The sequence below is a fragment of the Neolamprologus multifasciatus genome, chromosome 7 (genome assembly GCF_963576455.1).
Source record: "Neolamprologus multifasciatus chromosome 7, fNeoMul1.2, whole genome shotgun sequence".
NCBI classification, from domain to species: Eukaryota; Metazoa; Chordata; class Actinopteri; order Cichliformes; family Cichlidae; genus Neolamprologus; species Neolamprologus multifasciatus.
The window spans coordinates 42428241-42572419 of record NC_140445.1 but is presented as its reverse complement, the minus strand read 5'-3'; the positions used below and the strand labels follow the sequence as shown (position 1 = coordinate 42572419).

General features: G+C 39.8%; 3 protein-coding genes and 2 long non-coding RNA genes across 9 annotated transcripts in view; 4 read left to right on the top strand and 1 right to left on the bottom strand.

Annotated features, from left to right (window-relative positions):
• The window catches only part of LOC146514979 (metabotropic glutamate receptor 8-like), a 129798-nt gene extending 75800 nt beyond the window's left edge, over positions 1-53998 (top strand). For all 3 annotated transcript variants that reach the window (XM_085164633.1, XM_085164632.1, XM_085164630.1), the window contains exons 4-11: positions 9173-9308; positions 11560-11714; positions 11805-11942; positions 19403-19603; positions 32460-32599; positions 32861-33796; positions 46774-47020; positions 47782-53998. In XM_085164633.1, coding sequence (XP_085020759.1) covers positions 9173-9308; positions 11560-11714; positions 11805-11942; positions 19403-19603; positions 32460-32599; positions 32861-33796; positions 46774-47020; positions 47782-47831 — 2003 coding nt within the window. In that variant the 3' untranslated portion in view covers positions 47832-53998. The remainder of the gene's footprint in view (positions 1-9172; positions 9309-11559; positions 11715-11804; positions 11943-19402; positions 19604-32459; positions 32600-32860; positions 33797-46773; positions 47021-47781) is intronic.
• Positions 53999-70238: 16240 nt separating this feature from the next.
• pot1 (protection of telomeres 1 homolog) lies at positions 70239-135035 on the top strand. 2 transcript variants are annotated; one of them, XM_085164635.1, is made up of 20 exons: positions 70239-70409; positions 77781-77918; positions 81513-81585; positions 82657-82754; positions 87369-87476; positions 94994-95065; positions 96725-96848; positions 99248-99378; positions 99565-99861; positions 100709-100864; positions 124422-124603; positions 125279-125376; positions 128881-128907; positions 129228-129384; positions 129631-129839; positions 129966-130101; positions 130766-130848; positions 131504-131598; positions 131961-132066; positions 132736-135035. In XM_085164635.1, the coding sequence occupies exons 1-20, from the start codon at positions 70353-70355 to the stop codon at positions 132852-132854; spliced, it is 2466 nt and encodes an 821-aa protein (XP_085020761.1). In that variant the 5' UTR covers positions 70239-70352; the 3' UTR covers positions 132855-135035. The 2 variants fall into 2 exon arrangements, with proteins under 2 accessions (XP_085020761.1, XP_085020760.1); XM_085164634.1 differs by having other exon boundaries at positions 70240-70409; positions 82654-82754.
• LOC146514978 (uncharacterized) lies at positions 87483-90179 on the top strand. The gene is made up of 2 exons (XR_014874843.1): positions 87483-89669; positions 89769-90179. It is a non-coding gene; the product is annotated as an uncharacterized LOC146514978 (long non-coding RNA).
• LOC146514977 (uncharacterized) lies at positions 119607-120530 on the bottom strand. The gene is made up of 2 exons (XR_014874842.1): positions 119998-120530; positions 119607-119951 (listed from the first exon to the last, which is right to left on the bottom strand). It is a non-coding gene; the product is annotated as an uncharacterized LOC146514977 (long non-coding RNA).
• Positions 135036-135326: 291 nt separating the features above from the next.
• Positions 135327-143396, top strand: gpr37a (G protein-coupled receptor 37a). 2 transcript variants are annotated; one of them, XM_085164637.1, is made up of 2 exons: positions 135327-136944; positions 141214-143396. In XM_085164637.1, exons 1-2 carry the CDS (start codon positions 136324-136326, stop codon positions 142045-142047), a joined length of 1455 nt encoding a protein of 484 aa, XP_085020763.1. In that variant the 5' UTR covers positions 135327-136323; the 3' UTR covers positions 142048-143396. The 2 variants fall into 2 exon arrangements, with proteins under 2 accessions (XP_085020763.1, XP_085020762.1); XM_085164636.1 differs by having other exon boundaries at positions 135634-137229.
• The last annotated feature ends 783 nt before the right edge of the window (positions 143397-144179 follow it).

Here is a 144179-nt window from a genome sequence, read left to right as displayed (position 1 = left end):
TGGTCCGGATGGAAAACTGCACCCATGCTGCTATTTCTCAAGGAAGTTTTCGCCCACGCAGCAACGGTACGGAGTCGGGGACCGAGAACTCCTGGCCATCAAGTGGGCCTTAGAAGAGTGGCGGCATTGGCTCCTGGGGACGAAAGACCCTTTTCTGATCTGGACTGATCACCAGAACCTGATCCATATTCGGACTGCCAAGCAGCTCAACCCAAGGCAGGCCCGTTGGGCCCTGTTCTTTGAGCCTTACAATTTCCACCTCGCCTACCGCCCTGGTTCCAAGAACGCTAAGGCGGACGCTCTCTCTAGACAGTTCGCCCAGGATGGCCTCACGTCAGACCCTGGACCTATCCTACCTTCTCAGTGCTTCGCTGCCCCCCTTCGGTGGCCCCTGGAGGACTCTATCCGGGATGCCCTGACCGCCGAACCGCCTCCGCCTGACACCCCTGCTGGGAGGCTCTATGTACCTTCCCGGTGCCGTCAGGAGGCCTTGCTCTGGGCTCACTCCTCCCCGCTCTCTGGTCACCCGGGGCCTGACAGGACCCTGCAACTCCTCCGTCGTGCCTTCTGGTGGTCCTCCATGGCCCGGGACGTCCGTGAATTCATTTCCGCCTGTGACACCTGTGCTCGGGCCAAGTCCTCCACTCAGCCTCCCACTGGCGACCTTCACCCTCTCCCTGTGCCGGGTCGTCCCTGGTCCCATGTCGGCCTTGACTTTGTTACCGGCCTCCCATCCGTGGGCGGTCTTGACACCATCCTCACCTTTGTAGACCGGTTTTCGAAGGCAGTGCACCTGGTCGCCCTGGCTGGCCTCCCTTCTGCCAAACGGACGGCCGAGCTCTTCTTGGACCATGTCGTCAGGCTTCACGGGTTCCCCAAGGACATTGTCTCCGACCGGGGGCCCCAGTTCACCGCCAGGTTCTGGAAAGCCTTTTGCCGCCTGATTGGAGCCTCTCCCAGCCTCTCGTCCGGCTATCACCCACAGACCAATGGGCAGGTTGAACGGACCAATCAGCAGCTGGGGCGCTTCTTGAGGTGCTTCGTCTCTGCCCAACCGTCGCTTTGGCCTCGTTACCTGCTGTGGGCTGAGCTGTCTCATAACCTTCACATCTCTTCTGCCACCGGTCTCTCGCCCTTTGAAACCTGTTATGGTTTCCATCCTCCTATCTTCGGCCATCAGGAGGTGGAGGTCGACGTGCCTGCTGCTGAACAGATGGTCCGCCGCTGTCGTCAGGCCTGGATCAAGGCGCGGGCGGCCATTTCCCGAGCCAACGCTCTGTACGCCAAGCAGCATCGTCGCCGCCATCGCCCGGGTCATCCTTTTCAGCCAGGGGATCGCGTCTGGCTCTCCACGAGGCACCTGAGGCTCCGCACCGAGTCCAGGAAGCTCACTCCCAGGTTCGTTGGTCCGTACGAGATCACTGCCCGGCTCAACCCCGTGACTTACCGTCTCCGGCTTCCGCCCGCCATGAAGGTCCATCCGGTTTTCCACGTCTCGCAGCTTAAGCGGCGCGTTACTTCCTCGCTGGCGCCCCCCTCCCCGGCCCCGCCCCCGCCCAGGTTCGTCGATGGGGGTCCTGCCTACGCTGTCCGGCGGATCTTGGATTCCCGTCCCCGGGGTCGGGGGGTCCAGTATCTGGTGGACTGGGCTGGCTGCGGTCCTGAGGAGCGCTCCTGGGTGCCGTCCCGCTTCGTCTTGGATCCCTCCCTCATCTCGGATTTCCGTCGCCGCCGTCCTGGACCGTCGGGTGCCGGTCGTCAGGGGGGGGGTCCTGTCAGCCGGTGATCAGCTGATCGCCAGCTGATCACGGGGCCGGGTTTAAAAGAGAGACACCACCCACCTGTTCGCCGCTCAGACATCGTTCTCCTCATGTCAGAAGCTCCAACCCTGTGCCGACGTCAGTGTCCGTCTGATTCAGCAACCGTGAGTGTTTTTCCTCTCGACTCTTTTTCTGTAACGCCAGTCCGAAGCCACGCTTCGTGCACTGATCGTTACTAGATTAACTGCGTGTCTGTTCCAACCCATCGCTAGCCTTCCCCGTGTTTGGGTCTAGCCAGCACGCCACACGGGCACGCCGAATTACCGTGCGTAGTCCGCCCGATCGTGACAGAACCTCTTAAATCTAATCTTCTGAACTGCTCGTCTCACAGAAGACAAAGGAGAAGAAACACAAAACTCTTCGTCACCTCACTTTTATATTGCTCACCTGTTCTCCTCCCTTTCCCACTGGTTGTCACATCTTTTTAACCTCACCCATGGGGACATCCAATCACATTATTAACATCCAATCATCTGATGTCCACTCACACTTTCTGCTCTCTTATGCTCTCTCTGTCAATCTGACTTACATGATTTAAGACAAAATTTCAACTTTGAACTACTTTAATCCATTAATTAAAAGTTCATTTTTTCATTCTTAACACAGAAATTCTATCACATTTAAGCACTGAATCACATATGGATATAATTCACTTAATGTTTCATTCAGTTTATGTGATTCCACTTAAATTGATTTATTTATCTTTATCTATTTATCTTTAGCACATAACATTCACTTTTTAATTCAGATCCAGGGGAATACTTTCTTTTATCCTTATAAACTCTGTGTTTGTCAACCACCATTTATGCATTCACCACACACACACACACACACACACACACACACACACACACACACACACACACACACACACACACACAGACAGCAGGGCCAATAGAATAGTCATTTTACTTACTCAAACTACATTTCTCATTTATATATTGATCAAAAATAATGTTATTATAACATCATAATGTATCTTATCTTTGATTAAGAATAAAAATGCTTTATTATTAGGAAATAGAGAAAAGCTCTTTTTTTAGCAGTCACATAAAGCTGGATGTTAAGACCTTTGACCCCCTGAGAGGGAAGTCTACAATATTGTAGGTAGAAGACTGTCTTCAACCTACAATATTGTTGTTGTTTTTTTGACCAGTGTGTTCCTGTTGAATAACATCTGAAGAAAATGCACTTTCTTAATCGTGGAAAATGGTGAGACACAGAAGAGTGAAAATTAAGCTTCCAAAGTTATGTTTGTTGTCAGATTCAGATTTGCAGGGAATTTTGAAAGCTGAACAATGAGTTAGTCAGACATTCTACACTGTTCCAGAAGCAGTAATTCAACAAATTCAACAACAGATTTATTGACTTGAATCTAAGCAGCAGTAAGTGTACATAAAGGAACAAGATGAGGCAATTTAAATCAAGATAGTGACAAGCTCCAGGTGTAAATTATATATTGTATTTTTCTGGATAAAAATGTATGTCCCTTTTTTTCAGGGAATTAGCTCATTTAGCTCAGTATAGCTTACAGCAGAAATGCTCACTGCACAGTTTAAGGTATCTTCTCTGCCTGTTAGAAGAAACAAAGAAAAGAAAAGGAAGGGGGGTGACCCAACACACTCTCACATCTGTGTTGAGTGGGTCCCTCTGGAACTCCAGAATGCTTCCCAGTTTTTCCAGAATCCTTTTCCTTCATACAGATAAGTGTTAAGTTACACACAGTAAGTGAAAAGAGGTATACTGTAGTTGATGAGACAATGACATTAATTCTCTACAGAAGCTCATTTGATAAGACTGCAACATGCTTCTTCAGGCATGTAAACCCATCAGATATTACTCAGACATTGTCATGGCAGATTATAATGTGAAAGTGTGTTTCTATCATTTGGCTTGTTTCTTGAGATTACGATCTTGTTTGTATGGCAGCCCCTCAGCAAGCTGCTACAGTTGCCTAACAGTCTGTTCTTCTTATTCAGTAATATTTACAGTTTACTTTAGATTGAGTAGTTCATTTTAAAGTCTCATGTGTTAAATAATATGCAACATTAGGGTCCTTAAATTTGTTCCTATAGCTCGCCTGCAACAGTGTAGCATCTGGTGTATCATTCAGTACAGCATCCAGCGAGCAGACCATCTTGTCTGCTCGCTGAGACAATAATAAATAAAGTCTGTTCAGAAAACACAACTGCTGTAAAGAGGCATAACCACATTCACTCTGTAACTGCCTTTGAATCTGATACCGCATTAGGGCAATTGCCAGGGTTAGGGTTAAACATCACAACAGCTAATTCAACATCTCAGTGCAGCATGACAGGGCACAGAGCTTTTAATGTACCATGCTCATTTTGAAAGCTAACTCCCCAGTGGAGTTCATGTAACGGTGAATGCCTGTTGGACTCAGCACAGCTTCAAAGTGTGTACAGCTACATGAAATTTCACTCTCAACACATTAAAGTTGATCAGTTTGCACTAGACAGCTGCTACTTACATAGCAACTCTACATCACTGTGATGCATTCAATACAATTCAGTTCAATTCTGTTCTATTCAGTGCAGTTCATTTTGATTTAATTACAATTTATTTAGATTGTATCTTGCCAAATCACAACAAAATGCCACTTCAAAGTGCTTTATATTGTAACAATACAATAATAGAGAGAAAATCTCATCAGTCAGATGAGACCTACGAGTTAGCAGTTGGTGACAGTGGGAAGGAAAAAACCCCTTTTAACAGAGAAATTAACTCCAGTAGAACCAGGCTCAGGGACGGGCCGCCATCTGCTATGACCAGTTGGGGCTGACGGGAGTAAGACACAACAAAAGACACACTGTGGACGAGAACCAGAGTTTAACTAATGATTAATGACTGTGAAATAATCTGAAATGTCATACTCCCTCAAATAACCTGAATGATGTATTGAAAAAAGGTTAAAAGCTCACAAATCTCACATCAGACAATTCACATATACACTTCTAAAAATGACTGGGTTGAGGAAAACGTTTTGCATTTAAGTAAACCACGAAGAGCTCAATAATGCTGTAACTATACAATACTAAAAAAGAAATATAGTGCTAATTAACATATTTCTGGTGCTCTTATCAGTACTGATAAGATCCTAAGTAATAGAATTAGATAGTGAGACTATAACTAATAAATCCAAAACATGCGTTTTGCATAAGTGTTGACAGTCAGTTACATTTCATCTTTGTTTTTGCTGCTATTGTAAACTGTTGTTATTATTAAACTGTTCAGAGCTGCATCACATTCTATGAAAGGTACTGAACCCAAAACTTAAACTTAAAGAAAAAGCAATTGCACGCATAAATGGGTGAATTGTCTCTGTAGTATAAAGAACTTTCAGCAAATAATTAGACTAGAAGTGTTACATGAATGCAGCTCGTTCACCATTTCATACAGAAAAGAGGTGGATAAAAAAGTCTGGAAGCAATGAAAGGCCCTGGCCACATATATTCTGTTCATGTTAGAGTTTGGGTTTCTCTTGTGTTGAGAGATAAAATCAGCTCAGAGGTTTATTGAAAGATTCAGGAGAGTGAAGGTCACCTCTGTTCATTACTGATGTCTGTAAAGAATAATGTGAAACGCCTCCACATTCTTATGAATCCAACACTGATGAGCATCTTACAACGTCATATTATATTACACACAGTAGCTGTAATGTAAAGACGTATTATGGCAATAGCAATTACTGTTTACAGTGACTACTAATATTAGATGCAATTCGTAGATTGTTTTTCACATATCACAATTCATATTTCAGTATATAGAATGCAAGGAGCAGCAAAAAATGAAAAAGATTTAAGTGATGTCTGAAGTTATAATTTTCAAAACTCAGACATTAATAAAATAATTCTCTTTTTCTCATCATGAACACACATGCTGTTGTTTATTTTTTACTTACTATTTTTTACGGCGTCAACTGTAGATTAATGAAAGTAGTCCCAATTAATGTACTAGTTCTTCCTGTTATGCAGGAAATGGAAATTAATATTCTTGCAAATTTAATAAAAATTAAAAATATAACATGTAGATAAGTAAACACAGCTTTTGCTCATTACTTTTTTGAAGCACCTTTGGCAGCAATTATAGCCTCAAAGCTCCCATTTTCTTTGCAGAATTTCAAAAGCTCCATCAGGCTGATGTTCCAGAGTGGTCCTGCAGCCACTCGTTTATTATCTTAGCTGTGTGCTTAGGGTCATGTCCTGCTGGAAGATGAATCGTCACCCCAGTCCAAGGTCCAGAGTACTCTGGAGCAGGTTGTCATCAAGGATGTCTCTGTACATTACTGCTTCATCATTCCCTTGACACTGACCAGTTCTTGCTGCCAAAAACATCCCCACAGCATGATGCTGTCACCACCATTATGCTTCTCTGTAGGGATGGCATTGGCCAGATGATGAGCGCTGCCTGGTTTCCTCCAGACATGACACTTGGTTTTCAGGCCAAAAAGTTCAGCCTTTGTTTCATCACACCAGAGAATTTTGTTTTTCATCGCCTTAGAGTGCTTCGGTTGCCTTTTGACAAACTACAGGTGGGCTGTCATGTCCCCTTTACAAGTGGCATCTATCTGGCCACTCTACCATACAAACCTGATGGATAGAGTGCTGCAGAAAGGCTTGGCCTTGAACCAAGGCGTTCCCCCGGATAATTTCTCCAGCGTGTTCTGGATCTGCCCGAGGCCTCCTCCCGGTGGGGCATGCCGGAACACCTCACCCAGGAGGTGCCTAGCAGGCAACGTTGTCAGATGCCCGAACCACCTCAACTGGCTCGTTTCGATGTGAAGGAGCAGCGGCTCTACTCTGAGCCTGTCCCGGATGGTCGAACTTCTCACCCTATCTCTAAGGGAGAGGCCAGCCACCTTTCAGAGGAAGCTCATTTCTGCCGCTTGTATCTGCAATCTCGTTCTTTTGGCCACTATTACAGCCAACCAGATTTTTTAGAACACTTTTTCTTTTTCTGACATTGTAATTTCAAGATGATTAACGAGGCCAGAAAGATGAGAACAGCTTTTTTTTTTCCGACTGGTAAATTGAGAGCTTCGCTATTACACTCAGCTCTCTCTTCACCACAACAGACCGGCCGCAGCAACAATCTGTCTGTCGATCTCCCGCTCCTTTCTCCCGTCACTCGTGAACAAGATCCCAAGACACTTAAACTCCTCCACTTGGGGCAGGAACTCGTCCCCAACGCGGAGTGGGCACTCCACCCTTTTCTGGCTGAGGACCATGGCCTCAGATTTGGAGGTGCTGATTCTCATTCCCACCGCTTCACACTCGGCTGCGAACCATTCCAAGACAAGCTGGAGGCCTTCACCGGATGAAACCAACAGAACCACATCATCTGCGAAAAGCATAGATGATATTCTGAGACCACCCAAGTGAAAGTCTTCCGCCACTTGGTTACGCCTAGATATCCTGTCCATAAAAATTATGAACAGAATTGGTGTCTTATCTAAATTTTCACATTGAAATATTAGTAGCTTACAATGTAGTGAACATTATTACATGCTCATACCAGGTCTTGTTTTTTTGTATTCAAATGAGCACTAGTTAACTTTACTGAACAGCATACTTTCATGCTGAATAGTTCTTTTAACTTAAAATGACATCTCTGTAGTTGTTATCATGGCAGAAGAATACAGATTACATGTAAAGAAATATTGCAAACAAAAACAACTGTTGTTAACAAATCCTCAATTTGATTCAAGTGTGAAGAAAAGCAGATTTTAGCTGAATGACAAGATGTGCGCTCACTAAAATGTGAGATGGAGCATCTGCAGTGACACTGACAGTACCATGACCTTTAAACCCCTCGAAAACATAATTCCTTAAATTACAGACAGCATCCCCAATCTGATGTGCTGATGGGTCTGTGTAGTGCAGAACTGAGTTAAGAATGGAGGTTTTAGTCTGATTGAAGCAGTGTCTTGGGAGAAAGAGTAAATGCCCTTTCAACTTGTTGGTAATGATAATGGCAGCAGGGTCTTAAATGTTTTATCTCCACCTTTCTCTCTGCAGCCTCTGAGCTTAGCTTTAACAGGTGACACCATTCCTCTCTCTTCAGATTGTTTAACGAGTCTTTGTGTAAGAAGGTATGGGAAACAACTATTTAATTTAATATAAAGTACAGATAATAATGATTTGAAAGAACTGATACATTCAAGTGAGTTTATTATTTATTCTCCATATTTGTTTGCTTGGCTGTAGATAAATCTCACAGTATCACACATGCAGCTGATCATTGCACCCCTACTGAGCTGGAATTAATCACTGAGTAATCTATCAAAAATATTGTTTCGTTTTCTTGGCTGCCACTAAGTAACTCCAAGCTTCAGTTCCCTCCACAGATTATTATAGGACTGAGGCCTGGAGACTGACTACTACGCCACTCAGTGCCCTTAATGTGCTTCTTCTATAGCCATTCCTTTGTTGCCTTAGCAGTGGGTTCTGGGTCACTGTCATGCGGGAAGACTTATTCATGACCCAGGTCTTCCCGCCTGCAGTATCCAGACTGAAAGAGTAAAAAAACAAATTAAAAATCATACATGAAAAAATAAATGTAAGAAATCTTTAAACAAATTTTAAGGATGATTCAAGGGATGTTAAATGATTCACACATCTAAGATGTATTAATAAAAGGAAATGCAGAATCACACTGGTGCATTATCATGAATTAGATGTTATTAATAATCTTATCTTAATGCCTTGATGCCTCGATGAGCACAGCTGACCTTTGTTTCACTGACAGCAGATAAAAGTGTGATGATTCATGTGCTGTCATGTGTGAGTATCAGAGTAAAAGTTGACCAAGATAAATTTGACCAAGACAACCCAAATAGATTTGGGTTGTATAGGTGCGATAGATGGCGAATCATCATTCTTTTCTGTTTGTGCTCCTTTGTTTTATTACATTTTCCCCTATTTTCTCTCCTCTCCCTATTATTATTCTTTTCTCTTTCATTTTGTTCACATTGTCATACAACACATATAAAGTAATAAATGAAATAACACTAAAAAGAAATGATTAACTAAAAAGATAAAAGTAGCACACGAACAAGAGGAGTCTATATAGAATTTGTTGAGCTCATCTTTGACAAGCAAAGAGTACACAGCAGTGTATTCAGATCATAACTCTAATTGCGAAAGCTGCCAGACAGGACAGAGTTAAAAACACACATCATGTCCTTATATGAGTATACATGAGTAGACTTTAAGACTGTAATAGAATTGTTTTGTAATAATTACCACCTCAGAAGGTTAAAATGAGGCTAGCCCTAGCAGTCTCAGTCTTGTTTATTAAATATTTGTTTTTTCTCCCTCTGTCATTCTCAGGAGGGGTGTGCATTGCTCAATCTCTGAAAATTCCTCGTGAGCCAAGACCTGGAGAGTTTGATAAGATAATCCTCCGTTTAGTGGAGACACCTAATGCCCGCGCTGTCATCATGTTCGCCAATGAAGACGACATTCGGTAAAAAAAAAAAAAAAAAGGTTATTTCTTGTGCATCTAACATGTATTGCAAGATCCAATTTAATTTGTAATTTATTATGATTATATGATTTTATGATACTACTTGTACAAAAAAGGGGAAAAACTATACTGTAAATGTTCAAAGAATTTCTTTACTTAGACATGATGAAAGACTTGAGTATGACTGTAGGAATGTGTTCACATAACTGGGCCAGCCATTAGTATAAAATACATTATTTTTACATGTGCATTAACATGAGTAGGACGTGAAAATGTCTTACCCATTCACTAATTGCAGATCTAAATCTTAATAAGAGCCTGAAGCTCGACTTTTTGATAAGCAGGGATAACAAACAAAAAGTCAGGTTTAATTTTAAGCTGATTCAGGACAAACATGGAAAAACAAAAGTACTGGAAGAGTCTAAAACTTAGAAAAAGAGACAAAAGCTTAATGGAAGAGCTATCACTGAGGATGCACATGTGTATCCTCTATCGAAATGATGCATGAAAGTGTCACGGTCATGGGTCAGTGTCCCAGTGTTTCGAGTTTGCATTATTATTGAACATTGATTTTGTCAGTATTTATTATTTCTAGTATTTTGGTTTCTATGTTAGCGTTCTTAGTATTCTGGTTTTTCCCTCTGTGTTCCATGGATGCTCTGTGTCGCCCTGTCAACCGTCTCTCCTTGTCAAACCCGCGTATATGGGTTGTGTTTCCTGTTTTACTTTGTTGTCTAGTTTGGCTTCCTCTGGTCTTATTGTGTTTGATTACTCCCAGGTGTGCTCTCCTCCTGTGTCCCATTCCCCTGTTATCCCTCAGTGTATTTTAGCCCTGTGTTTCTCTCAGTCAGTGTCGTGTCGTCCCCTCGTGCTGTTTGGTTTTCCCTCTGTGTGCCTTGTCTCCAGGTTTCTTAGTGTTTAGTATTTCTAGTTTAGTTTCGGTTTTTGGAAGTTTATCGTTTATGGAGTTTTTTCTGCTACTGGAATAAAAGCAGCCTCTTTGAGTTTACTCTTCTGTCTGAGTGTCCTTCATTCTGGGCCCTACATCCTGCCTGCCACAGCTGATTCACGACAGAAAGAGGCATACCGCCAAAAACTGACAAATTTCCTTTCATGGGCTGCTGGACTCCCCCCTCCCAAGAGATGGTCAGCTCAATAAGCAGAACCCTCTTCTCCACTATGTACCTGCAGCTGGATAGTGTAGTGGTATGACTACACACATTTGGAGCGGGAGTCACAAGTTCAATTCCCACCCGTTATCCAGTAAGGGTCCTGGCTGGTCCCCATACTAAAAAACCAAGCCCTGCAATGGGCGCGGCTAGGTCTGCAGCCTGTTCGCAGCTCGGACTTCACTACATGTTGTACTCTGTATAATTGTGTATGTGACAAATAAAGGTTGTTGGTTTTACCACATGGCGAAATCAGATCAGAGAGTGGTTGTCAAGACCTTTCTCATAAAGACCAGGTCTTTCCTGAGGTCTACCAGCATTTGCCACCTTTTTACCTGGCGTGAGTATGCTGGTCTTTTTCAGAGGAGATTGGGTCATGCTGCCAGGCTTCACAAATCCTTGTAGGGCATAATTGGCTGCTGGTTTGCAGTTTGCACAGTAGACAACCGTGCTTTTCTACTTTGTGGTAGTGTGGAAGTACACCATGGACCAGTTACCAGTCTAAGAAAGATGGGAAACCAGATGGTGTGGGGGCTGCAGTAGATTCCAGCACAAATCTGAACTAAATAAGCAGTTATAGGATGTATGGAGGATGTACGCTATCTAGTATGTTAAAAGGGTTTTGAGTGTTGTTACTTACCAGCTGCCATACATTAAATAATTCATAAAGCAATTATTTTATTACACAAAAAATTAAAATAAATAAACTTAAATTATTCTGTTAATAATTAACTACAAACATCATTTCCTCATTTCTTTCTTTGTAAAATAACAATTTAAATAACCAGTAAATTACATTAATAACAATGGTTGTTGAACAAACAGCTTCATCTGGGAAATTCTTTTATTTCCGAGTAGAGGGAATAGTTTTAGTTTAGATGAAGACAGTTTTTAGGCATCAAGCATGAAAGATCTGCAGCGTCTTGTTTTGTGGTGCTTTAGTTGTGTATGTCTTGTGTGTATACTTTCTTGATGTCTTTTTATGCTGCATGTTCATGCTACATACGAATAAAATATTGAATGAGAATTGGCTCCCTCTTCTCCCCTTTGACTGTCTCATCTGTCACCTGTGATGCTAAAAGGAGAATCCTGGATGCAGCAAAAAGCAACAATCTGACAGGTCACTTCCTGTGGGTGGGATCCGACAGCTGGGGGTCCAAGATCTCTCCGGTAGTCCAGCAGGAGCGGGTAGCCGAAGGCGCCATCACCATCCTTCCTAAGAGGGCATCTGTGGATGGTGAGGCCAGAAACAACCTTGACGTGACCAGATTTTCAGGATGTTTTGAAAGAAATCCTGATTTTAATGATGTTTTCCTTCTTTTGGTAGCATTTGACCGTTACTTCAAGAGTCGCTCTTTGTCCAATAACCGCAGGAACATATGGTTTGCTGAGTTCTGGGAGGAAAACTTTGGCTGTAAACTGGGCATGCATGGCAAGAGACCTGGCAGTCCCAAGAAATGTACAGGTATCTTTGTCTTTGTCATTATCAATGTATCTTCCTTACAATGACAGTTATTCACACAATGCACCATTGCACCAATAGCCCATAACACTATTGCATGAGAACACCATCACATATGTGACATTAATAGATAGGATACACAAATCACAAATCATTCCTTTCCTTTTCTTCTTAATCATATATTTTCATTTACCTCTGTGACCCAGCTATGGGTTGAAGACATATATTTTCCTTTTTTTAAATACTTTAGTAGTTTGAAGCTGATGATTTTAGCCAAAGCAGATTTCACTGGGAAAAACTAATAATTTACTTCCTTGATGATGTTCTCAATACACAAATTAAAGAAAACACGTTTTTGCCTTATAAACACTTGTTTCTTCATACCAGAACACATGCAGTAATCTTCTCCCTAAAGTGGCAGCCTAAAGTAACATCATGGAAATCTAATGTTTTCCTGCACTCACTCTGATTTCAGAGGACTAAAACAGGAAATAAAAAAACAGGTACTTTCCATTTGTTACATTCCCTGATTTTAGGAAATGTGTTCAGAAATTTGCAGCCGTGCAAGGTCCAATATTTGAGTACACACTAATAAAATCTTAATCTTGCAAAACACAGCTGCAAGTGGCAATTTATGAAAAGTACATTTTTATATTTCATGCTTTTAATGACATTTTTTTCAATTTATATTAAAAAAAAATTATGAAAGAAAAGTTTGATATATGAAGCTAAAATGTCATAGCAATAAAAAAAAAAATGCTTTTCTAGATTGTTTTTTGTTGGTGGTGATGTTGGTTTTTTTTTTTCTTTTTAAGGCCCAGACCAGCTGACTTGTTTTGAATACCTCAGATAAAACCATGATAATCCTGTAAAAGTCCCAGATTTGGGAAAACACTAGTTAAAAAAAACAACCTTACATAGGAAAAGACAACAGTTTGCTTTTTATCCCAAAAGACAAACAGAAGAAATCTGCTTGGGGCTGCCATTAGCACGCAACACTCCTAACCAGGAGTGCAGACAGGAAAGAGGAGGAGAGAGCAGGGGGATACACACAACAAAAGGCCCCAGACTCAGCCTGGGCCACTTCTACTTTGGCCTTAAGGCATATTGTACCTGCTCACCCAATGAACTAAGCTCTCACCCAAAAATTAAGAATAAGGAATTTATTAAGACAAATAAAGACAAACAAAATGATTGCATACAATTTGGACTCATTAACTGATAGTGAATCTGATCTGAAATGAGTTTTTGTTCTCGTTCCTTGTCTCATGCAGCTGTTTGTTACATGAGAAGACCTGAATCAGGACTTATTAAGCAGGGAGACACTCAGCAGAGGTGCACTATCGGCTAAATCCTTTAAAAACGTGTCTGACACGCAAAAAAGCATTTGTGGAGGTGTTTGGCTAAGTACAAACAAACAGAGTACCTCCAGCTGGAGATAGAAGTAAAACAGCACAAGGCAATGTCAGCACTCAAGAAAAAGCTGCAGTGTTCCAACTGCTTCCCTGATAATGTTACCTGAGCTTTGATCAGGCTGCTGCTGTCGGGCAGATCTCAAAAGGTTTTATTAGAAGTTCCAGATTGAGTTTTGGAGCTGCATCATCACACAGACAAAACAGCTGAGTTGGCAGGTCAGCAGTCTTGTGTGTGTGTGTGTGTGTGTGTGTGTGTGTGTGTGTGTAGTATCTTTGTCAGTGCTGTAAAGTGCTGAAAGACTAAATTGTACCAACATGAGTGTTGAGTGGTATGTGAGTATCAAACCTTCTTATTCTAAAGACTGATGGAACTGTATTGTGTGTAATAAAAATACAAAGAGCCTTTCTAGCTAACAGTGGTAAAGCCCAAGAGGATGGGTGTCATCTTTGCACATTAATTTGGCACTATCCATCCACTATAACACATGCTGTGTGGCACAGATGAAAGAGCAGAACTGCGTAGGTGCAGTTCTCACTTGTACAGACTGATGAGAGAGACACCAGGGACTTTATTTCCGACTTTGAGGATGAGGAAAAAGTAACTTTAGCTTTACCAGAGGGACAACACTGAATCATGCCGACTTAATGATTTAGCCTCGTGTAATTAGTGATTATAGATAGGTATTAAGCTATTTTGGTATAAGCCATCACTCTCCTGAATTCTCGTTTACAATCCTGATCATAGCAGTCACAGCATTTTTCTTCTGAACCAGCTCCAGCAATGGTTTTAGTAGCACAGCAATGAGTTTGAGTTGTTGACTTGGACTCCAATTTCCCCTGAACTGTGATCTCTTCTGTAACAGGACTGCTTGCGCTGAAAATGAAATCAGTTTATGACTGGATTTCATGTGCAAACTCTAGGCTGTTTCCAAATGCGTTGCTAAAAGTCAGAAGATAAAAACTCAGTCCTGCGGATGCAAATCAGCTGAAATCAGGAGCTTTATAGTCTTTGTGGTTGCATCCGTTTGTGTCAGGAGACTGAAAGATAAAAACGACTTCACCATCAACTGTTTTCAATACATTGATTCTTCTCTGTTAACAGCTACTAATTGGTTTCTGTCACAAGCAGACAAACTGCAAACTACGTTCACACTGCAGGTCTTAATGCTCAATTCCGATTTTTTGATCAAATCCGATTTTTTTGTCTGCTTGTTCACACTACAAATAAAATGTGACAGCAAACGCGCTCTAGTGTGAACGCTCAAAGTGGCCCGCATGTCACACACAACGCGGTCTGTTTAGACCCAGAGCAAACAGTATTGTTTGACTGATGGCCATTAATATAAAGACTTGTTTCGAACTTTACGTTTCCCAATTTTGCTTTAAGTTATAAAGTTATTTTGTTATTTACATATGGCCTAATAATTATCCTTATTGCTGTTTTAGAGAGGAGCGGTGCTTCAAAGGATAGTTGCAGATTTCTGTCAGAATCTGCGGATTATACAGTACAAATAAAATGTTCACGCTTCTCCAACGTTGTCTTCCCAACAGTTTCACCGGATGGCCAGGAAGCGTTCGCGATGTCTTCTCCGGATCTGATAATTGGCATCTGTCTTGTGTCAGTGACGTAAAAGACGGATTTAATGCGACATGACCATCAAACAGCAGTCGCTTTCTAAAACATCGGATATGTATCAGATTCAGTACCACATACGAAAGTGACCCAGATCGCATTTGAAAATATCGGATTTGTGCTGTTCACTCTGTCATACCATGATCGGATATGGGTCGCATAGGGTAAAAAAAAAAATCAGATTTGATGCGCTTTCGCCTGCAGTGTGAACATAGCCTAACTGCACAAACTAAAGGAGACTCAACTTCTATTCCTTTTTCAAATATGTAGTGAAGTTTACTCACAGCTTTGCTCTTTGTTTTGATATAACATGTTTTAAATGTAAGTTTCTGTATAATCTTTAGCCAGGTCTTAATTTTTGTAAAATCCTGAATGAGATCACTTGAGGGGAAATGTGTCCGTGTGATATGAGAGGATTTGTTTATTAACTGTAATTAACTGGGCTAATTAGGAATAATCTGTTATGTCTGTCAGCACCTCCTCTGAGCTCAACTCATGTGGTCAAGTGTGTCGCTCTTAAAAAGAAATTCATTCAAGAGCAAAGCATTTTTCCCCAGCCTGCTTGGATGGGAGTATCTTCTTTCTATCCCATCTTTTACTTGAGTTTACACATTGGATAAAACAATTTTCCTTGAAATACCTTTAATAAATTAATTTAAAAAAAATCTAATTTATGACACTTTCTTATTTTTTACCATTCAGTATGTAATTAGCTAAAATAATTTGCTGACTGGATTTTCTCAATGGTTTAATGTTGAGACTAATGCCTTTAAAGGTACAAAAACACTTTAAATTATACAAATGATACTTAAATTGTAAATGTAATTCTTAGAAGATAACAATTGTGTTTAAAATACCATAAAACAATTCTTTGAAAAACGTGCTGATTGCTGTTTTGCTCTGACTTAAAAAGAAGAAGTACCTTCTTTATGGTATTTTAATTACAGCTGAAGAAAAAATAACAATGGGGTCATTGTAAGGTAGGAATTTAATAGGAGAACATGTTTTTCAGTTTTTTAATCATATTTGTATAAATACGTGGATTCTAAATGTGTGTCTTAAAATATCAAATATTTCTGTTCTTTGAAAAAAAATGCCAGTCAGTGATTTAGCAGAGGTACTGTTTTTGTTTGTTTGTTTGTTTGTTTGTTTTCAAATACACAATTAAACCACCTAATAAAACCAACCCTGTATATATTAATGAATCTGTTAATTTTTCTAATTCCATAGGAATATGAAGGGAGTTTTTAAAGTCCAAATAAATAAGTGACATTTCATTAATTTCATTTTGTTACAAAATTCTAAACAGCCCTTAAATTGTGCATGCTATCCAATAAAAATGTGCATATATTGAAATCATTTAATCTTTCCACTCCACTACAATATGATTAAAATACATCAATAACCTTTTGTTAATGGATAAATTAGGGGGGTTAATGAAAATGAAAGTATTCTGTTTGAAGTGCAACAGAAACACATCACACTCACATGCTCAGATAAAAGCAGCTTTCAGCCAAATTACCTGACAGATGCTTTTCACAGGTGAGCTTGTCATCTTCTCTGACGGCTGAGAGCTGAACCTTTGCTGCCCCAGAGTTGTCTCTGATCTCTGAAGCCTCCAGTGCATGGATTCGCTGCCTGCCTGCGAGCTGAAGCAGCTGACAGAGAAGCTTGTTTAGATAATGGGAATGACCATGTTGTTTTCTAATTCAGGTTGTGAGACGCATGTTAGAGTAAGAGAGTGAATCCTAATGTTATCCTAATACACCTTTAAAAGACAAACTCAACACTTTGGCCATTTGTAGGGTAACATAAAAAAGCTGTTGCTGTGTTTTTACTTAGTATACACAGATTATATTGAAGTTGCAAATATTAAATTAAATGCTGTTCATCAACTTTGATAGACTTAAATGATAACTTAGGGGGACTAAAAACATCAGTGTTGTTGTTTTTATTCTCCATTTTACACTTGCAAACAGAAGTGAATGCACCAGCTTTTCCTGTTTTAAATTTACTCTTATTGCTATTATTATTATTTCAATCATTAGTCTGGCTATGTGCATCTTAAATTTAGATAATTACAGCTTCACATATGGAAAAGATATATATATATATATATATATATAAATAAATCTTATAAAGTTTGTATCTGTCTTGTGTGAAACTTGTATGAAAAGCATACAAGAGTGAAAACAGATATAAGATCCCTTGAAAAATTATATAAATGAAACTTGTATCTTTTGTATACTTACTAAAACAATATATGAAAGTAATGAGAAAGTGGCCACTTTCATGAGTAAATCATATAAGCCTTATATGATTCCCTCTATGAAGTAGGCCACATCTTATGCAAGTCTTTTATAAGTTTTTACTATTTCTTTTCCATATGGGTTTACAGACTGTTCCTAGTTAATCGGATAAAAAAAACAAGTTTTTTCGAACAAAAGTTCAAAACTCCTAGTGGACAAACTGTCAAAATTTTCTGTGTGGCAGGCAGGCAGGACCCGGAGGACAAGGCGTAAAACTAAAAAATAGTTTTATTGCAAAGGCCTTATAAAAACACAATGAAAAACAAAACAGGTCAGAACCAAAAACTCTTCTAGCCCTAACACACGAGAAGGAAGGACACAGCTAGAAGGGAGAACATGACCAAGAGCAAAAGGAAGACTGAGACAATGTATACACCCAGTGTAACGAGGGGAAAGGGACCAGAAGCACAGCTGCGGCTAATTACAGATGAGAGATTGCATTTGAATGCCTTGTGTTTTCTTGTGTACATGTTCCTGTTTGTGCTGCAGTTTGCTCAGTTAGGGACATAACCAGATGAACTGATGTACCTAGACACAGGCTCAGCGTCTTTCCCTCTTTCCTTTCTCTGTTTGAAAGCAGCAACAATGTCTGAAGGGTTTAAGCAGCTGTTTAGTATTTAGCGCCACTCAAAAATGCGTTTCAAAATGTGTGTGTGCTTGTCTTAGTGTGTGATGGTGTCTCAGCTTCTCTATGTCGTTGTGAGAAGCTACATTCAAATTTTACTTTGATGATGTTGCACCGACTCTTCAAGTAAAGCGCTATACAAATACAGGCCATTTACCATTTACATTCTGTCAGTCTCAGTTGTTTGACATCCTGTGCTGTCTGCTCACCATTCATGGGTCAGCCATATAGATATGTAATCACTCTTTATCTGTAATTAGTCAGAGCAAATGTCTCCATTTGGACAGATCCTTCCTCTCTTGTCTGCCATCAAAATTAAATTGGATTTTTGAAGCTCCTGTTAATCCAACAAAGCCTTGTCTCTTGTCTGTGGAGGGTCCACTCGAATAGTTAGTCTTCCCCTCCTGTCTTTCTCTTTTCCTTTTTGGCGTGCACCAACATCATAGTGCAGCGTGCCTCTAGTAACACCAATAATTCTGTAGAAAATCTGGAAAAAACTTTGCATAATGTCTTCTTTGATTTATTTTTAAATCAACGAATGAGATCAGATATCTTTTTATGTTTATGGTTTATGGTTAAGGTGGTTTATGGTTTATTAGAGGAAATGTTGCTCTTTTCATACTCCCATGATCTTTGTTATTAACTTCTTGCCTAACGGAAAGGATGAGTGCCGTAACCTTTGGGTTAAAAAAAAGAGATCAAATAAAGAGGTGGGATGAGATTGACTCAGATATATGTTAGCAAAGGTAGTTGAACAGTATTGTGCTTATTGCTTTGCTCCCTGAATGTGTGGTGTGTTTCTTTCTTTTCTTTTTTTCCTTGTGGAGCCTAAAGATGAATATGTCAGTGCTTTAGTTTCTTAGTCATTTTAATGTTGCTGCCTGAATGAAACCCACAGTGATATTTGTGGTCCTCAGTAAACAACTCCTTTTAAGACATTTTCCATGGCGGTTTTGACTTGCTTGATTTTTTTTCAGTGGAGTGGTACCAAAAAGACCAAGAACTTTGCCAAGGAAACCATTTAATCACAAATATGTACAGTTGGCACACAGTAGAAAAACACTGGACAGTTTTTAGTCTCATGTGCTCTCTGTGCTCTAAAAAAGAAAAAGTGACACTATACATTTTTTAACATAGTAACTATTTTGCAAGTGGTGAATTTATTTTTTTTACTGCTTACTTAAGAAAGTCATAATTCTGCTTAATCATATTTATGGTTTTATATAAAAAAAACTTAAGTATTCTAAAGTCAAAGTATTAATTATGCAGAATATTCTCTTTTTTTATATATGATATTATTGTATGATAATTATTAAGTTATGTGTAAGTCATTCATTCAAGTCATTACTTTAAGCAACCATTAGAAGGTCCAAAATAGACCCTAGCTGAGTCCCCCATTTGACCATAGTGGGTTCACTGAACTTTCAGCCTGTAATATATTTTATATGTTTGGTAATTTCAGTCGATCAACTTTGTTTCAGGGTTGGAGAAAGTTGGCCGTGACTCCATCTATGAACAAGAGGGGAAGGTGCAGTTTGTGATGGATGCCGTCTACGCGATGGCTCATGCTCTGCACCACATGCACCGTGAGCTCTGCCCAGGGTACCTTGGCCTGTGCCCTCGTATGACCAACATTGATGGAAAAGAGCTGCTGACCCATATCCACGCCGTCAACTTCAATGGTGAGACTTTGGCGTGATTCAAAATTCCATAGCCAAAGGTGAACACAATTCATTCTTGAGAACTGAAGATCTCAAAAATGCCTCTAAAATTTCAAGTTGTGCTTGACTGGGACAATATTTTTTGTCTTGATGATGAGCAAACACACAGGGAAGCTGCTACAGCAAAAGGCTCAAAATGATGATGCCTTATTAAAACCACTACCCTTTCTTTAGGTCAGGGGTCGGCAACCCTAGGCACGCGTGCCACAGTTGGCACGCAAAGGGTTAACTGATGGCACGACCATAGCTGGACTGGCCATCTGGCATACTGGGCATTTGCTCGGTGGCCCGGTGACCTTTTTTTTCCTCTTTGTAATGGTATAAACAATGAAAGGTGGTGTATTGGCCAGATGCTGGTCGGTGTGTAAAAATAACTCGGTTGTTTGGTGTTGGCTATGGCGGAGCTTCCACAGATTCAGTAAAATTAGCAAGTGGTGGAGGCCAGCAGGTGGATGAGAAAAAGGGGAGGCAGGAGGAGGAGAGCCCCGAGGCAGCCGCTGGTCCGAGTGTCAGGTGAACTGAACTTCAGGTAAGAAGTTATGACCTGCAGTCTATCTGGGTCAGATATAAACCAAGTTTAGGTGGAGTTTGTTTTCGTTGTGCTGACTTTTTACAGTCAGTTACAATAACTCGTACTGCGTACTAGCTAGCATGACGGAGTTTATATACTGCTGGGTGGGTGCGATGATGTTACTGATAGTGAACTTTATTTTATTCATAAGGTTAGTTAGTAGAGTTGCCAACCGTCCCGTAAAAAGACAGAATCGTCCCGTATTCAGAGAAAATATTACGCGTTTCGTGTTGAGCTGAAAAGGAACAGTTTGTCCCGAACTTCAGCTAGAATGGAAAAAGACACAAAGCTGGAATGTCTTGGCTGCACAGCTGCCTCTTCTCCTCTCATTCTCTCCCCTCCCTCTCTTGTTGCTACTTCAATCATGAAACTGATCAATGATCAGCTGATCGGCTTTTCTCTCTCGTTTGTTTATCGCTCACTTTGCACCAGAAAGAGGAAACCAGCGGATGTCGCGCTAAACAACAGCAGCACGTTTAAGCTTGATCAGCTGTTGTTAGAATTTATTTAATATTAATTTCTAGTATCAGCTGATGTTTGCTGGAGCCACAGCTGTAAAAGCTGCTGGTAATGGATATGTGGTGAGAGGGAAACATGAAGCTGAAACCAGGAGATGTCCTTACTAGGGATGGGTATTGATAAGATTTTCACGATTCCGATTCCATTTTCGATTCTGTTTAACGATTCGATTCTTTATCGATTCTCTTATCGATTTTTTTTTTTTTAAAAAGGAGAACACTAAGGTCAATTAGCTTAGATCTTTGTTTTATATCTTCTCTTTGAACAAGATAGAAATTTAGGAGTAACATGGCCTTACAAACCCAACAGTGAGATCTTAACAGATCCAACCTACGGCTCTTCAATGGGGTGTCACAGGGTCCCCAGGAAAAAAAATTGTGAATGTAAAATAATAAAATAAATATTCTTCTGTAGCAATTACACAAGAATATCCAATAATGTCCCTGCCTACAATTAAACACATTCACTTACCGAAAATCGGGGGCATCTGCTGTGGCAAATGGGTGCAAGCCTTTGACCACAAACTTAGTCACAGCTCGGTGACATTCGTCTATCCTGGCCTGAAAGGAGACGCTACCGGTAGACTGCAGCGAGAACTGCCAGCATCTGAGCCAGACTCTGCCTGTCTCTCTCATCATGGTCATCTAAATGCACAGTAATGGCAGGTTTTGTAATAAGGCAGATCGCGCTAACATAATATGCACTGTTAGTTGATTATTTACCTGCCGTATTAACGGGAGAGGACGTGCAAACGTTACCGCCGCTGCTGGGTTGAGATTCACGAGTCCGGAGCGGAATTAAAAACACGACATTCATTTAAGGTCATCACGTGTTTTGTGAGCAAATGCTTTTGCATATTCGTAGTGTTTCCTCCCTTAAATGAAATATCTACTTTGCAAGTATTGCAAGTTGCCCTGTTGTCATCCGTTCTCGTAAAGTATAACCAAACTTTTTAGCGTTTGAGCCGCCATGTTTCCTGCCAGGTAAGCGACGCTCCGCAACGTGGTGACGTCATTCGGGGCGACTGGAATCGATAAGGGAATCGTTTGCAAAAATGGCAAACAATTCCAAGGAATTGAAACAGTGGGAACCGGTTCTCAACAAGAACCGGTTTTCGATACCCATCCCTAGTCCTTACTGAATCATCAGAGCTGAACATGTGATGGAGAAACAGGTTTACCTTTTAGGTGACATGAATGAGTTGAAGGGAAGTTATGAACTGTTTCTGAGAGACAAATAACACCAGGATCCTTTTTTATGTAGCTGACAGCTGGTAACTGTGCAGGGGCAGGTCTAGCAAAGTTTTGCCAGGGGGTCAGGTAGGGCATTAACACGGAGAGGGGGGCACAGAGAAATACTTTTCTTTCTTAATCTCATTTAAAATGTCTCGCTTTTATTAAATATTTATCTGAAGCTTACAACCAAGTTTTTATCTGATGTAAAATGTATAGAAATCATACATATAACATCGAAGCAGCTGGAATCAATAGATGTGCGTGTTCATGGAGCTTGCATTTTCACCTGCTGGACATCACTACCTGACAAGTTTAACTGTCTTCAGAACATTGCAGAGGCCTTATTGACAGTATTTGGCTCTACATATCTGTGTGAGCAGATTTTCTCTCACATGAAGAGTGTCCTCAGGTAGCCGTCTGAATGCTGGACACTTGGAGACCTGCGTCTCTGAGTGGGAGACCAGAGATCAGAGTGTATTAACAAACATGCCACATTGACCCAGTTTATTTTTCTTATCATTGTTGTGAGGAGACCATAAATAGCATTTGTATTTTCTGTTTTACAGTCCATTTCCTGTTATGGAGTCTTTGTTATGGATAAAAAGTGTCTTTTTTTATTTCAAAATAGCTGATAAGTATTCACTGATAGCTGCCAACATCTGCGAACAAATATAATTCTATAAAGTGGTTCTATGTAGTGTGTTAATATAGAGTGTTATTAAATTTATTGCTAATGCAATCATATGGCACACTGACTTCTGAGGAAATTTTAGATGGCACTCCCGTGACATGTCCTCTTCCCAGTGTTAGTGTTCTTTGTCCCCACTCCTCAGTGTCTGAGCACACCACAATGCAGCAGACTAAACTTACTAACTGGCCAAGAGACTAACGTGAAGCTACGCAATGATCCAGCGTCGGAGAGAGCTCCACCACACTCTAAAGTAGCTCCTCTGATGAGGCTTGATCAGCTGCAGGTGTGTGATGGTCTTCAGGTGTAGCCAACCACCTGGCAGGGCCACACCCACCAGGCCTGAAGGTGCCTGTAAACAGGTGCTCCCAGATACATTTGCATCCACACATACCAACACACACACACACACACACACACACACATACACCTGCAAGCAGGGAGAACGAGGGACAGCACACCAAAAACACACATGTCCATAATTGCTCAGGGACCCTGGGTCGCTCAGGTCCTCTGTATTCTTGTAGAATCTTTATCTTATAGTATATTACATCTTGAGACACTTACTGTAATATTTTGGTGCTATATGAATTGAATTATACTGAATAAAATTGGATAAATTACATAAAACCCTAAAGATGAATCTGCTGTGGTAGGACCTTAAGAGAGCTGTGCATAAACAAATGCTTGCAAACCTCAGTAAACTAAAGCAACACTGTAAAGAAGAGAGTGCCAACATTCATCAAAACAATGTGAGCAACTGACAAAGAGAGATATGAAATTGAAACAAAATATATTTACTCCAATTGCTTCAATTCACAAGCTGTTGAACCATGGCTGTCTATTTATATTTGTTTGACATTTTTATTTGCTGGTACGTGACATAAATAATTGTTTATGTTATGCTAAACGCGGTATGAAAAGGGGGGAAAAAAACAAAATGCTTTGGTTTCACCTACACAAGTGCCAAAGTTTCTGCAGGGTCTCCCCTGCAGAATTGGTTTTCCCCTCGTCGGGAGCAGCGCTGGGCTCTTCAAATCACGGACAAACAGTATCCCACATTCTTGATTTTTAGTTCACAAACACTTGTTGTAATGACTAAACTACTCCTGACATTTTGGAGATGTTAGCTCTTTATACAGTAAAGTTACAGCGGGATACAAATAATATCAGGCTGATCCTGCCACGATTTCTTTCCCCGGTTCAAACCACGGACCAACAGTATCCCACAGCTGTTTATGTTTTTAAACCCATTTTGCACAGAGAGGCATTTTTTGAAAAATGTATTGATAGCAATGTTGAATATTATTACACAGGAAAAAACAGCTTCACGTAAAATAATTACACCGTGATGCCTCTGCCTTTCTAAACGGAGGGACAGTAACTGTGTGTGTATGTAAGCGTTTAAAAACTGCAGATAATCAGATTAACAGTATTTTGTCTCTATCTGCCATTCTGCAATTCATCTCATGTAAACAATAACGTGGCTCACAGCGTGACGTTGCGTGACGAACTCTGTATTCCTTGTCCACACGTAAACGCAAAAAAGGAGGAAAAAATCTCCGTTTTCGGTTTACGTGTGGACGGGACAGCTGCGTTTTCAAAAATACCCGTTTAGGTGTGGACGTAGCGTAAAAGAGTTAGTAGTTTATTTCATTGCTACCTGTAATTTATTGCAGATTACTTGTATTTGCTTAATTGTTTACTAAATGTTTGAGGTGTGAAATAAACCACAGTGGAGCAAAATATGGGTGTGTGTGGTTGGAGGATGTGTTTGTGCGTGCATGTGTTTGTGCGTGCACACAGCGGGGGGGGGGGGGGGGGGGGGGGGGGGGGGGGGGGGGGGGGGGGGGGGGGGGGGGGACATTTTTCTTGTAAAACAAAGGGGGGCCTAGCAAAAAAAGTTTGGGAACCACTGATATAAACTGAGAGAAAGAATGCCTAAAAATACTTGTTCTAAAAACAGCATTAAAAGCATCACAAATTTACAAGTCATAATAAAAGGGAGAGAATGATTTGTTTCTGTAAGCAAAAGCCAGACTCTAGATTGAGTTTTATCAGTCAGACACCACAACGTCTCAAATAGGAGTAGTTCCCTTCAGAGCTTCTACCAGACAGGCTCTCTTAGACATGTTTTAATGGTTTTCCTTAATGGTTTAAGGATTTTACTCCAAACAAGGATCTTTTCCTTAACCTAACCAAGTATTTTTGTTACCTAACCAAACTGTGACTAAAAACTTGAAAATAATGTGAATAAAGCCATCCACAACAAAAAACCTTCTAGTGAATAGGTCTAAAGGAAAAACTCTCCCACGAGGCTGGTAGAGTTTTGCTATAGATTGTTGAGCTGTTTATGGAGGATAAAGCACACAATATTCAGCAAAATAAAGTAAATAAAATAAGGTAAAAATCTAACTGAGGGTTATGGTCAGAGTTTCTGATATTACAACACTGAATCTGAATAAGATCACTCAATAAATTCATTTCTATATGGATAAAAAAAACCCAAATATTTTCTCTCTTTTCGGTATCTCTTCCTTACCCCACATCCTCCTCTAAATTAAATTTTCAGACAGAAGCTGATCTCTTATACAAACCTTACATAGCACCTATCTTCTCAATGCTCTTTTCACTTCTTCGTATCCCCCGCCCGGAAGACGAGAGTTTTGAATAATTTTTCTATCTGCCGGTTCTGCAAAGATGAGACGCAAATATGAAACAGCAAGAGGAGGAGCCATAGCAGATTTGCTAAGCTCACTGGGACTCGTTTTTTTCTGTACTGGGTCTGATGAATGTGCAAGGCTGCTGTTATTTCCACAGCAGAAGCAAAGAAACAGTCATGAATTTCACCCTTAGGGCCAAAACAGTTAATCTGAGCTCAGTGAAGGCTGAACTGAAGGCCACATGTCATTTTTAAATGCTAAACCGTTTGTTACTATGTTCAGTAAATTAAGGCAAATAAGGACAGAAGCAGAAACAGGTTAAAGGTAGGAACATAAATCAATCATCTTTCAGATTAAAACCCAGAGAAAAAATTTAACAGTGGAGAAATTCAGGACAATAAAGCATATTCAGGAAATAATGCATTTATGTGTACATCTACATATCTTTTTGTGCACCAGTTTTGCTGTTTCCCTTTTAAGGACATTTATCATAAAGAAATTGCTTATGTTTTGCAATTTATCACTTTGAAGATCAAGTGGGTATTATTATGTTAAAGTTATTTTAGGGTAACACTTTATACCTTTTTATACCTTATTACTTTATACCTTTTTTTACGTAGGGTGTACAAGTTCAAGGCACTTTATTTGAAACTTCAGGTATTTTACAGGAAAGGAGATACACGCCTTAAGTAATTTTAAGTGCTGTTTAAGTAATTTTAACAACATTTTAAATTCAATTCGTAAGTACCCTGTACTTTTTCGGGTGGAGGCTGTATTATGGGGTGACTTAATCTTTCCTTAATCTAGGTATTTTACAGGGAAGAAGACACAAATTGTACTGCAAGTAATTTTAAGCGCAGCATACATTTTTTAAGTATGACCTAAGTAATTTTACATACACCTTAGGTTATTTTAGGTACTATGTAATTTCATGGTAAAGTAATTTATGCCCATTAGGTGAACAGGGGTTCTCTTAAAGCAAAAAAAAAAAAGAAGTTTTTCTTCAAACGGAAAGTGATATTTAAATTGCTTACTGTCTTTCTATCTTATGTTTTTCAAGCAAACATCTCCTTGTGTGTGCTAGGACCTACAAAAAAGTACTGTGAAATATCTAATTGAGTGGTAAAAATAACGACAAAAAAATCCATCCACTGTTTAGCTGACCTATTGTCAGCTGTCTGGAGACAGCAGGGTCTAATCTGCTGATAATAAGTAACTGCGACAACACTACTACATATTACATATTTGGCTGTTCTCTAGCCATGTACATAAAGTCTGATTAGCCAGAACAGTGGTGTCCATCATGGCCACTGTATTCAAAACAGCAAGACAACATGGTGGCTTCAAGTCATCCTTTATTTATCCAGGTGAAAAATCTCATTGAGATTTAAATCTCATTTCCAAGAGAGACCTGGCCAACTGGACAACCTTGGGCACCTCTCGTACAGCCAGCAAAATAGGGGCTAGCCAGTAGTCCCATTTCCTCGTGGGTGGACTGGTTCTTAAACAGTGCTTTTCTATTGTGAGTACTCAAAGCTGAGTACTCTATATAATATATATGGTATAAAGTACTCTTTATACCATATAGCCCTATAATATACTAATACCTCATTCACCTATTCACACCCACAAGCACTTTTGTCTCTTCTTTTTCTTCCTAAATGCTTTCTGTCTAACAATCACACATTCATATGAGCAACTTCCGGAACTTATCTTGCCGAAGGATATTTGGCTTGCAGATCAAACCACCAACCTTCCAATTTGTAGATGGCCTGCTCTACCTCCTGAGCTACAGCCACCTCATGATTCACAATGAACTTACAAATCATGGATTTTAATGTCTTAATGAGATGATCAGTCTGAGCGTGATAGATGCTCGTCCGAACAGATTTAACACCCAGAAATTCATGTGGCTCTTTTAATGTGTGACACATGAACGAGGTGCTCTGGTCAGTTAGTATCTCTTTCAGGACTTGGAGAGATGACCTGAAACAGCACCTGTGCTACACTATTTGCAGTGATGCAGCACTGAGGTCCATGCCAATGCACTCAAATGGGACATTTACTAAAGGTTGAGTGCAAAGGCGCAATGGCTGCTGGTTTACCAGCTGACATTCTGGGCAGGATGTGCACTATCATTGAGCCCCCCCTGGATGCCCACCCTTAAAATGTTGCCGTTATTTCCTCCAGAGTATTTCCAGCTGTAAGGATTTTTATGAACCACCTGGAATATCAGTTCCCAACAGCTTTTAAGAACTGCCCCCAACATCCCCATGCACACAAAGAATTTCCACACGCTACACCTCCAAAAATGTCTCAGGTTCAACATTGTATGTCCCTCCCAGACTGGGGGAACATGCTGGGATGCTGAAGATGTAAAACATCTGCCCCACCTCTATCAGTGGACACTCCCTGCGGAGATATCCCAGACACCACCACCTCCAGCACTCTTGTCCCAGCATCTGTGTGACTCCCCATGAAATGGGTGAAGCGCCTGTAGCCACCAGCACCTGAGGAGGGGAAACAGATAAAAATGAGTTAGTAAGGCTCCATGGTAGTCTGTGACACCGGAGGTGGACTGAGGAGCCTTTTCCAGCCAGCGCTGGTTCATTTCCACTGGCAACTGTTCCAAGACAATAAGCTCCAACAGCCACCTTTCCTCCTCCCCAGGGCCTGGCTGCATCTGCCTGGCTGCTGCATGGCCTGACCCTCTGAGCATTGGCGACGGGGTGATCCTTTGCCTCGATCCGGCACCCCTTGAACTGGCGCCGGTGGTCTTCCAGGGTTGTGTCCCAGACAATCGAGAACACGCCTTCTCCATGGCTTGACGGTGATCAAGGAGGGGACCCAGAAAACTTGTAGATGTCATTTCAGGCAGGTTTACATGGGTAATATCAGTTTAACTAAACCTGTTAAACATAAACCAGTCAGTTCACTGATGAAGCAAATTAACTGAATCGGTTAACTGTGAATTAATCTGCAGCCTCTGAAAATATCAACTCAGCTCATCAATTATGCACCACCGATTAATCCTGGCTCACCAGTATATGGCCCATGTGTGCTTTGTGCCTCAATTAGTTTCTTTTTATTGCAGTATAGACACACACAAACACTCATGTCACACATGTTTGAAGCTTTCCGGTATGATTTTGTTAGGAGTATACTCAGCTGTACTGACATGAATCAAATTTGATCTCCTTCTATGTTTTTCTTCATGCTTCACATCTCTTAACGTATTGGAGAGTGGTTAGTCATAATTCCATGTATGCAATGCTACAATCCAGGACAAAGTGGTGTTTTGTGGCCAGGCAGAGGGCTAATGGCCAATTCAGCCGTCTGCTCATCGTGCTTATTTTTAGAGGAGCGTCAGAAGGTTAATCGGAACAATTGTCCTAATGTTAGTGCTCAGTGCAATGTAGCCATCTGTATGAGGCCTTTGTACCAACGTTCTGTTTGAACATGTTTAGCTAAGCAAAGTAGAGCAGTGGGTGAGGGAGAAAGAGGGAGAGGTCAGGGAGATTCCCTCAGATTTAGTTGGACATTGGATGCTTACTAAAAATCAATAAGACCTTTCTGATGTTTTAAAGCAGTGTGATTGACCCTGTGGAGCAGCAATCAGATTGGATTGGGGAGGGATGAGGAGAGATGTTTTAAGTGAGTGAACTGATGAATATGTGACAAGTGCATCTCCTGCTGCGACTTCACAAAAAAGTGCAAAGCAAGGCATAAGGAGGAAACAAATAATTCAGCTGTTTTAGTGGACTTTTAATCTCAACAACAGACATTGTTGAAACAGACGTCAGCTTCTCTTCAGTTTTATTAAGCTAAAATACAATTCTTTATACTCTACTTTGAACAAGACATCTTGAGAGATGTCTTGAGATCAAGACATCTGAAAAGACTAGCAGGAAAAAAAAAGGTTAAGGTCATGCTTTACCACCTGAGCCATGGCCATCCCTGAAGTGAATGTGGCTCAGGATGTTGTGTGAAGGTAGCAGAACAAATGTGAAAGCTGCAGACGAGTACACATTAAAGTCAGAGCAAGGATGTAGAAATACGAGCAGAGTGAATACATAGGTTCAGACTCATTATCACGCAGATGAATGGACGACCTGGCAAGCTTCAGCTGTAGCGGTTCCATAAAATCCAGATACCTTGCTGCACTGTGCTTCCTGGCAGTGTACTAAAAAAGATGCGGTCCTGTTGGATCCAGGTTGAACAGGAGAATTAATGAATATTTATGGTCAAATTCTCCAGAGATTAATTTCTTAAGAATAAATCTTGTTACATGTGTCAATGCCCATCAACACTTTGGTGTTGATATGATGGACTGATTTTTATTGAATGTATAATAGAGCTGATGCATCAAAAATTTTTAACTTTCCACCGTAATAGCTAAATGCTGAGATCTAAAACCTTAGTTAGTTGTCACGTGATAAAAAACTTACCAAAACTCATAGAAAACCAATCTGGACTCAACATTCTAGTATTGAAACTGTCATATTTTATGTGTAACCAATAGTACAAGTTGTTTTTGTTTGTTCACAGAGTGTTTATTTGTAGTCTGTTTCTTATTGTGTTAAATGACAGAGATCACCAGTGAGTTATTGTGATTATCATGTTTTGAAGTGATGTGAAGTCAGGATGTTAATTCTGTATCAAAGCAGAGTCTGTGAAGTGAAGTGAAGTGAAGTGAAGTGAAGTGGGGGAGGAGATAGGAGGTGGTGGAGGGGCGTTTGTGCATCTTGAGGCAAGCTGTGCTGATTCATCAGTGATGTGTTATGGACTACTTTTATTCATGCTGAAGAAAGAAATCAGGACAGCATCGAATCAAACTGCCACCCACTCACTTTATTATGAATGTGAATTCTTTTGTTGTTGATGTTCTGCAAATTAGCTTCTATCTTCTGCTCTTCCTTTTCCACATCTAAACTAATGTGCCTCGAGTCCCCAGTATTATTTACCCCACAGCAAAGAAATCCCGCTCAACTGTATACTAACACCACAATACAGTAAATATAGCAGCTGCAAGAAAGATAGAGTGAATCCATTTAGAGGTTTAGCAAGATTAACCAAGACTCTGAATGCTCTTCCTTAATGTATAAGCATTGGGATCTAGCATTTGGGTTTACAAATTGTGCTTTAATATGCCAGTCAAAACAGTTTTTTTCTTTATACTTGTATATTCATATTACAAGCAACTATGAATGGCAACAACTCAGCTATGAAGTGCCCTACAAAATCACAGAATAGGGTCAGTGGATGCCAAGGTACAATCTCCAAAGTAAGTCGCTATAAACCTCCAAACTTGACGTTGCCTTCAGATTAGCTCCAAAACAGTGCATAAAGAGCTTGAGGTTTTCATGGCCCATCAGCTGCATCCAAACCTTACATCAGCGGTCCCCGGTCCGTGAGTCCTTTGGTACCGGGCCGCGAGAATTGAAGCTCAGGTGTGAAATGTATGGTTTTCAGGGGTTTTATCGGTTTTCAGCGTTATTTTGTTATCGTTTTTATCGTTAACTCGGTTTTCCTGGGTCTTTTCACGTGTGTTATGAATACATTTTTTTCGGTACCGGTACTAGTTTTATTTTGTTGTATTTATCTGCGACACCTTAAAGGCTGGTCCGTGAAAATATTGTCGGGCATAAACCGGTCCGTGGCGCAAAAACGGTTGGGGACCGCTGCCTTACATGACCAAGCACAATGCAACGTGGTGCAGTGTTGTAAGGCACAATGCCAATAGTGCACTGGGGACTTACTCTTGGGAGTGACAAATCACGCTTCTTTGTCTAGAAATCCGGTGGACTATGTGCAATGTAAGTCTGAGTTTGATGGCCCCCCGGAGAACATCATTTGTCTGAAGGACTAATGGCATTTGACTGATGCATTGTTGCAAGTATATTTAATTTTTTTAAATTAAAATTTATGCATGCTGTATGCATTTTGTTCTTTCCTACACCAGCCAAAATGCTGTTTTTGGTTATTAACATTTGAAATGATGAAGGCACTTGAAAAGTAACACAAAATTAGCTGCCTTTCCAGAAAAACACAAAAACATTTCAGAAGCACTTAAGGTTTGCATAAGACTCTGTTTACTCTTTCCCTCCAAGGCTTCTAGACTTCTGATTGGCCGACATTTCTACACAGCTAGGATTTGGCGTGTTCTTCACAACATTTGACTGCATTTCTGGCTTTTACGTGTGGGCGGAGATATTTTTCAAAACTGCACGTGTGGATGGGATTTTTAAAAAAAAAACTGAAACAGAAAATCTCAGTTTTCAAAAATACCCGTGTACGTGTGGACATAGCATTACTCTTCTCAAGGATATTCGAGGGTGCATGGGAATTTGCCCAGCCTGCTTAATGTATTTTATGGACTTGGAGGGGGGATTTAACCGGGTCCCTCCAGATATCCTGTAGGGGGTGCTTTTGGAGTATGGAGTATGGGAGTATGGGCCAGCTGTTACAGGCCATTCGGTCCCTGTACAACTGTAAAGAGCTTGGTTCTTATTGCTGGCAGTAAGTTTATTCTGGTGTGTGTTGGAGGACTACTCATTGTTTTGATTCTGTTCATAGTTTTTATGGATAGAACATCTAGGCATAGCCAAGTGGTGTAGTGGTCTCAAGATTGCATTTTTGCTTTTCGTTGACGATGTTATTCTGTTGGCTTCATCAGATGTTGACCTCCAGTTTGCGATTTGCACCCAAGTGTAAAACGGCAGGAATAAGAATTACATTTGATTAAACAAAATTTTTTGACATAAAAATAGGCTACTAAGATTTTAGTTAAATTTTTGCTAATAATTAGTGGTATTTGAATTCCTGTTACAATGGATTACTTTGTGACCATCAGCAAATCATCAATCAGGACATCTGGAGAACATTAAACTCCAAATTGCTTAAAACGTGCATATAAGTTATAAAATAAATATACAGTTAAAGATTTTAATTTTAAACTTGAGTATTTTCTAGCACTATTTTATCAATACCCCTTTTTTAATTTAATGTGACATCTCTCTCTTTCCAAATTTACGTCTCTTTCCACGTATTAGGATAACTCTTTATCTTGTGTTTCCCTTTTCCATCAATTTCTGAAAACAGAATGTTCTGCTCTTTTTTGTTGCTTTGTTGCTTTGTTCAGGAAGTGCAGGGACTCCAGTCATCTTTAATGAGAATGGGGATGCTCCCGGACGCTATGACATCTTCCAATATCAGATCAACAACAGGTCGGTGGCAGAGTACAAGGTCATCGGGCACTGGACCAATCAGTTGCATCTAAATGTAAGGGCCGCTAACTTGCAAGGGGTATAAAACATGAAAATAACAAATATGCTCCCCAGTCAAGCGCAGAGAAAGAGTTTTTGTGTTTCTCAATTTGATTCTTCGCACTGCATCAAGAAGAATCAGTATTTTATTTGATTGTGTTCTGTTTAGCTCTATCTAAAAACTGTTGCTGTGTGCAGTTCTATAATATATTTGAACTTTGATTTAGACCCAACTATGATGGTACCGAGTGCTTAGTTTCCTATTCCCTCTCCTTAGATGGAGGCCTTACAGTGGACAACTGGGGACTTGTCCCTTTCGGGTTCAGTATGCAGCCTGCCCTGCCGCACTGGTGAGAGGAAGAAAGTAGTAAAGGGTGTGCCGTGTTGCTGGCATTGTGAGCGCTGCGAGGGATACCACTTCCAGGCCAGTGAGTTCACCTGTGAGCTCTGTTCCTACGAGAAGAGGCCCAACCAAAACCGTACTGGCTGCCAACCAATCCCCATCATCAAGCTAGAGTGGCACTCGCCCTGGGCAGTGGTGCCTGTCTTCATCTCTGTCCTAGGCATTATCGCTACAACCTTTATCATCGTAACCTTTATTCGCTACAATGACACACCCATTGTGCGTGCCTCAGGTCGGGAAGTGAGCTATGTCCTGCTGACAGGTATTTTCCTGTGTTATATCATCACCTTCCCCATGATTGCTGCTCCTGATATTGTCGTCTGCTCCTTCCGCCGCATTTTTCTGGGCCTTGGAATGTGCTTCAGTTATGCTGCGCTGCTCACCAAGACTAACCGTATCCATCGCATCTTCGAACAGGGAAAGAAGGCAGTGACAGCACCACGCTTCATCTCGCCAGCCTCGCAGCTAGTTATCACTTTCTCACTCATCTCAGTTCAGCTGTTGGGTGTCCTCCTGTGGTTTGCCACTGACCCACCACATACCTTTGTGGACTACGGGGAGCAGCGCACACAGGATCCTGAGAATGCACGGGGTGTCCTGAAGTGTGACATTTCTGACCTATCACTTATCTGCTCCTTGGGATATAGCATTCTCTTGATGGTCACATGCACTGTTTATGCTATCAAGACCCGAAGTGTACCAGAGACCTTCAATGAAGCCAAACCCATTGGATTTACAATGTACACCACCTGTATTATCTGGCTTGCCTTCATCCCTATCTTCTTTGGCACAGCACAGTCAGCAGAGCGGGTGGGTGCACATCAGCATAATTCACCTTCATATTTATGTAATATTTACCCATCTAACAGCGTTTCCAAATAGAAACTAGAAAAATCAGCCATGTCTAAATATGCTCTCACACATGCTGTGTGTACACAAATGATAAATGACACAAGACCAGTTCATAGAAAATCATAATGTATCTTATATTGGGCTTAGATAAAACCTGTTAATTCATTCACTGCATGTAACAAGCTCTTTTTCCACCTGCCTTTATATCAACCGAAAAATCACAATGCCAGAATACCAGGTAAGTGTGGCTTCTGTGTTCTGTGCCTGAGATGACCATAGTAAGGAGGATATCTCCTCTCCACCAGTAAAAAACAGTTTGAAACAGAGTGCTTAGAGCTTTTGCTGTTGATGTACAGGATCTGCTTGAATATCTACTGACATCATCATCTGTAATTATAGGCCATTTTACCATTAATCACCATTAATTAACCATTAATCATTTAATTATATTTTGCTTGAAAAATGGGAAATATAGTGAGATATGCCAAGGTTCAACTAATAGTTCTTTGTTGGTGCAAGAATGCTATTTTATGTCTTTCAAGATAAATGTGTTATCTTTGCTATTTTCTTAGATTCAACAGGCTGTAACAAAAGATAGAATTCAAAAGTTTTCTAATTTTTCTGCTATGTGTAACTACAATATTTGTTCACTGTCCTTTCATGCTTTAATGATTCATTGAAGCATGGAAAGACAGTGAGTTAACTGGCCTAAGAAAAAGACATTCCTCTGAAAAGGACTGGATTTAAAATGAGTGAAAAAGGAGCCAATGTCCAAAGAAAAACTACACAGTGCTTTACACTGCTAAAAAAACAAACAAAAAACATAGAACACTTTCAAGATGTATAATATCTTAACAGGAAAGAATTCATGTTGGATATCTAATATGATATGAACTGGATAACTTTAAAATGAAAAGACCCACACTTTTTTGATGAAAATGAAAATCAACTTACAGGGGGCTGAATTGTACACAATAGAATAGAATAAATAAAATACTATATACAATCGAATAAAATAGAATAAAATAGAATAAAATAGAACACAAATGCTATGCTATTGAGTATAATACAACAATGCCAGAAAAGAGTAATGCACTTAGTGTTATTGCTATCCCAATGCAATTTCTCCAGGAACTGAAAATTCTAATTATTATTATTGTTATTCATGATTTTTCAAATTTACATCCATCCATCCTTCTTCCTCCACTTATCCTGGCCACCCCCTCCAGCTTGTCCGGGAGAACAGCAAGGTGTTCCCAGGCCAGCCGAGAGATATAATCTCTCCAGCATGTCGTGAGTCTGCCCCGGGGCCTCCTCCCAGTGAGACATGCCCAGAACACCTCCTTCAGGAGGCATCCTTGTCAGATACCCAAACCACCTCAACTGGCTCCTTTCGATGTGGAGGAGCAACGGCTCTACTCTGAGCCCGTCCTGGATGGGCGAGGCCAGCCAGCACTTTTGGCCATGGCCTCAGATTTGGAGGTGCTGATTCTCATTCCCACCGCTTCAAACTCAGCTGCAAACCGATCCAGTGCAAGCTGGAGGCCATCACCCAATGAAGCCAACAGAACCAAATCATCTGCAAAAAGCAGAGATGAAATTCTGAAACCACCCAAGTGGTTGCGTCGTTTGAAGCTTTGTAAGATCCTGAAAGACGCAGGAATAAGTAGTAGGATTTAAGAGTGTAATAACGGACTGAAACAGAAGATGGCAGCACCGCATGTACAAGGATGCCACCTGCCCTTAAACCCAGAAGAGGAAGAAGCAGTCTCCAAGATCGTAGCTGTCCAAATTCAGGGGCTGCATCCTCCGGAGGCTGCATTTGTAGGCCGATTGCGTTACAGCGATGCGAAGGCTGTCCAAATTCAAAGACGCTTCCAAATGCGTGCTTCATTTCCCCAGATTTGAAGGTGTCACTACCTGATCCGTACCAAAAGGGAATCAGGTCAGGTGTCCTTCATGGCCCAGCATATCCCAGAATTTATAGTGCAGCCCAGCCAATTCCAGTTTCAAACAATGGCGGCAGCTACTTAGTTTAAATATTATTCTTATTACTCTTTCTGGGTCACAAAATAAACTTATAAGATATTTTCAGGCTAGAATGTAGCTGTGCAAACTTCAAATATCTGCTCAGTTTATCAAGACATTACATATTTGCAAAAGTGCTCCAACGTTTTCGGAGATGTCTGTTACCCACCAGCTCGATAGCTAGCCGGGGTTCAAGGCGCACTAGAGCCGGCGAGAACAGCAAACTCTCGGCACATCATTTTCAGACCACCGCAGTCTTTCACTACTCAGGTTAAACATGATATATAAGTCACTAAGATAACTTTAAAAATGTTATTGTTTGGCTTTTTTCAGTGTTTTATTTGTTCCTGAGTAAATCGGTTTGGCTGAGATTAAAGTTATAGTTTTTACACAGCTGAATAATCGTCAAACAGAAAACTGATTAAACAGAGATGGTCGAGAGTTTACTCCAAAGTCCTGTTATATTTTAGATAGAAAGGAGCAGACGGCTGAGTTTATTAAACTCCACCGAGACAATCTGCAAATTTCATTAAAAGTTTAATAAACTTTCGTCTTGTCTTTATTTTTAGTTAGCACGTACCTTAAACACTTAAAGCTGTAAGCTAATGATAGTTATATAAGAGCAGATGCATGCTGGTGCAATAAGCTGTATGTTTCACGTCCAGTGGATACGTGATCTGATTAGTCAAGTAATCGCAAAAATAATCAGTGACTAGTTGACTATAAAAATAATCGTTTGTGGCAGCCCTATTAAGGAGCTCCTTGAGGTATTCCTTTCACTGATTTTATTGGCTGCCTCCAAAGTCCCCCAGGCTAACCAAGCCCGATAAGACGCCTTCTTCCGCCTGATCACTCCCTTCACCTCTAGTGTACACCAGCTGGTTCAGGGTTTATCACCACGACAGGCACCAGCCACCTTTACCGACAACTCAGTGTAGCAGCCTCACCAATGGAGGTGTTGACACAGTGTTTTGTCAAAGGAGCTTGCAAAGAAAAGCGTCTGGACTTCTTTAAGTTACTTGAAGACGTTTCACCTCTCATCCGAGAGGCTTCTTCAGTTCTAGGGTCAAATGGTGGAGAGTCCCAGATATAAACCTGGTGGGAGTTTCCCCCCACAGAGGGACAAAAGGACCCCCTGATGATCCTCTAATCGCCTGAGCCAAGGTGTGGAACTGGGTGTGGGTCCCAATCAGCCAGAGTTTCGGGTGAGTTCATTGTGAAACCTGGCCCCACCTTATCATGCGAATTCCTGAGGTCAGATGGCCCAGGGTGTGAGTGGGCATTAAGGCGTCTGGGAAGGGATCTCAAAACTGGATTATAGATGGCAGAGAGTTGGTGTCGTAAACCACCGCCTCTGTTCAAAGATGGTCGCTCACAGTGGACATAGATGGCTTCTTTCACTCCTCTTTCAAACCATCTGTCCTCTCTGTCCAAAATGTGAACATTGGCATCCTCGAAAGAGTGTCCTTTATCCTTAAGATGCAGATGGACTGCTGAATCTTGTCCTGTGGAGGTGGCTCTTCTGTGTTGTGCCATGCGCTTGTGAAGTGGCTGTTTGGTCTCTCCAATGTAGAGGTCTGGGCATTCCTCGCTGCACTGTACGGCATACACCACATTGTTAAGTCTGTGTTTTGGTGTTTTGTCTTTCGGGTGAACCAGTTTTTGTCTGAGTGTGTTGCTGGGTCTGAAGTACACCGGGATGTCATGCTTGGAGAAAACCCTCCTGAGTTTCTCTGATACACCGGCTACATAGGGGATGACAATGTTGTTGCGTCTGTCCTTCTTATCCTCCCTCGTTGGTGTCTGATCTTCTTTTCTGTGCCTCTTTGCTGACTTTAAGAATGCCCATTTAGGATAGCCGCACGTTTTGAGTGCTTCCTTTACATGTGTGTAAACTCACCCGAAACTCTGGCTGATTGGGACCCACACCCAGTTCCACACCTTGGCTCAGGCGATTAGAGGATCATCAGGGGGTCCTTTTGTCCCTCTGTGGGGGGAAACTCCCACCAGGTTTATATCTGGGACTCTCCACCATTTGACCCTAGAACTGAAGAAGCCTCTCGGATGAGAGGTGAAACGTCTTCAAGTAACTTAAAGAAGTCCAGACGCTTTTCTTTGCAAGCTCCTTTGACTACGATGACCTGGATGACTGAGAACCTTCACAGACACAGTGTTTTGTGTTTCTTGATTAACTGATATTCTTTGTTTTAGTGTTATTCATGGTTATTATTTTCTATTTCTGTTTGGTTTCTGTTACTTTGCCTTCCCTGTGTTCCACGTTTCATGTCTAGTCACCCTTCCCTCTTGTCTCCATGTCTCAGTGTCAAGTCTGCATCTTTGTGAATGTCTCTTGGTTCCTGTTTTACTTTGACAGTCTCGTGTTCCTTCTCTGCTCTTCTCCTGTGTCCCATTCCCTCGTTTCATTAAGCCCTGTTTTCCTTACACACCATACACACAGAGAACAATAAGGAGAACCAAAACCATGAATAACACTAAAACAAAGAATATCAGTTAATCAAGAAACACAAAACACTGTGTCCCAGACCCAGTACTGTGACATTATTATGCCTCTGTGGGATTACTGTAATGCGCTATATGAACCAAGAAAAAAAAAAAAGAATATTCCCATTTAATTTAATGTTATTTGTGATTTGCTGCCTCTTTGGAGCTAAAGGGGCTACTCAAACACATGAGATATCAGTGGAAAGCCCAAGATGTCCTCTATTTAATACATCAGGACTTAGTAAGATAGCTCAAATAAGTCACAAGATATTGACCAAAAACAAATGTCCATACAGAGGACATAATAGAATAGGCTGGGCCTGAGGAGGTTATGCAGGAGTTAGACAGTTTTCCCTCTCACATCTCCAGTTGGTTCAAAATGCCACTTTTGACTGCAGTGTGTAGAGAAGTGAACCTTAAGCCTATTATGGCAACACTCCATTGGCTGCATGTGCACTTTAGAATCCCTCTTAAAGTTCTTTTGTTTTTAAATCCTTAAATTATTTAAATCCTTAAATAGTTTTGGCCTGTGGTACCTCTCTGAGCTGCTTTACTCATACACATACACACATACATGTCCAAGGTCAAGTAATCTGACCAGCTGCTCATACATGCACAAAAAGCGGAAGTTTGGAGGGTATTTTCTTTTGTTGACCCCAGATTATAGAATAAATTGTCTTTGCACATTAGACAATCACCTACATTGTCCATTTTGAAACTCATCTTAAAACTCTCTGGCTTTTCAACCCATCATGAGACATTGATCTTACTTTTTTTGATTTTGTTTTGTTGTTTTATAGTTGCTTGTTTTTGTTTTTATTATAGTTTTTTAATTGGTGTTATTTTTACTTTTTGCTAAAGTGCTTTTTTTTTTTTGCCTGTCCTGTCTGGCACTGTAGCAATCAGAATTATTGTCTGAAGACCAAAGAAAATGCCCAAAGTGCTTTAAAAATGAAGTTGGTATGGCATGTATGGTATAGTACATTACAATGCTGGAGTCCTAGCTGGAGGACTGTCCGTACGTGACTGGCCTTTAGCTTCAAAGCAATGTGCGACAAGCAAATTACTTCCAGTTTGGAAATAGCTTAAGAATGTATCTGTAGTTTGCCATGGAGTGGCAGATCATGTGAACTAGCATAATTTCACAGATACTCCAAAATCCAAAGTAATAGCAGTGGTGAATGGACTGGTTCTTATATAGAGTTTCTCTACTCTGCTTTGAGAACTCAATGAACCTTATGTAACATTCCTCATTCTCCCATTCACACATATTCCGATGAACATATTGGAGAACAACAGGGTTGAGTATCATACCTAAGAATACTTTGGCATGCAGCCTGGAGCAGTCAACCACTAACTTAGTAGATGACCTGCAAACAGTAAGGTCTTTAGGACGTTAACTGTGTAGCTTACTGCTAACTTCTAAATCTGCTCAACTTGTAAGACCTCTTTTGTCCTAATGCTTATCACCAACAAGAAATACTACACTGATCACTTTTTTTGGAGTTTTTAAAGAATTCGAGACCTTTTTACTAGGGGTGCAACAATACTCGTATTGGTATTGAACCGTTCGATACAGTGCTTTCCGTTCGGTACGCATATGTATCGAACAATACAAAATTTTTAATTTATTTTATCAACTTTTCTTCTGACGATACTGTCTGTGTTGAGAGCTCAGTGGATCTGCATTTGACTACTCCACCTAGGCTGCACTGTCAAGCGCAGATCCACTGAGCACAGCGTAAGCTAGTGAGACAGAAGCTAAGCTCATTGCAACATGGCAAATTGAACCTCCCCCACCCTCATTCAGATCTGGCGTTTGGAACTATTTTGGTTTTCATGTGAAGCATGACCCTGATGGACAAAAGTAAAACTGTATGTTGGATGTGCTACGCAATGCTCAGTTACATTGATGGGAACTAGTGCTTTAGCGCAGTTAGCTCGTTAACGTGTTGACGCCGTCCAGCCCCATGCACAGGGCGATCCGCGGTAACTCGTTAACAGAGATTTGCCGCGTTGTGGCATTAACGCCATTTTAACGACTTTAACACTGACAGCACTAGTGGGAACAGAACGAATATGTCTGCACATTTACGCCGACATCATCCTAGTGCAAAGACAAGTGGAAGCAGACAAAAACAACAAGCGCGCATGCTACAAACTTTACCTGAATCGTTTAGACCAGCGGTCCCCAACCTTTTTTGCACCACGGTCCGGTTTATGCCCGACAATATTTTCATGGACCGGCCTTTAAGGTGTCGCAGATAAATACAACAAAATAAAACTAGTACCGGTACCGAAAAAAAGAAAATTTATTCATAACACACGTGAAAAGACCAAGGAAAACCGAGTAAACAATAAAAACGAAAATCACGCTGAAAACCCTGAAAACTATACATTTCACATCTGAGCCTCAACTCTCGCGGCCCGGTACCAAACGACTCACGGACCGGTACCGGTCCGAGGCCCGGGACCGCTGATTTAGACAGCCGTTAGCACATGATTCTCCTTATGGGGACCTGATATGTTTAATATGCTGCTGAGAATATAGCCCAGAAGAAGCGTATAGTATAGCTTTTATTTTGGAAAGAGCCATTTCTCTGTAATAAACTCTCTTTTCCAAAGATGAGTGATTTCTCGCTTTCCTGTCCTGAGACATCGACGTCGACTGAGAAAATTGTCAGGCGGTGGAAGGAATACTTCGAGGACCTCCTTAATCCCACTGACACGTCTTCCGAGGAGGAAGCAGAGTCTGGGGATGAGGGGAATGACCCGCCAATTTCCGGGGGCGAGGTCACTGAGGCAGTTAAACAACTCCTTGGTGGCAGAGCCCCTGGTGTTGATGGGGTCCGCCCCGAGTTCCTGAAGGCTCTGGACGTTGTAGGGCTGTCCTGGTTGACACGCCTCTACAATGTTGCGTGGAGATCAGGGGCAGTACCCCTGGACTGGCAGACCGGGGTGGTGGTCCCCATCTTTAAGAAGGAGGACCGGAGGGTGTGTTCCAACTACAGGGGGATCACACTCCTCAGCCTCCCCGGGAAAGTCTATGCCAGGGTGCTGGAAAGGAGAGTTCGTCCGCTAGTCGAACCTCGGATACAGGAGGAACAATGCGGTTTTCATCCTGGTCGCGGAACACTGGACCAGCTCTTCATCCTCTCGAGGATACTTGAGGGTGCATGGGAGTTTGCCCAACCAGTCTACATGTGTTTTGTGGACTTGGAGAAGGCATTCGACCGTGTCCCTCGGGGTGTCCTGTGGGAGGTGTTGCGGGAGTATGGGGTGTCTGGCCCATTGCTACGGGCCATTCAATCCCTATACAACCGTTGCAAGAGCTTGGTTCGCATTGCCGGCAATAAGTCGGACTCGTTCCCGGTGGGTGATGGGCTCCGCCAGGGCTGCCCTTTGTCACCGGTTCTGTTCATAATTTTTATGGACAGGATTTCTAGGCGCAGCCAAGTGGTGGAAGGCTTTCGCTTTGGTGGCCTCAGAATCTCATCTCTGCTTTTTGCGGATGACGTGGTTCTGTTGGCTCCATCGGGTGGGGGCTTCCAGCTCGCACTGGAACGGTTCGCAGCCGAGTGTGAAGCAGCGGGAATGAGGATCAGCACCTCCAAATCTGAGGCCATGGTTCCCAGCCGGAAAAGGGTGGAGTGCCCACTCCACGCCTCCTAGGTGAGGTGTTCTGGGCACCGGGAGGAGGCCCCGGGGCAGACCCAGGACACGCTGGAGAGATTATATCTCTCGGCTGGCCTGGGAACGCCTTGGTGTTCCCCCGGATAAGCTGGAGGAGGTGGCTGGGGAGAGGGAGGTCTGGGCCTCTCTGCTTAGGCTGCTGCCCCCGCGACTCGGCCTCGGATAAAGCGGATGAAGATGGAGTGTTTTCTTGATCAGATAGATTTTTTTTTTATCATTTTGTTGTTTCAGCAACATTAAATTTAAAAACTGTACTTTTGAGTTAAAATATATATTTATAATTTTAATAAATGACAAATTAAAAAGGCATGAACATTTTTTTTGTATCGAAAAAATATCCAACCGTGACACAAAAGTATCGAACCGAACTGTGAATTTTGTGTATCGTTGCACTCCTACTTTTTACCCTTCAGCACCTCAAGTTCAGTTTGATTTGAAGAACTCAGGGAGCATTTGATCCTGAAAATTGGCTATTTCTGTTAGGCTTAATAACAGGATAACCTATATCCTTTTTGCACAAATCTAAAGTTTGGTAGACTAAGACTATATTTGAGAGTATAATTGTAATGCCATTTTACGTTAAAATGTTCCTTTAAAAACCAGTGCGTAACTATGAGTACGCTGCTGGCTTACCTTTTTTCTCTATGTTTCCTAACACTTATTATTAGACTACTGTGACCTTCAAACACTGGTTTTATAGTAACAGTTTATATCTAAGAGGCCACATAAATTACTTAAGAACTTGTTTTTCTCTATACTTTAATTGTGTCGTGCATTTTCATAACGATTCCTTAATGCATCACTGGAATCACTGCCACCTACTTGTTTTGGGCTTTTAAATACGGAACTCACCATCTGTCACCAATGTTCCTTCCTCCCCTTTACTTCCTCTCTTTCCTGGTGGCTGAGCAGAGCACCGCTGAGGAATTCAGCTGTCAGTTTGACAATCGGTTAAAAGGGCCATTAACCCGGCTCTGCTTCCTTGAGGTGGTAGTCATGGTAATGAAGTTGGTGTCAAAACAGTCAGTAACAGCAGGTGGCGTTCTGTTTTGGGAGCATAAGAGAAGGTGTGCTGTGACAGATGTTGCAAGGCAGGTATGAGCTTTTTGGTGCCTGGTTGAGCTCCCTGTGTGTGTGTGTGTGTGTGTGTGTGTGTGTGTGTGTGTGTGTGTGTGTGTGTGTGTGTGTGTGTGTGTGTGTGTGTGTGTGTGTGTGCTTGAGTCAGGTTGAAAACTGTTCTCTCTCTCTTTCACTCTGTTAACTGAGTCAACAATTTCCTTGCTGCATCAGACAGTTGGTTTTCATCCCAACACAGACTGCAGCACATCTGTCAGCTGATGGAGAAGACAAACACTTTAATACTTCCTGTTTCAATTGAGACCACAAAGATGCTCTCCATTTAAATCCGAGAATCTGCTCAATGCTGCAGTGTTTCATTTTGGTTCAGTTAAAGCAGTTGGAGAAAAATTGCTGCAGTGATGTCCACCTGATCTGTGACTTCATTGTTTCACTTGAACTGGTTTTCCAGCTCAGCTATTCCTACTTTATTCATGCAGCAGCTCATGTCTCTGCTGCATAAAATCCACCTGAATGTACAGGAGTTACTGTTTTTCTCAATAGCTGACTCGAAATCAGTACTCTCTGGTGCAAAATAATTCATTATTTGGTTTTTGTACATTTTTCCAATAGAGCCAAATAGTTTTTTGTTTCTTTCACCCCTTCTGGCCAAAGTTTTAGAAGGACAAATATTGTTTAAGTTAGTATTGTGTATGTTTAACTTTGAATGCTAAATGGCCTGTATTTGTATAGCGCTTTACTAGTCCCTAAGGACCCCAAAGCGCTTTACATATCCAGTCATCCACCCATTCACACACTGGTGATGGCAAGCTACATTGTAGCCACACTGACAGAAGCGAGGCTGCCGAACACTGGCACCACCGGGCCCTCTGACCACCACCAGTAGGCAACGGGTGAAGTGTCTTGCCCAAGGACACAACGACTGAGACTGTCCAAGCCAGGGCTCAAACTGGCAACCTTCCGATTACAAGGCGAACTCCCAACTCTTGAGCCAGGATCGCCCTTACGTCACTCATAGTTTTCATTTTCAGCTCCATGTTTTTATTGTCGCTAGTAGAGAGGCTTCTTAGCAGTTCAAAATAATTTTCATTTATCTTATGTATTTCAGTTTATCCACTGTCAGCAGTGTTGGGAAGGTTACTTTTAAAATGTATTCCACTACAGATTACAGAATACATGCCCCAAAATGTATTCTGTAACGTATTCCGTTACGTTACTCAATGAGAGTAACGTATTCTGAATACTTTGGATTACTTCATATATTATCATGCTGTTTACAACTACATGAATGTACTATTGCTGTGATTTATTACTGTTACTGAAGGTCCGGGTCAACTTTGCTAGCGAGAGACAGAGAGAGGCGCTGAAAGGCTGCTCCAACAGAACTTATTGTTTTCGGAGGAAAACACGAACACAGCGTACAGTCGAGTCTTAATAGCTTACTTACAACTGGGCTCGTCAGGCTCTCTTCTTGGCTGCAGTGGTTATTATTATATTTACACGCTTCCAGCTCCCGTTTCTGCTCGATGACAGCTCGTACTTTTTCACTCGCCTTTTTCTCCCTCCCTCGCTCACAGATACATAACGTGTATGGCAGTCCATTCTCCCTGCAGCACGGACTACACTGCCTATGATGCTACATTCTTTAGAGCTATACCTGTAGCATTCTGCCTATTAGCTTAGCACAACAACAACAAAAAGGCCTCTCTCACCCAGGAAACACGCAGAGAGAGAGCGTCACCCTGTAACCATGGCAACCGTAACGCTGCCGCCTGGAACAACAGAACGTAGCTGTCAAACAAAACCCAAACAGTCCTGACCCACCACAATATGAAACAGGGAAGTACCGCCGTGTAATCCATTCATTTCAACAAAGTAACTGTATTCTAAATACCACCTTTTTAAACGGTAACTGTAACGGAATACAGTTACTCATATTTTGTATTTTAAATACGTAACGGCGGTACATGTATTCCGTTACTCCCCAACACTGACTGTCAGGTTGTTTGCTGCTGGGTGAAATTGGTTGCAAAAAACGTACTATTGACTTGGTCACTGTCACTTGTTTGCAAGGAGATGACAACATGTCTGCAACTACTTAACAACTAATTATTAAGCAGTTGTGAAACTGAAGAGTTCCCATTCAAAGTAAAATTTATGCCTTACCACTTCAACAAATAAGGCTTTTAGTTTGAAGCTGAACAGCCTCTGGTTTCTTCCAGTTGGTGGTTAGTTAGCAGAAAAGTTGACTGCTTCAGTGCAGCTAATGCCAGAACACAGGTAAATGCAGCAACCTAACAAGCAACCAAGTAAACACAAAGAGTACCCTTGTTCCAACTGATTTCACAGAGCAATAGCCAGCACCCTCTAACATCTTCACCTCGTTTTTCAACTAGCCAAGGATTGCACATTTTTCTCTGGCAGCAATCTCTAGGCCTGTGTGACTGAGGTCTTATATTAAAGATATCACCTTTCACTGACATCATACAGTTCAGCAAGTAGAAAAACTATTTACACCACTCTGAAGCGGGAGTTTCTAGATCATCACCATTCAGCAATACTTCTACATACACTGACATCATCATTGGACGCTTTGGTTATTTTTTGCATGTGAGCATGAAACATACATTATGTGAAAAAGAACATTTTAGTACTGTCGAGAGAAGTGGGGCAGAGAGAGATTGAAGTCCCCCTGACTTTCCCCTGTCATCACATCTGAGAGGTGGTAAAAGGTTTCAACATCCAGCCTTATCTGTTAAAAATGATCAGAGTGCCAAAATAGCACTATTCCTTATTTGCTAGTAGTAAATTCCCTTTATTCTCAATCAAAGATAAATCAAAATAAAAATGTAGAAAAGATAACAAATATTGTTTAGTACTGATCAGAATAGAATCAGGTATGTTAAAATTAAGTACGTTTAAGTTTAACCCATATAATAAAAAAAAATATATATGGTTTATGAAATTATACTAATAACAGGCTGCACTGTGAGGCTGTATAGAAAAGGCCTTCAGAAAACTATCTATTATAACAGCCAGAATAATTAGCTCTTCTAAAAAAAATTCTTCCTAGGGTCTCTTTCATTCTTCGGATGGACCTTGAGGGCATGGTAGCGCACTTAACACATTTTCCTCCTATCCTGACTCTACAGCCAAAACTGTGAGGATCAGAAGAATTTGATTTGTCACTGAACAGAGGGAAACAGGGGACATTAATGACAGTTACTACAGTAATCATAATACTTACTCATAATGCATAATACAAACACTTTAATTTAGTGTTGAACTAGATTAATGCGAGCCTTCTTGGCTTCTCATTGGTTTGTGCAGTACAGCCAATAAATGACAAAATATCAAATCACATTCTCTCTATATTTAACACATTACATTAATCTCTGAATTGGGAATGATTGTGAGATGGATGAGCTACTAGATCACTGAAATTAAACGTCCATTTTTAATATAAACTTTGTTTAAAGTAATCCTTGGAATTATTATAGGTCACTAAAAGCACCAACTGTTTCATAGTTTCTTTGCACCGCAGTTGAGCATTATTAGGAGGTCGATGTCTTGGTCATTGTACTGCCTCTTTGAATCTCATTCTCAGCCAGTTCTTCCTTCTGTTTTATCCACAGATGTACATCCAGACGGCGACACTGACGGTGTCTCTGAGCCTCAGTGCTTCTGTCTCTCTGGGCATGCTCTATATGCCAAAGGTGTACATCATCATCTTCCACCCCGAGCGGAACGTCCCCAAACGTAAACGCAGCTTCAAGGCCATCGTCACCGCTGCCACTGTGACCAGCAAGCTGTCACACCTGGCAGCTGAGCGGCCCAACGGCGAAGTGAAGACTGAGCTTTGTGAGGGTATGGAAGCTAGTGGTAAGTGTGACCAGGAGATGTTTGATAGCTGGCATTAAAAGATCAGGAGGAGACAGGGAACAAGATGATCTAGTTAAACATTATCCTTTAAATTATGGTAAAAGTATTGTTGTTAGAAACAGTTAGAACGGGCAGATATGCAAGAAAATATATATTTTGTTAAATATATATTGTTATATTTTTCTTCTCTTCAGTAATAAGCATTTAACATGAAGCGGCTGGAGTTTATTTACACGTCACCTGAGACTGGATTTGAAGCCAAAACTGCTTATAGCTCAGAGTTACACTTCAAAGCTCCTTCTTAGTCCATCAGCAGAAAATCACGAGACGTCAGATTGTTTACTCATTCGAGATATGCTGACTGAATTGCTCTTCTTTCTTTAACAAGCAGGAGCTTCCACATCACTTTTAATTTCTCTGCCTTATAGAAGGCTGATGTTCTTACAGGATAAAAGAGGTCTTCTTTTATGCTGCAGAAGTAATAAACATTCAATTTTCCAAGAGAAATAAGAATTAAGGTGGTATACAGAATATAATTATCAGTCATTTTTTGGTCTCAGTAGAATCCAAGAATTATGTTAGAATTATTCAAATCATAATCTTACCATATAGGTATATACAGCGGAACTGTGGCTAAAGAAGATTGATAAAACCATAAGAGACAAAAAAAAAAAAAAATACCAATAGAGAAGAGTGAGAGTTGTCTGTTGCTGTTCTAGTATCTCAACTCATAAACCTGCTGTTTTCTATCCTCTTGTTAGTGCCACCTCCAAAAACGACCTATGTGAGCTACACCAACCATGCGATGTGAAGATATAACAACTTTGGCACAAAGACCTTTTGGGACATTTAATATGCACATTTTTGTCAGATTTTGAGGAAAGGACACCACCACAGGCTATGACGGAAACAAGGTACTCTGAACAATTTCAAGATCAGAGGGAGTCTGTGGAGTTTTTTGTGTTTGTTTGGTTTTTTCTGTTTACAGACAGCAGGGAACAGACCTCAGCGGAGCAAAAAGCCTAAAAATAAAGTAAAATCCATCTGAAAAACATTAAGGGAACAAGAAGATGGTAACTGGAGACTCAAGAAAAATTGTTGTTTAAATACATTTTTTAAAAATCTTCTGAAAGAAATTGTGGGGACCAACTGTGTTTGTTGCTATTCTAATTGTATGTTGACAACAAAAACAACTTAATAGTGGTTGTGAAAATTCTGATTTTGTCTGATGTTGTGTGTCCATTGACGTGCATTTTGAGATGATACTGTCACTGTTTTTGACTAACTGGTTGGCAGGTTTTGGTTGTGATATGATTAAATGCCATGGTTTAACTAACGCATGCACTTTTTATACAAAGGCTCTATTTATAATAAAAGAATGTTTCTCAAGTCGTAGCCATTGTTTGTTCTATTTGAAGGGGGAAGTCTGAAAAAGAATAAATGGACAAAATTAAAACTTTTCTTTTCATAATGGCTGTGGCAACTTTTTGATTTCCCATTTATTTCAAACTGGCGTTGTCATCTCAATGACAAAAAGTTTATGTTATGGAAACACTGCTGATTCCTAAGTGCAAGGCTTCAGGAGTGCATTTTCTTAATGTTCTTGATAGAGGGTGGGTTGATTTCTTATGTCAACATGCAACCTGGTGTTAGGGAAATGCTACTGAATAAAATAAGTGTATATTAAGGTGGTCGTAGATTCAAAAGTGAATCCAATTAATGTCCTAAACATCTCTTTCTAAAGACCAATAGGGCCAATTTGTTAGCAAAAGAAAGAGTCTTTAAAGTGGACATGGAAGGTTAATTTGAAACATGGAACCCTACTCTACAGTCTTCTTCATTTACATTTGGGCTTCAATTCTCCTCCCTTTTAATATGAAGTAATCCACTCAGTAAGAAGTAGTGATATAAGAAATCCTTAACCAAAGCATGTGAATAAGGTCTCCAAAAGTATGGCATCTCTTCTCTGGAGGCTTCTTTTCTTTTTGGTCTGTCACACACACGTCAACCTATTTTCCCTAAAGACCTGCTGATGGATGTTAGGATTCCTAACATGGTTCAATAAGAAATTTTGTTATGTTTGTGTTGTGACATATATGGTAATCTGAACGTATAAAGTGTTTGTATGTGCTTGGGAAAATACTTTTATTGCATAAAATAGTGCTCACCATATCAAATGGACATCTGCTCTGCCAGCTGATTGTGCCACTGAGTCTGTTGACCTGACCCAACAAGGAAAAATCAAAAAATCAACACTGTCAACTTAAACAGACTCTTCTCCACACAAACATCATTTTTAAAGTGCTCTAAAAACCTGGGCATTACAGCAAACAGGTGCATTCTCTTTTTTCAGTGTGGCTAGCCAGTAAAAAAATTCTATTTACAAAATTAAATACAATCACACCTCTCCAGGTCTCACTGCCCCATTGCCCACCTGACCATTAAAGCCAGGGACTCCAAGAAGGCTGGATACAGCGTAAACCACAGTCACAACCTGTTTGCGGCCCAAAGGGGCAAGTAAACAACCCTGCTGATGAAAACTTTAATGTGCAGGCAGCAGGCCTCCTGCAGGTAGTGGGCCTACATGAGCTCATTTGTCAAAATGGTTACAGATATTTTTCTATTGTTTATAATAGATAAAAAAAAATTCCACCAGTTAGTAAGCTCAATTGCTAAGGTTTAGCGTAATCTTTCATACTGGAAATCTCGTTAGTTAAATTTATATTCCAGCAATGCAGTGCTCTATTAATAGTAGTAATAGTATAGTGGATATTCTGTCAGGGTTAAAAAACTGCATCGATTTATCTTTTTTGACATTAAAGTTGGGTCCATATTTATACCATACTGATACTGGGGCCTCTCACAGAAGCCTTGTTGTTGTTTCAGTGTTGTGCTCCCAAAGATAAAAAAAGAGTAGTGCTTCCACAAGACATTGGAAAAAGGTTGACTAATCTCAGTTTAATCGATTTATGCTGTCTTCTAGTAACAAAGACCAGCTGGTAGTCCTCAGTATTTACACGGAGAACGTATGAAACCATTCATTCTAGTGAATATGAGTTAAGTAAAGTTGCTCATGCAGATCACTGAAATGGTTCCTGTCTGCAACACCTGCTGGGCATTTGTCCAGAGACTCACTAGAAGAAGGTCATGTAAAGGAGAGTTCTCCATTAGCAAGAGAGAATAACTTTCATGTGATATACAATAGAGGAAATGTGAGAAATCAGCCAACACCACAAGATCCACATAAGATTAAAAAAAACTACTATATTTTAGTACGAAAGAAACAGTAACTTTATCTACACTGGATTTGACCTTCAACATCTTAACAACCTGGCAGGAAATTCAGCACAGTGTGCATCTCAATACAAAAAAGACAGTCAGTGGGATCAATACATTCTGTGGAATCAGAGAGGGGGGAATCAATACAAGCTGCTGGAGAGAACTCCTCGTGCATGTAATGAATATTTCTGCATGTACTGGCAGGAAAAAGGAACAAGTAGAGTCTGAGTGATGAAGCATCCAGACTACTTTCCCCGGACGTCTCTCATTTCTTGTATTTGCAGCCAACTGAAAGAACAGAACTACAATGAATATAATACTGAAGATGAAACAGCTCAGCTAAATTTCTATAGAGGTTATGTTTTAATATTTCCTGTTTGACCAGGTTTGGCTGCTCACACATACTTTAGAGATTGTACTTCCTGCTTTGAGTTATTCACATTCAGTTCATTTAACAAAGAACTACAGTTTGTCTTTAACCTACCACATACTTAACATAACAAGATGCAGTAATGGTTAAGTTGCAGCTGGTTTGAAACCAGTAACTGCAACTTACTGCTCTCACCATCTTTTCTATTTGGAACTATTTGAGATGGCTGTAGCTCTGGAGGGTTAGCAGGCCATCTACTAACCAGAGGGTTGGTGGTGAGTGCTCAGGCAGTGTTAGGAAGGTTACTTTTAAAATGTATTCCACTACAGAATACAGAATACATTCCCCAAAATTTAGTTGTAACGTATTCCGTTAAGTTACTCAGTGTGAGTAACGTATTCTGAATGCAAACTCTAGCTTGCTTCAGGCAAACTATCCACTCTGGGGTCAATTGTAATTTCAAGCTACATTATACCAGTGGACTGTTAATAATCAAGTGCCAAATAAATCTAGGGTTACCAACACATGTGAGTGTCTTTTTTATGTCAACAATATTATACAATATTCACAATATTCATTCACTGTCTTTAGGGTTCGCTAGCTTAGCTTAATTCATAGCCAACTCGCTAGCAGCATGGCCTCTTCACCTGTCCCTTCTGCATCTTCCTGCTCAGTGTCTAAGATGTTTAGTTACTTCTCAGCTTCCTTTAGTAATAATGGTGCTTGTAATACATATAGCCTGTGAGGCTAGTAGTAGTCATTTTATTTTGAGCTTGCAATCAGACATCGTCGTCTTAAAGCTGTATTGCAGAGAATAAAACACCTACCATCAACCTATTCATTTGTTGACTCTTTGAACACTCTCTAACAGAGGCTATTGTTTACAAAGACAAACAGTCCATTGTAAAAGTGTGAGGTGGGGACATAAGTTTTAGAAAACTCTCCATTGGCAGGCAGTGCAGGAAACTTTACACACAGTGAGAGGGGGAGCAAGGCATCATCAGTAGGCAGCAGCTTTTGTGGGAATTTTATATCAACAGTCAAATAAAAAGCAAAAGAAGAAAAGAAAAAAGCAAAAGGGCTACACAAGCAAAATACCACATTGAGTCTCACTGCTGTGAGCTAAGACCAGGAAATTGAAGCTACAGTTTCCATAGGGTCACAAAAATTGGACAATAGAAGACTGGAAATAAAACATTGCCTGGTCTGTTGAGTTGGTTGCAACATTTAGATGGTCGGGTCTGAACCTGGGATAAACAACATGGATGCCTCGTGCATTGTATTTGCAGTTCAGGCTGGTGCAGATAGTGTATAGATGTGTGGGGTACTTTCTTGGTATAATTTGGACCCCTTAGAAATACTACATTAAAATGGTCCCTTTTAACAGAAGAAACCTCCGGCAGAACCAAGCGCAGGCAGGGGAAGCCATCTACTGTGACCACTTGGGGGTGATGGGAAGATGACAGGACAAATCACGCTGTGGAAGAGAGCCAGACATTAACAATAACTACTGACTACATGCAGAGTTGTGTGCTAACAACATATAATAAGTTAAAAAAGGTGACTAAAGAAGAAACACTCAATAAACCTATTGCAGTGTAACTAAGAGAGCTTTCAGGGTCACCTGATCCACCCCTAACTATAAGCATTGTCAAAAAGGAAAGGTTTAAACCTAATTTAACACTAATGGAAAAAGTATTGGAGAAATATGCTCTCTCTTTATAGTCACGCAGTACACTTGCTGCCGCATTTTGGACCAACGCAGCCTTTTCAGGAAGTTTTAGGACATCCTGAAATCTTGCCTTATTGGTGTTATGCAAAATTGTCTACCAGTCTCTGCCATCAGCTGGGTAAATGCTCTAAATGTACTAAATCATTTTATCAAACTGGTAGTGCATGTAAGTGAAAGTGTAAATCACAATAAATAATTCAAAATGTCTTTGTTGACTTGGTATTTTTTATTTTTGAATAAATGAGTCTGAACAGAGAACTTTTAAGATGTGGATTTGTCAAAGTGGAACACAGAAACCCAAAACTGCTCAGTTTTGCATTTCACATTCTTGATTTATGACCTGAGCCTGTATGGAATAAAATATGTTTTTAATTGAAACCAAAATGCCATCTTTAGTGAAGTAGCAGAAGTGTTTAAAGTAACAGAAGTAATCTTTTTAAGTCTCACCATCAGAAACTTTTTTTTAATAGAAATGGCTTTGAAAATTAGTCTTGGAACAGAATAGAACTGAACATAATACCAGTGCAAACATGAACTGACGTATTCATACTCAAATAAGGCTGGTCACAGATCATTCACTGGTATTCTCGTCATATCAGCATGTAAATCAAATTCATGATTAGCATGAGAAATCTGCCACTGGCATCACACAGGCATCTGACTTGCCTATTTATAAACCATGGAAAACTGCTTCAAGAATTTTTTTTAAATGCATATATATGAGTGTGAAGAAAGCGGAAACACAGCTACTCATTTCGTTACATACAGACAGCAGAAAAAGACCATTCTGATCCCTCAAGTGTGTGCTGGAAAATGGATCAGCTTAGAATCATATGTACAACTACATATGACTCCGGAGGCAATTAGCTCCATAATACTATGTGTTAATAGACTTCTCTGCATTCAATCGTACCTGTTATTAATCTCTGTCTCTCTTCCACAGCATGTCTTTATCCTGTTTTCCTTCTCTCACCCCAACTGGTTGCAGCAGATGGCCGTCCCTCCCTGATCCTGTTTCTGCCGGAGGTTTCTTCCTGTTAAAAGGGAGTTTTTCCTTTCCATTGTTGCCAAAGTGCTTGCTCACAAGGGTTATTTCTCTGTATCTATTATTGTACGATCTATAAAGCGCCTTGAGGCGACTGCTGTTGTGATTTGGCGCTATATAAATATAATCGAATTGAATTGGATTGAATAATTTGTATTAGACACAATTTTTGCAGTTTTCATTGAAGTATAGACATTCAACTTTAATTCAAGGGGTTTACCAAACTTTGTGCATGCTTTGGAATTACAGCTAGTTACAACATAGTTCCCCTTTTTCAGACACTCAAAATAAATTGAGCAGTTGACTTAAAGACACTTTTCTCATCAGCAAGGCCAGATTAGATTTTGCCAGAAAACAACTAAAAGAGCATTTCTGAAAAATAAACATTTTGGACAGAAGAAACCAAGATGAACTTGAACCAGACTGATTGGAAAAGAAAGTATGAAGAAGAAGAGGAATATTCCATAATTGGAAGCACATCACATCATTTGTCAAATATGGCAGAAGCAATGTTATGGTATGGGCACAGATATTGCTGCCAATGGAACTGAACCAGTACTACATGTAGTCTTATACTTACTGCTCAGATTCAGCCAAATGCTGGGAAACCACACAGCACTTGACAGTGCAAATTGATAACGTTATTAATAAATTAAAAAAAAAAAACAACCCTTATTTATTTAAAACTATGTTAGTTTGCCCACTTATTTTTGAGCCACTGAAAATGACAAACTACAAACATGGATGAGCCATGCTGTTGGCTCACCTTTATCCCTGGGACTAAATTTGAAATATTTTTAGTTTACTGACCTTTGTTTACTAGTACTTGATATTATCTAGCTCAGTGATGTCAGCTAACTGTGATCTCCATTTCAGTTTTGTTTGTTTTTGGTGGTTTTGATCTCACTGTCTGATTTTCTAATTACCCTAGTATACAGTAATACTATAACATCCAAGCCTAATCATTGTTCATGATCACACAGTCACACGCTATCTCATAGAAGCTGAAGAATCTGGGTCTTTTTTTTTCTTTCTTTTTTTGCCATTACTGAGTTTCTCATCTGAGCTGGCAGATCTCGTCCTTTGCCTGTTTTTTGGTTGTTTGTTTTGGGTTTTTTGTAGTCTTTTAGCCTGTCTTTGTTATTTTAGGATAAGAATATTTCCACACACATATTAGTAAATTAGAGACAATGTGAGACCATATGTACTAAAATGCTGTTTAAATGAAAGCTGACCTTTTAACATGATAATAATCACACAAGCATATCCACAACAAATGACTTAAAAATTGGGGCGTGGTGATACAAAATTACATCAACTTCTAAGCTATTTTTGTTAAACAGCACACTATTTCTGACACCAAGAGTGTGGCAACTAAATCCGAAAAAAGTTGTTGTTTTTTCTTCTTTTTTTTGTTTCACTGTGTGTGTGTGTGTGTGTGTGTGTGTGTGTGTGTGTGTGTGTGTGTGTTCTTATTTATATACAAGCGTTATCTTATTTGGTAGGTCAAAGAGTCATCCATTTCAAGCCAATTAAATTACTGTATTGTTAACATACCCAGCATATTATTCACAGTAAGACAAGCTAAACTAAAAATGTATTTATTTGCTGAATGCACACAACACATGCAATCACACTGAGGCACACCTGCACATTCAGGAATAATAAAGCCAATACATGATGGAAACACTCTCTTGCTTTAACAGCCTCCTCTTCATCTCCCTCCCGGGCAGTGGCTATAATTAGCTCTGGCCCCCTGGGCTCCCTACAGGCATAGATGACCCATCGTTGAAGCTTGAAATTAATGAGCCACATGCTGTCCTGTTATTATTTACCATTAGCTCTGGCTGTGGAGGAAATGCTGTATTTTTCTTCATTACGGCATAGCTCCCAGGCAGCGTGCTTATTCAGAAATACACCCCGAGGACTGTGGGAGACAGAAACCTGCTCAGGAACCAAGGACACGTCAGTGCTGATAGCTGTAGGTCCTTTTCATTTTCTTTCTTTCCATCCTACCACCTGTCTGCAGACGTCATTATAGGGAGTTCAGTGCTACAAATACTGCAAATAGGTCAGGGCTCAAACTTTTCACAAACTTGAGGCCATGCTGCTCCACATGTCATCCAACAAGATCAGTTGATGAAGCAACTCGCTTCATTTAAAGGTAAGGTGAATCCATCTACTAACCCAGCCCCTCTTGCTTCAGCTTCTCCCACCGGAGGGATATGTACACAAATCAAGAGAAATATATACAAAAGCAAGAGAAAGCCACACAACAGAGAACAAATTGCAAAGTGCTTGGAAGTAGTTCAAAGAAAAAAGACTTGGTCTGAATAGAGTCTGTGTGTGAGTGGCCTAAGAAACTGAGGTTACTCAAATTGGTGAGGTGAGTGGGCAAGGGTGGGTTGTGGAGGAATAGTGTTTGGGAGGGGGTGTGGTTTAGAACAAGTTAGAACATTGTTCCTCCCTACCCAGACTGATACCCAGCAGTCCTGCAAACTGCCATATTTGAGCACACATAAATATGAACATTCAAATTGCAAAAGACAACTAGTCACAATCTCTGAATGCTATTACATTTTTTTTTCTATGAGATCTATGAGATCACAATATGTATGAAAATGTGAGCATGTGTTGTCTTCCTCCAGTTGAGATCTGCATCCCACTTAGCATCTTAATCTTGGGCCTACATTCAAGCTGCCAAGTGTTCTACTATGACTCCCTTAGTCCCTAAGTTAAAGTCAGTATTCCTACACCACAGATGTTTATTCAGTACACAAGTACTGATTCAAAACACAGAAGAAAACATGACAGATTGGTCAAGGTAACATCAGTATGTTGCTAAAAGAAAAATATGAATGAACCAAAGATATTAATATAATATATGTGCCGTTTCATTTGTTATAAAAAGATGCAAAAATACTTTCAAGCAACCTTCAACTGTGATAGAAATTTTCATTTAATTTTCATTTGCAGTCCTTCCCATTCCCACAAAAGTACTTCTACAATGGTGAATTTAAATCCTATCATATTATGTGTTACATTAGAATAATATTCTCTTAATGAAAATCAGGACAGAAAGGAGTTTTTCCTTCCCACTGTCGACAAAGTTTCTGAGTATTATTGCTTGGTCTTTACCTTACAATAATAAGCACCTTGAGAAGACTATTATTGTTATGGCTAATGGGGTAAGCCGTATTGAGGAATAAATGAGGAAACAAGAGCAGACACTCGCTGGGATGATAAGGAGGTTTATTGCAAAATAAAACACAAGGTGAAAGTGACAAAATGGAACTAAAGATAATCTAAACTGGAAGAAACTAAACTACTAAACAGCAAACCTGAACATGAAGGAGGGTAAGCAGAGGCACGTGAAGGTGGACAGCAGGGAGAACACACGGTAGAGACACAGATGGACCAGCGACCAGCACACGAGTTGACACGACTTAAATACACACTGAAGAACACAGGGAGATTACACCCAGGTGGGGGACGCTGGACCTGATGAGCCTGACGAGACGGGGGACGCAAAACTGAATACACTGACATAGGACCTGGACCTTCAAAGTAAAACAGAAAACAAGAAACATTTCACAAAGACACAGACTTGACACTGAACTAAACCGGCACTAAACACGAGGGTGCAAAAGCAAAACCTAAGAACTAAACCCTTAACAGGATAACTAAAGAATCAGAACATAAACCATAATACAGAAAAATACCAAAATACAAGAAACTGAAAATGCTGACCCAGATCCATGGCAATTATTGTGACTTGGCACTATATAAATAAAATTGAACTGAACTGCAAATACCACTATTAGTGGTTTCCACTTAATAAGAACATCTCACAAGCCTTCAGTCAATGCTCCAAATAACTGATGTTAGAATAACAGTCATCTCACTTCACAGCACAAACCTGTCATATCAGTCTAAATTGTTTTTCAAGTAATTCTACATACTAAACAGACCAACATTTAGTCACATTTTAAACTGATTTTTTTTTTTGTTCCTGTTTTACCACTTGCATCTGTGGACAGTCTCAGAATGAAGACATAGCTATTTGTGAGTAAATTTATTGCTTTTGTGTTCAAAGTGGAATCAACAAGATTTATGAATCATTTGAAAGTTTCTGGCTCAAATAATTGCAGCTAACCACTAGATGTCACTGGTAGGGTCAGTCTCTGAGGCTTCGAATCTTTTTTCAGTAGAATCAGGAAGAAGCCTCAAAGCTACACCACACTTCATCTGCCTAACACTCATTCAAAGGAAAACACATTCTAAAAGGCAACAAAATCCACAGTCAAGGAAAACTACAAGAGCAGGAAAACACACAAAAATCCAACTTTTTGCAGGAAGGAATAACAAATGCAGTGACAAAGAATAAGGGGAAAACCTAGGCTACTTACGGGGCAACTCAAGGGAAGTAATCCCATCTGTGGACAACACACATGTGCAAACAATCAAGGAAATGAGACTGTAGAAAGTAAAATCAAATACCAAACACATAAGACAAGGAGTTAACAAAATAAAAGAAATATAACGGGAATAGGAAGGAAGTTCTATTTTATTCCCTTTTGACTGCTAGTGGCTGAAAACATTGTGGATACATCTCTTTTGTCAATTTATAAAGATAGAGCCTCGTTGCAAAAGGGGGTGACATTTCCGGAGATGTATGTTTTCACTGGTCTAGCAACCGGCTAGCTTCGCTAACTGTCAACTGACAGAGTAGTGAGAGTTCATGACTTTTACCTCCATTGTGAATAACTTGAGAACAAAGTGATTTAGGATTTTGAAATTATAGCATAGGTGTACCTACTGGGAGGCTGAGGGGTACCACTGGCCACCACCAGTATTTTTTAATATTTATTCATTTGCTTTTTAAACACCAGCTGTCTGTTGTAAGTTTTGGAACTCTAAGATAACAACAAAATCAGATCAGCATCTAACTTGTGTGCTTTTTGTTCAAAAATCAGTGTGACTGTTAGGAATAAAATGGTTAAATAAAGCAGTTTTTAATTATTTTTATATACATATTGCTATGTGCTCAATAAAGAGTATGTACCGCCATGTAATAAGGGTCAAAAGCTTCATTCAGCTCTATGACTGAATTGAATTATCACGATTGACATGTAGAAGTGCAGAGGGTTTTGTAAACATGCTTATACATCATACTGGTTAAAGTCAGGGTTATATTTTCTGGGCCAAGGGAGTCCGAACAGAATGTCCTGAACTTAGATAATAAGTAGAATCAGTAGGCTTACGATTGCTAGATGATATTAATAATCAAGGCTAGGCAGGGAAATGTTTTTCTGTTTTTCCAGGAAGAGGAGTAGATACAAGGCAAGGTGAGACGAGAACAGAGAGAGGAGAAGATCCTCAGGGAGACGGCAGGACCATTTTAGAAGAAAACCAACAAGGTACATGAATAAGACTGGTAAAGAAGGAAAGTGTCCTTTAGATCTAGTTTATCGTGATAGTTTATATAGCACTTGTATGTTATTGATATGTTAAGTCTGTTGATTATATTTCAGTAATAGCCTGTTCATTTTAATATAGTGGAGCACAGTTTTTTTTAACAGTTTATACTTGCATCCTTTTTTCTTCCTACTTGGAAAGCCCACAAGTGTCCACGGCTTAAGCTCTGGAGCCAGTTTCTTGGAGAGGGGCTAGACTGTCCCAGTCTGCAGTTGCCTTTGGTGAGAGGCGGTGGGCTGGGTATCCCCTTAGGTTTATGTCTGTATGTTGGAGTTATTCCCAGTGGATCAGTGGGTTTGTTCCCCGCGCCTTCGGGTCAGGGAGCAGGTCCTGACTGTCGTCTGCACTTTTGCACTGAACGACTGTTCAGAGTATCCATCCTTGCTGTAGACCCTGGATGGGGTGCTTAAGGGTGCTCCACCTGGAGACTCTGATGTTGTACTGAGAGATTTCAATGGTCACATGGGCAACAACAGTTGGAGGGGCGTGAATGAGAGGCACAGCCTGCCTGACTTGTTCTGTTATTGGACTTCTGTGCAGACCACAGTTTGTCCATAACGAAAAACATGTTTGTGTCCATAAGTGCACATGGCACCAAAACACCCAAGGCCACAGGTCGATGATCAGTTGTGTAATCGTATCATCAGATGTGCTGCCATATGTTCTAGACACTTAAGCAGAATGTGGCTTGGGCAGTGGCGGAAGCAAAAATGGTGAGGCCATGATAAAAGATTTTCGAACTGCCTCGAAACAATTCTGGCAAACCATCAAGTGACTCAGGAGGGGAAAGCGGGGCTTTATTGAGTTTTATCGAGTTTTCCCTCTTGATGTGTTTTCTGTGTTTCTGCCATAATGATTAGTTAATGAATTCCTGCTTTCTGCTTAGTATGAGTTGTTTTTCAGGGGGATAAATATTTTGTTACCTTAATACTCCTGTTGCAGCTGGTGGGTCCACTCATTAGAGCAAGCAATAAACTTGAGTTTGCAACTTACACTGATGCTTTACCTTTAAACATCTTTTTAAAAATTATATTTCTATGTTAAGGAATGTTTAGCAGCACAGACTTTAAGTCTTTCTTGGATGAAGGCCTTCCTCATCAAACAAGCAGTGTGGGCCATGTAAATAGAGCAGGGATAGAAAGGAAACAGTGAAGTGTATCTGGGCATACAGGTATACTGGTTGACATGGGATGAATGCTTTTTGAGTAATGAATTCAGAAAGAGGCAGAAGCCAAGAATAACATATGCTGCAGACAGATAAGTGTGATGAGTAACACCTAAACAGGTTCAGCAAATAATTCATTTTTTTAATTGTTCAGAAATTTACCAGCAGATCACAGGTAGGATGGTGGGATGACACCAACTTGCTTGTGTTACACCTTCAAATAAAAGACACATTCAGTACCTTGTTGTGTTCATGTGCATAAACAAGGATTTGAGTTACTAAATATAGTTCCATGTTTTTTGTTTGTTTTTTGTTTTTTTTTTGTCTTTTTCAGAAAAGTCAGTGGAACTAAAAATTAGATATGTTCATGCCAATAAATGGAGGACAGGAGAGGAAAGGAAAAAGGAAAAAAAAAGGCTGAACTATATTTAGGCGTTGGCTGCTAGAGATTCCCATGATGCACTGACTATTTCTTCTTTAGTCTTTTTCTTGTCTTCCTCCCATCACCCCAACCAGTTATGGCAGATGGCCACCCCTTCCTGAGCCCAAGTTTCTGCCTGTTAAAAGGGAGTGTTTCTTTTCCACTGTCACTTGCTCATAGGGGGTCATATTATTGTTGGGGTTTTCTCTGTAGTATTATTGTAGGGTCTTCCTCGGGCAACTGTTGTTGTGATTTGATGGTGGATAAATAAAATAAAATTGAACTGAATACTCTCCAAAAAAAAAACCTTTGGGACAAGTTGAACAAGACCTACGGAAGCCAGCACACCTTAATATTAAGTTTAAGATAACTATAAAAATAGAGGTAACTCATTCAGTTCAGGAATTTTTAAAAACATGTTTAGTCTTGTAAACAGTTCTGTGAAAAAGCCTTGAACCACCAGTGGCCCTGATGTTCATGAGCCCATATCTGGTCCAAGATGTTCTCGCAAAGCCCAAAGTTAACAGGGAAACAAATAAAAAAAAGAGCACATCAAAACATAGAGGCAGCCATCACAGGCGTCACCTTGTAAAAAAAATTTATGTTTAAAAATTCCCACCATGCCTTGAGGGAAGTGTTTATAAGGCTTTTAAAACAGTTATGAATCTTAATGGTCAGAAAGATCCCCGGCAGGCAGATCAAACATTTTGACTTAGAGTGCTTGGTTTAGGCAAGGACTGTCTAACAAACTTGATTTGATCCATTTTAAAACATACAGTAATCTGTTAGCTAAGAAGTGGCTAAGAAGTAGTGATACAAAATTTGGTCATTCCAGACCACCAATATTTTTGGAGTTTTTAAACTTTTTTGTGGTGGTTTGTCTTTCTATAAGAATTTTGAGATTTATTTATTTATTTATTTAGGACAGTGCATGTTAATGAACATAAATGTAAAAAAAATTTACATGAATGTAAACATACCAGATTATAGCCTAGGGCTAATTTCCATCTGTTGTCCTTAAACATAAAAAATAGACATAATAATTCATAAAAATTCATAATTCATTGATAATAAAAACTCCATCACCAAACTTACACATACACACCATTCTGTTCCCAAATAAAACATTAAAACTATACAACTTATACATGATCACACACTTGATTTGTCGATAACCAGTTTTTAACCTTTGCCTTAAACAAAATGAATGTAGAGCATTCTCTAATGGGTTGAGGAAGACTGTTCCACAGATGGCTACCCTTGACAGAAAGGACGTTCTGCCCAAATGCTGTCCGTCTGTGGGGTATAAACAAGTCTCCTCAGATTGTAGCTCGAGTGGTCCTGTCTGAGCTTTCTTTATGCCTAATGAACTGCTTTAGTGGTGGTGGAGCAAGGGAGTGTAAGACTTTATATATTAAACACACTCTTTTAAGTTTCACTAAGATGTTTGGGTCAAGTGACTTTGTGGTAACACATGCATTTGGAGAGCTGTATAGTATTTTTATCCAGTCAATGAAGAATGAGCCAAACCTAATTTATGTAGAACTTCTTATATAAATTTCCAGTTAACCCGTTAAATGGTTTTATCTCCATCTAAATAAACAGCTATTCCTTATTTACCATTAATAAGTTGACATGGAAATATTGCCATGTTCAAAGTTTTCCACAGGCAGCCTTTCAACTAGAAATTGCACCATCTTATCAATTATTTCATTAAATTATCATTTTTGTTTTCTTATGTACCTAATTATATGTTCTCGTGGTGAGGTAGCATAGGCATCTTCTGATGATGTTTTTGTTGTAATTTTAATATTAAAGAGTTTTTTTCTTAATTCAACAATAAGATACTATTTTACTCTGCATTCCGAAAAGAACACATATGTCATTCTTGGCAGGTCACTGTTTTCAAAGTATGTTACTCGCTTGTTTTTGAAATAGTTATATATCTTGCTCTTTAAATAATGATGTATTAAATCTCCGCTTCCTTTTGTTTGTCAAAGAGGAGAGTTACCGTGGCTCAGGGGGTTGGGAAGCGTATCTGTAACCGGAAGGTCGCCGGTTCGATTCCCGGGCTCTCTGTCCTGGTCGTTGTGTCCTTGGACACTTTACCCTACTGGTGTTGGCCAGAGGGGCCGATGGCACGATATGGCAGCCTCGCCTCTGTCAGTCTGCCCCAGGGCAGCTGTGGCTAGTGAATGAATAGTGGCATTGTAAAGCGCTTTGGGTGCCTTGAAAAGCGCTATATAAATCCAATCCATTATTATTATTATTAAAGAGAGACACTGGTGCATAATCACATTATAGTAATGGGATGAATCTGAGCATTTTGGATGTCCGTTATAATGAAGCTGCTAAAAAGTAGTATAAGCAAAAATGTAAAAGGTGTACTGATGGAAAGAAGTTGCAATCCTTGAAAATGTTGCATTGTAAAAACCAAAATCCTTCATGTATTGTTTAAGAATGGTTATAGACTACCAGTACCTCTGACTCAGTGCTTTACGGGACCTATCAATGGATTAAATGATAAGCTGATACTTCCTCCTATTATAAGTGTGGTATCAGAGCAATCAAAAAGCGAAGTGAAGAAGGTATGAAAAAGGAGGGGTTATCAACATTTCATCCATGGCAATAAATAAATTCATATTTTGAATATATAAATATTATATATTAGTATAAGTATTATAAATCAACCTTCTGAATCTATGATAGTGTTGCTAATGGCAACACTATCATAGATTAGATAGTGTTGCCAACAACAGTAAGATCTCTTACTGTTGTTTCTGGGCCTTCTTCTCCCTTTGCAAGGGACCATGACCAAGGGACCATAACCATGACCTTAACCCTAACTTTAACCATAAACTTATAACCTTAACCCTATCACATAGAATTTTCCAAAGTGATTCAGGATCAGAACGTAAAACACATTTACATGTATAGATTCATTCCAACTGGCACGCTTGCCTCCAAACATACCGTCGGTTTGTCACATTCGACGGTATGTTTCACGTTGGGATGAGAACGTGTTGATAACTAACAAAACAACTGTCAACTGTCATCCTGACAACTATCAATACAAAGCTGCAAACTGTCACTATATATGCCTTCTGTAAATCCACCAAACTGTCTATAAAAGTATTTAATATATAAAAATATGAAGACATTATCTCTTTGCTAACATACCTGCTTGATAATAATCAGGGAAAAGATGATGTTTTCATAGCATTACCTTTACCTTTTTGTACCTGACAAAACAGATTATGAAATGTGAATATTCACAACCTGAACTCTTCAATACCAAAGATAAAACATGCAGTTCCTGTTGTTGTTATTTTTTCCTGAGTATTACTAATGAAGATTGCGATATGCTGCGAAGTTGCCGTCCTGAATCTGTCAGTGCAGATGAAGCCTGGAGCTGCACTGGAGCCTTTGGTTCAGTTATTAGTCATCAGTCCTCTCCTGCTGTCATCTAACATGTTGTCTTCACTTCATGCTAAGATGGAAGAGCTGAACTCCATCATGTTGTCTAGATATATTAAAATCAAGCCTTTTGTTAAAACAGTTGCCACAAGCAACAGTAAGTCAGAAAAAATACCCTTTTCCAAGTCGTAGGCATGGGTTGCTATTAGCGCCGGAAAACCATTATTGAGTGTGACAGAACAATTTCACTACACTGACTATTCAGTGGAGGTAATAATACTGCAAACTGTTGCTAGTTTACTCTCTACCACACCTAAACTTTGAAAGTTTTTTGAACGCAACACCAGAAATTCCATAAGTTGCAGTTGCCATACTTCAGTATCTAGCTAGCGCTGCAAAAGCGGAGTAAGCATAAAGCGAATAATGTTTTTTAAGTAGCAGGTAATTCCTAAGTAGCATAATTCTAAATGCAACTTTTCTATCAGCTCAACAAACATCAGCAAACACAAACTGTGTGTGCTGTTTGTCACACACCTAAAGGTGCAGCTGCTATTTTTCACAGGGAGAGAATGAGACTACACTCAGAGATGAAGAAAGGTAGGAAAGACAGCACAGGAGAGGAAGAAGACAGGTTAGTTTCAAAGGTAAAGACTGTTCAGTGCGATATAAAAAAAAACCTTGAAATTTAAAGTTTACATTTAAGTCCTCATATTTTAAATCAGATATTGGGTGTATGCATGTGACAATATGCTTTTTCATATTGTAAAACATGCTGCAAAACAAACTAAGGTAAACGATGTTATTTAAAATTTGCATGAAAATACTCTGCAGTCTAGTGCATGATAAACTGGTTAGCTTGCATTAATGTTAAGAATTTAAAATAAAGCACTGTGTTGGACTGGTGCACAGAGACTGTGGTGCTCATGGTCAGAGTTGGATCACATTAAATATAGTAGAGATGAATTTGAAGTTAAGCTGATGGTGTTTAGATTCATTCACTGAATTCCACTTCATACTATTTGGTATAAAGGCAGCATGAACAGTGTACTGTCAGTGTAGCGGATGGAACAGGACAACTCATAAAACACCTGCTTACATCTTGTTAAATTCACAAAGAGCAGTAGGGCAGCAGTAGTCCAGATTAGCTGATCACAGCATGTACACAAAGAAAATCTGCCGGAGCCCATAATAGAAATTGATTCTTTTGCACATACTGAGCCACTACAACCTGTTTCAGGGTTCTGCCAACTGCTGACTTCCACATTAACCTCTAACTGTACTAATTTTCTGTTTAGAATCAAATTCACTCTCTACAATGTAGGCAACAGAAATAAGAGCTATTTTGTTTTCCTATTTTGTTTGCCTTTTTTCTACTTAGATGATTCAAGCTAAGTAGACTGATTAGAATAAAAATGTAAACTGAATTAAAATTTATATATTATTACATTAATATAGCGCATGGTTCATTTAGTTTTGTACAAAAACAGCTCAAAGAAATGAAAATCAAAGACTTACTTTTTGCTTACTTATTCTGAGTACATTTCAGAGCCTGCACTTTTTCACTTTTACTTGAGTAAAAAGGTTGAATAGGTGCTTTTACTGGAGTATTTTTTCAACTCTAGTGTCTGTACTTGCATACAGAATGCCTGTACTTTTGCCACCTCCGACCATTACACAACAGCACTTGTAACAACATGCCCTGTATTAAAAGATAAAGTCCCTACAATGTGATAAAGAGAACAGTCAACCCCCAGCAATAGAGGAAGCAATAGTGACAGTGGGGAGAAAGAACTCACTTTTGGTTGGAGAGCACAGTTCCTGACGGTGCACATCTTTCAGAACTTCTCCTGGTCCAACGACACAACATCACTGGCCAAAAAGGCTCAGTCTGCAAAATTATCGGTGTCCCTCTTCCCTCCTTAATGGACATTTTTGAAACCAGCCTCATCAGCAATGCTGGCAAGCACCTCACCCTGAGCCTACTGCCCTCAGGGAGGAGATATCGGAGGCTCAGTGCTTGCTCCATTACACTGTTGAACAGCTTAATTCACCATGCTATAAGGAGGCTGAACTTTGTTTACCCCATCCACTGTTACTGTGAAGTTGTCTTACTGATGTCTTCATTTTATTCAACTTACTATACTTATTCAACTATTGTGTCATTGTTTTATTATGTGTTTTATCTTATTGTACGGTGTCTTTTGGTGTCTTGAAAGGCGCTTTATAAATACAATTTATTATTATTATTATTATTATTATTATTATTATTAACTTCATAAGGACAAAATATAACCTTCATCAAACTAGGTTGAATGTGTTTTATTCACCCACTGCCAGCATGGCTGTGGACAAATGAAGCATTTTACTGTTCTTCTAATCCTGTTGTCTGCATAAGCTGAGAATACCACCTGCAGCAGACTTTAATATTTCCAGTTGATTTGTTTGTTTGTTTTTAATGAGGACCCTTCATAAGGGTTTAATCTCCAGTTGGAGACTACACAGTAAACTACAATGTATAAACAATGGTACAATGTACCATGTTTACTGAGGCCTAAGTTAACATCCTCCAAGCTAATAGCCATCATCATCTTGAGCATCATAATAAAAAAAAACATTGAATGAATTTAAGTGTAATTTATTGACAGTCCAGATAACCTTTTGCTAACCCCAGCATGGAATATCTGCCACTGCTGATGGAGGAGTTTATTTTAGGATACAGTTATGTACAAAACTGCTCTGCAGTATATTAGGTCCATATAAGTTGTGCCTTCATTTGAGAATGCTATTTGTGCAAAGAGAGTCTTATATAAGAAGCATGTTATGAGCGGTTTAAAGTAGACTGGAATGCAGAACAAGACAGAGATTGACAAGTTGAGCAAACAAAACATTTAATGTAACAAAAGATAATGCATCAGAAGTTAAAACAACAAGATTAATTCAAAAGGCGAAAGAACCAACACAAATACAAGAGGAATTCTGGAATAACTTGATTTAAGCAATATTATTGAGTAAGCAGGTGAAGACTTGCCAAATGGCTGAAATGCAGCGACCCGGGTTTGAGTCCCTTTGCTGCCTCTGCTTTCCATTCTATTGTTATATACTGTATGAACCACGAGTATGCCTGTAGGCCAAGAACAAAGTACTCTATTAGGATGATATAGTCCTAACTGGTGTTCTGGATTTAACAGGGAGCCAATAAAGAGATGGCATAAGAATATGGGAGAAATATGCTCTCTCTTTCTTGTCCCTGTCATTACTCCCACTGCAGAATTCTGGATCAACTGAAAGCCTCTCAGGAAGCCTAAATTACAACCTGGTAATAATGAACAGCAGTCAAGCCTAGGACTGGTAAATGCATGAGCTACTTTTTCCAGCATCATTCCAGTTTCTAATGTTAGAGATATTGCACAAATGTAAGAAAGCAGTCCTACACATTTATTTGATATGCACATTGAAGGGCATATTCTAGTTAAAAAATGAGAGAATGGAGAACTAAATCAATGGAAGAGGGGCAGACACGGAGTGAGACAGAGACTTCAGTGGCAAGGCCATTGGAGGATCCCTCTTGTCACAATCATCCATGCCAATGCACAATCTTTACGCAATAAAACTGACTGTCTTCAGTCAAATGTCAGTTTTTTAACAAAGCACAAGAATGTCAGCCTAATTACCCTGATGGAGGGACTTAAAATAAGGGCTTAATCAATGGTTTTAAGTCCACTTGGTTCTGGTGTGGTCAGCGGAGATACTTGTGTTTTTCTTGTATTGACTGAGCCTTATTCTAAAATGTTTGCTATGACTTGAATGAAATAACAGACTGTCACAGCATATGTGTGAGGACCTGTTAATCCCAAAGGAGGAAATGGACATATTTTCAAATATCAAACCTTGGATGTGTAAAGCTTTGAAAAAAATATTATAAATCAGAGGACTGTTGCATTTAACAGTCTGTGATGGTTGTGTTCAGGGCAGAGAGCTTTCTGGATTTTTTTCTATTTCTCTTCTCAATGTCTTTTGGGCTTCCTGGGGTTCTTTACATTTTAAAAGGACTGCATTACTGATGTATAATGCATTCTTGTGAAAACTTCACTTTTGTGTACCACTCAGGAAAAATTAGCCCCCTTCAATTTGCCAGTAGATTGGTTTTAACCTTAACCAGCAATGACTTCATGAATTTCTTCACAAATAAAATTTTAACTATTTGAGAAAAAAATGATTTATAACCATCTGATAGACATATAATTGTGTACAGCTACTTTGAGTACTGCTATTACATATACTCTTTCTAACTGATTTGATTTACTGAGTTAACTTCAATAATTACTTCCTCCAAATCTCAACATGTTTATTAGACGTCATTCCTACAAGACTGCTCAAAGAAGTCCAACCATGAATTAATGGTAGGACTGATCATATTAATTTACAAATATGATGAGTCTGTTCTCATTACTGGGCCACAGACCTTTAAAGTGCCATGCTTAAACCCTTACTGCCATGGTGCTGGGTCTGGAGGCCCAGTGTCTATGTGTTTTGATTATTGGAATTCTGGGATTTAGTGGTTTTTAATGGTTTAGTTTTTTATTTCTTGCTCATTTAGTCATCCTTTAGTGTTTTGGTGATTTCTAGTTGTTAGGTTTTGTTTCTGTGTCTGTAAGATGTTTGAGAGAGAGGTGATCAGGGAATCGCAGGCTTCTAAGGGCTCACAGGTTTGGGAATCACAGAGAGAACTGGCTGACGCAAGGAACTGGCAATGATTAAATCTTTGTTCAAGCCTTGAGTAGCCAGCCGAATAGACAATGAACAGCAGGTGAGTCAGGACAGCTGATTACTGACAGGTGAGCTGCTGACAGGGAGACAGAGAGACAGAAAGACCCAAAACAAAGTACAATGTGCACAAACACCAACACAGGGAAGTGAGAGAGACTCAGGGATCATGACACAGAAAAACGTGTTCACACTAAATGTAGGTGCTGTGGACCAAACTGTTCCAGAAACTGCCTCTTAGTGTTGAACTGACAGTAATAAAACTGTTATAGAGCTTTACTTACCGTTACCCTGTGGTGGACTGCTGAGCTGAGATGCATACACAAGGCTTTTCAGTGTATGTGTTTGTGTTTCAATATCACAATTATTTAAATTTACCTAACGTCATTATTTACCGAGTGCCTGTAGCGCATCAGGAGGTCATCTACTAGTTGGAATATTGGTAGTTCTATCCCTGGCTGCTCCAGTCTACATGCCAAGTATCCTTGATAGAAAGCATTTCAGTGGAGAGAGAAAATAAGGCATAGTGCTTGTATGAATGTGTTTGAATGGGTGAATGAAACAAGTTTTGCGTAGGAAAACTACATAGGAAACAGTCTATTTACTATTGAATTAATGTTGTTCCACAAGCAACACTTAAACTGTCCAAACACTTTGCTGTGAACACATAGCTTTGCAAAATAAAGTTTCTGCAAAGCCGGGAGACGTTTTCTGGCAAAAACAAAGAAGCTCAAAGATGCTCAAAAATTTCAGTTGCAGTTTGTTCAGATTTAGTGAGCAGAACTACTCACTTAGATTTAGGTTAGCTTAATAACATTTTTGGCTAACACAGAACCCTGAAAAACAGCATATATTATTGACCTTTTTGTGCATGTAGTAGGAGGGTTTTTCAGTACCATCTAATGTTTTTCTGTTTCCCTTATTAGAAAGAAATTCATTTGCTTTAGTATCAGATTTTTCAGAAGACAAATCTTCTATTCCACATCTTATTGCAGTTCTCATACCTCCTTCTCCATCTTTTGAGCTATACTTCTATCCTACTTCTTGCACCAATAACCCATAGAGCTCACTTTGCATTTCTAATTTTTATGTTTTGTGGTATCACTTAAACCCAAGAACACTCCTTTCATGTACACATGCAGGAGAAACCTGGATGTTAACTTTGGGATGTATCAGAAAGATACCCTAGATATGTCGAACTTACATCATACTACAGGACCAAGCCAAAACACAAAATAGTTGAAGTAAGGAAAATGGATGTGTGGAGAAGGTGACTTGAGTGTGATGGTGGAAAATCAAATGCCTAACTTACTTTTATAACTTCCACTTCACTTATTCCTGCCTTTTCTTATTTGTATCCCTTAAATTTCACTTAACGTGAAAATATTTGATTGTGATATGTCTAAATTGGAATAAAGTGTCATTTGAATTGTTAATTTTAAATTTGAGTGTTGAAAGCAGCTTGTATTTTAATTGTAAGAGAGTGAAGTTTAAACACAATTTGATTTTTTTTTTGAGGGGGGGGGGTAAAAAACGTTTCTCTATTTGCATTTCAAAACAGACTTTGATTTTTCTTATTTTTTCAAGCAACATTTTCTGTTACGGTTCACGCATTACGTCTTTGATCATGTTTATGCAGTGGCCTGGGTTATTTTCTACGCATGCGCGTAACAGAATCAGCCTGTCAATTCGAAAGCAAGCGAGGGAAAACTGCTGTGGTAAGTTTTTCACGTTTATTGACAGCGTGTAGTATGCTCTTTCATTATAATGACTACTTAAGATCGCTTTCGGATTTTCTTTTATTAACTTTAATTGGTTTGCAGATAGTTTGTTTGATGACGTCGTTTGACGTCGTTGTACTTATGAAAAAGCGTGTGTTGCGTTTTCATAGTGTTTTAGTTTCGTACTCACTTGTAAATACGTACATCATACACAGCACATGCCCAGATGTTTTAATAACAAGCACACTGCATTCTGGAGTTCGACCGACATCTAAATTAGTAGTATTATTTACGTAAAGAAAAGCAAGTCTATTTAGATCCTCGTTGACTTCCGCGTGCCCACAACTTCTCAAAGTTTAAGCCATAAACGTGCAGCATTATGTGTCTAAAATTATCCGAAATTCCCAGTACGAGGTATATATTTATAAAAAAAATATGTATAGTATATTCTGTTTCATTGCGTTGTTGTCCAGATCAGCAAAATTTAAATTGAAGCATTTCTGAGTGGAGTTTGGTTCGGGGTTATTTGAAAAACAGAACTTTTTTCTCGCTTTTCCTTGTTTTCTACCTTAATCCATCAGGTTGCAGGGTCAATAAGAAGTCTGTAATTTTCCTTAAGTAAGGAAATAAGTGCTAAATGGGTTATGAGTTCGTGCTGGATGCTAGCAAAGCTGCTAGTCTTTGTGGTGGTGTTTGCTAGCTAACGACCTCGTTAACAACTTAATTCCCTGTGACATTAGTTGAACGGAAGATAAATATACAGTACAACAGCCCAATACCCAAGTAGGCAAGTTTGTACTTGGTAAGTTCACTTGGAAGTCCAGACTTCCGCGGACTCTACACAAACTTTACAACTGGAAGCGGGGAGTACTTGATGACGTCACAGCTCAGCTCAGCTCACAGTGTGTTTTTACTGCCACCCCCTTAATTTTATTGTGATCAATACTTACAGAAATTCCTCTGATATGCCTAATCACGCCTAATATTGAATAATCAATATACATTTTCAAGTAACATACATATTTGTGTAACATACATGTAATTATAACCTTATAAGAGCTAACAGACACCTCTCCACCTTTATTCTTAGTCTTATTCATGACCATTATTATTTGCCTTCTAACATCCGTAGAATTATATGCTCTTTTATATCATCTATGATCTGCTTCATAGTGTCTAACAAACTTCATACAGTTAAGCATTAAGAGTCCCTACAGGACTGAATGATAAACTTAATCTCTCTCAATAACACATTTGACCTGTATACATAGCTCACACTATGTATTGAACAGAAAACAAACAGTTCAAATGTTATAATTACTTTATATCTTATACTATTATTCCTAGACTCTCAAAACTTACATTAAACAGTAGGTATCAACAATAAAGTTGAGTAAATATTAAAAAGATGTAATTTGGTCTTTTCCAAAGAATTCATTTGCAAATATACTGACAGTTCTCCACTGAGACATAAAAATTAAATAAAATACTCAGTTATGAATCTTAATTTTAAGCTCAGGCAAACAGATTTTGCTCAGGGAAAGAATTATATATTTTTGCAAATGTTGTGCTCCTCTCACTGGGTATCATTATGCATATTGAAAAATAGCCTATGCGTACTGGCATTCTTGAAGTAAAGGTGCAAAGTTTTCCTAAATATAAGGTGTGTGGGGGGGGGGGGGCTATGCTCCTTTGCTCCTTGTTTGTCATGAAAACGTGACAGAATTTGAATGCTTGGGAGGAAGAGAAGAGTAAACATATGTACACAATTCAAATGTGGTGTGTTTAAAAAAAACAAACAAAAAGAAAATATGACACTTTTTAAACCTTTTGGAGCAACTCTCACTGGTAAAGACACAACATACTTTAAACTGTTATATTTTAGCTAACAAGATCAACTACTGTAGCTTTATTACTATATTTAGTTAAAAAATACTAAAATAATTTAGATGGTTAAATTATGACTAAAACTAAATGTCACTTTAGTCAAAAGACTATCATTAAAACTAAATTAACATTAGCTGTCAAAATTAACACTACTAACTTGTGCAAGAACTGATGACTCAGTGGAAACAAGGAAGCTCTAACAAAGAAGCTCTCTTAAGAGGTTACCTTTTCTGGTGCTCCTGGCAGCAGCGATGACTGTTAAATTAAAAACCAAGAATGTACTGTCTGCTTAGTCTGTCTCTTTAGCAGTAAGTGGTTCTTCATTGTTGGCTAGCTGCATTGAAAGGGGAGAATCCACCTGTTAGCCACAATATTTGGGTTTGTTTATATTGTATATATTTGTTTATAGACATTATAAATGAGGACTGTGGACAAGAGCTGTTTGAGCGAGTTGTGCGCTAGTGGTTCACCGGACCCACAAGCTGAAGTTCAACACTGTCCCCCTTTTTTGGGGGTTAATTTTTGGGGTTTGTTTCTGTCTTTTTCACTTCGTTGATTGTTCTGTCACAAGTTAGTTAAGATGAACTAAGTATATTAGCAGCAAACAACCAACCGAGTGATGTCACATTCAATACTGGCACAAACTGGTGCTACAGATGCTCTAAAAATGTTACATTTAACCCTTTTTTAAATCCTAGCTTCATGGACAGTGTTAAATTGATGAGAGTATTTTTAGAGTAGGGGTTCATAGTGTAAATTAGCCTTAATACATGTAGTGTTTCATGGACACTTTAAGATGCACTTGATTTACTGTGTTTTGAGTGGTGTGTTACTGTTGTATTGACTTATGACATATGACTGTTCAGTTGGAAGACATTTCTCTTCTCCAGGATACGGACTGTTAGGGCTGCTCAATTAATCAAATTTTAATTACGATTACGATCTGGGCTTTCAACGATCATTAAAAATGACTGAGCCGAATATTAGCCAGTGAAAATAATCGTGATTATCATTTTTGCCATAATCGAGCAGCCCTACGGACTGTTTCTGTTATTAGCATTTTATTAACTAATGCACTATTGCTTACAAAAAATTCCACCAGGTGTGTGGCAGGCAGCATCTTCCTAACTTCAGCCATCTATCAGATTTGACTCCCTTTGGCAGAAGTTTCACATTGGGGAAAATTTCAAGTCAATTACTTTTACAGAAGCAGGTGGTGGCTATTAACAGACAATGCTTACATTGTAAGTGCCCTATGATGCACATTTATTGTATTGGTTATTTACTTTTGAGATGGGTAATTATTCTCTGATTTTATTTCTGATTTGAACAACTGTTGATGGAATTACAAATGTAAACACAGCCTATAAGGAATTCTATACTTATTTAATTACAATTGAGTACTTACCTTGTATTTTGTTAATTTTACATTGTCGCTACATTTTAAGAAAAAGAACTGATGACTTATGAGAGAGTGATCCAAACTGTTTAAAAGTGACTCAGAGTTTTATAGTGACTCAGACTATAAAACTCTGAGTCACTGACCTAGGCCTTTAGGTTAGATATTGAATTTTCATTAACATCTACACCATTATAATGTCTTGTTTTCAGCAGAATAATATTTTTCATAAAGCACAGGGCAAGCTTCAGAATAATAATATGCTGGCTTTTCTTCATTGCAGCCACCAGAGAGTAAAGTGAATAGTGACTAGGCAGTTTAGTAGTTAGTGGTAGTCCCTACTAATAAAACATTCTCAAAGAAGAAACTTTGATAATTTGATAATGTATTTACAAAAGCACGAGTGTGCCTATATGAACTTGCACATATATGTGACTGTCCCTTTCCCCTCTTTACCACAATGAATCTAAATTTGTAGCAAACAATGAATAACTGTTCACATTTTACCTGGTCTTATCACTAAATCTTTGTGAGAGAGCAAAAGAGCTCACTCATCCTTTTTCACCCACCTGAAGGGAGGAAAAGTCAAGTTCCCCAAGGCTTTTTAAGTGGTGACCACTCGCTGTGCCATAGTTTGCCTGGTGTGTGTGTCTGGTGACCTGCTGCTGGACATGCTTATGAGACAGTGAGGACATTTTACTTTCATGTGGCTGCAGCTTGATGAAAGTGAAGAAATTAACAATTTTAAGTATTAAAACCAACAAAACTAAAAATTATGTGTATATAAAATTTTAGGGACTTTGTCAAGTTAATTAGTATATGTATAGTTCAGGGCATTTTGGCTTTGGCTTCCTCTGTATAATAAGCTTGTCTCCCCCACAGACATAAGGAGCAGGCCCAAGAAGATATCAGAAAAGTGAAATGAAGATAACATTAATGGAATCATTGTTAGTTTAACTACAGTTTAAACTTCTTAACAGCTGATGATCTTTCTAAAAAGACAACATAGTGTGACTGTGTGTCTGTGTTTTCTTTAAAAAAGAGGAAAGGAAAACTGCTTCTACTGCTGCTTTGTCTATATGCTCCCAGCACATAGCTTTCCAACATTATTTTGCTTTAATATACAGTATCACTGTATATGTTTAATATGAAACTAATTAAAAGGGCTTCTCTATATTGTAAATCATATTGTTGAGATTTTTAGATACCCTGGTATAGCCACCTAAGCGTAGGTTGGTCTGCTGCTTTTGAACCTGCTAGCCTCCATCCAGAAATACTTCTGTCTATTGACCTTGATATCCTTGACCTGTCTCATGCCAGGTTATTTACCAGCTCAATAACCTGTGCATGCAGTGAGTGTGTCTGTTTCAAAATGGTTTGGATGAGCCACACTGCTGTTTAAATAGTGATTTGAACCTACATAAATTAAAGCTGAGGCTTGGCACTTTTAATATAGTATTCATTTCTATACACAGATTCTCAAATTTGTTTTTTATAAAGCACATTTAAACGCAACTCACTGACTGAAGTGCTATACAAAAGACAGAATGGATAAAAATAAATAAGGGAATTGATAAGAAAGAAATCAAATACATTGTAGTAGGTGCTAAACTGATAAAGGCAAATCAGACAGACTCAAATGCCAATGAATAAAAATATGTTTTAAGTCTTAAAATACTGAATGGAGCTGCTAGATGGTTCACTTTTATCATCAGATTGCTGTTTGTTCTTGAATAGATCATTTTAGTTCGATTGCAGCTTTTTTGAGACAGATATCACTATATACCAAAATTGGGCTAAAAGGGACTTAAAAAGCTTCATAAAGCTCGGGGAACTAAAGAAACTAAAAATTCTTTTACTTTTTTTATGACAGATGGCCATTTGATTCATTGTTAATTTAAAAATAATAACTAGAGCAAGTCAGCAATTCAGTGGCTGGTATCAGGTTATACAATGTGTAGTGAAAAATGATTGTTACTGTTATTTTTTATTTAATTAATTTAGTTTTTGGTTGTGGAAAATAATCTTTATGTGAGTTGGCAGGAGTGGATGCATCCAGTCTTTCCCTGCATGTCCACAGAGAGCCCGTGACTCACTACTGGAGTGTAGTTTTAAGTGATTTTTATAAACTGTTCTTTCAGTGCTATTGTTGTCAACACACTTCATGTGCTCAGCACTCAAAAATGGCTCCTAACTTGATAAAAGCCCCTATAGGATACAGTGTTTGGCTCAGTCATACTTCAGTAAATCATAACGGCTTATGAGGGGGGCCAGTCAGTACCTATATTATACTGTGTGAATACTGAGCATCCTCCCACCCCAGCAGTCCTGTCTCCAATGCACTTCTGCCACACTCTGTTTATGGTTCAGTGGTGAGCTGGTATTAGGTGGTTCATGTTTGGGGTTTTTAGTGATGCTCTGAGCAATAGGAAGGCTGTTGTCTAGATGGGATGGCCATTCCTACATTTGGCAGGGATCAGCTGTTGTCCCGGTGCAGCTGACTGTTGGCAGCCGGCTGGTGGCCTCTGTGTTGCTTCTTTGTCAGTGAATCCTCCTCCTGTCAGAGCAGACTGAGGATGACTAACAAGACTAGCTGTATGCAGCTGTCATTATGAACTCATCACAAAGCTGCAGGCCTGTTCTTTCATTTGTAGGAAATAAAAACAACCAACTATTTAAATGCATTTAGTTTATGTAGAAAAGTAAAGGCAGTAATCACTTTTAGGAAAATCTCCTCTTGACTTTTATTGTTCTTTTTAGAGGTGATGCTGCATTTGTTGATAGGCTTTATTTTGTTTTAAAATATTATTTTCAATCCAGTTTGGGTTCACTTAGTTTCTAGAGTAATTTTACTCATTTGTTTAGTTTTATGGTTTGAAAAATGGTTGGCTTCGTGGACGTTATTTGTTTTTAAGTCTGTTGTATGAAGGTTATTTGTCAGGCTAAGATTTTGGAAAATCTGATTTTTTTTCTAGGTGAAAGTGCTAAATAAGTAACTCAAATAACATCAACCCCCTCATAAATTTTACCATTTAAAAGTAGCTGAAAATCTGCCAGCACAGCTGCCACTCCTTGTCTCATGAGACTGGACGGGTCCTGGCTTAAAGTTTGCTCAGCTTTGTGGCAAAGGATAAAATAACTGCCAATGGGAGTAAATGATGCCTGACGTTGCTGGTAAATGGGTATGAAACGGAACAAGTAAATGCATTTATGAACTCAACCCATTTTGACTTCTAAAATCCGCTATTTGTATACCAGAGTTTGCTTGTAAACCTTGCGTACACCATAAAGAAGAGAGCGCAGTTTACTCTTTGATATTTGTACATGATTTGTAGTGGTGTGCAGCATTAACCAGTTAAATAAAAATTATGGACTATTTTTTGGTGTTTGAACTGAGTTGCCAGATGAGTAGCCGTGCCACAGGCCAGGCTGATGAACCTACAGGTGTAGGTGAGCCTGTGAACACAGAGCAGCTCTGAACTCATGAGTAAATCACTCATCCTACACTAATTCAGGCCTAAAGCTCCACCCTTTGGGTTTAAATCAGAGAGTTTTATTTGATGGTGTTTTTTTTACCCTTGTTGAGTTTCCACCTGACTGAGCAGTTGAGCACACGCTCTGCTGAACAGCTCGTCTGCCTCGCAGGCTGTTCCTGCTTTGCTGTCCTCTCTTGGTGAGGGTACCACCAAGGGACTCGCCAGTCAAATGTGCTTGAGATAAAACTAACCAGCTCTGACATGAAGCAGCATGTTACCTGCTATGAACAGGGCCAATACTTTTCTTGGGTTTTTCTCTGAAATGCCTAGCAGATTTGAATCCTTCTGCTGTACTGTTGACATGGATCTGGTGGTACCTGTCAGGTAATGAGTTGTCTGTGGTAGAGGAGGGTTCAACCAGACTTTAAACAAACTGATCACACAGTGGATCAGTGTCTGTCAGCTGCTGCGGGTTCTATATTCTTGGGCAGATGACACATTCAGGTCTGAAGCTGCTGACATTCCCTTTTGTCAACTGGATTGGTGGCAGACTGGAATTATACTAAACTTGTCCTTTTTTATTTTATTTTATTTTTGCTATCTCAGCCTCTCAGGTCTCACCTTGATGTCATGCCTGTCCATGTGCTGTTGGAGGGTACGGGGCCTCAGATACCAGCACATCTGACCAGGATTCCCATTTCTCTCATCACCACCAGCACAGATGTCACAGACAAAATAGTCAAGGTCTGTTACAGCATGCCTAAAAACAAAATATATAAAGTGCCCATGAATGTGTGTGTGTGTGTGTGTGTGTGTGTGTACAAATAAGTTCTGTGTGTCCCAAGCAATAATGGCTTTGTACTGCTCTGGCAGAATGAACATTGTGTGATGATGGTAAATGGCCTGGTTCTTATATAGCACCTTTCTACTCTACCTGAGCATCTCTCATTCTCACAAGCACTTTTTTTCTACATTACATTGCATTCTCTCTAACATTGATACTCCGATGAATGCATCCGGTTAGTATCTTGCCTAAGGCATGCAGACTGGAGCAGGGATTGAACCACCAGCCTTCCAAGTAGCTGCTTTACCTCCATACCTGCAACCACCCAGACTCACTCAGTATAAAAACCTGTAATCTTAAAGATTACATAAAGGAGTTGACGTCGATTGTGCGCAAAGCATGTATAGTCCTAACTCTGGAAAGTGTATTAATGTAACTAATAGACTTGATCTGGAAGTTGCATCTGAATTTATTCATATGTGCATATATCAGTGTTTTATATCTATTTAAATTTTTATGATTGTGCCTCATGAAAATCAAAAAGTATCTCAGATTATTAGAATATTTCCTTATAGGGCTGGGCTATATCATACCGTTCACGGTAATACCGGTATAATTTTGGGCAACGATAGGAAAATGAAATATCGCGATAGAATATGGGTAAAACGTGCATGCGCAGTGCCTTTGTTTACATAGGCACATGGCGGCGACGCAGAATGAGAAGGGTGAAAGTGGATCGTTGAATGAAATGGATGAACCAGAATTGGTTTGTAAAAATGCTGCAACTTCAGTGGTGTGGAACTGGTTTGGCTTTCGTCTGTCAGATACACAACAAAGCACTATTTTTGGTAGAGCATGCTAGCGGGCCGTCGTTATTACCGTGTTGTTTGGAAAATACGGCACACTTAAAATCAATCCCTTGATTTTTCTGAAAATTGACAGTGCCCCTTATAATCCCGTGTGCCTTATGAATGAATTCTGGTTGTGTTTACTGACCTCGAAACGATTTTATGTCGTACGCGGCCCTCAAAAATCTGTCAAATGTTTTAGTACGGCTTTGCTAATTGCTAAGCTACGAAGCCGCACCGCTTGATGGACTGTCGGAGCATTATGGCTATATTAGGCAGGCGCCTCGCGGAGTGATACGTACTGTGCTTCAACATAATATTACCGTATTGTGTGTGTGTATAACCTCTTTTTAACTTTTGTGGATATTATACATGGTTGTGCTGAGGATATGTCGGCCAGTTTCCACTGGAAATACCTTTTGGTTAAACTGTCAGCAAGGAATTTGCACTGTTAAATTTTTATATAACTTTAATGCACATAAAAAAGCTGCTTGTTTAAGTGAAAATACATTGATGGGGTTTTTGCACTAATAAAGTTGTGGAGTTGTAAAGCATTTTGTCTAGTGTCAATTATATCGTCAGTTATATCGTTATCGCAAATTTTCAAATGTATATCGTGATAAATATTTTTGGTCATATCGCCCTGCTCTATTTCCTTATATAAATCAGAAAAGGATTACAATATAGAAATTATTTCTACAAAGGAGTATTAGGGCCACTTTAAGAAAAGAATATTATTGATCATTTTTAGAATAAATTCAGTTTAGTTGTTAAAGTTGAGTTGTAAAGTTGCAATTCTATTTCAAGAAAAAATGCTATATTAAAAAAAGTCGAAATGCATAGATTACTGTTGTTGTTTCAAGCCAAACTGCCAGAGGCGCTATAGCCTCTACAAAATGCCTTGTGTAGAGAGTTAGTGAAACAAATTATCAGTCGTCTTGTGATACAACATAAATATTCGTTATTGCACAAGGTGTAACCATTGATAGCCTTGCATCTATCCACTGCCAGCCATTTCATTTTGGACAAATTCTCTCTTCTAATTTTGTGTGTTTTTTTTTTTTTTGTCCCCCCATCTGACCAGGCACAGCTTTTTAAACCATTTTTTCAACGTCCATATATTGATCACCACAATATGTTTGTGTGCTAAAAGAAAAATCATTTCCTTCCTTGTTACTAAAACTGGTTCTGAAGTAAGATTAACTCAGAGAATGTAACCGTGGCGGCTTATGTTGGAAGAACAGCTGTAATCTCTACATTTTCCCTTTTTTCTCAATAGCATTTCAACTTTAATCTCAAAATGATCAATGACACTTCCCCGCTGTTTTTCTTTCCCTTTTTCTTTCTCCCTTTTCTTTTCCCCAGTCAAATCTGTCCCGTGTTTAGCAAGTGAAAATAAAATAAAATAAACAATAAAAGCAAAGGTGAATCAAATAGACCATTACGGCAAGGCTGGGATGGTCCATTTGGTAAAGTAAATCCGTTGGGCATCTTTCTTTGCCTTTAGACAATAATTCTGATGGCAAAAGAACCACGCGACAGGTGAGAAAAAAGAAATGGAAAAAAAACAAAACATCAATGACAATGTTTTTGTTTTTTTGTTCTTTTTTAAATTGTGACCCTAAAACTTTGTCTGCATGTTCATTTATATACTTGCTACTTGGTTGGGACTCCTTTTTCACAAATGTCTACCTCAGTGTGGTGTGCCATTACCTTGTGGCACAGCTGAGATGTTACTAAAGGCCATGTTGCTTTGATAACGGCCTTTAGCTCTTCTTTATTTTGAAGTTGACATTTACTCATCTTCCTCTTGACAGTACTCCATAGAGGCCCTGTGGGGTTCAGGTCATGCAAGCTGGCTGACCAGTCAGGGTAACAACATGGTAGATATGGTACAAGTTTTGGCACTGTGGGCAGGCACCAAGTCTTGCTGGAAAATGAAGTTGGCATTTCTATAAAGCTCAAATCATCACCGACTGTGGAATTTTGACACTGAACTTCAAACACCTTGGACTCTAAGATGAGAAAATAGACTGTTGCTCAGTGGTTCAAAGGCTTTTCAGATAAAAGTAAATTGTACCTCTTCAATCTTCACCCAGACTCCAGGACCTTGATTTAGAAACAAAATCTACAAAGATACTTGATATTAGGAATGCAACAGTGGTAGCTCCTTTCCTGAAGAAGCCCCTTTCTGTACGTGGTGGTTCATGATGCACTGACACCAGCCTCGGTCCACTACTTATGAAGCTTCCTAGTTTCTTGAATTGACTTTTCTTGACAACCCTGTCAAGACTGAAATCATCTCTGTTGCCTTTTCACCTTTTCCTAGCACACACTTCTCTTCCAGGCATGTTTCAATCAAAATGCTTTGATATAGCACTCTGCCAACAGTCAACTATATAACTATTGGAATCATTAGAATTAAAGCAAATAAGACCTGAAATGTATATAGATAAGGTGACAAGTTCACAGTGCATTTTTCTCACTTTCTAGCTTCCAGTCCCCATCTTTTCATGATTTAGAGCACAGCAGTGATATAAGCACAATCACCTTTTGTCCTCTGGCCCATTTCTTAAGGTCTTATTAACATTGCTTGGTTTTTAGATTTGGCTTTGATATATTGACAGGAAATTTTGCAGAACGTCAGTCACAGCAAAATGCTTTTGAGTTCATTTTCACATCAGGATTTTTTTTTTCAATTTACAGGGGAAAGTGGTTCACAAGGGGCCGCTAGTGCCATTGAACAATGACAGTTTTATCCTGAAGATGGTCATCCAAGGTAATGTTTAAACAAGTATCAGCTGTTCGTCAATAAATTCAAATATGTTTGTGTTTTGTCATGCCTTTACTTACTGTTCCCATTACCCTCCATGTGTTTATGATAATGTGGTGGTTGGTTATCATGTCAAAATTTAGTTTAGTTTAGAGAGACTTTTGCACTCGACATTGTATATAGGTGTTTGCGTTTTATTTTAATTTTTTCATTTTATAATTTTTTTTAAGTAAGACACTGTTTAATTATATCTGACTAAACAGATTTCTTGTGTTGTCCAGCAGTCAATTCAGAATACGAAGAAATTTAGTTTATTATTGCACACACCAAATAGAACTAGTATATCCTCTTTAGGCATCTATTACAATAGTTTCCCAGTGTTAGTTATAACTAGTAATTCAAGTAGCCTAATAGTGTAGCTCTAGCTAGTTGCTGTACATAATATAAACTATCAACTGAATTTTAACATGAGACCCATGTCCTTCATCTTTCACTGGGCATGAGTTCAGTGTTCTCATTTGGAAAAGAGTGGATTTGCTCACTTAGGGTTTCAAAGTTTCTGCCTCAGGCAGAGGAGTCCACATACATTAGCTCAGCTTCATGTTCATGTGTAGAGGAAGAGTGGAACAGAAGATTGAAAAATGGTTTGATGCAACTATATGAATTTGGTGAAGAGCAGAAAGCAAAGCTGTGAATTTACAGGTTGATCAGTGTTACTACTCTCACCTTTGCCCACAAGCTGTGGGCATTGACCAAAAGAAAAACAATGCAGATGGAAGTAGTAGAAATAAGTTTCTTTCAAAGTGTGTCTGGACTAACCTAAGCGTTGGGGTGAGAAGCTTGCCCATTTGTAAGCGGCTCAGAGTAGAGCTACTGCTCCTCCACATCACAAGTTGAGGTGGCTTGATCATGAGATTAGGACACCTCTAGAATGCCTCATAAATGTGGTGTTTCAGGCATAGCCAAGGACTATTGGCTTTTGTACTTAGACTGCAGCCCCTGCAACTCGACCCCTTGAATTTACCTTTTCCCTTATCCTTTCCAGTTTTAACACATTCGTATGATGTTTTCCAGAAGAAGATTCCATGCTGAACAGCTCATTTCAGAACTCGTCTGTCAATGTGGTTTTGTTTGGATCACTGGCCAAGAACTTCAGTCAGTCTGCCAACCAAGGGGTAGGTCTCTGAATTAGGGCTGTGCGCTATGACCAAAATCTCATATCCCGATATAAGAATTTTATCGTCCCGATAACGATATAAATCAACATAATGTAACATTTTCTGTAAATTCTGTGAATCTCGGGCAGCTCGACTTGTGGAAAGTGTTTCAGCTGCACGTCATGTAGCTGGAGTCAAGTGTTTTATCCGATGCATGAAACTATACATTTTTAGACATAAGTTGTAACGGCCGCCGTTTTCTTTGTGAGCTTTTATTACACAGCGTGCTGCGGGCAGCACGCTGTGTAATAAATGATGACGATGATCATCGTCATCATTCCTGCTACACTGGCAGGGCTAGGGGCCAGGACTCTACTCTTCGGGTTTTTGGGGGAAGTTGCAAACTCCGGGTCCGATAACAGGCACCACACCCGCAGTAGATGTGCATGGTGTGAGGTCTCACAGCAAGCTATCAAATACGGCGCATTTCTCGGCTTTTAACAAAATGCTATGCGTCGCCAGGTGTTTCATCGGATTTGAGGTGTTACCTCCTTTGCACAGTATCACAGTATCAGCTTAAAGCACTTGTTGCAGGCTGCTGAGTTTGCATATTTTCTGTGAAGTACAGCCAGACTTTTGACCACTTTGCCTTGGGCATTTTTAATCTGTAGCTATGCTCTAAAAGAACGTACGTACCTGGACGGTACTCAGTAAAAAAACAAAGCACCGAAATAAAGCACCGAAATGTGCGCTGCTTTTCAGTCTGGTTTCTACCGTTTATGTCAGAACCCATCCCTAGTGGTTATATAAAATATAAGAGAAAGAGAGAACTTTAAGAAATCAATATAGCCACTACAGTGACCATCAAAACGATGAAAAAATATTGCCGTAAACAGTTTATTTTGCGACACAACGAAACAAACGATAGTGTAAAATGAAACAATAGACGTTTTTATATCATCATCCGATACATATCGTTATATCGAACAGCCCTACTCTGAATCTTCAAAAATAAGTCATTTTAGAATTTTGTCTTCACAAAGCATCAGGGCTGAATGAGATGGAGTAATAAATGTTGCATTTTAAAGTTTGTATTATTTACATTGAAAAACTAAGGAGTGGTTTTGTTAGAAACATCTAAAAAAGCCAGCACAGTTCTGGAAAAACATTATTTGTACAGATGAAATCAAGATCAACCTCTACTAGAATGATGGCAAGAAAAAAGTTTGGAGAAGGTGTAGAACAGCTCACGATCCAAAGCAAACCACATCATAAACACAGTGAAGGCAGTGCGATGGTTTGGGCATGTATGGCTGCCAGCGACACTAGTGTTTATTAACCCTTTCATGCATAGCGGTCACTACAGTGGACAGCTATTCAAAGACTGTTTTTATTGTATTTGTGTCAGTGTTGATGGTATACTTGTACATAAACCACTACATTGGACACTGATGTGTCACTCAATACCCTGCCATCCACTGGTCGTTTAATGTTACTATAGATATATGACATGTTTCATTGTAATTATTGTTATTTAATCCCTAATTCATCTTTTCATGGCTAAAGATGAGGTTGTCATAAATCATGCATGAAAGAGTTGATGATGTGACACAGGACAGAAGCAGCTGAATGAATTCTGAGGTGTCTGTCTGACATACTGTCTGCTCAAATTGAGCTAAATGCAGTCAAATTGATGGAGGAGTTTTATTATACAGATGAACAATGACCCAAAACATACAGCCAAAGCAACCCATGAGTTTATTAAAGCAAAGAAGTGGAATATTCTTAAATGGCCAAGTCAGTCACCTGATCCCAACTGAGCATTTCACTTGTTGAAGGCTAAACTTTGGATAGAAAGGCCCAGAAACAAACAGCAACTGAAAGCCACTGCAGTAAAGGCTGGCAGAGCATTAGAAAGGAGGAAACCCAACATCTGGTGATGTCACTGAAATGAAGGGATTGTGTTTAAAAAAATGCTTCAGTTCCTCACATTTTTGGTGCAATCTTTTTGTCCAACCCACTGAATTAAAGCCGAACCGCAACTGCATCTGAGTTGTTTACCTAAAATTTATTGTGTTAATGTACAAAACCAAAATTAGAAAAAAGGGATATGTGTCCAAATATTTATCGATCTAACTGTATATTTGCTATTTCCACTCAGTACTGTTTTGCCAATGTTACAAGTGGCTCTACTTTGCAACAAAATTGGGAGTCGTCACAACTAAGTTACGCATTAACTATTTTATTTGCAAAAGGTAGAAACGGGTCATAAATCAGTAAACAGTGGTGAGGTGTTTGCTTGAGGGTCTATCAGACTGGGAGGCTGTTTACCATGTGAGGAGCAGCAAGAGAAAAACATGTCAGTGCTTTATAATGGCCTTTATTATTAGCTCCTGATGACAACCAGTTGGGTAGAAATTCTTCGCTCTGCCCATGAGTCACATAACCTAACAAAATAGATTAGGAGGCTCATCGCGCCATTTAGGAAAAAAATGTTAAAATAATGTTCACATCAAATGTCTTCACGAAGTCTAAGGAACACAAGCCATATCGCATTTTTGACCAAAAAGATTTGGCTTTGGTTTTATTTTAAGAGACTTGAGCTGTTCTAGCTGTTATTAGTGAGTTGTTATTAGTCTTTAGTAAATACTTAAATGCAGGGTTTGGGATTTGCCAATGATTGCCGCAACTGTGAGAGATCAAATGAAACTATCCATAATAATATTTTTTTTGTTATTTCTGAAGTTATTCAACTTATCTATGATGTTACTTTGTAAAAAAAATAATACTTATATTCATTAAAGACTAACCCCTACAGTAAATACATTTAAGGAATACTGGTAGATGATTGGTTTAGAAACTGCCAACCCTCACCCATCTTTTATCTTGGTCTAATTATTATGATTAATCACTGGCTCTCCCACACATTGTCTTTTGTCCTGTCTTCCTCTTCTCACCCCAACCGGTTGTGGCAGATGGCCGCCCCTCTCTGAGCCTGGTTCTGCCGGAGGTTTTTTCTTGTTAAAAGGGAGTTTTTCCTTCCCACCAATGTTACGGAAGTGGAGGAAGCGCAGTTTTTGTCTTTCCCCATATTTCAGTTCAGTTCAGTTCATTTTTATTTCAAACATTTCAACCATGAGCCTTCACAATCATTACAAAATATCATTCCATTATTTGTTTGAAAAGGAGTAGGCAGAAGTATTTACTTATTTGTCCCTACCCCCTCAAGTTTTACCTCTCATTCATTTAATTTTTTTTTTTTTTTTTTTTTTTTTTTAGTCTTAAATTAAACAAACAACATATGAAACAAAAGTAAAGCAAAACAAAACAAAACATACATAAATCAAAAACAAGAAATTAGCAAGCCCCACCACAGTATAGTTTGGTACTGCATCTGAGTACCAAATGACTTACTATGACTGTCGCCCGGCATAATTTGCAGATGATAATGGTTTTAGCCGCTGCGATGCTTTCGACCAAAACAGGCGCAGCTTGATGACATCATCAACATGCGCTATCACGGTATAGTCAAAATCTCTATCGTTGGCCAAATTTATATAGTTTCTATCGTATATCGTTTATATCGCCCACCCCTAATGGAAATTATAATTTTCTTTCATAAAACCTGTTACTTAAATGTCTAATGAGCTGAGGGGCATTCATGTGATTTGTGGATGAATATAACATTATTTCTTTTTTGTTTTGATTAGCTGAATCACTTTGCACATAGAGTATTTGAAGAAATCAGTGGTGAGTTGTGTTTGTGTCTCTGATTGTTTGAAGTAATGGAATCTTATGCTCTAAAAAATACAATAGTATAAAGTATATGTTATCAATGTTATCTTGTGAATTTTATTTTATTGTAATAACAAATATTTGCAAAGAGCAAAGACTTGTCATGTCTCGAGGACATGTCTCCATTTGGTAATATTAGAGACTGGATTTTAACACTTTAAATAGCTTTAAAGAGTATACTTTAATGGTGAGCTCTGTTCTGTCCTGATTAGTCCCTCATGTTTCAAGCGTAACACTAAAATATCTCAGTTAGCTCCTGTCAGTTTTGCTCCAACTCACTGTGACAGTCTGCTATGATACTGTACTGTATAACATCTGTGACATTTTTGCAGAGTTGAATTTGTTTGTGTCCAGGGCAGAGACATTGAGTACATCAACGATAATCCTCCCCAGCTGCATATCACTATGTTTCTGGTTTCCTCACAGTAGCATTTTCATGGAACTCAAGCTCCCATAAAGCTTGTTAAAGGCAAGAAGTCATCACAGCTTGAGCTGTTGCACTCAGCCATATATCCCAGAGATTTTGTCAGGCTGTGTCTCTGTAACATGATTATTCAGAGTATCTGCTGTCCCCTTGTCAGCCCTGAGGGGAGGCTTTGATCCATATTGGGGTAGCTGACATGCCAAACAAAAGACAATCTACACTTTTCACACCAGCTTATCATCTGTAGGATGTGTTGATGTCTTGCTCCCAACACAAAAGTCTCTCAGGGTGCAATATTTGCTGCTCCAATTCTCCCTCTGGAAGAAAAGTTGCATGATTTGTCTCTCAGCTCTCTGGGTTTAAATCCCTGATTTCTCCTGTTGTTGTTTTTTTAATCTTGTGTTTTCTTACAGGATGTAGTGGTGGCCTCTGGCTTCACTGTGGGCAAATCTCCCACAGTTCATAAGGACAATCTGCACCCCTGTAACCTGCTGCTAACAGAAGATGGAGCCTGCATTTATGTAAGGACCAGTAACTAATATAATGTATACATTAGCATTAGGCATTAATGGAAAAATTCTGTTTCACATTCACAATTTGGCAGTTCTTTGATGCTCCCTGTCTTTAATTTATTCTTCAGAAATTTTTATATATGTTGACTCATATATTTTTGTGTTTAAAAAGCAACACTAATCATCCCTACATCAATTTTCTTAACTACTTGTCCAATATATGGTTTTCGAGGGCTGAAGCCTATGTCAGCTGACTAACTCCATGATGTTTCATCATAAATAATCAAGATTATAATATTAACTAAAACAGGGGTAGGCAACCTTTCTGATGGCGAGTGCCATTTAAAATTTCCTCAGAAGTCAATGTGCCATATGATTGCATTAGCAATAAATTTAATAACGCTCTGTATTAACAGTTACACACTATATAGAACAACTTTATATAATTATATTTGTTCACAGATGTTGGCAGCTATCAGCGAATAGTTATCAGCTATTTTGAAACAAAGAAAGACACTTTTTATCCATAACAAAGACTCCATAACAGCAAATGGACTGTAAAACAGAAAATACAAATGCTATTTATGGTCTCCTCACAACAATGATAAGAAAAATAAACTGGGCCAATATGGCTTGTTTGTTAATACAGGGATACACATGTTAATGTGATCTCTGGTCTCCCACTCAGAGACACAGGTCTCCAAGTGTCCAGCATTCAGACGGCTACCTCATGTGAGAGAAAATCTGCTCACACAGACATGTAGAGCCAAATACTGTCAATAATGCCTCTGCAATGTTCTGAAGCCAGTTAAACTTGTCAGGTAGTGATGTCCAGCAAGTGAAAATGCAAGCTCCATGAACACACACATCCATGGATTCCAGCTGCTTCAATGTTGCATTAACTGGCATTAACTCAGCCAGTTAATGCGAGACAAACCCAGCTACTCATTAAAGATTTCTGGTTTGATCAGAAAATAAAACATTGGTCCATACCAGGGTTTTAATAGTTTTGCAATTTTCATTAGTTTTTATTTTTATTTAGTTTTGACTTCAGATTTTCAATTTTATATCAGTTTTAATTAGTTTTTACCAATTGTTTGCTAGTTTAGTTTAGTTTTTATTTTTTGAAAATCCTTAGTTTCAGTTTAGTTTTGATTAGTTTCAGTTATAGTTTTAGTTGTGTTCGCAATAATTAAGTGTAACAAAAATCCCAGTTTCATCATATCAGTGATTCTCTTCTGCTTATCCTTGGGTATGTTGCTATTCCAGCTACCATACTGCACCCTGGACAGGTCGCCTGTCTGTCGCAGGGCTAACACGCAGAGACGGACAACTCATATTCCCACCTATGGGTTCTTTAAATAAATAAATAAAGGCAGATGAACAACCATTGATACCAGGCAACTATAAAATGTATATCTTGGCCCCAATGAGACTATTAACTCTTGCAGCACCGAGTGTTCGTAATTGTGGTTCAAGTGAATTGATAAACTTTTTGAAGGTAATTGACTCACACAGTTATGTAGATATCCCCGTCCTGTTGTCTCGGGATGCATCACGCTGCCTTGCCTGGGGTTAGCTTCTGTTTTCTGGGGATGAGGGTTGAGTGTGCTCCCTTACCTTCTCAAGGTAAGCTAGGTTAGCCTTCTTGTGTGAGCTTTTCAAGTGCACTTTAAGGTTTGTGGGATTTTTTTCCCTTTAGAAATATCCCTCATAATTTGTCTTTTTCCACTACAAGACACTTGCTTTATCCAAAACACAGTCATATTCAAAGTAATCCCAAATTGGACTCTGGCGCTTTCTCCCGACTTTTCCTGACATGATTCTGCGCGTGGACGGAGTAGCAACACAGACGACTCGACTAACGTACTTGCCTCCTGCTGGCATAATGAGACACAGCAAGAAAAAAATCTGGAAACTAAACTTCATTTTCACCCTTGACTATTGTATGACACGCACACATCAACGAAAACTAAACACATTTTTGCTATAAATTCAGTTAATTTTAGTTAATTTTGTGAACACTCATTCCAGTTTTAGTTAGTTTTCCTTTTTTTGTTTTTATTTTTATTTCCGTTAACGAAAATGTTTTTTCACTTCTAGTTTTCGTTATTTCGTTAGTTTTCGTTAACGATAATAACCTTGGTCCATACACCTGAAAGTCCCAAAAATGCATTGTGTCTCGAGTCTACGGATGTATCCGTGTATTTCCGTGGTGCTGATGCTGTGCTGAGTGGACAGCTCCTGAGGCTTTTGAAGTGTCGGAATGTGGAAAGTTAACAACATCTCTCTTACCAGTAGGCTAAGTTATTTTTAGCCAATTACAAGTTGAATCTGGTACTTGGGGTTGTTAGTGAAGAGGCACAACTAATGTGTCTATGCGAGCTAATTTGCGATGTGCACCGCTGCTGCGGCCATTTATTTTTTGATGCACCTTCTCAGATTAATTCACTGCGTGTCGTGCCCAGGGCTGGACTGGGACAAAAAAACAACCCGGGAATTTTGACTAAAGACAGGCCCACCAGGTATTAAAGCCATAAAGCCTTTGAATGCAAACAAACGCTGTTGTGACAGTTGGAGCAGGGCGATATGACCAAAAATATTTATCACGATATACATTTGAAAATTTGCGATAACGATATAACTGACGATATAATTGACACTAGACAAAATACTTTACAACTCCACAACTTTATTAGTGCAAAAACCCCATCAATGTATTTTCACTTAAACAAGCAGCTGTTGTTTATGTGCATTAAAGTTATTTAAAAATTTAACAGTGCAAATTCCTTGCTGACAGTTTAACCAAAAGACATTTCCAGTGGAAATTGGCCGACATATCCTCAGCATAACCATGTATAATATCCACAAAAGTTAAAAAGAGGTTATACACACACAATACGGTAATATTATGTTGAAGCACAGTACATATCACTCCGCGAGGCGCCTGCCTAATATAGCCGTAATGCTCCGACAGTCCATCAAGCGGTGCGGGTTCGTAGCTTAGCAATTAGCAAAGCCGTACTAAAACATTTGACAGATTTTCGAGCACCGCTTACGACATAAAATCGTTTCGAGGTCAGTAAACACAACCAGAATTCATACATAAGGCACATGGGATTATAAGGGGCACTGTCGATTTTCAGAAAAATCAAGGATTTATTTTAAGTGTGCCGTATTTTCCAAATAACACGGTAATAAAAATAGTGCTTTGTTGTGTATCTGACAGACAAAAGCTAAACCAGTTCCACACCACTGAAGTTGCAGCATTTTTACAAACCAATTCTGGTTCATCCGTTTCATTTAACGACCCACTTTCGCTCTTCTCATTCTGCGTCGCCGCCATGTGCGTATGTAAATATAGGCACTGTGCATGCACGTTTTACCCATATTCTATTGCGATATTTCATTTTCCTATCGTTGCCCAAAATTATACCGGCATTACCGTGAACGGTATGATATAGCCCAGCCCTAGTGACAGTGATGTAAACTGTCTTGTTGGTATATGTATGATTTCTATACATTTTACATCAGATAAAAACTTTGGTTGTAAGATTCAGATAATTATTTTTTAAAAGCGAGACATTTTAAATGAGAATAAGAGAGAAAAGTATTTCTCTGTGCCCACCTCTCCCTGTCAATGCCCTACCTGGCCCCCCTGGCAAAACTTTGCTATACCCGCCCCTGCACAGTTACCAGCTGTCAGCTACATAAAAAAAAGGATCCTGGTGTTATTTGTCTCTCAGAAACAGTTCATAACTTCCCTTCAACTCATTCATGTCACCTAAAAGGTAAACCTGTTTCTCCATCACCTGTTCAGCTCTGATGATTCAGTAAGGACATCTCCTGGTTTCATCTTCATGTTTCCCTCTCACCACATATACAAACCGATATCATGACCAGCAGCTTTTACAGCTGTGGCTCCAGCAAACATCAGCTGATACTAGAAATTAATATTAAATAAATTCTAACAACAGCTGATCAAGCTTAAACGTGCTGCTGTTAGTTAGCGTGACATCTGGCGGTTTCTTCTTTCTGGTGCAAAGTGGGCGATAAACAAACAAGAGAGAAAAGCCGATCAGCTGATCATTGATCAGTTTCATGATTAAAATAGCAACAGGAGAGAGAGGGGGACAGAATGAGAGAAGAAGAGGCAGCTGTGCAGCAAAGACACAGAATACCTCCAGCTTTGTGTCTTTTTCATTCTAGCTGAAGTCCGGGACAAACTGCGTCCCCTCTCAGCTCAACACGAAACGCGTAATATTTCCTCTGAATACGGGAGGATTCTTATGAACCTTATGAATAAAATAAAGTTCACCATCAGTAACACCATCGCACCCACCCAGCTATATAGAAACTCCGTCATGCTAGCTAGTACGCAGTACGAGTTATTGTAACTGACTGTAAAAAGTCAGAACAACGAAAATAAACTCCACCTAAACTTGGTTTATATCTGACCCAGATAGACTGCAGGTCATAACTTCTTACCTGAAGTTCAGTTCACCTGACACTCGGACCGGCGGCTGCCTCGGGGCTCTCCTCCTCCTGCCTCCCCTCTCCCTCATCCACCTTCTGGCCTCCACCATTTGCTAATGTTACTGAATCTGTGGAAGCTCCGCCATAGCCCCCACCAAACAACTGAGTTATTTTTACACACCAGCCAGCATCTGGCCAATCCACCACCTTTCATTGTTTATACCATTACAAAAAAAAAAAATCATCGGCCCTCCGAGCAAATGGCCAGTCTAGCTATGGTCTTGCCAACAGTTAACCCTAGGGTTGCCGACCCCTGCTGTAGATCCTAGTGATCACTCTTGGCTGGAGTGCTGCATGGCTAATATTTCCTAATATTTGTTAATGAGCAATTCAGGGCTATACAGAACAAAGTGAGCATCAGGCTCCTTGCTAAATCCTGCACTTGATGGTGACTTGTGCAGTTACCTTGAAGTTGGCCTCTAGTGTTGTTTTTCACATCCCCAATTAATTTCTTGTACAGCCCTAAGCATTCCAGGATCCACATGTGAGGCATTGAGTCATAAGCCTTTTTGTAATCAATCCAGGCAGTGCACAGATTGGTCAGTATGGTCTTACAGTCTCGATTGACAGCTCTGTCTACCAGTATCTGGTGTGTCTAGCAATTCCTTTCTGGGCCCCTCATGTACTGAATCATGTGCCTGTTCATTTCAGCCACTATGACGCCAGGACTGGCTGGATGGGATGGTTTCTTCTGGGGATCATAACTGTCTGGCTTTCAGTTAGCCATTCCGGTTGCATCTCGTCCATTAGCTGGTTCATATGTGCTGCCAGGCATTCATCAAGTGCAGTTAGCTTATTTAACCAATAGATGTCTTTACCAGCTGTCACTGCTGTCTGCCTCTGTGTCACGTGGGAATCTCTAAGTTCCTGCATTCATGCACAACAAACAAAAATGATACCACAGCACACCATGTGCCAGCAACCTTGAGCAAAGAAGTCAGATAGATGTAATAAACCTTTTTTCAATAACTCTCCCTCTACAATATATCAATCTCCTTTTATCACATGGCCACGTACAATGCCTACATGCCATTTTAATTTCACCTACTGATTAAAAGATGTCAAAAAATATATCTTAACCTTTGCAGTAACCATTATTACCTAAATTTACTTCAACCACTCTACAAGGTCAGGAGCACTTCCTAAGAGCATAGAAAAACACCATGTTTAAATAAAAACTACTATTAAGATCATATAACTCCCGCTGGGGGAGAAGGCAACCAGTGAGACCACATACAGAGTATTTTTGCTTTCAGAGTCTCAGTTTTGTTTGGTCTCCAAAGACCTGAATATTTAGCAGCGTGAGATAGAAGAAACAACTCTAAGTACTCGGAGGATGGCAATGTTTTCTTATTGCTACATGACAGTTTAAAAGAATTTACCACAGTTAGTGTTTGGGAAAAGGTGTCTGTGAAGGTTCTCAGTCATCCAGGTCATCGTAGTCAAAGGAGCTTGCAAAGAAAAGCGTCTGGACTTCTTTAAGTTACTTGAAGACGTTTCACCTCTCATCCGAGAGGCTTCTTCAGTTCTAAGGTCAAATGGTGGAGAGTCCCAGATATAAACCTGGTGGGAGTGTCCCCCCACAGAGGGACAAAAGGACCCCCTGATGATCCTCTAATCGCCTGAGCCAAGGTGTGGAACTGGGTGTGGGTCCCAATCAGCCAGAGTTTCGGGTGAGTTCATTGTGAAACCTGGCCCCACCTTATCATGCGAATTCCTGAGGTCAGATGGCCCAGGGTGTGAGTGGGCGTTAAGGCGTCTGGGAAGGGATCTCAAAACTGGATTATAGATGGCAGAGAGTTGGTGTCGTAAACCACCGCCTCTGTTCAAAGATGGTCGCTCACAGTGGACATAGATGGCTTCTTTCACTCCTCTTTCAAACCATCTGTCCTCTCTGTCCAAAATGTGAACATTGGCATCCTCGAAAGAGTGTCCTTTATCCTTAAGATGCAGATGGACAGCTGAATCTTGTCCTGTGGAGGTGGCTCTTCTGTGTTGTGCCATGCGCTTGTGAAGTGGCTGTTTGGTCTCTCCAATGTAGAGGTCTGGGCATTCCTCGCTGCACTGTACGGCATACACCACATTGTTAAGTCTGTGGGAAAAGGTGTAGCGAGAAACGAGAGGGTGACTAAAGCTGGAAGAGTGAGGGAACTCACCAGAGGACAGAAGGACAACGAAACAACGAAAATAAACTCCACCTAAACTTGGTTTATATCTGACCCAGATAGACTGCAGGTCATAACTTCTTACCTGAAGTTCAGTTCACCTGACACTCGGACTCGGACCGGCGGCCGCCTCGGGTCTCTCCTCGTCCTTCCTCCGATCTCCCTCATCCACCTGCTGGCCTCCACCACTTGTTAATTTTACTGAATCTGTGGAAGCTCCGCGATGCCAACACCAAACAACTGAGTTATTTTTACACACCGGCCACCATCTGGCCAATCCACCACCTTTTATTGTTTATACCGTTACAAAAAAAAATAATAATTGGGCCACCGAGCAAATGCCCAGTATGCCCGATGGCCAGTCCAGCTATGGTCATGCAATCAGTTAAGCCTTCACATGCCAACTGTGGCACGCGTGCCTAGGGTTGCCAACCCCTGAACTAAAACATTACATTTGCTGTTATTAATAAGTAACATTTAATCACACATGCTTTACTAATGTGACTACTACTTTTCTGCATGTCCTCCTACAGTCCAAAGATATGCATGTGAGGTTACCTGGTGACTCTAAATTTGCCGTATATCTTAATGCTGTTGCATTGCAAATCACATTGCATTATGTCTGCCAAGGAGATGTACAGGAAACTTTATAGAGGTCATATAAAGTCATGTTAACTGTTCATTAAAATCCATTTTGATGACGTCCAACAAGGTCTTCAAAATCATCTTAAACATTTATTAGTCAAAAATTGACAAAAGGCCTTATAACGTAGGGGGGGAAAAAAACACTAAAGCAGCTCACCTCTGTCTCCTGTCTCCTTTTAGGTGTTGCGTCCAGCGCTTCCTAACCCCAGATCCCCACCAGCCAACAAAAGGAGATCCCCAGTCTCTGCTGAGGTCAGAATGAGTATCCTGTTTAGTTATAGAGATTGCTGGAGTTTGTCTTGGAGGTCTTGTAGCTGTCAGAATGCTTTATGTCATTTAAGGGCTTCCGTGAATTGGGATGTCACCAGACTTTTGTGTCTGCCTATTTGTCATTGTTTAACAGCTTCTTTAAGCCTTTAAAAATCCAGCTTTGAATAACTGCTTGCTAGGGATTGGAAGTGAACCGGGTCTTGCAGAAAACCGGTTCTCAGTATTCCAATTCCTTGAAATTCTTGGTCAGTTAATGAGAACACAATGACAATCGATAAGTGAATCAATAAGGAATCGATCAGTGATATCTGTAATGGAATTGAAATTGCTAAACTTGTGTCAGTTCCAATCCTTAAAGCTTGCTATTGCTGTTTTCACAAATGGCTTAAAACATGTACAAATCAGCAGATGATAATAATAAGTATATTTTTAGCTAAAGCCAAAATGCTTAAAAAAAACCCCTCAAATTACATAGTTAATTGTCTAATTGTTTAATTGTCTAAATAGAATAGAATAGAATAGCCTTTATTGTCATTGTACAAAGTACAACGAAATTGGAGTGCCACTCCCTTGGTGCAAAATGCAAAATAAATATAAATGTAAAATATAAAAAGTACAATAAAACAACCGTAGTACTCAGACAATAATAAGTACAATATATACAGGATAGCAGCATAATATAATGCTAGTATGAATAGCAGCATAATATAGTGACAATGGCAAGTATAGTTAAGCAGGTTTAATTGTTTTGTGCTTATTTACTACGGTGATAGCTCTGGGAAAGAAGCTATCCCTGAATCTGTTTGTCCTGGTTTTATGTGACCTGTACCGTCGGCCTGACGGTAATAGTTCAAACAGTTGATTACTGGGGTGAGAGTAGTCCTTAATGATATTGCCAGCTCTGCTGAGGTATCGGGAGTTATGACAATAAATTACAATATTCAGAAGCCTTAAAACCTAAAGCTGATTTTATACAGAAACTCTGGATTTTTGGCGGATGATTCTTGGCATCTTAAGCCAGCGGTCCCCAACCCCTGGGCCTCGGACCGGTACCGGTCCGTGAGTCGTTTGGTACCGGGCCACGAGAGTTGAGGCTCAGGTGTGAAATGTATGGTTTTCAGGGTTTTTATCGGTTTTCAGCGTTATTTTGTTATCGTTTTTATCGTTAACTCGGTTTTCCTGGGTCTTTTCACGTGTGTTATGAATAAATTTGTTTTATTTAGTTTTTAGTTTTATTTTGTTGTATTTATCTGCGACACGTTAAAGGCCGGTCCGTGAAAATACTGTCGGGCATAAACCGGTCCGTGGCGCACATAAGGTTGGGGACCGCTGTCTTAAGCCATCCCCTTTGTTCAACGATGGCTGTTCACAGGGACTGCTTCACAGTGACTGCTTCTGGGACTTGCTCAGTTGTCTTCAGTCATAATACAAAAGATTAAAGTAGCACAAGGAAGATGTCAGAAATGAACAGATACTTGTTTTTGTATAATTGTAGGTAGTAGCATTTAACACCTCAAATACAGGACATGTATTAAGTTGCAGAATTGATCAGTGTAGAATTGACATGATCTGTCGGCGTGTCTGTGGCTGAATGTTAACATGCTCGTATTGGTGTTTTAACACAGTTTTGCTTCTCCTCAGCTTTCTTCAGCCAAGGCTCCAAAGTACACATATGCCAAACTGGACAGCTTGAAAGCTGGATCTGTTGTCAATGTGTATGGTGTAGTGGTGTTCTTCAAACAGCCTTTTAAGAGCCGTGGTACAGGTCAGTAAAGAACCCATATCAGAGTTTAGTTGGACTTTTAACCAGAAGATAAGGTGGATAAAGCTGTGCTAGTTGCTACTTAAGTAGCTTCACTCAGCAGGCTATCTGTTTCCTTAGTAGCCTTCGTCAAAAAATGCATTCGTCTTCTATCGATGTTTGTGGCAATGTCTGGCATTAAAAACAGAAGCTCTTCATCTCCCCAACCACGTGATCTGCAGCTCAGAAACAGGTTTGCTGTCCTGTATGAACTTATTCACTCTAACCTGTCTATGAAGCCCTCTGAGCATCCACTTTTGCGTCTCTCTCAAAGAATTATTTAAACATAAAAAAAGAACCCCCTCAGATCTTGAGCCCCTGGCATCCCATTGTAAACTTCAGGTAAAGAATTTTGGCGTCATGGTTTTTCTTTATTAATTCACCGTAACTTTAAGATGGATCAAACTATGTTAAATTCAACTTTCTGTAAGACCTTACTAACTAAAGTTAAACCACTTTTATTCTATCAATTCATCGTCATTCATGCCTTTATTATATCCAAACTAGAGATGGACCGATCCGATATTACGTATCGGTATCGGTCCGATACTGACCTAAATTACTGGATCGGATATCGGAGAGAAATAAAAAATGTAATCCGATCCATTAAATATCAAAAAAAGCACCTCACAAAACCTGCGACACGGCGTAACAGGGCTCATAACCGTAGCACATCGGAGCAGTGTGGTCACGTGATAGAGCGGCTGTGTGTATTTGTAGCCTGCTAGCAAACATTTCATCTCCGAGGAAGTTATCTCAGAGAGAAGTAAAGCAAGTGTGTAAGTTCATCTCTGAATGTTTGTAAAGCATTCCCGCGTTAAGCTTAACAACTGATATATAGAGCAACTGCCTCTTCTCTCTTTCTCTCTCCTGCTGCTGCTTCAATCGTGAAACTGCTTAATGATCAGCTGATCGGCTTTTCTGTCGCAAGTCCGTCTCTCTTCTTTGTTTATCGCCCACTTCTCACCAGAAAGAGGAAACCAGCGGCTGAACAACAGCAGCACGTTTAAGCTTGATAAGCTGTTGTTAGAATTTATTTAATATTACTTTCTAGACCAGGATCTTTTTCTACGCAGCTGACGGCTGGTAACTGTGCAGGGGCGGATCTAGCAAAGTTTAGCCAGGGGGGCCGATAGGGCATGAACAGGGAAAAGGGGGCACAAAGACATACTTTTCTTTCTTATTCTCATTTAAAATGTCGAGCTTTTAATTATTTAATAATTATCTGAATCTTACACCCAAAGTTTTAAGCTGATGTAAAATGTATAGAAGTCCATTACTGTATATAGTAACTGTTAAGTCTAATATACCCTAGTAAGCTGTAGTATTTTTTCCTTTGGGAAAGTACCATCTGTGAATTCTGCAATTCTGTTGAAGAAAGATGTTGAATCTATTTAATTATTCTTGAAAAATAATTTATTTCTGTGAATTTTTTTCACCCTGCATCAAATTAAAGTTGATTACATTGATTAAGCATCATGAGGTGGGGGGTGGTTCCCTATTTTGTTTTGCTGAGAGTTTGCAACCCTATTAGTTAGGTTGCTTAATATTTCTGCTAAGTACTCTTTAAAATACCAGAATAGGGAGGATGGAGCAGGTTTAAGTTTATTAGATTGATCAGTTTTGCTGAACTATGAAATATTTTGGGTGCAGTGTGTTTTTTTTACATACAGGTATAACAGAATAGCTTTAGTGTTGTTGTTGTTTTTTAACTTGAGTATGAACTTATCAATGGGGTTTGATCAGTGGTTATTGATCAGTGATCATTAGAATTTGCGTATTAATGATCAGGGAACTGACCTCCCAGCCCATTGTTCATCAGTGGGCTGGTTTCAGTCATTGTGAAAATGTACTGTTTATAAGATTGGGGAAACCTGCAGTCAGCTGACACTGAAAAAGTCACTTGGATGAGTGATGAAATGTTTCTCCTACTGAAAACACTACGTCCAGATGAACAGAATCAACCTTTTCGGGCTTCTGTTTAATAGTTTCCCTTCCTACTCACAGTCATTCAGCCAGTCTGATTTCCCAGTTATTTGGGACAATCTGTTGGGGAACAGGTAACAGTAGCTAAACTACTTTCGCTTGCTGGCTAGCTACAGGATTTTCACAGGTGTCGAGCTGTGTCTTCAGTTCACTGAGCTTGGCCTTCAAAGCTAAAGCCAGGTTGCATTAGAAGTATCATTACCAAAAAAGCCCAAGGAATAGCTTAACATTTGACACACTGAGGAGGAAGGTTCAGGAGGGACAGGTGAAGAAGACAAGTGTGTTGGTGCTTACTGTCCTAGTCTCTGAAACAGTTGAATTGTTTTTATGGTAGACTAGACACTTTTTTCTGATATCATAAAGTTCTGTTTTCACAGATTTCTGCTCTAGCCTGAAGATTACTGACCACTCTAATGAAAAGATTGGCTGCACCATCTTCTGTGAGAAACTGGAGGACCATCCCAAAATCTTTCAGAATGGAGACATTGTTCGCATGCACAGAGTTAAGGTGCAAGACTGCAGAGTGCATTTAGTGTGTTTAGTATCTATAATTTGCCCTACTGATTTGTAAATTTTCAGGTGAGAACTAAATATTGCAAAATCACCTCTATTAATAAATAGTAATATTAATGTATTGATGAATAATCTTTATTCATGAGAAATGTAATAACTAATTCTACACCTATCTACACAGGCTCAAGTTTTCAACAAGTCCATCACGCTGGTCAACACCTTTGGTTTTTCTGTGGTGACATTTGATGGGGTGAAAGGTGCACCGGTTGAACCCCGGACATCCAGCCGGTCATTCCACTTTGACCAAGACGACCAGCGGACGGTGGAGGAGCTACGATCCTGGGCTGCCACTCAGGATCTCTTCGCCTCAGTTACCAGCACAGTCCCGCTGTCTGCTGTTCAGCCCAAAGCTTACTTTGACCTGACCTGCCAGCTCCTGGCCAAGGCCCCTGTTGATACCACCTGCACCTTGTTGAGGGTAAGAAACCTGAAGAAAAGCACTTTTCAATGCCATGTGAATGTTTTTGAAAGAATTTGTTAACCTTTGTTTTCCACGTGGATTAACATCCGTAATCTTGTGGCTTCAACTGGGAAGAGATCTCATGTGTTTTGTTTTGCTACTGATGTGTTTTACTTTACACCTCAGGTTTGAGAACAGAAGCTACGCTGTAAGTGGCGACTGGTTTCCTGCCAGTGATGGGGGAGATAAATTTGAATAGGATTTGGCAGTAAATGCCAGGCTCTTGCCAGTCAGCTCTCACCCACTTCTAGAGTCTGTTGTTATGCAACAACACATACAATCAGGAAAAGATGTTTTTCAAATTATAGCAGGCTATTTGATAAAGAAAAGAAAACCTCATCAAAAAGAAGATCAAAACTGTCAGTGGAAAGTGGTGATTCACTCAGACACCAAAAGTGACAATTGGTGGAAGAATACTTGCATCCTTGTAGTCTTGGGATCATGTGTTGGTGCCACCTGACCAGAACCTTCAAATCCAGAACCTTAATGTTGTAAGAGGCCAGTGACAACTCACCATGCATAATCTTTCTCTGGTCCATTTAGTAATGTCTGTTTTCAAATAGCTGTTCGGGCTTTGTGATTCTTTCATGATTCTATTCCAATACAGCGTGACATTGCTTCTGCTTTTTAGGCACCATGTTTGTATTCAGGCATAGAGCTTTTTGAGACTGTACGGGCTGCAAACTGCTGCAAAATTAGAGGGACAGATGACTAAATGAGCATCACCTGCACGTTTCTGTGCTTTTATCAGGTCAAAAATGTGTGTCGTGCTCATTACCTATATCATGTTTTTTTATTTTCCCAGGTGTGGGATGGGACCAGGTGTCCTCACACTCTGCTGAAGGTAATTGTTGAGCCACATGTCACAGAGGGACAGTTGTCCTTCTCCAAGGAGAGGGAGAACCTCATTGCCGATGTCCTCGTCTATGACAACCATGTGGAAGTGGCTAGAAAACTGAAGGTCAGAGATTATAGATAATCCTAGAGCTAAATCTTGTGATTACCCTCAGAAATCACATTCTTCCTTACCTTTACTAATTTACTTTTTGCATATATGGTACGGAAGCCTGTGTGAATAAAAACAAACAAACATATTTTGCAAAGTACACTTGGGTACTGTTATAACTGCAGGTAGCTGATTATTAAATATTTCATTGGCATTATGCTTTCTTTGGTGTCACACGAGGCAATCATTTGACTGCCCCATACACAGCCCTTATTCTTCTCAAAGAAGCAATTAAAATAATTGAAAGTAGAAAAAACTGAACGTGTAAATATATACAATGAAGCCAGAAGGAGGAGCTGCTGAGAGAAACCAGGGGACACGGGTGGTATTAGATGTGTCAGAAGGCCACAATGGCTGCAGGACTACTAGAGCCTTGTTACTTCCCGGATTGATTATTGTAATTCACTTCTTTTTGGTCTTACTCAAAAATCCACCCACAAGCTCCAACGCGTCCAGAACTCTGCTGCCCGTATCATCACCAGGACCCCTTCTGCCCACCACATCACTCCTGTCCTGCAGCAGCTTCATTGGCTCCCGGTCAAATATCGCATCAATTTCAAAATACTCTTGTACACATTTAAGGCTATTCATCATCTCTCTCCTCCATATCTCTTTGACCTGGTTAAGATCACCGCCCCATCTCGTTGTCTCAGATCTTCTTCTTCCCTTTCACTCACCGTCCCTTCCCCCCGTCTTGCAACCATGGGGAGCCGGGCTTTCAGCTGCTCCGCTCCACGACTCTGGAATTCCCTACCTCCTGATTTAAGAAACATCTCTTCCTTCTCTCTCTTTAAGTCCAAACTCAAAACCCACTTGTTCAAAATAGCTTATCCCACATAACCATTCCACTGTCCTATTTTATTTGTTTATGTCTTATGCTTTTATGATTCTGTAAACTTCTTGCTTTTATGTTGCTTTTAAGTGTACAGCGACATTGAGTGTTTTGAAAGGCGCTTTCAAATAAAATGTATTATTACTTACTTCATACAAACTGGGACAGTAGCTTCTCAAAACAAAGCTGACAATGGTTGGTACATGTAATAATGTTAATAAAGACACAGTCTCAATTCATTTTTCCTACGATAACCCAGATAAGCTTCAGTATATGCTTATCAGCATTCACAGTATTGTTATTCAAATCTTTACTATTATAATATTTTATTATCTATTTTGTATGTTTTTTGCCGTCTATCTCCTTCAACACCGTTCAACACTGAAAAACCATTCAACCACCGTTAGATTCCTGTTCTTTTGGACATTACTGCTCCTTTTTTTACTCATTTTTAACTTTTATATTTTTTTAAATTATTCAGCTTTATTCAACAAAAATTTATAATGTATTTCAGTGGGGAGACCCTTCAAATCCTCATTGAACTTACCCATCTTTCAACTCTAACTACTTCCACATACGTTGACCTAGAGCCACCATTCAAACTTTAAAACGAAGCCAAGACATTCAACTATTCAACTTTATTCTTTTTAATATCTTTTATACTTCCGTTCCAGTGTAAGTTTCATGTTTTTTTTTTCACCTGCTTCAGAGTTTATAATGGGTGTGTATGGGACAGAAAGTTGGAGGTTAGAGTGAGACAGGTCAACTGTTAGAGTGGGAGCAGGGGAAACATTTATCTTAAAATCTTCTCTTTAAACTGCTGCTGTGTCCAGAGCGTTCGGGCTACGGCCATTATTTTACCCTCAAAACGTAGCCATCATTGTACACTTTCATCCAGTGTTATTATTATTGTAGTATATGTTATGGTTCTTTCATGAATGCCACCAATGCACAGCCTCCTCCATGCAACTCTTCCATAGAGTCCAATGTTAAGATGGCTCCCAAAATTGAGCACAAAATTCATAAAACTGAGAATTTTGTAGACGGGATATGGCTGGCGCTCAATTTTGTCAGTACGATTTGTAGTTTTCTTTTAGGAAGCGTTTGTTTCAGGGTCACTTTTCTGTTTATTTAAACTAGCAGAAGAGTGGTGCGTATCTGTCTCTGTGTGTGTGTGTGTGTGTGTGTGTGTGTGTGTGTGTGTGTGTGTGTGTGGTGCCACTGGTTGGAGTCTCTATAACAGGGGTCGGCAACCTTTCTGATGACGAGTGCCATCTAAAATTTCCTCAGAAGTCAATGTGCCATATGATTGCATTAGCAATACATTTAATAACGCTCTATAGTAACAGTTACACACTATATAGAACCACTTAATAGAATTTTATTTGTTTGCAGATGTTGGCAGCTACAGTGGGGCAAAAAAGTATTTAGTCAGCCACCGATTGTGCAAGTTCCCCCACTTAAAATGATGACAGAGGTCAGTAATTTGCACCAGAGGTACACTTCAACTGTGAGAGACAGAATGTGAAAAAAAAATCCAGGAATTCACATGGTAGGATTTGTAAAGAATTTATTCGTAAATCAGGGTGGAAAATAAGTATTTGGTCACCTCAAACAAGGAAAATCCCTGGCTCTCACAGACCTGTAACGTCTTCTGTAAGAAGCTTTTCTGTCCCCCACTCGTTACCTGTATAAATGGCACCTGTTTGACCTCATCATCTGTATAAAAGACACCTGTCCACAGCCTCAACCAGTCAGACTCCAAACTCCGCCATGGCCAAGACCAAAGAGCTTTCGAAGGACACCAGGAAAAGAATTGTAGACCTACACCAGACTGGGAAGAGTGAATCTACAATAGGCAAGCAGCTTGGTGTGAAAAAATCAACTGTGGGAGCAATCATCAGAAAATGGAAGACATACAAGACCACTGATAATCTCCCTCGATCTGGGGCTCCACACAAGATCTCATCCCGTGGGGTCAAAATGATCATGAGAACGGTGAGCAAAGATCCCAGAACCACACGGGGGGACCTGGTGAATGACCTGCAGAGAGCTGGGACCAAAGTAACAAAGGTCACCATCAGTAACACACTACAACGGCAGGGAATCAAATCCCGCAGTGCCAGACGTGTTCCGCTGCTGAAGCCAGTGCATGTCCAGGCCCGTCTGAAGTTTGCCAGAGAGCACATGGATGATACAGCAGAGGATTGGGAGAATGTCATGTGGTCAGATGAAACCAAAGTAGAACTTTTTGGTATAAACTCAACTCGTCGTGTTTGGAGGAAGAAGAATACTGAGTTGCATCCCAAGAACACCATACCTACTGTGAAGCATGGGGGTGGAAACATCATGCTATGGGGCTGTTTTTCTGCCAAGGGGACAGGACGACTGATCCGTGTTAAGGACAGAATGAATGAGGCCAAGTATCGTGAGATTTTGAGCCAAAACCTCCTTCCATCAGTGAGAACTTTGAAGATGAAACGAGGCTGGGTCTTCCAACATGACAATGATCCAAAACACACCGCCCGGGCAACAAAGGAGTGGCTCCGTAAGAAGCATTTGAAAGTCCTGGAGTGGCCTAGCCAGTCTCCAGACCTCAACCCCATAGAAAATCTGTGGCGGGAGTTGAAAGTCTGTGTTGCTCGGCGACAGCCCCAAAACATCACTGCTCTTGAGAAGATCTGCATGGAGGAATGGGCCAAAATACCAGCTACTGTGTGTGCAAACCTGGTAAAGACCTATAGTAAACGTTTGACCTCTGTTATTGCCAAGAAAGGTTATGTTACAAAGTACTGAGTTGTATTTTTGTTATTGACCAAATACTTATTTTCCACCCTGATTTACGAATAAATTCTTTACAAATCCTACCATGTGAATTCATGGATTTTTTTTTCACATTCTGTCTCTCACAGTTGAAGTGTACCTCTGGTGCAAATTACTGACCTCTGTCATCATTTTAAGTGGGGGAACTTGCACAATCGGTGGCTGACTAAATACTTTTTTGCCCCACTGTATCAGTGAATAGTTATCAGCTACTTTGAAACAAAAAAGACACTTTTTATCCATAACAAGAACTCCATAACAGCAAATGAGCTGTACAACAGAAAATACAAATGCTATTTATGGTCTCCTCACAACAATGATAAGAAAAATAAACTGGGCCAATATGGCATGTTTGTTAATACAGGGATACACTTGTTAATGTGATCTCTGGTCTAACACTCAGAGACACAGGTCTCCAAGTGTTCAGCATTCAGACGGCTACCTGAGGACTCATGTGAGAGAAAATCTGCTCACACAGACATGTAGAGCCAAATACTGTCAATAATGCCTCTGCAATGTTCTGAAGCCAGTTAAACTTGTCAGGTAGTGATGTCCAGCAAGTGAAAATGCAAGCTCCATGAACACGCACATCTATGGATTCCAGCTGCTTTGATGTTGCATTAACTGGCATTAACTCGGCCAGTTAATGCGAGACAAACCCAGCTGCACATTAAAGCTTTCTGGTTTGATCAGAAAATAAAACATTGGTCCACACACCTGAAAGTCCCAAAAACGCCTTGTGAATTATGTCTCGAGTCTACGGATGTATCTGTGTATTTCCGTGGTGCTGATTCTGCGCTGAGCAGAAAGCTCCTGCAGCTTTTGAAGTGTCGGAATGTGGAATGCGAGCTGATTTGCGATGTGCACCGCTGGCACGGCCATTTATTTTTTAATGCACCTTCTCAGATTAATTCACTACGAGTCATGCCCAGGGCTGGACTGGGACAAAAACTTGGCCCGGGCATTTTGACTAGAGACCGGCCCACCAGGTATTAAAGCCATAAAGCCTTTGAATGAAAACAAACGCTGTTGTGAACGTGATGTACGCTGTCTTGTTGGTATATGTATGATTTCTATACATTTTACATCAGATAAAAACTTTGGTTGTAAGCTTCAGATAATTATTTAATAACAGCCAGACAAAACTTTGCTAGATCCGCCCCTGCACAGTTACCAGGTGTCAGCTACATTAAAAAAAGGATCCTGGTGTTATTTGTCTCTCAGAAACAGTTCATAACTTCCCTTCAACTCATTCATTCATGTCACTTAAAAGGTAAACCTGTTTCTCCATCACCTGTTCAGCTCTGATGATTCAGTAAGGACATCTCCTGGTTTCATCTTCATGTTTCCCTCTCACCACATATCCAAACCAATATCATGACCAGCAGCTTTTACAGCTGTGGCTCCAGCAAACATTAGCTGATACTAGAAAGTAATATTAAATAAATTCTAACAACAGCTGATCAAGCTCAAACGTGCTGCTGTTGTTTAGCGCGACATCCGCTGGTTTCCTCTTTCTGGCGCAAAGTGGGCAATAAACAAACGAGAGAAAAGCCGATCAGCTGATCATTGATCAGTTTCATGATTGAAGTAGTAACAGGAGAGGGAGGGGGAGAGAATGAGAGAAGAAGAGGCAGCTGTGCAGCCAAGATATTCCAGCTTTGTGTCTTCTTCCATTCTAGCTGAAGTCCGGGACAAACTGTGCTCCTTTTCAGCTCAATACGAAACGCGTAATATTTTCTCTGAATACGGGACGATTCTGTCTTTTTACGGGACGGTTGGCAACTCTACTAACTAACCTTATGAATAAAATAAAGTTCACCATCAGTAACATCAAAGCACCCACCCAGCAGTATATAAACTCCGTCATGCTAGCTAGTACGCAGTACGAGTTATTGTAACTGACTGTAAAAAGTCAGCAAAACGAAAATAAACTCCACGTCAACTTGGTTTATATCTGACCCAGATAGACTGCAGGTCATAACTTCTTACCTGAAGTTCAGTTCACCTGACACTCGGACCGGCGGCTGCCTCGGGGCTCTCCTCCTCCTGCCTCCCCTTTCTCTCATCCACCTGCTGGCCTCCACCACTTGCTAATTTTACTGAATCTGTGGAAGCTGCCATAGCCACCACCAAACAACTGAGTTATTTTTACACACCGGACAGCATCTGGCCAATCCAACACCTTTTATTGTTTATACCATTACAAAAAATAAATAAATAAATAAATCATCGGCCCACCGAGCAAATGCCAATGCTCAATGGCCAGTCCAGCTATGGCCGTGCCAGCAGTTAAGCCTTCACATGCCAACTGTAGCACGCGTGCCTAGGGTTGCCGACCCCTGCTCTATAGCAACCAGGCTCACACCTGCCTGCTTAATGAGCTCTGTCTGTCACTGCCAAGATTAATATTAAATATTGGCAGTCTTCTGTTTCAACTGCTGCTGTGTTCACAGTGTTTGCTCTACAGCCATCATTTTACCCTCAAAACGTAGCCACTGTTGTTCTCTTTCCAACAGTGTGTCTTTTAAAGTTCAGCGATATAAAAGTTTTAAACTGTATTGCTCAAAGTACAGGGATAACCTTCTAACTGACCCATAGAAAAACATTGTATTTTCTTTTTTTAAAGTGAACGTGCTCCTTTTTTTTATTACTTTTTTTATATAAACCATCACATCTCTATAGCTATACATGCATGTTTATATACCTAAATGAGTATATACAAAGGAGGGAAGAAAAAAAGAAAGAAGAAAAAAAAGGGGAAAGAGAAAAACTAACAAACAACAAAACAAAACAAAAAACCCCAAAAAGAACAATACACCTGCCCAGACCAATATATATATAAACTTGGAGCAGATATGGGAGGAGGCCTTCCCTCCCAGTTTACTTATTAAAGTAATCTATAAAGGGTTGCCAAATTAGGTAAAACTGCTTAACATTATCTCTCAGTGAAAACGTAATTTTCTCCAGTTGTAAATGATACATTGTGTCTCTTAACAGAGACACAATGTATCATTTCAAGCAGAGTGAGTTGGGAGGGGGGTTATTTTTCCAATTTAGAAGTATAAGGCGTCTTGCAAGCAGTGTTATAAAACTCAAAACATGAATTTGTTTGTTATTTAAGTATTTAACTGTAGCTACACCAAAAAGTGCCATTACTGGGTCTGGGAGGAGACATATGTGACAATGAGGCAGAATTCTGGTCACATCGATCACATCTTGAGTACGCCCCTGGAAACATCCTTGAAACCTTCAGTTTAGACAAATGGAACCTATGCAGGACCTTAAATTGTAGTAGTCCGTGCCTGCAGCAGACAGAAGTGGAGTGAACCAGTTCTTGTGCTTTAGTTCATTGATCTTCAGTGATGTTAGTATCCAGTTCCTCACTCCAAGCGTTTCTCAAGTGGTCCAATGAAGTTGCACTGTCTATTTGCGAAAGTTGGTTGTAGATCCTGGAAATAGCTCCTTTCTTTAGTGGGTACAGATCACCTGAAACTAGTTTTTGTGGTTCATTGGGAAAGGATGGAAACGTTTCTTTAATAAAATTACGTATTTGTAAATACTTGAAAAAAATCTGTTTTCTATGGAAAATTTCTGCTGAAGTTGTTGAAACGAAGGAAAAAGATTATCAATAAACAGATCCTTGATTGTGAGTATCCCTTTGGAAGTCCATAGCTGGAATGTGGATCCTGAGAACAATGTGTATGCTTGATTATGAGTTAATGGTGTAAAGATTGAACATTGACGCCAATGAAAATGCCTTCTAATCTGAGACCAAATTTTTAGTGAGTTGGACACTACCGAATTTTTACATTTATACTTACCCGGATCTGAATTTGAATAAACCAAAGATTTAAGAGTATTAGGGAAAAAAGTCATACTTTCCATCTGTTCCCAATCATGTCTATGTTCCCCGCCCCAGAATGACATACAACGTATGTTACAGGCCCAATAATAGAGCTGAAAGCAAGGCAACCCCATTCCTCCTGTAATCTTGGGTCTTTGGTCTTTATTCTGGGTGTCTTCTTGTTCCAGATAAACTGAGAAATTAACTGGTCTATTTTCTTGAAAAAAGTTTTTGTGATCAATATTGGGATACATTGAAACAAAAATAAGAATTTGGGTAAAGTGCTCATCCTAATGATATTTATTCGGCCAGCAAGCGAGATGGGCAGTTTAGACAGTCTTTCCAAGTTCTTTCCAGTTTGATGGTATAAATTAATAAAATTATGTTTGAAAAGGCCAGAGAATTCACGGGTTACATTTATTCCAAGATATTTGAAGGTATTTGAGATGGTAAAAGGAAACAAAGTCAATGTAGTGCTATCTAACTTTTCTAAAGAACTAATCGGAAACAATATGCTTTTTCTTAGGTTGATTTTGTATCCAGAAATTTTCCCAACTTCAGTTAAAACTGTCATAATTTTTGGCAATGATTTAATAGGGTCAGTGATATATAGCAACAAATCATCTGCATAGAGAGACACCTTGTGTTCTACACCAAATCTCCTTATTCCTTTATAATCCTTTGTAGAGCGTAATTGAATGGCGAGAGGTTATATGACAAGTGCAAGTAGCAATGGGGACAGAGGACACTCTTGTCTTGTAGAGCAGTGGAGGAGGAAAGGACTAGAAATAATAGTATTTGTGTTAACTGAGGCCTGAGGTTTTGTGTAAAGCAGCTTAACAAAGGAAATATGATTAGGACCTATGCCAAACTTTGACAGGGTTGAGAAGAGGAAATCCCACTCGACCCTGTCAAAGGCCTTCTCCGCATCTAGTGAGAGTAGTATTTCAGATTGATCATAAATATTATGTGTATATATAACATTTAATAGCCTTCTAATATTAAAAAATAACTGTCTGTTTTTTTACAAACCCGTTTGATCCTCCAACACGACTGTTGGGAGAACTATCTCTAATCGCATAGCCTGAATTTTTGCCAATATTTTATTATCTACGTTCAATAGACTTATTGGTCGGTACAAACCTGGCTCCAAAGGATCTTTAACAGGCTTGTGGATTAAAGTGATAGTGGTATCATACATGGTTGAGGGTAAGCATCCTTTAGTTAAAGCTTCGTTATATACCTAAAAAAAACAAAAAAACATTGTATTTTTAGTGAGAAGTTTATCTCAACATCAGGAATGACCCCACTTTTTAAATCGCTTCTGTGACCACATTTTGACAGCGGGAACATAAAGAACACACTGTTGTGTAGAACAAGTCCTCGGGATCCTCGTGGTTTGAAACCGATTTTGACAGGAGTTAGAGTCTTGGATTAAGAAGCAGTTTTTCAACAGGTGCACCGAGGTAGATTTGACCGGGTTTTGCCACAGAATAATAGTATGTCAGTAGTTAGTGCAAGCCTACTGGATAGAGCATTTTGCTTAGCCTGCTAAATTCAAGCTTATTGTTCATTGGTGGATTTCTATTCTGCACACAGGCGGTTCAAATCTGGGCAGTTGGAATCAGATGATGACTTTTAGAATCACCTTTTGTGACTGGATGATTAAACTTACAGCATTTAGCTGTCTGGAGTGAATTCTCCCACATTTCAGTCATTCAGTGATTAAAAGAATATGAACTTTTAATATTCATTAAGATGTTTTTGATTCTAAATTTTCTTTTGTCATTACTCAGGTTTCTCAAATGTACATTTTAAACCTGTTCAGCTACTTTCCAACTTCTTCTGTGTGAACGTCAGCTTTCACCAGTTCTACACTTTTCTATTTAGGTGAAAAGTTATGTATTTTTCAGCTCATTCAACATTTTTAATTTAACATTCAGCAGTTATTTCATTTCAGCTCAAAACATTCAGCTATCAGCATTCACATTGCAGTTTCCTCCGAATATACATTTTCTAGTTAAACATATGTTTTCTCTACAGTTGGAAAATGAGATAAAGAAAATATATGTTAATGGTTTATGAAGTAAAATTTTATTTCAGACTAAAACACCAAATAATGCCCTGAGTCACTTCAACCCAAGGGATACCAGCATGTACTAAAAATGAAGACCATACAAGGGTTAAACAGACTGTCCATGTCTGAAAACCCTCCAATGTGAATTAAAACAATCCTGATAAGAAGAGTGAGGCAATTAGGGTAATTAATTGATGAATTTACTCAGGTCATCTTGGTCTAATATTAAAATTAGTTTGATGATCTGAAACATTTAAGTGCAACAACATTGCAAAAACTAAGAAATCAGGAAGGATGCAAATACTTTTTCATGGTAATGTATAAGTCTGTGAAAGACGGTGAGAATAGTGGGCGAGCATATCCATCATTATTCAGAGCACCAAGATATAAATTATATTGTGTCAGTTAAGTATGGAACAAGACCACACAGTTTTGTAGTTGGAGGTTGTCAGGTACATCCTGCTTTTTACAGACTGGTTCATTATAAAACTCCACCAGTTTATGAAGCATTTCTCATGCTTTCGATTCAAGTGTTGCATCAAACAGAACTTAATTAACAACCAAGCTTTTGAATACAAGTCAGCTTTCCTTTTTTGCTTGTTAACCTGAAAGACCTGACCAGATGATCAGATCTGCCATACCAATGAACTATACCTACATTTTTTAAATTAAGATATTTTAGGTTGTTGCAGATCATTCTTCAGGCATTCCTTTATTTCATTTTATTTTTTAAATTTTCCTTTCCTGCAGCCACTAATTTCATTTACTGCTATAAAAATTAACTTGATAGTTGCTGCAGAGAGCATAATGGATGTGTAATCTATTTTCTTGTTCATAGAAGTTTTGTTGTGTTGCATTACATAAGGGTCTTTGTGTGGTGAGTTGAGGAGTCACAGATGGATGCCACTCATATTCATTAGGAGAAATGTAGCCTTTTGAGAAATATAGCACTTTGAGAGTCGTGAATTTTTACCAGCCAAATAACACTACAATTTCTATTTTACTTGCATTATGTATTGTTGGTTTAGTGCAGTGGTTCTCAAAGTGTGTGGCGCACCCCACTGGTGGGGTGCAGAGTTCTGACAGGTGGGACACAAGTTACCTGGCAAAAAAGTCATGCAGAACTAATGTTTAACATCAGAATCACTTTTACAGCGGAACAAAGATGTTTGTGGCAGTTACGTTAATATTATGCACATCCGCTGCAGTAATGCAGTAATGGATTTTAATTACTCCCAGGAGAAAGTAATTTGTTTTCCTACGGGTTACATTATTTTAACATTTCTCCTTAAAATGACCTGAAAATGCATCATCTCATAATTACCAATTTAATTAATACAAACCTATAGGCTACAGTTTCACACACCAGCACAAACACTTATTCTAATGAGGACACACATGAACTTTCTCTTAGTTTTTAGTTGTGAACAAAAAGCTGAGAACACAAAGCAAAGATATAACCAGTATAAAGAGATTTTAAAGCAACAGTCATAGTGATTGTACTTGAACATGAACAGGTAGAAATGGAGGCTATAACCTGATTGCTTATCACTACTTCTGTTACTTGTTAAAGTTAATGGTCTGGCTGCTGGGCTGGGGTCAATATTCACTCAACTTTAACATCACTCTGGGTTCTTGGCTAGCTTGGCGTTAGCATGCTTTCTGTGCAGAGGCTTGCAATGAGCCGATGCGTTAGCAGCATAATGCAGTTTGCATTTCACCATTGTACTCTTGTCCTTTTATGCAGTAAAAATAAAAGTACCGTATTTCCCGGACTACAAAGCGCACCTGAATATTAGCCGCACAAGCTAAAATCAGGGGAAAATCCTGATTTGTACATACATTAGCCGCACCTGACTAAAAGCCGCAGGTGTTTCAATGTTGACTTATCATATGTAAGAGAATATGCACAAAGGGAATTGTCAGGAAAGAGATGGCTGTTTGGAGACACACCCCTTTTATTAATATTTTGAAAAACAAGTTACGGGTACATATTTGCATAACTTTTTAGGTATATGTACAAGTAGCAGTAATTACAAGTACGAAACATGTACTGTGCTTCATAAATGAGTAACAAATGTAGTACATAACAATAACCTACAGCACACCAGAAAAATAGATTCGGACTACCTTTTAGGCTCAGGTGCAGTGACACGGCTTTAACAAGAAGAAAAGTCAGTCATTCACCACCATCTTTCTCTTCTTCCTGCGCACTAAAACCACCAAAGTCCTCTTCTCCAGTGTCTGATACGAACAGGCTCAGGATGGCTACGTCATCCACTCTCAGCTTCTTTCCTTCGTTGTCACTTTCAAAACCAAACAAATCCTCGTTGTCAGTGTCAGAGTCGAACAGCCTCTGAAGGGCCATGGCGGTGTCCTCCTCTCCATCATGCAGCAGTCCAGCCCTTCGAAATCCGTTGGTGATCATGGATGTTTTCACACTTTTCCACGCTGTCAGATTCCACCGGTGGAGTTGGGCATAAGTTGCTTTTCGCAAGTTTATCACCTCTCATCATCCACGCCTCCCACTGAACGCGTAGCGCTACTTTGAAGTTTGTTTTTCGCGCTACTTGTACGGCACTATGTTGCCTGGCGGATGGACATGTGACCAACATACCACTCTTGAACCCCGATACTGTGTGTCTGATCACATGCCCTTCCGCCAGGCAACGTAGTGCCGTACAACAGCGGAACAAACAAAACAAATCCTCTTACAATATCACAAAAATCATGGACAATCCATAGAAAAGCCGCACCTGACTAAAAGCCGCAGGGTTCACAGCTTGTGCAAAAAGTAGCGGCTTATAGCCCGACAATTACGGTAATGTCCATATCCACTATGCAGACTGGGCCACTATTTTTCTCCTCCCGCACATGAAATGAAATCAGCTGATTCTAGTTCAAAGAAATTGAACTACAGGATGATGCTATTCCTATGGAGCATTAATGGCAAGCAACAAGAAACAGGTTCTTTTTATCATTATTGCATATGGAACTGAAAAATCCTTTTTCTTTTTTTTGTCAAGGGAGTTGGTTTTGGGGCCTGCCTCAAATGGCAGTTCTCCTGGACTGCATTTTCAAGCCACATTGTTAGTGTTTTGGCCCATGTTATTTTTCTGACCCCCAAGGGACTGTACCTGGTTGAAGCTGAGTTGAGGATTCATTAACCAAGTTTGGTAAGAATGGATAACAAAGACAAACATCAACAACATGATGGGGAGATACACTTCAGTTACTCCTATAACTGTAGGTGGGGCCTAGCAGACAACTACTAGCTACAGCTAACCAATGTTAGTACATGTCATAGAGACTGCACTGCTAACTGAAAGCTTTACCGAATGGATAAGTTATGAAAAAACACACTCATCCACCATACATCCATTAGGGGAAAATTAGGGAATAATATAGCTATATAGACGCTTCTTTCGTTGGCTGGTCCTTTTTAGAGGTACAAACTAGTATCTCGAACCAACAACCTTCTGACTAGGAAATGACCTGTTCCATCTCCTGAAAGCCACCCCGTGTTTTTATTTAGACATTTCATCTAGATCCTTCATGGTGCTTTCTTAATGAGGGCTGAAAGCCATGATTTGAGATCTCGATTTATCCACAAGAAATACTTAATGAAACTGGGATGTGTTTTTTGTGTATACCTGCATTCACCCTTTTGGAATATCAGTATTTTTTTTTTTTTTTTCATGTGTGTTGTTTTGGAAGCAGGTTGCTCATATTCTTTATGAGAAATATATTTCTATTTGAACAAAAGCTTACAGACATGCGTAATAATAGAATTTTAAATCTTCATTTCTTCATCAGTAGATCTAAAAGCAATACTGCAGTAATTTTCATTTTTAATTTTTTTATATTTTGTAACTCAGTATAATGTTTATGAGCAGACAATGGGAGCTGTTTCTTTCTGTGGAGAACTCAGTGAATTGCCACTTTTAATGTGACTGGAAATGATTGAAATTGCTCTGATGTTCTTTAATATTTAATTTACCCAATTTACCAACGGTTATCCCCAGTGAAGCCAATTTCCTTTCAGTAAATTTCTCTCTAAGAAATGATTGTCTGTCAGTTGTTATAATCAGTAAAATTTTAAGTCTGTCAGACTGAGTTAGTCAAGGCTATTCTACTATTACACATACCCGTGCATGTAAATGTTTTAAAACACCTAATCAAAGCAATTAAAGAAATATTGAAATTATGTTGAATGAGACCATCTCCACACCAGTCTTGTTGATTGCAATATCCATTGCGTGTTATAAATGTTGTGGAGTGGAACAATTAATTTAAAATTAATAGTATGCATTTATTTATTTATTTATTTATTTGTTTGTTTTTATGATGTGACAACTGTGGAAACACTAACACTGCAAAATCCTGTCACTGACAGCATTGACATTTGGTTAATTAAAAGGTAAAAAGCTTTTTTTTTTTTCCTTTTAGGTCATTAAAATGACATCTAGAAAAAGATACCCATTTCAATACAAATTTAGCAGAAAATATATTTTTACTGAAATATTTATCCCTACATCTTTGTTTCTGTGAATCAGTGTTGTTTACTGCTGTAACTAAGCTGGTCAAAAATGTGGGAGGTCATAAGCTTATTTAGCATATTACATTTAATTATGTCAATTTCCTGTATCTGTCATAGATCAAAACATTACCCAGAATTCAAATGTTGAACGTCATATTGACATGCAAGTTGGGTCATGGTCTAAATTGTGGATCTAGTTTGGACATCGTAAAGATGTCCAGAATTGGTTATGGATTGTTTGATTGATTATTTGATATGGCGATTCTAATTAGTGCAAATATAGGTTATTCAAGGACAAATATAAATTATTGGAAATCCACATTCCTAAACCCCTCACTAAGAACATACATTAAATTAAAAAAAACTTAAGCTGATTCCTATGTTATGCAATAAGTGAGCCCACACTTGATCCAGGACTTGAGTTTTGTCTGCTTTCTTCATTTCATTGAATTAAAGCCAAACTTCAGAATAGTGTGCATCCAACTGTGTTTACTTTTGTATACCAGAGTCTATCAAAGACTTGATGTGTCTGTAAAATTTCATTTGTTTTTTTAAACATGTTTAAACCCTCAAAAAGGTTCATTTGACAAAGTAATGATAAATAGAGCAGATAAAATAAAATGAACTGTTTCTTTACTCTGTGGTTTTATATAATTGCCAGCTTGATATAATGATTGAACTCATAGTAGCTTAAACTATGTAGAAATGGAGGGAAACTGGGATGCAGCCATTTGATTTCTTTAATGGTCAATTCTTGAAATGCTGTGAGGGGAAAAAAACTTTGCTTGCTTGAAGAAATAACTATGACAATGTGAACAAAACAATCAGTGTGTGCTCAACTCCTGCAGCTTCAACTCATTATATAATTTTTAGCGCTCATGCTTGATGATCTAAGCATTTCCATGCCATTGAATCTTTTTGGGAATTGCGAGGTAGGGGGAGGGGGATGTGTACTGATGCAGACACCCTTCACTCCTGCAATGTTTCCTGTTTAGAGATTCAATTCAATTCAATTTTATTTATATAGCGCCAAATCACAACAAATGTCGCCTCAAGGCTTCTATTTCTTGTGGTCTTGTTTTACCTTAGGTCTCAGAGTACATTTGATGTATTTGAATTGTGGTATACTTCCTTTGGTCACAGCCCCCGTCTCCCATTGAGTTGATGTTCCAGCACAAAGAGCTCCACTGTCGAGTCATGCTGTATCTCTCTGGCTTTTAAAAGCCATTTCCTGCAGCTCCATAAATAAGCCATTTTGAAATGAACAGTTTCTTCTTCTCAGTGAAGGCAAAAGTTGCTTTTTTTTGGCTGCTTTCACGGGCTTCTGATGCTCAATAACGCCCAAAGCAATCTTTTGAACTTTACATAGTCTTTTTATGGAGCGACCAAGCAGCATTAATACCATAAGACGGCGGCAGTGGCGTCTTGGCTGTCGGGTGGTGAGCAGACAGTGGAGTGTTTAGTTTTCGTACAGACTCAAAGAGGATGCCAGAGGCTTCTCCACTCTGTTTCTTTGGCCTCTTTTAAAGGAAAATGATTTGTTTGCAGGGGAAGCAGCAGGGTACTATTTTTCTGTCAGAGGCCGATCACTCTCTGAGCTCTGGACCAGTGCATTGAGTTCTATATCCCATGAAAGCCCCATTTGGCCCCATATAGATAATGTTACCCCTTCTTTGCAGAATTGTTTTAATTCAATCACATTGGAGATGTTTTGAGTATGAATGGCCTGTTTAAGGTCAGGCCAAAGCATCTTAATCAGATTTAAGTCTAGTCTAAGTCTTAACTAGGCCACTCCAGAACCTTAATTTTCTTTAGCTTCTTTTTTTTTTTATTTTAATTTCAGGTTGCTGTCTTTCTGAATATCCCAAGTGCATTTTAGATTTGATGCACAAACAATGGCTGGAGGTTTTGTTTTTTGCAGCATTTTGTATGGTAAAAAGCAGAAGTTATATTTCCATCAATTACAGCAAGTCCTCCAGGTCTTGAATCAACAAAGCAGCCAAAGAATGCACAAAATGGTTTTACTGAAAAATGATAAATGTAAATGAAAGCATGCATTTGTTGACGGGAGAGAATAGCTTCGGCCCTTTTGTACGCACTGCGATCTTAGTCTTCTGACCAGATGAGTTAGGTTCTTGTCTAAACATAGTGCTGTTTTTCTCAGCTGCTCATTATAATCATACCTGGGGTCTCTGGGCTGCTGCACAGGATTTAATGTGTGCATACAAACAACAAGCTCGAGTGGGCCACATCTAAGTCGACACCGCATGACACTGCTGTTATTTGTCCTTCCTTCTGTCCTCTGGTGATTTCTCTCACTCTTCCAGCTTTAGTCACCCTCTCGTTTCTCGCTACACCTTTTCCCAAACACTAACTGTGGTAAATTCTTTTAAACTGTCATGTAGCAATAAGAAAACACTGCCATCTTCCGAGTACTTAGAGTTGTTTCTTCTATCTCACGCTGCTAAATATTCAGGTCTTTGGAGACCAAACAAAACTGAGACTCGGCAAGCAAAAATACTCTGTATGCGGTCTCACTGGTTGCCTTCTCCCCAGCGGGAGTTATATGATCTTAATAGCAGTTTTTATTTAAACATAGTGTTTTTCTATGCTCTTAGGAAGTGCTCCTGACCTTGTAGAGTGGTTGAAGTAAATTTAGGTAATAATGGTTACTGCAAAGGTTAAGATATATTTTTTGACATCTTTTAATCAGTAGGTGAAATTAAAATGGCACGTAGGCATTGTACGTGGCCATGTGATAAAAGGAGATTGATATATGGTAGAGGGAGAGTTATTGAAAAAAGGTTTATTTACATCTATCTGACTTCTTTGCTCAAGGTTGCTGGCACATGGTGTGCTGTGGTATCATTTTTGTTTGTTGTGCATGAATGCAGGAACTTAGAGATTCCCACGTGACACAGAGGCAGACAGCAGTGACAGCTGGTAAAGACATCTATTGGTTAAATAAGCTAACTGCACTTGATGAATGCCTGGCAGCACATATGAACCAGCTAATGGACAAGATGCAACCGGAATGGCTAACTGAAAGCCAGACAGTTATGATCCCCAGAAGAAACCATCCCATCCAGCCAGTCCTGGCGTCATAGTGGCTGAAATGAACAGGCACATGATTCAGTACATGAGGGGCCCAGAAAGGAATTGCTAGACACACCAGATACTGGTAGACAGAGCCGTCAATCGAGACTGTAAGACCATACTGACCAATCTGTGCACTGCCTGGATTGATTACAAAAAGGCTTATGACTCAATGCCTCACATGTGGATCCTGGAATGCTTAGGGCTGTACAAGAAATTAATTGGGGATGTGAAAAACAACACTAGAGGCCGATTTCAAGGTAACTGCACAAGTCACCATCAAGTGCAGGATTTAGCAAGGAGCCTGATGCTCACTTTGTTCTGCATAGCCCTGAATTGCTCATTAACAAATATTAGGAAATATTAGCCATGCAGCACTCCAGCCAGGAGTGATCACTAGGATCTACAGCAGGGGTCGGCAACCCTAGGGTTAACTGTTGGCACGACCATAGCTAGACTGGCCATTTGCTCGGAGGGCTGATGATTTTTTTTTTTTTTGTAATGGTATAAACAATGAAAGGTGGTGGATTGGCCAGATGCTGGCCGGTGTGTAAAAATAACTCTGTTGTTTGGTGGGGGCTATGGCGGAGCTTCCACAGATTCAGTAACATTAGCAAATGGTGGAGGCCAGAAGGTGGATGAGGGAGAGGGGAGGCAGGAGGAGGAGAGCCCCGAGGCAGCCGCCGGTCCGAGTGTCAGGTGAACTGAACTTCAGGTAAGAAGTTATGACCTGCAGTCTATCTGGGTCAGATATAAACCAAGTTTAGGTGGAGTTTATTTTCGTTGTTCTGACTTTTTACAGTCAGTTACAATAACTCGTACTGCGTACTAGCTAGCATGACGGAGTTTCTATATAGCTGGGTGGGTGCAATGATGTTACTGATAGTGAACTTTATTTTATTCAAAAGGTTAGTTAGTAGAGTTGCCAACCGTCCCGTAAAAAGACGGAATCGTCCCGTATTCAGAGAAAATATTACATGTTTCGTATCTAGCTGAAAAGGAACAGTTTGTCCCGGACTTCAGCTAGAATGGAAAAAGACACAAAGCTGGAGTTATTCTGTCGTTACGCTGCACAGCTGCCTCTTCTTCTCTCATTCTCTCCCCCTCCCTCTCCTGTTGCTACTTCAATCGTGAAACTGATCAATGATCAGCTGATCGCCTTTTCTCTCTTGTTTGTTTATCGCCCACTTTGCACCAGAAAGAGGAAACTGCTGGATGTCACGCTAACTAACAGCAGCACGTTTAAGCTTGATCAGCTGTTGTTAGAATTTATTTAATATTAATTTCTAGTATCAGCTGAGGTTTCCTGGAGCCACAGCTGTAAAAGCTGCTGGTCATGATGTCGGTTTGGATATGTGGTGAGAGGGAAACATGAAGATGAAACCAGGAGATGTCCTTACTGAATCATCAGAGCTGAACAGGTGATGGAGAAACAGGTTTACCTTTTAGGTGACATGAATGGGTTGAAGGGAAGTTATGAACTGTTTCTGAGAGACAAATAACACCAGGATCCTTTTTTTATGTAGCTGACAGCTGGTAACTGTGCAGGGGCGGGTCCAGCAAAGTTTTGCCAGGGGCTCAGGTAGGGCATTAACAGGGAGAGGTGGGCAGAGAGAAATACTTTTCTTTCTTAATCTCATTTAAAATGTCTGGCTGTTATTAAATATTTATCTGAAGCTTACAACCAAAGTTTTTATCTGATGTAAAATGTATAGAAATCATACATATACCAACAAGACAATGTACATCACTGTCACAACAGCGTTTGTTTTCATTTAAAGGCTTTATGGCTTTAATACCTGGTGGGCCGGTCTCTAGTCAAAATGCCTGGGACGATTTTTTTAGTTCCAGTCCAGCCCTGGGCACAACACACAGTGAATTAATCTGAGAAGGTGCATTAAAAAATAATTGGCCATGCCAGCGGCGCACATCGCAAATCAGCTCGCATAGACACATTAGTTGTGCTGCTTCTTAATGACGGTATCTTAACTAACAACCCCAACTACCAGATTCAACTTGTAATTGGCTAAAAATCACTTAGCCTACTGGTGAGAGGGACGTTGTTAACTTTCCACATTTTGACACTTCAAATGCTTCAGGAGCTGTCCGCTCAGCACATCATCAGCACCATGGAAATACACAAATACATCCGAGACAGAATTCACAAGGCGTTTTTGGGACTTTCAGGTGTATGGACCAATGTTTTATTTTCTGATCAAACCAGAAAGCTTTAATGAGCAGCTAGATTTGTCTCTCATTAACTGGCTGAGTTAATGCCAACATCAAAGCAGCTGGAATCCATGGATGTGCGTGTTCATGGAGCTTGCATTTTCACCTGCTGGACATCACTACCTGACAAGTTTAACCGTCTTCAGAACATTGCAGACACTCGGAGACTTGTGTCTCTGAGTGGGAGACCAGAGATCACATTAACATGTGTATCCCTGTATTAACAGACATGCCATATTGGCTCAGTTTATTTTTCTTATCATTCTTGTGAGGAGACGATAAATAGCTTTTGTATTTTCTGTTGTACAGTTCATTTGCTGTTATGGAGTCTTTGTTATGGATAAAAACTGTCTTTTTTTATTTCAAAATAGCTGATAACTATTCACTGATAGCTGCCAACATCTGCAAACAAATAAAATTCTGTAACGTTGTTCTATATAGTGTGTAACTGTTTATATAGAGTGTTATTAAATTTATTGCTAATGCAATCATATGGCACATTAACTTCTTAGGAAATTTTAGATGGCACTTGTCATCAGAAAGGTTGCCTACCCCTGATCTACAGCAACGACATCAGAATGTCACTTGGACTGGAGAAGTGTAGCTGGATGGTAATAACGAGAGGGAAGGTAGTCAGAAGTGAGGGAATTGTGCAAAGGCAACATTGCATATACTGAGGATAGCTACAAGCAATGTTCCCTCTAAACTGCGTGCGTGCGCAATCGCGCAATGCTGGCACGGTCTCTGCGCACAGAAAATCTGTGTTGCGCACAAAAAAATCTAACCTGAATTGCAATTAAAATAAATACGTTAACAATTCATTCTGTTTTGCAGTGTGAGTAAGTAAGTGATCGGTGTCTGGCTGCTCCAGCCAATGATGCGATTCACATTCGTATATATGCAGCTAATAGATGACAGGCTATGACAGTATCCTTATGTGCCAACACCGGTGTTTTAACTAGCAAAGCGGCGTGGCTGATGTGGAGTGAAGCCACGTTAATGAAAACATGTACAACCAGTGAGCAGGACAGACAGAACAATTGACGGAAAAAGTGTGGACTTTATATTAGTTTTTAAATTGTGTTGATAGGCCACGTAAAACCAGAGTTATGATAAAAAATATTGCAATGTTTGTTTTTTTTCTGAATACTATCGTTGTTTATATTTACTGCAGGAAGAAACGTTTAAAACTGCATTTTATAAGGAAAGTGCTCGAAAGCACTCTCCGCCTGTGAGCAAAAACAAAACCAAAAAAAACCCCACCCTTTCCTATTGGTGGAAATATTTACCATGTCGACCAATCAAAAGTGATATGGCAACATGGCATTTAGTTGTTTAGGAAGTTTTAGGAGTGTTTTGAGATGTGAGAGATTTACGATGTTTAACGTGTTTGGAGTCTAAAGTTAGTGTGTTGTCTTGTTAGTGTGTAGTGTAGTCAATAGATTTGTTGTGTGTGTCAGAACAATGAGGCGACTGCTGAATGTTACAGGTGTTACAAGAGTGATACATCTCCTGTTGTCAGGCCTGCAGGTATCAGGCTGTTGTTCTCCTTTATCTCATAGTGGACAGAAATTATTTTTTGGAGTGGCACAAATAATTTGTGTGGCATCTTATTTGATGCAGAACAGCTGATTGTTCTGTAAATAGTTTGAAATGTTTATTTTAAAAAATGCATTGGCTGCATTTTTAGGTAAACAGCTGCAAAAAAACCCTTGTTGTTTGCATAATTCAGTTACTTTTTTGAAGAAGTAACTATATAATTAATTGCCCAACATTGAGTTACAGGACTCTCTCCCAGACCACAGACTCATACTCATAATACAACTCAGAGCTTTATAAAAAAAAAAAGAAAGAAAGTTGTGTTTTCAAAATTGGAGTTCAATTTTTTTTTTTTGCTTTTTTGCTGTAGTTTTCATTTTTGAAAACCTTGTGAATGTGATAACTCAAGAAGGAAGTCACCTAGGATTTTCAAATAAGTATCATAGGTGCATCTACTAAAAATCTCAGTGACGTTAAGTTTTCTGAAAATCTTGTGAACACAATAATTTGAGTAAGATGTCACCTAGGTTACCAACCGGAGCATCTACAGGAAGGTTGAGAGGTAGCACTGGCGGCCAGTGTTTTTTATGCTTATAACTGTGAGGTGCAAAATGAGGTTACTGAACTATGCAGGAAATCATACTGTTACATTATTGCTATTCATTTACTTATTTGTTAATTATTTAATAAATGTTTTAAGTTTTCATTTGCTTGGACAATGGAGAAGGGCGACAGGAAGGTGGGGGGAGAGAGTGATGGAGAATGAAAGGAACTCTAACCTTAAGTACAAGTTTCCTACTCCCACCCATTGTCATAATTATCTGTTTAGCCATTCATTTTCGTAGTCTATGGCTTTCATATCTTTCATATTTGTATCATCTTGTTTTTTGTTTTTCTACACTTTCCTACACATTTCCCTAAATGTTTCTTGCTTTTGCTTCCTGTTTGTTTACATCATAGGTCTTAGGGGAATTTTTGCTTATTTGTCATTAGTATTAATTAATTTTTACTAATTTTTTATTTACAGTGTAATGAATTAGGTTTACATTATCTTCATAGCTTTGTGGCTACAGTGCCTGCGGTAGCGGGTGCATTGTCCTGCACATTGCAATGCTTTGCATTTTCAAGTCAAGTCATCTTTATTTATATAGCACATTTAAAAGACATCAAGTGTCGGCCAAAGTGCTGAACAGAGGGATAATATAATAAGGAGAATTAAAATAGAATGAAAACATTAAAGAAAGATTGTAAGGCATCCATATATGTTGTTATCCCAGAAGAAGCCGTTCTCATTCCAATTCTTAAATTCTTAATCAAAGCTTAGAACAACTTCGTAGTGATTAGTTGTCACACTCTCCTGTCTAAGAACAACTGGGCCCAAGCCATAACCAGATCTTTGTGTTGGTGTCAAGGATTCAGGACTTTAATTAGCCTTTGGCCATATGTATGTGTCTAGCTCTCAAAGCATCAGTGAGTCGCTCAGACACTTGATTACTGAAGTGTTTTTTGATAATAAAGGTGGAGACAGATTGCTTTTGGCTACAGGATCATCACAGCTGAGAGGGGGTAAAAACAAAATGACAAACCCCCCAAATCCGATGACCAGTCTCTGAATCACTGTCACCACCACTGACTGTAGGTTTGGTGCAACATTGCCATCTGCTGATAAGTAACTGGTATTAAAAAAATATAGCTGGAGGAACATTTTGCAGCTAAGTAGCTTAATTGACAACGGGTCAATAAACATGTTTGGATATAAACAAGTGTCTTAGAAAGACAGAGAAGTGCTTTTTCAGAAGTAAAAAATGGCCACAGATTTACCAATCTGGAAAAAAATGTGGGAGAATTTCAGGATAGGGCATTATGGTCGTGCTGTGGTTAACACTGATGCCTCAAGGCAATAAGGTCCTCAGTTTGAATCTATTATCTGACCCGCATTATTACATTTGGGATGTATGCAGGATTCTACTATATAAACACTGACATGTGTGCACTTTGTATTCATATTATTAACATTCCTTGTGTACATGGTATTAAAGTTTTGAAGGACGTTGAAGTTTTTCAAAAACAACACAAAGCATCCAGGTGTTGTTACGCTGCTGGGACGACAGCTCTCAGAGTTAGACGAGGCTCTATAACTATTTTCTTCCAGTGATTAATGTTCCACATGTCGGCGTCACTGAAGTCGCACCAAACCATGAGTTGTTACAGATGGTGACTTGCATGGCACCAGTGAGAGAGTGGGAGAATGTTTGTTGTTGCTCAGACTGAAAATAGTTACATCATCTGTTGTTTGTCTTTTGTCTTGCTAAATGTTTTTGTGAAACACTGAAGCCACAATGCATTTACAACAAACTTCACAATTGACTTGGCATTTTTGTGCTGATGTCTTCATCTCTCTTGCAGGTTACTAGTTGAAAACATGTTTTGTTTTGGTGTTTGTTTGTTTTTATAGCATTTCAATACTAAAAAGTTTTGTCTTTTCTGGGGTTTTTTTGGGTTTTTTTTTTGGGGGGGGGGTCCCATCAGCCTGGAGTCTTCCTGAGGATCTACAACCTGCGAGCACTTCCAGGATCCAGTAAAGTGCCTGGTCTTACCAGAAGCCAATTACAGGTAGATCAACTGGCTTTTCATCTGCACGGAGGGACGTCGTATGGCAGAGGGATCGGGATTCTTCCTGATAACAGCCCTGACGTGCAGGAGCTGAAGAGGTACGGTGAGAGATAAGAGAAAAATGTGGTTTGTTCCTCGGCTGCAGCAGAGGGGTGGAGCAGTGGGTTCAGGGTGTGGTGTCAGATGATGACTGACCAAAACAGCTGACCTCCATCATCTTATTGTGACTGTTTGGGTAGTTTGCCGGGACCTGGCGTGAGAGCATTGTGGGGAACGAAGCAGGAAGAGGGAGCTTGCAAGCTGTATGAACTGAAATTGTAAAGCTTTTTTAAACAAACATTTACGTGCATTACAAGTCTGTGTGAGTGGGGTCCTTTTGTCACAGCACCACTGGACAATATAAAGAAAAATGCATTTATCAGTAACACTGTGCTCCCACACTGTTTTACTAGAAACTATACCAGTTGAGTAAGTAAGATCTTTAGACACTTTTTTGAGAAAAAGTGTCTTCTTGAAAAAAACGTTTTAGGGATGCCTACTCCATGGTGTACACAGCTGTCCATAACAGTATTATCGCCACCAAGACTTAATCTTGGTTAAGAATCAACCCTGTATTATGGATGCTCTTGTTTTTGTCTGTAAACTATAATTTTATTGTAGTATTTGATTCATTTTCCTGGTTTTATTTGCTAAGTGTGTAGTATTTTTTTTGTCATCTTTGTTTTTAATTGCATCACTAAATACATTTTTTTTCTTTTTATTTCTGTCTATAGAGTTATTGAAGCTTTCCAAGAAAATGATGAAGAAGCACTCTCTGAACTCAACGACTCAGATCTCTTGGAGGTCTGGAAAACTCCACCAGAGTCTCTTGGTACAAATGAGCTCTAGATTTCGCACCTCCGTACTAACTATGGTCACTGCTGCTCCTACTGATTAAACTTAAATAGATTTCAAACAAGCCTGATTTTACAGGACACTTATATAATCGCTCATGCAGTAATATTATGTGTATAACATTCCAATTTTTATACCTTTGTTAAAAAAGATGGAAGATATCATAGTTTTGTTTTTATTGTGATTGCGAAAAACAAATATTATGCTGTATTTGAACTTCATGTTTTACCTTAACAGACTTCGAAACATTACAGGAAAATAGGAATAATAATTTGCAAAGAAAAGCGTCTGGACTTCTTTAAGTTACTTGAAGACGTTTCACCTCTCATCCGAGAGGCTTCTTCAGTTCTAAGGTCAAATGGTGGAGAGTCCCAGATATAAACCTGGTGGGAGTTTCCCCCCACAGAGGGACAAAAGGACCCCCTGATGATCCTCTAATCGCCTGAGCCAAGGTGTGGAACTGGGTGTGGGTCCCAATCAGCCAGAGTTTCGGGTGAGTTCATTGTGAAACCTGGCCCCACCTTATCATGCGAATTCCTGAGGTCAGATGGCCCAGGGTGTGACTGGGCGTTAAGGCGTCTGGGAAGGGATCTCAAAACTGGATTATAGATGGCAGTGAGTTGGTGTCGTAAACGCACAGCCATGTTTTTGTCTGTAATAGCCTTCACTAAATATGTAGCCTCACCACTACATATTTCAAATACAACGAAGGCTATTACAGACAAAAACATGGCTGTGCCATGGGCTCCCCCATGTCACCTATTGTAGCCAACCTTTACATGGAGGAAGTGGAAAGGAAGGCTCTTGGCTCTTTCAAAGGAAGAGTACCCAGCCACTGGTACAGATATGTAGACGACACCTGGGTCAAAATCAAGACACAAGAAGTGGAATCCTTCACTGCGCACATCAACGCTGTGGATAAAAACATCAAGTTCACCAGGGAAGACACAAAGGACGACTGTTTGCCTTTCCTGGACTGCGCTGTGCACATTGAAGAGAATGGCAACCTCAACATCAAAGTTTACTGGAAGCCCACACACACGGACCAGTACCTCCTGTTTGACTCCCATCACCCTCTGGAACACAAACTTGGAGTAATTAGGACCCTACACCACCGGGCAGAACATGTTCCCTCTAAGCCTGAAGGGAAAAAGAAGGAACACACACATGTAAAGGAAGCACTCAAAACGTGCGGCTATCCTAAATGGGCGTTCATAAAGTCAGCAAAGAGGCACAGAAAAGAAGATCAGACACCAGCGAGGGAGGATAAGAAGGACAGACGCAACAACATTGTCATCCCCTATGTAGCCGGTGTATCAGAGAAACTCAGGAGGGTTTTCTCCAAGCATGACATCCCGGTGTACTTCAGACCCAGCAACACACTCAGACAAAAACTGGTTCACCCGAAAGACAAAACGCCAAAACACAGACTTAACAATGTGGTGTATGCCGTACAGTGCAGCGAGGAATGCCCAGACCTCTACATTGGAGAGACCAAACAGCCACTTCACAAGCGCATGGCACAACACAGAAGAGCCACCTCCACAGGACAAGACTCAGCAGTCCATCTGCATCTTAAGGATAAAGGACACTCTTTCGAGGATGCCAATGTTCACATTTTGGACAGAGAGGACAGATGGTTTGAAAGAGGAGTGAAAGAAGCCATCTATGTCCACTGTGAGCGACCATCTTTGAACAGAGGCGGTGGTTTACGACACCAACTCTCTGCCATCTATAATCCAGTTTTGAGATCCCTTCCCAGACGCCTTAACGCCCACTCACACCCTGGGCCATCTGACCTCAGGAATTCGCATGATAAGGTGGGGCCAGGTTTCACAATGAACTCACCCGAAACTCTGGCTGATTGGGACCCACACCCAGTTCCACACCTTGGCTCAGGCGATTAGAGGATCATCAGGGGGTCCTTTTGTCCCTCTGTGGGGGGACACTCCCACCAGGTTTATATCTGGGACTCTCCACCATTTGACCTTAGAACTGAAGAAGCCTCTCGGATGAGAGGTGAAACGTCTTCAAGTAACTTAAAGAAGTCCAGACGCTTTTCTTTGCAAGCTCCTTTGACTACGATGACCTGGATGACTGAGAACCTTCACAGACAGGAATAATAATTGAATTCATGACTAGGGATGGGTATTGTTTAGGTTTTATCCAATACCGGTGCCAAACCGGTACTTTTGAAATGGTGCCGGTGCTTAAACGGTGCTCAAACCGGTGCTTAAAGAATGGAGAACACAAAATTGGTCCAAAAACCTCTCATGTTCAGCTGTTTTTTTTGTAAAAAGATAACAATGTTAGCCTTTTCTGCAGCTATGGGGCATATATGGTATCACTCTTGGCTGGAAGCAGTGCTTAAACAATGGAAAAAACACAAACTTTGTCCAAAAACAAGAACAAGAAGACAGCCACATGTAACTACGACGGTGTTTGCTAGTACACCTTACATGCATTAATTTAATAACGTGGTTAGCCTACTCAACGTAAATTATACACGAACAACATTAAGCTACTCACGAAGAGAAGAACGGCTGCTGCTGCCATCATCATCCGTCATCATTTCTGCTACACTGGCAGGGCTAGGGGCCAGGACTCTACTCTTCGGGTTTTTGGGGGATGTTGCAAACTCCGGGTCCGATAACAGGCAACCCACCCGCAGTAGATGTGCTCGGTGTGAGGTCTCGCAGCAAGCTATCAAATACGGCGCACAGGTCACCAGGTGTTTCATCGGATTTGAGGTGTTACCTCCTTTGCACAGTATCACAGTATCACCTTAAAGCACTTGTTGCAGGCTGCTAAGTTTGCATCTTTTGCTGTGAAGTACAGCCAGACTTTTGACCGCTTCGCCTTGGGCATTTTTAATCTGTAGCTCTGCTCTAAAAGAGCCTACGTACCTGGACCCGCCTACTATCCTCGGAAACGTAAAATGATTGGCTAGAATTCAAAGTGTATCACAGCTCAGGAAAAAAAATCACCGAAATAAAGCACCGAAATGTGCGCTGCTTTTCGGTCTGGTTACTACCGTTTATGTCAGAACCGGTGCCATCATGGCACCGGATACCGGTACCCATCCCTATTCATGACATAGTAACAGTGGTATAGTTTTTTTTATTTTTATAAAGTACAGTTGGGGCCAAAGAAGTAAAAGAAGTTTAGTTTTAAAACCCAAATTAATTTACTTTTGTCCTTTGAAAGCTTCTGTTTGTGTAATGCTTGTATAGTGTTTGCGTTTTATCTGTACTGAACAGCTAAAGAAATTTATAACTAAAAATGTAGTGTTGAATTTACTTCTATGTAGTTCTTCAGATATTGCTTTACAAACTGTTGTTCAGTACCACGGAGATGTTTAATTCAGGATAGCGAGCTTTCTGTTGTGTGCTAAATTTAAGCCTGTCCAACTTAATGCTTATTTATTTGCCTTCTTGTGTTTCGTTCCGTCTTTGATGCTTCGATTTGTTCTGTGTTGTAGATGGTGAAACAGTGGATTGCAGTACAGGTATGAAATTCAGCACTGCATTGGTAATTGCTAATTGGTTGGATTTGGAAGTGCAGGTAATGTATTATAATGAATATAAAGCAGTAAATTAGGACCAATCCTGTCTAAATAAAAACCCTCAAAGAATGACTCAGTGCATATGATCATTTTTTTTAAAGTAAATCCTTAATTTATTTTAAAAAATTACATCTGTGTATAATTTCTTATGTGGTTTTATATTTATTTACCATTTTAATAATTGTTATCCATTCTATTTACTATTTACTACCAAGTGTTTAATGATGAACATTTTTCCTCTGTGGGTTGGTTTTTGTGTTCAGAGAGAAGCTGTGGCCATGACATGCAGAAGGTGACACTATCTGAAGTTAAGCGGAGTGGCCTGGGTCGAGTTCACCATGTCAGGGCCCAGCTGAAGGCCTATGAACCCCGCAGACTGCATGAGGCGCTCAAGCTTTACTGCAGCAAGTGTAAATCAATGTAGGCACTTATGCTGTGTTCCTGTTGCTTCATGTGGTAATGTGGAGATTTTAGTAACCGCGCTAACGCTTTGACGCCATTCAGCCCCACTCACGGGCGATCCGCGGTAACTCGTTATCAGAGATTTTCCGCGTTAATGCAGTTATGGCGTTCATTCATCATTTTAACAAGATTATCGCTGACAGCAGTAGTAGATTTGATCTCAGATGGTGTTGATATATAAGTTTAAAATGATGATGATCTCAGGCAGGATGTCCCAGATGATGAGCTGCTGGAAAGTATCTTCTCTGAGGCATCAAAGGACTGTGGACCCTGCAGTCCCCCACCATGGGCGCTCTCTGGACAGGTCAGCCTCCCAAGACACGCCCCAGGTCCCTCAAACCGAGCTCTAACTGTTTACCTGCTCACTCAGCTTATGTTTGAGGGCAAAACCAAGGATGTCATCTTGCTCATGGGTAACAATCCGCAATTATTAGAAAGCATAAAAGCTAACAACATATCAAAAGAAATATCAAGACTGTGGTCTAGGAATCCATCCATCATCAAATCCACAAAAACTCCGATATCTTGGTATCTTACAGGTTCAACACTGGAGGAAATGTGCCAGCTCATGGCCAGCTACCAGAACATCATCCCCGTAAGGTCATCAGGAGGTCACCTGTCTCTGCTCGACCTATCTGCACCTTTTCTGTTCAGAGGCAGGAAGAGATACTACGGGTCAGAGATAAATCTCACACACTGATAGAGCGCTGGTAGAGCTAAGCAGGAGCTTGATCAGTCATAACGATCCCATCAATATTGACAACCACTGATTATTATTTATACTTTAAATGTTTTTCAAAATTATATATTAAATGGTTATACACACATGCAATTTAAAGATTGTAATGAAGACAAATAACAAATAAATAAAACACACCCTTTATAATGACTCAAATACAAGCGAGCGTAGTCATTTTAAAGAGTGTGTTCGAATTTTCTTGACCCCGCCCACTTAAATGATGGATATTGAGAGGCTGTCACAGGCTGTTATTTTCTGTCATTTTTTATATTTTTAATTTTTTAAGAGAATTCTTAGGAGTAACTCATTCATAACAAAAATACAGAACAGATGATGCTTTTATTAATCCATTATGTCACCACAAGATGAATTTTCACAGTGAGACAGTATGTTTGGTTTTGTGTGTCTGCTGTTGTTGCCTTGTCATTTTTCTTATTCATAAGAACAGGTTACTGTCCTTAAACAGGCAGTTCAGAAGCTTTTATATAAAAATGTTTTTTGACCTTCAAATTCTGATTCAAACAGTCGTGTTAGTTCTTGAACATGTCGTCATTGTAGTGTGTGTGTGTGTGTGTGTGTGTGTGTGTGTGTGTGTTCCAGCTGTAAGCGGTGTTCCGAGGCTGCAGTGAGGGAGCAGAGTTGGGAAGGAGTTGAGATGATAGATGAGAAAATTATCGCTGAAGGTGAGACAGAGATTGGTTTGAATCATCAGACTGTCGGAGTAAATACTGGCGGTGGAGAAGAGCTGAAAGCAATTAAAACAAACAGATAACACAAAATTGCCAATGCTTCATGTTCATTTTTTCTCCCGACTATCTTGTGTTTTTTTACAACTTTTTCATAACTAAAGCCAAAATCATATTTCAACTTCCAAGTTCCAAGCAGCACAACAAAGAACGAAGCCCAAGTGAATAATGTGGTGACATTAATGTGATTATTGTGGCAAAACAAACTCGTCATTTGTCAAATGCCAGCTAAGACTTCTCAGGCTGCACTTTTTCCTCTGTGGACATTGGCACGTCTTTTCTCTTTACTTCCGTGCCATTTGAGTATCTTTGTGTTTATTGTGTTGGTTAGACCAAACAAGACATTTAAAAATGGCATCTTAGGGAAATTTCTTATGCATTGTTGGTCTCAATAATAATTTTTTAAAAATTGACATTAGGGTGCAGCCCCAACAAAACAAAACAAAACAAAAAACTCACTATTCCTGTGTTTGTGTCTTTTCCCCACTTAAGTTTCCTCACTGAGTTGTAGAAATTCCTGGCTGATCTCTATCCAGGTCAGTTTGAGCTTCTGAAATAAATCAGGCAATGTTTCTGCTTATTTGGCCTGCAGCTCTCGGCATTCAGCCGCTGCAGTTCATCCTGCTAATGAAACTGGAGCTGCAGGATGCCACCGACACACTGGATGTCTTCCTGTGGAGACACGCTGTGAGTTTCACACTCCTGTTTTTTGGTGTCAGATGGGATTAGACAAAGGGAGAACATCTGGATTTATTATATATTTCACTGTTGTCTTGTAAAATTTTGCGCTGTTTGAGTTTTTTGCCCTAAAGAAGTCAGGTCCAATATTCATATATTTTGGTGTTTTGGATGTCAACAAATCAAATTCTGAATTTTTAAAAGCTCTTGTCTAACCAAGAATGTGGGTAAAGTAGAAACATTAGTTTGCTTCTTACAGCAAGATATAAATAAGAGGATAACTGAAGGTAACTTTTGTTTATAATGTCTGTGGGCTTTGTAGATGTGATAAATAAATGCTAATTGTGAGTTTTACTCTCTTTTTTCACCAGGAGTCATTCTTTGGTGTGTCTGCAGAGGATGCTTCAGCCAATCAGGAAGCTCAGAACAGCATCTGCCAAATCATGGACTCTCTCTGTCCACCAGGTGGCAACGTGGGTATGTCTGTCAAACCCATACACAGTACATGAAAAATGGACATAGCTTCTTGGTCAGAAAAGTTCTTAAACCTGCATGTTTTTTTAAAAGGCCAATAGGTCTCAGCTTCCCTGGTCATATTGAAAAAAGGTCTGGCTGTATAGAAATCTCCAGTGCCTCTCAGCTACCTGTGACTTCAGAAAAAAAAACTTCTGTGTTTTTCATATCAGTTGCTTCTTTCGTGCTTTTTGGAAGTCCAGTTTCAAAACAGAAAGATGGAAATTGGAAAACACTCATAAAAATGTGACATGACTCATGTCCATCTTTCATACAGTGTGCATGGTCAAATCATTAGAATAATTCTTCAGTTTTAGTTATGGAAACATAATAACTTTCGATCTAAATTGTGTAATGAACTGGACCAAAACATAGAATTAGACATGACATACTGAAAGCTTCAAAGGCATTAATTTGGCTTTTTAATATGTATAACTTTACAGCTCTGTGGTAGAGATTTGGGGAAACAAAACATTGCACAAAACAGTATGTGATCAATATATATATCTATATATAACAATATACAAAAAAAACTTCCTGCAGCTTTGCAAAACCAGAAGCAGCAGCAGGTTTAATGTCAGCCGCAGGTTTGTGTTGCCCGATGCTTTGTCATGTCTGCCTGTTGGTCCTCAGGTCAGCACCCATGGCTCGACTTATGTTTGATGGCATATCAAGCAGAGGACGACGATGGACAGACTAAGACCTGCTATCAGGTCTGTGACACGATTGTTGTGAAACCCTCATCTGAATGATCTGACACCATCTGCACCACCTGTGGGAAAGATTCAGATGAAATTCTGATCAGAGGATTCTGATTCTGTCTGTTGTTGCTTTATTTCTTTACATTTCTATTTATTGTGTAAATAAAGTTAAAAACTGAATAAAATACCAACTGCATTTTCTTGCCATTTCCTGTGCCGCCTGGGTAAACTTTTGATGACTTTTCAAAATAAAAGGTGAAAATTTTATTTTTTATTACAGTGTATCCAGTAAGTATTCACAGCATTTCACTTGTTCCGTGTTTTGTGACTTTTACACCCTTATTTCAAAAATGGAGTAAATTCATTTTTCAGTTCAACATTTTATACACAATGATGACAGCATGAAAAAGGTTTGCTTGTAATTCTTGCACATTTATTACGTGAGTATTTGCAGCCTTTGCTCAATAGTTTAAGTATTTTTGGCAGCAATTACAAGGTTCAAGTCTTTTTGACTATGGCCAGACTATTTCTGGCCAGTTTCTCCCATAAGGTTGGATAGATTTTCAGATCTCTCCAGAGATTTTAAATCGGGTTCTGAGTCTGTCCAAATCTGAGCCATCCTGAAGTTATTCCTTTGTTATCTTGGGTATGTGCTTAGAGTTGCCCGATTTGAAGATGAACCTTTGCCCCACACTGAAGTCCAGAGTACTCTTATATATTTTAACTGAATGAAGGGGCTTAGATTTTTCATGCAGGGCTAAAGACTGTTCAAATTTGGCCTCAGTCTTTCCTGAAGATTCTTATCCTGAATTCCATGACATCACTCCATAACCTGAACTCTGAGTCCGTTTCCCACTTTTACCAAATGCTTGAAGCTAGGATGTCTAATGTTATGAGATCATGGTTACCACATTAATATTCCTCCCTGCATACTTATTATATCTTGTGGCAACTTTAACTCCACAATTGCTCTGAATGCATCCTTCCAAATCTGAGAATTCTGTTAGCTGGATTGTTAAAATCTTTTTTTACAAAATCTTTGTTCAGGAGATATTTTTCTTTTGCTAATTGCTCTGCACAGCACGCAGGACAAAGACAACACTTTGCACCTGCTTTTTATATCATACAAACAGGAAATGAATGACATACCTAGTATCCATGTATTAGGATGGTTTACTGTATATTTCTTAAATCTACCTGTTATTCGCCAAAAAAGTCATTCAAAAGTCATTTGTCAGTCAAAATGCTATAACTCTCTACATACGGACGTACATACATTCAGAGAGAGGGAGAACCGCAGCACATAAATCTGAAGTAAATGTTTGCCATGAAAAGGTTTCCAAGCAGCAACTGACTGTTAAGTCTATATTTATTGTTGCCATTTTAACAAATGCTAACATGAAATGTATTTGCAGGTTAAGCTTTTAATTTATCTTTGGAATGGTGTATGGCATCACATTCTAGTGTCCTAAAACGCTGAGCAGCAATATTTGCTCTTTATGGATGCAGACTCACTCTCCATTTTATGAAAGCAGATCCTCCAAACACCTTTCAGTATTTATCTGTGGGTTTGCAGCACCGTCTGCTGGTCTACTGAGTATATTCATGATGTGATCTCGTCCCCCAATTAAGCATTAAGTGTGAATGCCCTTAACATTTGCAATCGTGGTTTTAAAAAAAGAAAGTACACTCTTTCATTTGCAAGGTTTAATCTATCAAGACATAATCAAAAATAATATGGTCTTTAGTGTTTCTTAAAATGAAGTAAATACCACTTCAAATGAACAACAAAACATGCCATGCCACTGTGGCATTGTTTATTTAACAAAAACTCTAAGAATACCCTATTATTGTAGGGTAGACGCCCTTTCAGCAGTAATAACTTAAAGTGATACAGAAAACAGTTCCTTTATCAGTGTCTTACACTGTTGTGGAGGTTTGGGAGGGGTGGGGGGGGGGGGGGGTATTTTGTTGTTGTTGTTTATTGCCTCTCCTGTCCGCACCGTAGCAATCCGAATTATTGTTTAAAGCCCAAGAAAAATGCCAAACAGATTTACTTTTCCAAGTGGACCTATTGCTATACTGGCCCACTTGATTGTCATAGTTTTTTTTATCTTTATTTTTTTATTTTAAGTTATTACAATCAGAACGGGGGTGGGAAAGAGAAATAAGAAGAAAAGAGAAGTTGGAAAGAGAGTTAACAGAAAGAGAGGGAAAGAAAAATGGAGAAGAGGGATAGAGAGAGAAAAGACACTGAAAATCTGCTTCACCACCTGCTAAAAAAAACAAGCAAACAAGCAAAACGAAAACACAGTAGGGAAACCACAGTAACAACCAACATAAGCATAAATAACAGTAAATAATAAATACTGAATCTTACTGAGCAGCACATGAGCACGATATGTTTAGAGGCAGCAGCCAACCAAGAGGTGTCTGTGAGTACCTGTTTGTACACCTCTGTGTGTGTGTGTGTGTGTGTGCGTGCATGTGTGTACGTGTGTACGCTGGTATTTATAAGGTTTCTCCACCTAAGTGTCTAATAGTAGGTGTGTGGAGCCATAGCCCTGTCCCCAGGTCATGAAGCAGGCATGGAGGAGATCCGGGCCCCAGACATCCCGAGGCCCCTCAGAGCACGAGAGCCCAACTCTCCTTTACACCAGGCTCAATTCATGTCTGCGTCATGTGCACCTTTAAATCCTGTTTAAGTTTGAATAGTACAGGTCAGTACTAGTACACTATTTAATACTCAAATTTTCCATCTGATGGCACACAAGAGTAAAACAACAACAACACATTTCTTTTAAAGGAAGTTTCAACTTATATGTGTTGTTGTTGTTGTTGTTTTTCATATGCTCCCCTTTTGTGCCTGAAAACCTTTCACATGAACTCTTAAGTACAAAAATATAAATGAAATAAACATGTTTCCAAATTCTGGAGCAACCATAAACATCATTTTTCTGACGATACACATCGGTACCAAAGCACGTTTAGAATATTGGACGGTCTAATGTAGTATCCGGTGGGATTTAATAGCAGGTTAAAGAGACGACAACAACCACCACCCCCGGCCTTAGTCCCCCTCCCTCCTCCTCTTCTTAGACGCTCTGTCACATTGGTCGTGTCTCGCATTCGTCGGTGCTCCACTCCGGTCCCCGGGCGCTCCGGACCTGCCACGCGTGCAGAAACGTACTATGGACCTACTCAGGGATTCTCCATCCCAACACCCAATTCCTGACGCTCAGGATTTACTTATTTAGTTCACAGTTTTCAGCCCAGTTTAAAAACTTTTCCGATCAGATTTTTTTTTTTCACCGGTGATGCCTCCGGACTGGAGACGCACTGGGACGCACCCGAACTTGAAAGGTGCAGCACTCTTAAACGGCCAAAGACTTCGAGGAAGCTCTGTGTACACAAAAATGAAAGAAAGTTGACGGTTTGGCAGATTTGAGTTTAAAAACGATCAAAACACAGAGATGGATCAATCGATCACACGGTTTCATTTTGCGGTTTAGCCAGAGCCATGAGGATGTGTGCAGCCCTGAGTCTCCTGTGTTTGTGGCTGTGCAGCGAGGCCGTCGTTTGTCAACTTCACTGGGACAAAACAAAGACGACGTTTAGTCCTTATAATAAATCCGCCACCGCTGAAAGGAATGTGCACAGCCGGAGATGGCGCACAGTCAGCGGGGAGGACCGTGGGGGGACACGCAGTACGAGTGCAGAAGCCTCATGGCTGATTCCTCTAAATTCCTCGTCGTCTGAGCTGCCAGAGAAAAAGATCACCAGGCGCTCTCTGCGTGAAGGTGGTGCCCAAAGTGGAACTCGGTCATTTTTACCAGAAGTTCTAGTTTTAGGCACGAAAGAAAATGATACAGATGAGCCGAGCAATGAAGTGTCTAAACAAACACTGCATGGACCCAACTGCACGCGCAGGATGAGTGGACGCACGCGAAGGCAAAGGCGGGTTGCCGTCTCTGGCAGGGCGACGCACAGCGAACCGCTACCTGTGGCCATGGCGCAGGAGCTAGAAGCCGACCCCCCCTTCAGACTCAATACAAGTGACTATGAGGATGAGTACTCTCTCCCGGACTTTCCCGACACCACGCGGCTCGTTCCGGTGAACACGCGAACCAGACGCAAGCAGGTAAAGAATCCATTCTACCCGGTAACCGCGGAGTCGTACGGAGCCTACGCTGTACTGATAACCGCCGCCCTCATCTTTACAGTGGGCATCATCGGGAACGTGTCGATCATGTGTATTGTATGTCACAACTACTACATGAGGAGCATCTCCAACTCGTTGCTAGCCAGCCTCGCGCTCTGGGATTTCGTCATCATCTTCTTCTGCTTGCCGCTTGTGGTGTTTCATGAGCTCACCAAGAAATGGCTGCTGGGAGAGTTCTCATGCAGGATTATCCCCTATCTGGAGGTGAGAGGCAGGGTGGTGGGGTAGTGGTGGTTTGGTAGTCCCTCATGGTGCAGCAGATCTAATTGTAGCCGAGTTCATCTTACAGGTAAGACCATCGCGGTCAAGTGAACCTCTAAATTGTTTTGCGCATCTACACAAAGCGCTCTCCTTCGTTCTCCTCCTCAATACACAATAAATTCTCCAATGACTACCTGAGACTGGCTTCAAAAGGGAGTCAGTCCATATATCAGTTTTTATTCCAGGACCAGGTCCAGGACCTTTTCCCCTAATCCCCAAGTTTCATTTTATCTTCTTTTCAATTTTGCTGGTAATGAGCTTTGTCATTCATGATTTCTTGAAATCTTAAATGTGACCTGCATCCACAATATATCTGTACAGAGTTCCTTCTCAGGCAGGTACATAATTCCTGACATGTTAAAAGAACATTATTCTCAACTTCACCACGTGTTCAAAACATTAATCAAAAGTGGCTCTTCATAGTTGACATGAAACGTTCAACACATTTCTCCTCAGGTTCATCTACTCCACATCTGTGCTAAGTTTTATTTCAAAATTAAAGGTCAACTCTGCTCAAATTGAAAAACTTAAAGGAATGTAATAATGACATGTTAAAAATGTACTAAACATCATATATATATGACAGTTGACATGAAATGTTCCTCTTGGAAACCCACACCGTGTGTGTAGAGTTTCATCTTAACCCACTGCATAATTTCAGGAAAAATAAAAAGACATTTCTGGTCAAACCCAACATGCTCAATCGAATATAACACCACATTAAAAAATTACTCTACATATGTGCCACATCTAGTCTCTGCATGTTATGGAGGCCACACGTGAACTCAAGAACAGCTTTAGTGCTGGAGTTTCATTCAAAGACAAAATACCAAATCAAGTGGAGCCAGGAATACACATTCCAGGGAAAACTACAGGTACATAATCAGGGGAACATGTAGCAAGGAGCACACAACTATGGTAGGACAATGACAAAGGACAGCAGAAGACAGAGATAATAAGTACACACTGGATATCAAGAGGAGAGGCAACAGGCTGGACACACAGGTGGAAGCTATAGACATAACAAGGCAGAGGAAGCAAACAACATGAGCCACAGAGAGCAATGGTTACCATAGTAAAATAGGGAAACACAACTACATGGGCAACAAGGCTTAACTTACATGGAGGAGAACAGGAGAACTACACAGAGGAAGATGAGAAGTCACAAGAATAAATGCAGATGAGACTGGGACAGCAAGGAACACAGAATGGAGCAAATTAATACCAACGAGACAGGAGAAGTAAAACTCAATACCAAGTACACAAGACTGTCATTTCCTGCCTGGAAACTGGTTGTAGTTTTGCGGACCCAAATGCTGTAAGCAATAGATGAAGGTTACCAAAGTGAGCCTTTTTAATGAATGTGCGATAGACGGTTCAAAGCAAAAGCCAACACCCAGGAGTCAGAAGGAATAATTACTAAATTGGGAAATGCTATGGAAAACACAACAAGTGGAACAAAGGACAAAGAGAGACTGAGACAATAAATATAAGAGACAATGATTGAGGCAAGTAGAAGTAGGTGGAGAACCACTGCTAAAACTAGAAGACAAAGCACAGATGACAAAAGACTACTAAAGTAAAAATAGAAAGTGACTAAACAGATGGCAGACTCAAACACAGAGACTTGACATAGTGGTTCATGATGGAGGATTCAATACTTTCTGTGATCCTGTGACGTAAATTTTGTCATCAGACAGTTAGTGTGGGGGTGCATGCCTGCCTCTTTTTGTGACCTCATGAGTTGTCCAATACATTAACTATGTGAACATCAGGTCTCCAATAAATGAGTATAATCCAGGCTTAAAACCTGCTTAACAGTAATATCTACTCGGTTGTTGGGGTATGAGGTCCCTGTGTCCGCAACAGAGTATAATCCAGGCTTAAAAAGATATAAACTATACAAAACAATAAATAGGAAGGGGTACACATGGAAATAACCAGAAACTGACACAAAGAACTAAACGGTAAATAGGCTGCACTTTGCTACTCTACCTGAGTACTCAAAGCGCTACAATATGCTTTATCCATCCATTCAAAGGAGCACTTTTTGCTACATATTCTACGAGGATAGTTTAGCATGAGGACTGAAAGGACTACGGATCGAACCGTGGTCTACGATGCTTCATATTGTGGCAAACAAAAACAAACAACATGGATCAAATTGAGAACCAACAGAACGTTAAATAGTGACAAAAATTCAAAGACTATAACAGAAAACCCCAGGTCCAAAACCCTGGGGCAATCAGAACGTTTTCATAACTTCTTCTGTTTCCCTACATATTAATGAATTCATAAGAAAGGTTAGGGACAATAGGCTGTACATAAAAGAGATGAGTTTAGCTGACACTCATCAGCTACAGCTGCCTGTTTCTGGATACCCCTAAAACCAGTATCCAGATGGGTAATAAATGAAATGTACCCATGATACAGAGGGAAAAAAATTCCTTTCAGTCAAACTGTTTTTTATAAAAAAAAAATATTTCTGCTTTAAAGTTAGACCTTTATACCATGACTCTTCAGGGACTGACTCACTTTTAAAAGCATTTATTCTCACAAATGTATTAATTTAATTTTAATTTAATTTTTTTTTATCTGAATATCATATCTTCTACTGACTCTATTACAAAAAACATCATATGTTTGCCTTTGAGACACTGACAGTTGTTCAATTGATGCTTACCTAAATTCCCATAGCAAGTTATCATGTCTGCAGCTTGTGACAACTGAAAGGGTTTTAATGTGACATCTGGAGACAAAAGGTCTTATTTATTGTGTTTAAGCTTCTTAGCAGTGGAAGCTTTTTATCTGAGGCAGTGACCTACATGAGTTTATTGACGTCATCACCTCGCCTTATTGTCACTTAATGTAGCTAGCAAGGTGTGGTATGCGGCTCCACTGCAGAGGAGGGGTGGCGCCAGAGAGGCTGGCAGGGCAGCTGGAGCTGATCAGCCAATCAGGCTGTCCCTTTATCAGGAGGTCCTGCCAAAAGCTAGATAACTGAAAAGCTGAAAAGTGAACAGCCTGATCAAAGTGAACACTGTAAATAAAAACATCACTAGTATTGCAACAGTGGGTGTGACACACCTAAAAACTCTGCCGAATCTGATTTTAGATCTTCAATTGATTTATCCAATTTGGAACAGGCCAACATAAAATTAGTTTTTTCTGAAGACTTTTTTTAAAGTCTAAATTGATTATATCTAATTTTTTTCAACATGACACTTTTGACCCTGATTTTGCATCGTGGGCGTATATCATGGTAGAGAGGCGGAGACTAATGATTGAATGCTCTTGTGTCACGTTTGTTACAAGTTAAAAATGAGAAATTTGGGATACCACTCGCACCAGCCAACAGGTAAGAAACACAGTTTCTGATTATCCATCCTGCCTCTTGCCCTTGATACACGCCCACAATGCAAAGTGGTCAAATAAATGTATAAATTGCTTTTTCCCAAAACTCTGCTGACAGTTCTGTGTTCAGGTTCTGTACCCAGGCTTCCTGTATAAAAGCTGAAAACATTGGAGTATAAAAACAAGTGTTTGGAGGCTTCGTTAGCACCAAGAACTCATAAAAAGTCTGGTTAGCTGAAACTGTTTCAAAACTAATTATCTAATTTGAGTGTAACTAAAAAATGTGACTATGGAATATTGTATTTAGTACAAATGTGAAAATGATGCAAACTGTCCATCTATACATAAAAAATACACACAATTTATGCATACAAAAAATATATATACAATTTTTTAAGACACATTATATCATGGTTAATTCTTTTAGATTTATTTGAATTTAATGCTAACATTGTTAGAGACAAATTCTGGTCTAACTCGGTTGTACTTTTTATTTTTACTTTACTTCACATAATTGTTACAGTTATGAAATTGTACTTTTAACTTTTAACCTGATTCTAGCCTTTCTCCCAGGTGGTTTCTCTTGGGATCACAACCTTCACACTGTGTGCTCTGTGCATTGATCGTTTCCGGGCAGCCACCAACGTGCAGATCTATTATGAGATGATCGAGAACTGGGCATCTACCACTGCAAAGCTGGCGGTCATCTGGGTGGGCGCTTTGCTGCTGGCGTTGCCTGAGCTGCTGATCAGACAGCTGGTCACTGAGGACGACGAGCCACCTGATGTGACACCATGTGAACGTTGTGTAGTTCGCATCTCAACAGACCTCCCGGACACACTCTATGTCTTGGGGCTCACCTACAACAGTGCACGCCTCTGGTGGTACTTTGGCTGCTTTTTCTGCCTGCCAACGCTGTTCACCATCTGCAGCTCACTAGCGACTGCCCGCAAGATCCGCAACGCCGAGTGGGCCTGTGTCCGTGGGGGCAAGAAGCAGCTTCAGCTGGAAAGCCAGATGAACTGTGCCGTGGTAGCTTTGGCCATCCTCTATGGGTTCTGCATCATTCCAGAGAACATCTGCAACATCATTAATGTGTATATGGCGGCCACCATTCCCAGGAGAGCCTTGGACATTCTGCACCTTGTCAGCCAGATGATGCTCTTTTGCAAATCGGCTGTGACGCCCGTTTTGCTGTTTTGTCTATGCCAGCCATTTGCCAGAGCCTTCTTGGACTGCTGTTGCTGCTGCTGCGACGAATGTGGCCCGCCCCACTCCCCCACCACTGCCACTAGCAACGTTGACAATGAGTGCACCACCACCGAGCTTGAGCTGTTGCCATTTAATACCACCCGCAGGGAAGCATCCACCTCTGCCACCTACTCTGCTGTGGGGACAAACTACTGAGGTCAATAATCAACATTGCCATTGTACCAATCCATAGCTATGATTTTGCACGCAAGGGTTCGCCCTGCTTTCCAGCACTCGACGCTTGAGAGGGGAAGTACGATGCGATGATATGATAGATTATTGACAAGTGCTCTCTCCTACAGTGTCCAAGAGTGGAGCTACACCTGAGTGGATAAACACCTTGTCTCCCCAATTTTAAACCCAAACAAACGTTCAATTAAAAGGTTTAGCAAAAACTTGTTTCTAAAATATCTGAGGTAATTCAAAGGACATACAACTATATATAAAATGAACATTTTATATATTAAGTAGTTATTTACAGTTTTGTTCCATTATGAGAGGTGTTACACCAAACGCCCCTGAATTGTCTAAAACAACCCAATGTACGGCAGGGCTGGAATGGCTGCAGTGAAAGGAATGTGTGGATCCTGTGGACACAGACCCTGAGACTGAGCTTCATCTGATGGGATCAGCAGATAGTTTTTTGTCTGTTTGTTTGTTTGTTTACTTGTTTGTTTTTAAAACACCCCAAACTCTTGAACACGCTTATGTTTACTGACTCACCGAATGAACCTGCTCTCTATCTATTAACTGTTAAAAGATTTTCTATATTTGAATGAACAGTATTAGCCACTGGCAAAAACCTCAGCAGTTTTAATGAACTCACTGGTATTTTTACTGAATCTGAGATCAGTTGTAAACTACTTTTTGTCACTGTTTACAAAATCTGAAACAAGACATGGTTGGTACATTTCTGATGTCACGAGAGTTTGTACCATAATTCAATTTGTTTACAGATACTTTTGTAATTCTCCTCCGCACAGTTTAACTTTCAAAGCCAGAGGAGCGAATTTTACCCGTGGTTGTGCAGAAATGTTTTCACGTAAATATGCAGTTGTTTTAGCTCCACCAGCATTTCCAGCATTTCCTCCTGTGGTACAGACTTAGTAACAGTTAGTGCAGTACCTAGATGTTTTAAATATAGTCAGTCACAACTGGGTTTTTTTTTCTCTTTCTGTCAAAAATTATAGTTAATTATAGAAAAGTATATATATATAAAAGTATTTAATTTTTTTTTAAGAAATTTACATTGAAATAGACTTCATGTCTGTTGGCCCTTTGACACGCTGGTGACTTGTCCACAGTATACCCCACTTCTTATCCTCTAGCAGCTGGGATAGGCTGCAGCCCCTCTGCAATTGGCCACTAACCTTTCAAAGAAAGATTTTAAGATTGTATTTATATTATTGTAGGTTTCTACCTTACAATATACAGTGCCTTGAGGCAACCACTGTTGTAATTTGATGCCACATAAATAAAACTCAATTGAATTTGAAGTAAATTTATATAGTAGTCAGTTCCCTTTCTCCAAACGGTCCTTTTAAGAAACTGTAACCAAATTATAATTTACTATAAATAAAGATTTCATTAAAAAGCATTTTCCCTGAAATCCAGGCAACATTCAATTTTTAGTTTTTATTGTTTTGTTTTGGTTTGTTTTATTATTATCATTATTTTCTTTTTTTCTTTTTTCTTTTTTACAAAATGAAATATCACATTAATAAAAGAAAAAAATACATATTTTTGGAGCATGGTTTGAATATGATATTGTCTTTTTTGTGCAGCAAATTTCCACATAGTCACTTCAGTGTGGTCCCAAGTAGGTGTAGGTTTTGATTATCGATTTATCGATTAAAATCGATTCTGGCTTGGATAACGTGATATCGATTCCTTAAAATCCTGAATCGATTTTTTAATATAAATTTATTTTGGCTGAAATGCCAGAATCTCAGGTGAAACCTCACAAGATTTCAACAACCACCAAACAGCTAAAACAGTAAATGAGAGCAGGTACACGGATTCTGCACAAAGACCTAAACACAAAGCGCTGATGATCAGAATCAGTGAGATGTCGCCTTTCTCACCTGCACGGACACGGTCGGGGCTGAGACAGCTCGCTTATTCTGATGTTTCGGCGGGTCCGCGCTTTGCGTTTACGTCCTTTTTGCGCTAGATTCTGAAGCTCTAGGTTTTAGCTCTCTCCAAACTATTTAGCCGAACCAGCAGCAAAAGAAGATCCAAACTAAGCTTAACATAAACATCGTCATGAATTCACTCTGACTTTTGCT

Excerpts from the sequence above, each read along its gene's own strand:
- gpr37a (XM_085164636.1), top strand. The coding sequence starts at position 136,324 with ATGAGGATGTGTGCAGCCCTGAGTCTCCTGTGTTTGTGGCTGTGCAGC. Across the intron at positions 137,230-141,213 it reads GGATTATCCCCTATCTGGAG|GTGGTTTCTCTTGGGATCAC; the intron begins GTGAGAGGCAGG and ends CCTTTCTCCCAG.
- pot1 (XM_085164634.1), top strand. The coding sequence starts at position 70,353 with ATGCGCGTAACAGAATCAGCCTGTCAATTCGAAAGCAAGCGAGGGAAA. Across the intron at positions 129,385-129,630 it reads TGCAGCAAGTGTAAATCAAT|GCAGGATGTCCCAGATGATG; the intron begins GTAGGCACTTAT and ends TGATGATCTCAG. Across the intron at positions 129,840-129,965 it reads GGATGTCATCTTGCTCATGG|GTTCAACACTGGAGGAAATG; the intron begins GTAACAATCCGC and ends GGTATCTTACAG.